This window comes from Hippopotamus amphibius, chromosome 10 (genome assembly GCF_030028045.1).
Source record: "Hippopotamus amphibius kiboko isolate mHipAmp2 chromosome 10, mHipAmp2.hap2, whole genome shotgun sequence".
Lineage (NCBI taxonomy): Eukaryota > Metazoa > Chordata > Mammalia > Artiodactyla > Hippopotamidae > Hippopotamus > Hippopotamus amphibius.
Window position 1 is genome coordinate 114,405,553 of NC_080195.1, and position 141,047 is coordinate 114,546,599.

Below are 141,047 nucleotides of genomic sequence, written 5' to 3' on the forward strand. Positions count from 1 at the left end.
CGCAATCACGGAGCTAGCTGGCTGCGAGGCTGGTGCCTGCATCTTGGCACGCGGGACTCATCCGCCTTTGGTCCTGAGCACCGTGACTCTGAGCCTGCTACAAGCACTCCAAGCCAGTGCTTCTCAAAGTGTGGTCCCTGGACCAGCAGCACCTGCATTCCCTGGGAACCTGTGACAAATGCACACCCTGGGGTCCCACCCTAATCTCACTGAATCAGAAACTCTGGGGCGGAGACTAGGAATCTGTTTTCACAGGCCCTCCAGGTAATTCTGGCGCACGCTCGAGTTTGAGAACCACTGTCGTAAGAGAACTTGGCTTTGGGAAGGAATCCCATTGCAAGTCCGTTACAAAGGATGGCCCTTTGAAGTTGGCGATCAGGTTTTTCTATCAGGTTTGCTCAAAGGCAAGACACCTATTATGACAGAAGAAGATCCCCTGACTGTACACATATGCACACGTAAACGTACGCATCCATTCACGTGTGTATACACGTGTGTGTCTTTTCCTTCTCACAATTCTGATGAAGAAATAGCAGGTCCTTCGCTACACAGGAATTGGGAAACCCACACAACCACGCTGCAGTCTGAGGCTCTGCTCAGTAGTGACCCTCTCCCCTCAGCGGCTCCGGGGACCCCATCCTTCATGCGGGCTCCTAAGTGTTTGGGGCTCCGCCCGAGAGCTCACTGAGGACTCTGAGCGGTAAGTTCTTGCTGCCAAAATTCAGCTGCGGGAAAATAAACCACGCGATTCCCCAGAGGCGCCACGGGGATTGCAAACGCAGTGTCCGGTGTGCACCTCTGCCTGCAGGTGGCCGGCTCTGCTTTCACATGACCATGACCGCCATGTGGTCAAGGTCTTGGCGTACGGCCCCCCGGGGACTGCCCACACCTGGAAGGAGAGGGTGCAGAGCCTTCTGCGCCGGGATGGGGCTCCCAGGGACGCAATGGAAAATGTGACTGTTCCGGGGTCGGGGGGCGGGGGCGGTGTCCTGGGCAAACCACTTGTTCCTTTTTTTTTTTTTTTTTTTTTTTTTTTTCAGCTCTCAGCAACATCAGGCCCTGGATTTAGGGATGCTAGAGGCAGAGACAGCATTTCAACTAATGGTCACTTTCTTATCTTCCTCCGGAGCGCGGGGGAAGAGGACAGCAGGGCGGACGGGCGCCTGTCCGGGGCGGGGCTCCAGCCTGAGCGCGGAGCCTAGAGAGTGCACGCGCAGCACAGGTTTGCGGGGCCGGGCTTGGGTGGTGCGGCGCGTGCGCGGTGGGGCTCCTAAAACTGGCCACTCTTGCCCAAACCTCACCTGCTTTCAACGCTCGTTGTTGCGTGTTCGCGTGGTGTCAGGCTCTGTGCTGAGGGCTGGGTGCGCAGGGTCCGAGCTGGGTGTCTTCTGATTGCTCCCTATTCCCCAGGCTGACCTGTGTGGACCCCGTAGGAGGGTCCCCCGCCCTTCTTCTCCCCTCTTCCTCCCTCTCCCCTCCATTCCTTCCCCTCCCTTCCAGAAGGAAACCAACCTCTGTTAATAAAAGCCTTTCAACACCTGCTCCCGGGGGAAGTGGGCTCGTAATCTGATGCGCGATCTGCCCAGGACCCGCACACCACCTGTCACCGCTCCAGCCCCAGAAGAGAGCTGAGGCCAGCAGAGCCCAGGTAATGAGACGCAAGACACCCCCCCCCCCCAGGAGATGGCGCCCCCAGGGAGAGGATTACAGGTCCACCCGGCTCCACCAGCAGAGCCTGGGGGCAACGTGGGAGTGGATTCCAGGACTACTAGACCAAATGGATGGAAAAAATCTAGATTCGGCGGAAATTTCTGACCTAGGTGCTCTCACCTGGGGTTTACATTTGGGTCAAGCCCGGAGAGGGTGGTTAATAATCTACCAGGTTGACTCATAAAAGCCTGAACAAGGATGGTTTAGAATTAATGAGGTAAAACTGCTTGAAATCCCTGGCCTGCTGTACAGGACAGAGGTCAAAGGCTCAGGGAAATAGAACCGTGGAAATGGGTCTACTGTTTGCAACAGAGCGGGCCTCTCCCTGGAGGGGGCCAGAGAACAGTAAAATTGCATCCTTAAGGAGCTCTGGGGGGCTGTCCTTTCCAGGCTGGAGGTGAAGTTGGGGGCTCAGCACTGGCACTGAATTCCCCATCTTGGTGGGAATGGTGGGACCCCAGAGAGGGAGCAGCGCACAGCCACAGGGGCGAGGCCCAGGGACAGCAGGGCAGCGGTGTGGCTGGCTCCTTGCTCATGGGGTCCCTGGGCAGGGAAGCAGGTGCCTACCAGTGCTGCTCGGCAGAGTAAGGCGTGGATGGTCTCCCACGTCTGCTACGGAGGAAGCTGGCTGCCAGCCACCGCCCAGTCCCAGCCCTAAGCCAGGTTCCTGCACCCCTCAAGATAGTCCTTCATTAAGTCTGCCCTTGAATTACCCTATTTTGAAAGGGCCAGCTGTTTCTTTCTGGGATCCTGATCTCAGAGGACAGTGCACTGATGGGCATGGCATCTCTGTGGGGCTGATGGTCACCACACAGGCAATTATTTAACAATTTGTCAGGAAGTTCTCCTGCCCACAAAGGCAATCCAGTTAAAATGGAAACCAAAATTCAGGTAAAGCGTGAAAAAGGTAGGGTTTGACTTAGACTCTGGCTTGATAAATTAAACTAAATATTATGAACATGGGTTAGTTTCATCTGGTTTTTACCAAAAGGTGAATTATGCAAAATTCCATTTCTGCTCAAAGTCTTGAAATAAAGAATAAACTGATGGTAATGGTGGCAGGGGAGTTCTCATAATGTTTCTGGCAAAGTTTTACGAGAGCATCACAGGACATCATCGATCTCGTGGTTGACCTTCACAGTACCTGCACCAACATGGTCATTTCCGCAGAAATATTCATGCCCTGTAATTTTCCCAAGAGCTCTTCATAAGCCTTTGAATTAAGCTGCTGAATTCCGAACGCCTTGTTACGTCTCCTTTGTTGATGTTGAGTCTGACTTTGCCAGAATCTCTCTGTCAGTAGCTTTCTGCGTGATATGAGCAGCCCCCCAACATAAATTTAATCAATTCCATGAAATCCTACATCCTTTGCGAGATTCAGATTTTCACTTTGCCATCTGTTGGTAACAGGCTTGTATTGTATTGTGGAAAATTCGACAATCAGAAAAACGGGTTGCCGGAAGTGTGGGGGCGATAGTCCAGGACAGAAAGCTGCCGGCCACGACCAGGGCTGGGTGTTGAGTGAGGATGCTTTCTTCACGTGGCCAGTTAGGGTTAGGGCAAGTACGGCCAAGGAAGCCAGCCTGCTTTTGCTTCACTGTGTAACAGGAGGTCCTAGGAACAAGCGTCCCACTCTAAGCCCTGCCTCCAACACACTGCCTGCCAAGCAGCTGGCTTTCAGGAAATACTTGTTGAAAGAATGAATTGAAAATTATGGGAAATGGAATAAAGAAAAACAAAAGAGTGCTAGCAAGTGGAAGATGAGGGAGGGGCATAGCAGAGACTGGGTCAAAGAAGGCCTTTGCGAAGAGGCGAAAGGTAAGGGTGGGGTGAAACAATAGAAAATACACAGATTGGCCTCTGCTCCAGGCACGGAGCCCCTGGAACCCTCGTGGTTTTCTAGGTGGTGTCAGCTGCACATTGGCAGTTGCCGTGGGCGCTTGCCATCTGGCTCTACAAGGATGAAACCACACGTGCTGCTGCAGCTGCTGACCTTCCACATCCCCTGAAGGGAATTCAGGGCGGAGACCAGGAATGAGGCCCTCTGTGCTTTGGAAAAACAGGCGGAACAGGTCTTCAGGTAGATGTTTTCAGGAGCTGATTTTGTGAGCCCATCCTTGCATCTCTTCCTGTCTAGAAAAGTACTAAATGTTTGACATCATGGTGACGTCTGCTCCTTGTGACTAGTGGAAACCCTCTACAAAAATGTGTTTGATTACATATACTCCTCCTTCACCTAGAGCACATGTATGGTGACCTTCCCCCCTACCTCTTTGGAGCAGTGTCTCAGAGCTATCTGAAATGCTGTCTCCCAGACTGCAGTCTTCATTTTGCCCCAAATAAAACTTAAACAACTCTCACGTTGTGCTTTTCTTTTTTTTCTTTTTTTTTTTAGGTCAACAGTGATAAGACAACTAGGAGTGTCTTTGTTCTAATACTTGGTCTTTGACCCCAGTTCCTGACACAGAGCTCCTAAATCCCTTGGAAATTCCTGGGTGATAGGAGTGTCTTTTGTTCTAATGAGGTGACTCTGGCGGGCTTCTGATTGGGGGCTGCTCTCACCAGAAAGACCAAGCCACGACTAGAAGCTCGGAGTTTTCTGCCTCCGACACCTCGCCATTCTCCAGAGCTGGGTCAGGGGCTGGAAATGGAGTTGACAATTGATCGTGAGGAAACCTGCATAAAAGCCCAACGGTATGAGGTTTAGGGACCTTCCAGTTGGTGGGTGCATCTGCGTATCTGGAGGCGATGCACCCAATTCCATGGGGACAGAAGCTTCTGCCCTCAGGGCCCTCCCAGACCTCACTGTGTACCTCTTCCTCTGGGTGTTTATCTGTGTCCCCATCTCATCCTTTAATAAACTGGTAAATGTGTTTCCCTGAGTTCTGTGAGCTGTTGTTGCAAATTATTGCATCCAAAAGGGAGGAGGTCATGGGAACCTCCGATTTGTAGCCAAGTCGGATAGAGGTTGTGGGTCACCTGGGGACCACTCCTTTCCATTGACACCTGAAGGGAGGGTGGCAGTCTCGTGGGACTGAGCCCTCAACCTGTGGGATCTGATGCCACCTCCCGGTAGGTAGTGTGAGAACTGAATTCAATCACAGGACACCCAGCTAGTGTCGCAGAAGTGCTTGGTGTGGGAAAACCCACACATGTGTGTCAGAAGTGCTGTGAGTGTGGTCGTCATGGGCGGGAAAAGGAGAAACGCAGGAGCTAGATGGAGTTTTTCCTAACACAGGCGGCTAGAGGTGGTTGTGGCAGGGGCTGAGGGACCAAGGTCCCAGGCGGAGGGTTCAGTGCGTGCAGAGGGGAGACGGGAGGCTCAGGCTCCACTGGTGAGGTGTCCGGTGGCATCTGTCTCTGTAACTCACATGATGACAGAGGAGACAGGAAGGCTGGGGATGAACACGCTGCATTGTCCCTCTGCCCCCCGCCCCCGCCGCTTCACAAGCTGCCCAAGGAGAGCAAGTGGAAGACCATGCAGCACTGAGGTTCTGCAGCCTTGCTGGAGGGTTTCCAGAATTCCAGGGCCATGTGCTCTTTTTTTTTTAACATTTATTTATTTAGTTATTTATTTGGCTGCGCTGGGTCTTATTTGCAGTGCACAGGATCTTCGTTGCAGCATGCAGGATCTTCTGTTGCCAACTAAAAGACCCCGCGTGCTCTTTTCAGGTACAGAAGTAGAAGTTTTTTGCTGGTGCAATTCCATTGTTTTAGACATCCAGCAGCAGCTCCATTCACCCTCCATCCTCTCTTTCTAGTCCTTTCCACCCTCTTTCCCTTCTCTGCCTCCCGGTCCTTCACAGCACCCTTGCTGGGGGCCCTCCCCTGCCCCTGCCCGACCCCACCCCCACCTGCCCACCCAGAACCAGGACCAAACCAAATCAGCAACCAAGAACCGGTGTGCAGGCACCTGGCAGGAGAGCCCGGGAGGCTGGACCCCCAGCAGAGAGGAGGGGGTGAGCCAGCATCCAGACCACCCCTCTGGGTTGGCGGAGAGAAGAATGGGTAGAGTGGAGGGGCCTCTCTGAGTTGGGCTCGCAAACATTTCACTCAGGAAGGCAGTTATTCGGGGAAGGGCCCCGAGCCCCTGGACGGGCTCCAGCAGAGGGGGAGGCTCTGAGGATGCTGAGGCCCAGGGGACCTGAGCGCATGGAGATGGCCGAGGCCGGGGACAGCCCCAGGGTCAGAAATCCTGAAATATGAATCACTCACTTCTTGAGATCAAGGCGAATGTCTTACTGTAAGTTGGTACAGCCACTATGGAAAACAATTTGGAGGTTCCTTAAAAAACTACAAATAGAACTACCATATGATCCAGTCATCCCACTCCTGGGCATATACCCAAAGAAAACCATAATCCCAAAAGAAACTTGTACCATAATGTTTATTGCAGCACTATTTACAATAGCCAGGACATGGAAGCAACCGAAATGCCCATCAACAAATGAATGGATACAGAAGATGTGGCACATATACACAATGGAATATTACTCAGCTATAAAAAGAGATGAGATGGAGCTATATGTAATGAGGTGGATAGACCTAGAGTCTGTCATACAGAGTGAAGTAAGTCAGAAAGAGAAGGACAAATATTGTATGCTAACTCACATATACGGAATCTAAAAATGGTACTGATGAACTCAGTGACAAGAACAAGGATGTAGATACAGAGAATGGACTGGAGAACTCGAGGTATGGGAGGGGGTGGGGGGTGAAGGGGAAACTGAGTCGAAGCGAGAGAGTAGCACAGACATATATATACTACCAACTGTAAAATAGTCAGTGGGAAGTTATTGTATAACAAAGGGAGTCCAACTCGAGGATGGAAGATGCCTTAGAGGACTGGGGCGGGGAGGGTGGGGGGGACTCGAGGTGGGGGGAGTCAAGGAAGGGAGGAAATACGGGGATATGTGTATAAAAACAGATGATTGAACCTGGTGTACCCCCCAAAAAATAAAAAAAAATAAAAAAAATAAAAGATGAATGCCTTAATCATTCCATTTATGGTAAAGACCTTTGGTGAACAAAACTCTCCCCTACCCAGAATTACACACCGAAGGTCCATATTCAGTAGGCTCCCTCCAGACCCAGCCCTCCTGCAGGGGACAGGAGAGAAACTCTGGCGAAGTTACAGAACAACTATCTGAGGCCAGGGGAGGGAACAAAAAGTGGCCAGGACCTGGCAGAGAGCTGACACCTGGAGAAGAGATGTAAGTGTGAGTTTCCACGATTATGGCTTTAGCCTGGGGCAGTGGTGGCCACGCAGAGTGACTAGATGCTGAGAGTAAACAGCATCTCTCTGAAGAGCCAGAGGACCAGGTTCATGGCCACCACAGCTGCTGGAAAGTGAGCAGAGAATCCAGGAGCAGAAAAAGCCAGAAATGAGGAGCCTCAGATTCTGTGGATAAATCTGCCCCAATTAGATTCATCAGAATTTCAAACCACTTACCAGTTTGCAAGGCAGAAATAGAGACACGGATACAGAGAACAAATGTATGGACACCAAGGGGGGAAGTGGGGGTGGGGGGGAGAATTGGGAGACTGGGATGGACATATATACACTAATAGGTATAGAATAGATAACTAGTAAGGACCTGCTGTATAGCATGGGGAATTCCACTCATCAGTAGAAACTAACACAATATTGTAAAACAACTATAACTCAATTAAAAATAAATTTAATAAAGTGTATATAACATATAAAGAATGAAAATTAAGTAGAAGAAAAAATAAACATTTTTTGCATGTCATTTTTTAGACATGCAAAAATAAAAAATAAAAACCCTATTAGAAAAAAAAATTTCAAACTGCTCGTCAGGGACACTGTCAAGAAAACAAAGAAGCAAGCCACAGACGGAAAGAAAACGCATTCCTGTTGAAGGATTACATCCAGAAGAGAGAAAGAACTTTTACAAATCAAAAAATAAAACAAGCCAATTAAAACCGGGAAAAATAATTGAACAAACATTTCACATAGAGTGATATGTAAATAACCAATTAGCACATGAATAAATGCCCAGTATCATTCATATTAGCTAAAAAGGACATTACGGGGGAAATTGACAAAATTTACATAAGGGGTGTGGATTGGGGGAATCGTATCAAATTACATCAAGGTGAAATTTCCTGATTTTGATCATTATACTGTGCTTAAGAGACTGTCCTTGTTTTCACAAAATACCCTGAAATACTTAGGCATATCTTACATTCAAATGGTTCTGAAGAAATAGTGTATATATATATACATTGTATATGTATGTAATATATACCTACATGTGTGTATACATTTATGTACATACTATTCTCTCTCTTTTTCTATCTGTAAAGCAAATGGAGCAAGATGCAAGTAATTGCTGAGCCTGGGTAAGGAGTATACAGGAGTTCCTTTTACTGTTCTTGCAGTGTTTTTGTAAATTTGAAATTATATAAAAATAAATTATAAAAACACTGAAGAAATATAATGAAATTTTCAAGGACTAACGGAGTTGTGTCCAAATGACCAGAGCTAGCATGAAGAGCTACCACTGGCCAAAGCTGGGTCTGTTTCAGGATGATAACGGAGGAGAATTGTGGCGGATTAAAACACATCGGATCCATGAAAATCCACGAGTGCATGACACCTGTTCAGGAGAGAGGGAGAGGTCCCAGCAAACCAATCTGTTACCATGTGAAGCATTTATTAGACTACGTCTCGCTTTCATAAAATTGGAGATTCAAAGGAAGGAATTAAGTATTTACCCTGTCTTCCCAGGAGGACTGTTTATCATGGGAACCAAATAAATGCATATTTTGCAGCCTGATAAATGCAGAAGGAACAGTGGAGCTAGAAAAACCATTGTTTATACCCTCACTGCAGTGGGCTGAGGCCCTAACCCCTGGAATCTGTGAATGCTACCTCTGTCTGAAAGGATCTTTGCAGACGGGATTGGATGAAAGATTGTGAGATTACCCTGGACCATCCAGGAGAGCCCTACATCTAATCACACGTGTCCTTATAAGAGAGACGGAGGTTTGATAGAGACGTAAGAGGAGGCATCGACGAGGTGATACGGCCACGAGTCAAGGGACACGGGAGCCACCGGAAGCTGCAGCGGCAGGAAGGACCCTCCCCCAGAAGCTCTGAGGGAGCACGGCCCTGCAGAGACCGCAGTTTCGGACGTCTGGCCTGGAGGAGAATAACTTTTAGTTGTTTAAATAAATAACTGTGGGAGACTAAGTTTTAGATGTTTAAAGCCACCCAGTTTGTGGTTATTTGTGCAGCAGCCCTAGGAAACCAAGACAATAATGAAACTAACGCAGACATAGATGATCAGCTAGTGTTGAAACTGTCAGGGGCGTGACTGATGGGGAACTGGACATGCACGTGGAGCCAGGGTCACACCAGGCGCGCAGCTTTGAGTGGCAGGAGGACCAGAGAGGGGTCAACCCCGACGACAGGTCGACCAGGTTCCCCACACCCTCCGATGAATGAAGTGGGCAGTACACACGACCGCAAACGGTGAATTTAGCTGTAACGTCTAGAACATAAGAGGTAAGGGACAGAAGGTCCAGCTGAGGGAATCCAGACGCGTGGAGAAGGCCAGGTGCTCTGCCCGGCGGTGGCTCGGTTTCTTCAAAACCAGTGATTAACAAACAAACAAACAAACAAAACACGTGATGTGGGGTGGGCTGTACAAAATAAAGAGTGTGAAGAGCAGAGGGGAGGCCCCATGAAGCGCACCAGCCTGGGCCCTTCTGAGGCCCCGACCATGCCTTCTCGTGGTGACCTTTTTTCGTTTATGTGCAGAAGCGAAGTATTTTAACCATAATCACCTGCGTCCTCCGCCTCTTTTCTCCCCACTCACTCAAACGCATCCTCCCAATAGGGTCACGAGAGCAACCACAGGCACGTTTAGAATCCACTTAAGGGAGCACTGAGTGAGTTGAATTAAGGAGAGACTTAGCAGTTGGGGGTTCGTAGAATGTACGCAACTGTAACAGGTGTGCCGTAACTTCCACGCATAGTTCTGGCGTTGCTACCTGTTCTGGAAAAGCTCCCAGAAATACTCCTGCTGGCCGTTTTGATAACTTACCCCGGATTCTGACACCCCAGGGCGTGGGGTCCAAGGGCAGGTCTCAGTCTGAAACTTGCCTGCTGGGTCCAGCACCACAGATGCAGAAGTGGAGAAGGAAGGAGGTCTGAAGTGTACAGGCTCCAGGCTACCGGAAACGATTTCAGTCGTCAGATGTGCAAAGCTGCAAGGGAGGTTATGACTGATGCCTGATGAAAACAGTGTCTCTCCTGTCGGGGAAGCCATGATACAACGTACACAATTTTTTTCTCTCTTTTTTTAAAATTGAAGTCTAGGTAATTTACAATGTTGTATTGGTTTCAAGTATACAGCAAAGTGACTCAGTTATATATATTCTCTTCCAGATTCTTTTCCATCGTAGGTTATTACAAGATTGAGTATAGTTCCCTGTGCTATACAGTAGGTCCTCATTGTTTACCTGTTTTGTATTTAGTAGTGTATATATGTTAATCCCAGTGTGTACAGTTTTTGAGGGGCTCACATGCAATGGGATTTATGAGAGCGCCTCTTTGTAATGCACATGCCTGGAGCAATTTCGTGAGCACTGACACGTCGCCACAGGAAGACAAGTGTCTTGTGTCCCTCAATCATCACTATTTCATAAACCACACTAAAGGAACAACTACTTTTCTTGCTAACGGCACTGTAGAAAACCTTACAAAATTATTGTCATCAGAAGAGGCGATCAAAGGGCATGCTGGAGAAAAAAAATGTAGGAGAAGAAATACTAGAGAATTGAATTCGCAAGGAGTTAGTAACGATAACCTGACAGTTTTCCAGATGTGCTGTTTGTGGATTTGTCACTTTTAAAGTTTACAACCGTTTTGAAGTTTCTCATTCTAAATAAACATTTGCTTATGTACCGTTATGCGCATAATGCTGTGTGCTTTTTCTTAAAGAGGCCCACACTCGGGGCCACAAGCAGCAGACGCAGTGTGTGACCTGGGGTCGGGCAGACCGGCTCCCAAGGACATTTTGGGGTGAACTGGAGACCCTTGCTCTCTGAGTCACTCTGGGGACAGGGGAGGATGGGTGAAGCCCAGCTAGAGAAGTAGGAGGCGGTGGCTCCTCTAGGAGTCCGTGATTTCAGGACAGCGGGGCCTGGACTGGTGCTGGGAGAGAAAGGAGGGGCCGGGAGGGACCAATGCAGGCAGGCCTCAGAGAGACTGCCGGTCCAGTTCCAGATGACAGCAGTAAAGTGAACATTGAGACAAAGCTAGTCATGTGCATTCTTTGGTTTCCCAGTGCATATAGTTATGTTTACACTATACTGCAGTCTATTAAGTGTGCACTAGCCTTATGTCTAAAAAACAGTGTATGTTGATGGGAAAGTGAACTGGTACAGCCACTATGGAGAACAGTATGGAGGTTCCTTAAAAAACTAAAAATAGAGCTACCATGTGACCCAGCAATCCCACTTCTTGGGATATACCCAGAGGAAACCATAATTCAAAAAGATACATGCACCCCAATGTTCACTGCAGCACTATTCACAATAGCCAGGACATGGAAACAGCCTAAATGTCCATCGACAGAGGAATGGATAAAGAAGATGTGGTGCACATATACAATGGAATATTACTCAGCCATTAAAAAGAGCGAAATAATGCCATTTGCAGCAACATGGATGAATCTAGGGATTGTCATACTGAGTGAAGTAAAGCATACAGAGAAAGACAAATATTATATGATATATTTATATGTGGAATCTAAAAAATCGTACAAATGAACTTATTTACAAAACAAAAATAGAGTCAGAGACATAGAAAACAAACTTACGGTTACCAGGGGTAAGGGGGAGGGATAAATTGGGAGATTGGGATTGACATATACACACTACTATATATAAAATAGATAAGTAATAAGGACCTACTGTATAGCACAGGGAACGCTACTCAGTACTCCGTAATGACCTATATGGGAAAAGAATCTCAAGAAGAGTGGATATATGTATATGTATAACTGACTCACTTTTCTGTACAGCAGAAGCTAACGTAACATTGTAAATCAACTATACTCCAATAAAACTTTTTTAAATAAAAATCAATGTGCATACATTAATTTTAAAATATCTTATTGCTAAAAAATGCTAACCATCCTCCGAGCCTTCAGCGAGGCTTAGTCTTTGCTGGTGGAGGGTCTTGCCTGGACATTGATGGCTGCTGACTGATCAGGGTGGTGGTTGCTGAAGGCTGGGGTGGATGGAGATTTTTAAAATAAGACACCGATGAAGTTTGCTGTATCAACTGACTCTTCCTTTCATGAATGATTTCTCTGTAGTGTACAAGGCTGTGTGATAGCATTTTACCCACAGTGGAACGTCTTTCAAAACTGGAGTCAGTCCTCTCAAATCCTGAAGCTGCCTTATCAGCTAAGTTCTGTAATATTCTAAACCCTTTGGCGTCATCTCAGCGTCTTCACGGCATCTTCACCAGGAGTGAGACTCCGTCTTGAGCAACCACTGCCTTTGCTCACCCATCAGAAGCACCTCCCCAGCTGGTTAAGTTCTATCCTGAGATGCAGCACTTCAGCCCCATCTCAGGCTCCACTTTAATGCTGGTTTTCTTACTGTTTCTACCACATCTGCAGTTCCTTCCTCCACTGAAGTCTTGAACCCCTCAAAGTCATCTATGAGGTTTGGAGTCAACTTCTCCCAAACTCCTGTTAAATTGATGTTTTGACCTCTTCGCATGCATCACGAATGTTCTTAATGGCATCTAGAACAATGACTCCTTTCCAGAAGGTTTTGCCCAAACCCATCAGAGGAACTACCATCTATGGCAACTGTAGCCTTCCCAAATGTATTTCTTAAATAATAAGGCTTGAAAGCTGAAATTACTCCTTCATCCACGGGCTGCAGGATGGATGTTGTGCTAGCAGGCATGGACACAACATTGATTTCATTGTCCGTCTCCTTCAGAGCCCTTGGGTGATCAGGTGCATTGTTGGTGAGCAGTATATTTTGAAAGAGATCTTTTTTCTGAGCAGTAGGTCTCAACAGTGGGCTTAAAATATTCAATAAACCATGCTGTAAACAGATGTGCTATCATCCAGTCTTTGTTGTTGTATTTACAGAGTACAGGTAGAGTAGAATTAGCATCTCTCTTAAGGGTCCTAGGATTTTCAGATGATAAATGAGCATTGGCTTGCTCAAATTTGCCATCTAACAAGAGTCAGCCTGTCCTTTGAAGCTTTGAAGCCAGGCACTGACGTCTCCTCTCTTGCTGTGAAACTCCTAGATGGCATCTCCTTCCAAGATGCTCCACTATGTTGGTAATCTGGTGTTACTGCAGCCGCCTTCAGGAATGATCTTTTCTGGACCTTCTGGGTGACTGGCTGCAGCTTCTACATCAGCACCTGCTGCTTCACCTGGCACTTTGACGTTACAGAGACGGCTTCTTCCTTAAACCTCATGAACCAGCCTCTACTGCTTCAAACTTTCCTTCCGCAGCTTCCTCCCCTCTCTCAGCCTTCACAGAATTGGAGAGAGTTAGGGCATGGCTCTGGCTTAGGCTTTGGCTGGAGGGAACATTGTGGCTGGTTTGATCCTCTATCCAGTAAACTGTCTCCACGTCAGCAATGAGCCGTTTCCCGTTCTCACCATCCATGTGTTCACTGCAGCAGCACTCTTAATATCCTTCCAGAACGTTTCCTTTGCCTTCACAGCTTGGCTACCTGTTTGGCACAGGAGGCCCAGCTTTTGGCCTGTCTCAGCTTTCAATGTGCCTTCCTCACTCAGCTTCATCATTTCTAGCTTTTGATTTAAAGTGAGAGACATGACTCCTTTCTCTTGAACACTTAGAGGCCATTGTAGGGTTACTAAAAGGCCTCATTTCAATATTGTTGTGTCTCAGGGAGCAGGAAGGCCCCAGGAGAGGGAGAGAGACAGGGGAACAGCTGGTCGGGGGTGCAGTCAGAATACACACAACTTTGACCCATGAAGTTTGCCGTCTTACGTGAGCGCAGCTCATGGTGTCCTGAAACTGTATCACTAGTCATGTCCAAGGTCACTGATCACAGGGATACCACTCAGCCATAAAAAGAATGAAATAATGCCATTTGCAGCAACATGGATGGACCTAGAGATGATCATACTAAGTGAAGTAAGTCAGACAGAGAAAGACAAATATCATATGATATCCCTTATATGTGGAATGCAAAAAAAAAAAAGATGCAAATGAACTTATTTACAAAACAGAAAGACTCACAGACATAGAAAACAAACTTATGGTTACCAAGGGGAAGGGTGGGGGGAGGAGTTAATTACGGATTTGGGATATAACATATACACATGACTATATATAAAACAGATAACCAACAAGGACCTGCTGTATAGCACAGGGAACTCTACTCAATATTTTGTGGTAACCTATATGGGAAAAGAATTTCAAAAGTTATACATACATATGTATAACTGAATCACTTTGCTGTACACCTGAAACTAACACAATATTGTAAACCAACTATACTTCAATTAAAAACAAAAAAAACACAGATCACAGACCACCACAACAAATATAAAAACAGTGAAAAAATTTGACATTACCAAATGTGACACAGAGACTTGAAGTGAGCAAATCTTGCTGGAAAAGTGGTGCTGATAGACTTGCTCGACACAGGGTTGCCACAAACTTTCAATTTGTAAAAAAGCAAAACAAAACAAACAAACAAAAAACAGTATCTGCAAAATGCAATAGAGCAAAAGATAATAAAACAAAGTGTGCTCATACTCAAGGAAATTGAATGTGACCTAGGTGTCAGCCCCCAGACCACCAGGAGGCCTGAAGAGTGCACACACAAGCCAAAGCCACACCTGTGTGCAGCCTGGCCCCCCAGCTTTTTGGGCGGACCCCCAGAGCCCACGCTGAGATGCTGAAGGCACAGGGCGGATGGGAGTGCCTCCTCCAAAGGCAGCTGATGGTTTCTGATGTGTACTTACTACGTGCATTTTAAGAGCGTTGCACACAGGAATTCTTATTTTCTAGGTGTTTTTGCAGCTCACTTGAGGGAAATTTGAGAGAGGAACCTCAGTATATAGTCACTCTACTAACTCAGCCGGGATCCATTTCCATTAATCATTTTTGGTAGAGTTAAAGTTGAATGATATTTTTCTTTCTCCTAGGAGAAAACAGCACTCAAAAAAAATCATGGCAAAACAACCTGGTAACTTTTAAAGAACCTGAAGCAGAGGCTCTTTCACAGACAAAGAATAATCAGGAAATTTATTTGCAGTTGTAAAACATCTCAACAAACACCTCAGTAGGAAAGATTAGTGATAGATCAGCAATAACTACCCTGGTGTCAGAAGCGTCTCTGTGACTCAATCTCCTGCCATTCTGGCTTGCTTCAGCTTAATCTAGCAGTTCTGGCTGTCTGCCTTCCTATTCTTCAAAATTCACATTTTCTGGGAAAAAAAAGGAAACGTGAGTATATTAACTTTTTTTCCTATTTAAAAATTCTTGATTTGCTAGCAGATCTTTTGCAATTAGGTATGATAAATATTGAACATTTCTATTTACCCGGCACAATCATGGAATGTTACATTTTATCGTATGCAGACTTGGAGGTTTTCTTTCGGTGCCAGTAATAAAGTAAGCAAATGATGTACTCAGAGTAAATGCTAAGACAAAAACATCCATGTAACGGAGAGTGAGGTCTGGGACTATCTTTTGCCTGTGTACACTGCTCAGTAAATAAAATAATGGGCTATAATTTATAAGTAACACTGGTGAAACACTGATCTCTGTGGAGGCTGTAATCCAGCTTCCCCCCTCCTTCCGCCACCCCTGTAGTTGCATCCGTGTGTATTAATGCTGAAAAATTAAATGTTGAAAGGACTGAAGTGTTGAAGGTGTTTGCTATATATTATTATACACAGCATTATTGTAAAGTGTTAGAAAGGTGGAAACCATGTAATAAAATGAAGCCGTGTGATAAAGGTACCAGGACCTGCAGCCTGAGGCATGCCATGTTGGTGAAATAGAGATTAGCAAGGACAGAGTTAGAGAGAACACGCATCGCACAGCTGTCCCTGCCAGGACATCTAAGAGGGAGCGACATTCCCAGGGTGGGTCCTCTGAGACCTCCTGTCCCTCAGGCCTGACCCAAGCACGGCCTCAATCACAGGCAGAGAAAACCCTGCACCTCCTTCCCTCCCACCCTCCTGGCCCCAGAGCCGTGGGCTCACCCTGGTCGGAGTTGTCATGGCGGAATTCCTCTCTGTCTTCCCTGCTGGCGTCTCCCTCCTCCTCCCCTGGCTGCAATGAATCTAACTCTCCCTCTGACACGTCCGTCAGAGGCTGGACCTCCTCCGCCGGCTCACCCCCACCTGAGATGGAACAAAGGGAAACCGTTATCCACAGACGCCTTGCAGCACCCACTCCTGCTGACAGCAGCGCCCGCTTCTCCATCAGGGGACCACCCCCTAACTCAGAGTCACAGCTCCACCGAGGCCTGGCATCTGGCCCCTCGTCCCCATCACAGGGATAGGTGCAGGGGTGGGCATCGTTGGACTGAAACTCTCATTGCCGAGAGCTGGGGCTTCCTAGGTGGCGCAGTGGTTGAGAATCCGCCTGCCAGTGCAGGGGACACGGGTTCGATCCCTGCTCCAGGAAGATCCCACATGCCATAGAGCAACTAAGCCCATGCGCCACAACTATTGAGCTTGCGCTTTAGAGCCTATGAGCCACAATTATTGAGCCCATGTGCTGCAACTACTGAAGCCCATACGCCTAGAGCCCGTGCTCCACAACAAGAGAAGCCACGGCAATGAGGAGCCTATGCACCACAACGAAGACAGCCCCCACTCACCGCAGCTAAAAAGAGAGCCCGTGCACAGCAAAAAACAAAAAGACCCAACACAGCCAATAAAATTAATTAATTAATTAATTAATTTTAAAAAATCCTCATTGCCAAGGGCTTTTTGTTTTAAGTGCACAATATATATCCCAAGGGTTTTGATGAGCATATAGAGAAAGAAGTGCTCTGTTCCCCAGGACTCTTGAGCGACTGGGTGACAATCTGAAAAAGTCACTGAGCTTTGGTCTCCAAAGGGAAGAGGGTGCCAGCAAGTGGAGCCAGTGCACAGGAAAGCAGAGACCAAAGAGCGGAGCCTGATCCAGCCACGTCTGAGGCCGTCTCACTCCAACTGCTCCAGTTACATGAGCCAATGAATTAGTATCAGTATTATTCCACTTAGGCCACTTGGAGTTGGTCTTCAATCACTTGCAATGGAAGGGCTCCTGCCCAGTGCAACCTTCGGCACTTCACGGCCCCCTGAGGACTTCTCAGGAAGCCCCCTGTGATGGCCATGGAGAGGTGCTGCCCAGACCCCCTTTAGGAAGGACCTGTCACCCCGGCTGCTGTCGGAGCCTTGCCCAGGTCACACCCACAGCCAATAACTGACCAAGGGGAGGGACCCAGAGCCTGCTTCCAGGGGAGCCCCACTCCACCCACCCCCCGGACCGCCATACCCTCAGCTCCCGAGGCCTCCTCCTGACCCGGTCCTTCCGCAGTGGGCTGCTCCTGGGGGAGGGTTGGGGTCCACAAGGCCAGCTCTGTGATTTTGGTGGCTTTCCATTTTGGAACAACAGTTACCAGGGTCTCCTCCTCCTCCTCCTCGTCTCCTCTTTCCTAAGTTAAAAAAATGTAAATTGACCCACACGCGTGGGATAAAGTGAGGTGAGACGGGACAGATTTTGAAATGCATCTGAGTATTTTTATAACAGGATTCTGTGGTCAGAGTAATTGCCAACTGTCCACAGTCTAATCCAGGGGCTGAAAATGGATCTTGAAAGAAGGACAATGAGACACGATGGTGAGGGCAACACAGCTCCTGTAGTCGTCGGCTGACCGTGCAAAAGGCTTCAGACGTAACGCTTCCCAGTTAAGAAATGACCAGGACTAAGTGCCCTTTGCAGCCGCTCAGCCCACATTTCAGCTCTAAGATTCTTTAAATATAAGAAAACAAACAATGAAACCGAGCAGGACCCTGTGGGGCTCCTGGGCATGGAAACCTTTCTGTGCCCCTTGTTCCTTGTTTGTAGGGAACAGACTCCAGCCTCCATGACCTTCCCTGAGTCCCAAAGGGCAGGTTCAAGCAGTTGCTAATCAGGGAAGGGAGGGGATGCAGAGACAAGGGAGGAGCAGCTAAGAAACAACAGTGCAGCCTTGGGGCAGGGTCCCGGTTCCATCTCAAGGGATGCACATAAGAATATCTTTGAGCTCTTTTGCAGAACCAAAACCCCCACCAAATGGAAGATGTTAGCTACTTGATGAAGCACTCCTCATTCCAGAGAGAGGGTCATAGTTTCATAACCTCAAGAACCACAGACGCTCATCAGGAGACCACCTGAGACCAGATTAAAGGCATGCAGGTGCTGCACGCACCCTGACCCTTATCAGCAACCCTGACCTTGAACCACTGCTATCAAACTCTTCACTAAATTCCCCCAGGCTGGGTCACACAGTTTTGAGGGCAGGAGCCCACTGCGTCTGCCTTTGCCTGGCAAAACAATAAAGCTATTCTTTTCTACTTCACCCCAAACTCTGTCTCTGAGATTCAGTTCGGCACCAGTGCACAGAGGCCAAGTTTTGGCATCAACATCACTGTAAGAAAAGGCCTAAAAACACCCAAAGACATCCATGCAATGACATGGAAAGGCAAAATCCCTGAAGCTCTAGTCTCAAGGATTATGGAGAGAAAAATAAAATGCAGTGCGAGTAGGCAAAGTTCTCCAGTTCTAAACGCGGCATTGTTTATAGTAACGCAACAGTCCCTCCGCAGTTAGCAGCTGACACGTGTCAATCTTGCTGAATGTGTTGGTCTACTTCCCAGTGTTGCAACTATCACAAAATTCCAAAGATCTGAATATCAATCCTATAAACATGGACAACTTCACTGTCACAAAGATGATAATACGTGTGACAAAGTGACAGACCCCTGCCTTTTGCTTCCATTGAGTCACTTGGAAATAAATTGCTCTCCTTGGGGTCAAAATTTCTGAGTTTTCAACCCCCAGGAAGGGTGACACCAATGCTCTAGGACAGTGGTGCTCAAACTTGAACTGCACCAGAATCCCCTGGAGGGGCTGGTAAAGCACAGATCACTGGCCCACCCCCGGGGGCTCTGATTCAGGAAGTCGGGGGTGGGGCCCCACACTCTGCACTTGGGAGATTCCCGGGGGGGGGGCCAGAACTGAAGTCCTGGGTACTGCACTTCAAGAACCGCCCCCTTGGGGTGGGGTGTCTGCTGTCTCATTAGCTCCTGTGTGATCCTGTGATCCGTCCCCCCCACCCCCATTCAGACACTCATTCCACCAGCTGCTGGGGGTGTTGGCACCAGGTTGCTCATAACGGAGTCCCTCCTGGGTACTGCCCTCCACCAAAGGAAGCCACATAGCCCAGGTTTCATGGCCCCACCCACGGGCAGCCCACACCTGGGGTCTGTCCACATAGGGGTCAAAGATCCCAGCCTGCATTTGGGACACTTTGAAGGGTCATCCCATTCAGAGCTCCCATGGGGTCCAGTCACAACCCAGCTTCCCCTTCTACCCAGCCCCGTTTCCTATACTCCCTTAGGGCAGTTGACCCCGACAGATGCAGACCTATAGGATCAGCATCACGGAGCAGCTCGTTTGCCTGTGAACGTAGGAAATGATACAGACTCTGCAACTTACCACATCTGTTAAGCGATATTCCCCGTGCTGTTCACATCCAATATCAAACACGTACTTTCCAGGGCCAACGGGCTGCGAACAAAGAGGAGCCAAGAAGTACTTCACTCTTGAGAGTCAACACCCGGTAGAAAGTACAAAATGCATAAATGTGCACACAGAGTGTAAACGTGGCCGTCATAAAACCTACCCAAGATCATGGAATGGGAGAGAATCCAGCACAGATTAAAGATGCTTTTGTGAACTAGTGGCTAATGGGACGTGAAGTGTAGGTCCCCTTTTGTTTTAAAAAAAACTTTAACTACATTTCATCTCTTTATAAAAACAATGTATTCATGACAAAAAATTTTTACTTAGTCAACAACCACAGTCAGACTAGCTAGAAACAGAACTACTAACAATATTTTAAAATTTTTATTGAAATATAGATGATCTACAATATTGTGTTAGAACTACTAATAATATTTTGATGTAGTCTCTGTAACCTTGTTTCTAATGCAGAGTTCTTTTTTTAATAAAAATCTGATTATAACTATACCTGCGGACTCGTACTCTATGTTTACTTAGAAATAGGGCCTGGACGACCTCCCGCATTCACAGATATTCTTCTGTAACAGCAGTTGTCAACCTGGTATGTTATTTCATCAAAGATCTATCATCTGTTTTACTCACTCACTGTTGTTAATACTCGGTCTGCTGGGACTCTGACAAAAAATGCTCTGCTAAGCATATTCTGAGTTAAATCTTTAGGTACACCCTTGATATTTTCTTTAGAGTAAATTTTCAGAAGTTGAATTTCTGTACAAAAGTGTGTTTTACATATATACATACGTGTATATATATGTGATTCTTTTCACTAGAATGAGGCGCCAATAATTTTCACTCCTACAGCAGTCGTCCTCAAATCCTTTCTGGGTGTTAACATTGTTCTACATGTTTTTATACGTGCAACAAACAGGACCTCCTCATTTTAAGTCACATCTTTTAAGTTATTAGTAAGGTTGAATTTTTTCAACGTTTTTGAAATTTAAATCACAGTATTTGATATAAGTGCTTTACATATTAAATGTTACAAATATCCCAACCCCATTTGTCAGATATCTTTTAAATTTTCTATCTGGTGTTTTCTAATCTATATTGGATTGTTTTTATCAAGTGAAATCTCTTGGTTTTTCCTTTATATTTTTGTATAGAAAGTCCTCTTCCTCATTTCAAAGTTGATAAATCCTTATTCTTCTATGTGGGACTTTTTTGTTTACATTTAAATCTTTGTTTCTTCTAGCAAGTATCTTCATCTATATGCTTGGAGGATAAACTCTGGTTTTTTCTCCCAAATGGTCTTCAAGCTGTGCCAGCACCATTTCTTGACTTCTCCCCACCATATCTTCATTAATTGGAAATGACATCCTTTCAAGGGTTAAATTCTCTTGCATACTTGGATCTGTCTGTAGACTCTCTAACCTGCTTCACTGGCTGTATATCTCTATCTTAGTGTCACGCTGTTTTCATTATTGAAGTTTTATAGTGTGCTTTCATAACTTGGCAAGGATGTGAACAGGTACTTCTCTGAAGGAAGAAAGTCAAACCAGCAATGAAAGTGTAAAGATGCAGCGCCTCACCAGGAATCAGAGGGTTGTACATTAAAATTATGAGATAACATTTTTACCCATCAGGTTTGAAAAAAAATCAATGTTAGAGCCTAATAATATCCAATGTTGATGAGAAGGATCGATGAAGAGAAGAGACTCCTGTATTCAGTTGACCAGAGCACAAACTGGCTCAGTTTTCCAGGACAATTGGAGTGTCCCTCATCATTTAAAACATAAATACTTGTGGATTCCACAATTCCAGTAACTAACCTAAATAAAACCTTCTGAACGTGCAAAAAGATAGAAAATGTTTCCTGGGGTACATTTTTGTGTCCTGATATAGTGTGGTCCTATTTATGTAACTAAAACCCCCACACTGTAATTCTGTCTAAGCCGTATGTATAAGTCTGTGCCTTCGTGATGCTTGAGGTGGGCAGAGAGGATTCCAGAGCTGGAGCTTTTTACAATTGTGTGCTACCTGCAAAACTTTAAAATCTTTTACTAACTAGCAGAACAGAGCCCCACTTTCACTCTTATTCCTCAGATTAGTCTAGGTGCCTCACATTCATTGATTTCTCCCAACAGACTCGTGTCAAATTCTCTTTCCTCCACCTACCACCCTGGGCCAAAAGATATCTCTTTGGAAATGACGTATTCAGTGTATAGATTTGAGAAGGTGCCTACATTTACCAAGACTAGAAGTAGAATCTGGAATTAGGGTGTGAGTTATATGGAAATGAAAACTGAGTTTTAAGAGAGCCTGAGGCTACTTTATTAAATCAGTCAAATGCTCCCTCTGTCAAATTCTAACACCTTTCATGTGCTCAGCAAACTCTTTCTTCGGGGAAAGTTTCTGCTCAACTCCTGATCAAAGCTACAGGGCAAATGCAGGGTGGTAGGTAGGTTCCAAATTATTCAGGGTTTCTCTGCATCCCATCAGGGCTCAGGCAAGGACAAGCAAGGCCACAGGGCCCTCCAAACAGAAATGACCAATCGTGGGTACTGCGAACTGGAAACCTTCAGCCCCAAGGCCTCCAATCCCACGACCACCTGGAGCACGTTGGGCGGTATGGAGCTCGAGGGAGGGGCTTGTGGGTCTCCCCCGCTGGGGCTCGGGCTGTGGACCTCCCAGGAGAAATAAAGTCAAAACACCCATGCGCTCAACTGCAGGAAATGCTCAGTCGTTCAGACAAACAAGTATTTTATATCCGATTTACCCACAAGAACAAGTTCAACACGCCCCCAGGGCTATGATTCCGGCTGCTGGGAGAGAGCGTGGATGTCACTGAGGTGCAGAGAAAGCAGCCGAGCCTCTCCCCGCCCCCGCCCTGCCCTCTGTGGGTATCAGAGAGGCTCCGAGAGCAGCACGGCTGCCCTGTTTGCCTATCTGGAGGGGGTGGGAGGATTTGCCTGGGTTTGTCACATTTTCTGCTCACACATTTACACAGGCCAGGGGAGGAGGGTGTTGCTTATTTCATTGGCAAACATTGCTGCCCATTGACTTACATTTTTGTTCAAGAACTTGCCCTGGTACCTGTGGTTCAGGTGGATGAGCTCGGCCGCGCCCTCCTGCTGGCCATTCACCCAGGTGCCCACATACTTGCTGCCAGTCTCCGCGTAGAAGTAGGTGCCTTGCCCGTGCCTGGAGGAGACAGGAGCGCACGGCACTCGGTTCTGCTGCAGTGGAAACCCTTCCAGGGTTGTGAGACAGACATTTAAATCGAGGGGAGCCTAGGCTGATGCAGGCTCACAAGTGGCGTCTATATCCAGGTCCACTGGAAGCACGCCTCTTGCTTGTGGCTCAAGCTCAGATCGGGCATCCCTCCTGGACAGTGGCGGCCTCCTGCCTACCAGGTGCTTGGCTAGGGGAAAAGGCAGAGCTCCTGGGAGCTGCAGCTCAGCCCCCAGAAGGTTCTCCTGTGCCCTCCGTGGCTTGGGGCCCTTGGCTGTGCTCCCAGGAGTCTGCACCTGCCCAGCAGTGCACGGCCTGCATGCTCGCTTTAAAGCCACGCAGTGCAGGGCAGAGTGGCCAGTGGGCTCTCTGGTCACGATTCTGTTGTTTAGTCACCGTCACGTGCTCACGACATGAACTGATCTGTGGGGCCGAGGAGTGAACCGAACCTTTGGTGAGCAAACCACTCCCCGGTGTAGGTGTCGTTGTTGATGTAGTAGTACACGCCGTGGCCGTGCCGCAGGTCGTCCGCCCACTCCCCTGGAAAGACCACACAAAAGCAGGGGGTCAGGAGGAGGCAGTGCCGCCCTTCACCACTGCCCCTGCCCACTCTGACCCCCCTCCACCCCCTGCCTCTCGGCCAGACCGATGGGCACATGGAGCGGGGAGCGGCTGAGGGAGGCTGAGCCGGGCCTCCCGGGGGACGGGCTGGCAGGTGTATGTTCGGGGGCCACGGTCACCTGCGTGTGCTGACAGCATCTTTCCCACGTGGCCGGCAGCACAGTGAGGCTTCAGGCCAGGGTTTGCTGCCCTATGGACGGCGGCCCCGACACCTCCTGCTGCCCTGCGTGCGTTCAGTGACCCAGCAGCAACTTGGAGCCTCAGTGGTCCATCCTCAGCCACCTGCCAGCATTTCAACCTGTTTCCCACCTGCATACCTGTGCTCAGCATCCTCACCAAGCAGCAGGGAACAGGTCTGCTCCCCTTTCGGCCAAAGCAGTCGCTAAGAAGTCCCATGTTAACTTCGGCTCTGTGCTGCAAGACTGTTGACTTTGTGAGCTAATCTGAGTACTGTAGCCTCCAACCTCAGAGGAGAAATCCCTGTATAGTGACTAGACCCTGCACCCTTTAAGATACAAAACCATATGGAGACACAAAACTCACAACTGCCTCCTAAGAAGTTTCATGTTAGCTAACCTTTGCAGTAAAGATTTCTTCAATCCCATATTCTGAGTGTGTGTGTGTATATATATATATACCCACATATACATATATCTTATACATAACATATAATGTATATAAATATATATGTTGTTCAAAATAGATTAACATGACAGCAATGAGATTAGGTTCATAAGAATTTGGAAAGAATTAAATCCTAAATTAAATTCTGTCAAGTTGAGTTAAAAAGCAGGTGGTCCTACATCCGGGGGCCAGGCTTCTAAGATTCTAAGATGAAACAAAACCAAAGGGAAATTCCATCTCTAGTAGGAACAGCAGTGACACTGTCCACCTTGGCCTCGGATTCCGGCAGAAGCCCTGTTTGAGGATGCCTCAGCTCTGGTTTTCTGTGGCCACCAGACAGGCAGCTCCAGCCCACACCCTCAGAATGTGGAATCCACCCGCCGACATTCACTGAACACGTACCATCCGTCAGGCCTGGTTCTGTGCTCGTTCGTCTGACCCTCCCAGCGCAGAGGGAGGCTGAGGCAAAAGAGGGATGGGGTCCGCTGAACAAGGTCACACCTATTGTCACCCCAGCTCCAGGGCTGGGCTCACAGACCTTTTTGGAAATCTGATGAAAACCAGATAACTTCTTCCCAGAAAAGCCCAGCACATAAACTTTGCCCACCTTTTGCGAGGCTCACAGCCCACCCTGTGTGCCTCTCTCCCCAGGTTCAGAACTGCCTTCACTCCTCACCAGAATTAGACTACCACTGTCACCACACCAGGCAACCATGGTGGGTGGAGTGCCAGGGAGGGTCTTGGAAATAAGAGGACATGAGTCTTCCTGAAACATAACGTCTGCATGTAACGCACTGTAGCAGAGGTGAGAACGCCAGTTTAACGAGGCAGAACGCCTTCCAGACCAGAAGCCCTCGGTGAAAGAACCACCGTCTAAACACATAGTGTGTTTATCAGGAGAGGCGCTGGTCAGAAACGGAAAACAGCAGAAACAATTCCAAGGAGAAGAACTCCACTGAGCACTGAGTGGCCTGGGTCAAACCCACTCCCCGAGGTCTGTGCTCACCCAGCAGCCTCCCTGCATCTGCCCCTCAGTCTGTGGCCCCCAGGAGAGAATGTGCGGGTCACAGGGACAGTCACATGTCCCTCTGTGGGTCAGTCTACTAATTACAAGAAGTTCTGGTTTCTGCATCAACCCTGTGAACACAGGAACATTGCTCGTGTTTGCTGAATGACTGGAGAACTTGAAGCTTTCGTCTGTATCTCAGCATCCTCCGACAAGTTCAGTCCCCAAGTCCTCCACAGCATGAAAATCTGCTTTGTGGTAATATTTTACCTTCATATCTTGATCCATCTGGATAGATAAAAGTGCCTTGACCGTGTTTTTTATTTCTAACATATTCTCCGATGTACCGAGCACCGCTTTTAAATTTGTAGGTCCCCTGAAACACAGTGATTATATAATTCATATCACTCCCGAATTTGACGGGTAAACCGCCCACTCAAGTCACGCACTCTGACCTGGCCGTGTCTTTTACCGTGTTCGTATTTCCCTTCATACATGTCCCCATTGGGCAGTCGTGCTTTCCCGTGTCCATGCCGCTCACCGGCCTCGTTTCTCTCCCCTTCATATTCCTGGACAGAAGAAACCGAGATGATCACAGCTACCATTTACTAAGCACTGACCAGGGACTTCCCTGGTGGTCCAGTAGGTAAGACTCTGCTCCCAGAGCAGGGGTCCTGGGTTCAACCCCTGGTCGGGGAACTAGATCCCACATGCATGTGCAACTAAGAGTCTACATGCCACAACTAAGAAAACTGCATGCCACAATTAAAGATCCCGCATGCCACAAGGAAGATCCCGTGTGCTGCAACTAAGACTGAGCTCAGCCAAAATAAATTTTAAAAATAAATAAATAAAATAAATAAAAGCACTAACCATGTGCCAGGCATTTTATAAATAGTATTCCATTGAATCCTCCCAATCCTTGACCTCATCTTACAGGTGAGGGAGGTACCAGGCCTGGGTGACATGGACCATCAGTCCAAGGTCACACAGCTGGCACCTGTCCATAATGGGACTTTCACTCTCTCCCTCCAATTTATTATGATAATCCTTTACACTGTAAACAAAACTGAACATTTTGGGGAACATGTGAGGTGCTCCCAGTTGTGTTCTTTATAGGAACATGTTTGAAGTAGTATTTGCGGGTGGAGCAGGTCCTGAACCCGCTCTCCTCCAATAATTCAGAACTTAAAATGCAAATCATCCCTGGGGTGTCTGTGGCCTGAAGGCAGCTTTGACCTTCAAGGAAGCTCTGATGGCGGGAGAGGAGCAGGGGGAGCGAGGAATAAATGGGGCTCAGCCGTCAACTTGAGTCTCCTAACTCAGTTTATCTTATTTTTAAACTCCTTATCAAGAGACTTAAGGTTCAAACACGCACAGCGCAATAGGGAAATAATCACATATCTATCTTAAAAGTAAATCAATAAAAAAAAATAATACAAGCTTGTCACTTCCCTATTTTCTCAATCCTTCATAAAATAAACATTTCTCAAGCACCTAACACATGAGTGTAGAGTGCAGATAATAAATAATACAGCAGAGAGGGCATACAGCATGACTTGACACGGCGTCGGATCCAGACAGACATCAGGCACAAGCCCAGACACGTTAAGCCAAGGGCTTCAGAAACAAACATGTTGCTGTTCTTGTGCTTTTCTAGCACTGTTCGGCTCAGAAATTCATACTCAGACTATAAGGCAAAATTTTATAACCTTACAAACTTGTTTCAGGGTAGTCTAAATCAAAATGTACAAAAGACTCCTCCTCCTACCCCAAAGACCTCCCAGCACACCCAATTCTGAGCCGCTGGGGTGGCTGAATAGAGGGGAACCCTCAAAAATGACCCCAGCTGTGTAATTTCGAACCTGACAATTATGGGCACTAAAACGTTACAAATCAGTAGGGTCATTTGAGGGGACAAACTAGAAAGCTTACTGGGCAGGTGATGTAGCTTGGGTTCCCCAGAAGCAGACCCTGAGTGAGATATTTTTTTAAGCGCTCCCTCCCAGGAGGAATCAGCAGAGGGCGTGGGAAAACAGGTGTGAAAGAGGCGGCCGTCAAGCGTGGGTGATGTGGGGTGACGCCCCAGGCTCAGCCCCGTCGCACAGGGGCTTCTGGAGGGTGGATCAATGCAGTTCATCCTGCCTTTCAGCCTAGCTGCTGGCTGTCCCGGGGCTGTGTGCATCCCAGGCACTGCCCGCTCTCCCTGCTGGCCAGGTGGCTCCAGTGCACAGAGGCGCTTGTCTTGAGCAGCGAATCAGGAAGAAGCTGGAAGACGGGTGCGCAGAGCTGGTAGAAAGGTCTGAGCCGGCACATCTGTCTCAGCAGAGGTGCTGGATTTTTCAGGTAATTCTGAAACTATTTCAACTCTATACCTACATATACACAGCGGCTGAGGTTCGCAGCCGGCCAGCCAGGCAGCGGTCACCCTCTGGCTTCGGGAGGTTAATCTCTGAGCAGTACAAATATGCCCACACGGAGCCCAGCTCACATCACCGGATATGCACCCCTTACCTCCTCTCTGCTGTCTAAGCCAGGAAATAATTCCAAAGACCTGGGTCAGTGCCAACAAGAATGAAGAGAGCACGTGTGATTACAGGCCTATATGGTAATACTTCAGGAAGCCTTCGCTGAGCCTAGGACCTCCTCAGCATTTCTTGAAGGCTGCCAGGAAGCAGCTTTTTTCGTCCTCCTTTAATCCTGAGGAGCTTCAGAATAATATACAAAAATACATTCAAGAATAGTACAGCGGCTTGGGACGACCCAGCCATCCAAGGAAACTGCCTCGATGGAGGGTAGCAGCACGGAGGAGGACGCTTCCAAAGCCTTGTATTTGGAAATCTTTGCCTTTAACGGGAGGAAGAATGGGGGTGGGGGTGGGGGGAAGCGAGAGGGGATGTGGCAGGCGGACGTCATAACGTCTCACCTTTCACTGCCGACTTGCAGGACGCAGCGCCCGCTGTGGCCTGCATGGTCCTTCTCCTTGGCTGGGCCTCCCGGAGGGACTGTGGCTGGCCTCCAGGCCACCCCACTCTCCAAACCCGGAGGGTCCGCGCACCCTGGGAGCCCCTCCCTTACCCGGAGCTCTCACCCCAAGATCATTCTCTCCCTCCTCCTCCAACTCCTCCGAGCCCAGGTCCGACATGACCCCGCCCCAGCCTGGATCCCCGCTGCCGCCTGCGCCTTTCTAGTCGGTAGGTACCAGCTGCAGGCTCCACCGCGTCTGCCGTCGCCATGGAGACGCGGCCAGGCGCGCCTCCCTCCCAATTCGCTCGGAGGGGCGGGAAAGCTGGGGGCGGGAGGGGGGAGGAACCACTGTTAACCTCGGATGCTGTCACAGCAACAGGATGCATCCACCAATCGCCACCTGGGACGGGAGAAGGGCGGGGCCTGGAGTGGAACGCGTGGGGAGCAGCCTCCGGGTGCTGTCATAGCAACGAGGGGAGCCTCGGCCAACTGTCGCCCAGCAGGAGGGAGGGGACGGGGCCTGAGGCGTACTGAGGACCCACCTGCTCCCTAACCTGGACAACACGTGGCTTGCCCCCTTTAACCAGCTGCTGGGTGACGCTGCAACGAGGAGGTGTGCAGGAAGCGCATTGGGCCAGTTCTCCAGAGGGCTTCACCCCTGCCTAGAGCTGGGTACTGCCCCTTCCCAGCCCCGGCCCCTGGTTCCTCGCGGCCCTCTGCAGGCCCTGCCCGCCCCTCGCCACCTTTCTGGGTTCTTCTGACCCTTCGGTGTTGGCGATGCACAGAGATGTGTTTTTCAGGATCTTTTCTCGTGTTCGTAAATATCTCCTCCTGACTCAAGGAGTCAGTTCCGACTGATGCAAGTGTACCCTGATGCCCGTCAGAGTTTGACACCCCTTCTCCATCCGGGACGTGAGTCCAGCCCCCTGGGGGTCCCCTGTGGAGCTCGCTCCCTTACACACGCCTAGACAGCCACACACACATACACACACCCTGCATGTTCACACTCATTCCCACTCGTTAATGGGCTGCTCCTCCCAGCTTCCCTCTGATGATCTGACACTGGGCCCGCTCAGGCGCCATCACGATCTCCTTCCCAGTTCCTCCATCACCACCCCGATGCCGGCCTTCTTACTCCCCCTGTCAACTCTAGCAATAGCCTCTAATTCAGCCTCTCTGTCTCCAGTCTTTGGCACTCTTAGCCACCTCACACTCCTCTACTCTGAAACGCAAATGCAGACCAGCCTTACTCACTGGCGTTCAGTCCCTCCATGTTCAAGCCCGAAGTCATCCTCCCTCAGCCTCAGGGCCCACCATCCCCTTTCTATACTGGTTTACATGCTTCAGACAAAAGAAAACCATGGGCACTTTCCCCAATACATCCTTCACTTCCCCACTTCTATGCCTTTGTCTGTGCCAGACCCTCTCCCTGGAAAGTCTTCCTTCCCCCAGCCTTGCCTATCAAAAGTCATAGCCATTCTTCAGACTGACTAAGGGACTTCCAGAAAAAGCTCCAAATTCATGATAAAGATGCTCTTATGGAGGAAGAGGAGAATGGGGCTTAGAGAAAGAGGAAAGGACTTCAGCTCTCTGCATCGTCTGTCTATCATCTATCTGTCTATCTATCTATCTATCTATCATCTATCTATCTATCATCTATCTATATATATTTTAAAGGTCTGAGTGTGACCACATGCAAAATTCAATTTTAAGTAGTGAGTTTTTATTAGTATACATTAACTGTTATTTCTCTGTATTTTTAATTTTTTACTCTACATATTGGACACCTCCCTCCTGCAGCTTCTACTGATCCTTCAAGTTAGCTGTGCTCACTGTCCCTCTCTTAATTCCCATCATACCTTGAACCATCTTTATCAAACACACAAGTTCTGTCCCACGTGGCAGTCGTCTGGGTGTTGTCTGATTTCTGGGTACTCAGGAGTCATGCCGCCCTCATCTCTGTCTCCCCCACAGCACCTAGAAAAGGGTTTTGCACACAGTGCATGCTCAACCAAGCCAGGGAATTCCAGCCCATATGGACCTTGAGGTCCCATGGTGAGATGGAAATCTGTTCTTCCTTTATCCCTTTTACTTAAAAGAATCTCTATTTTGTGTCTGGAAATACACAAAGACCACCCAATGAGGAAAAACAGACTATTCGGGGTTTGCTATAGCCAAGGCGTCAGCCACCATCACTTGCACTCTGGCAGAGACTCAAAGAGAGGCCGAGGAGTGGAAAAGCTTCCTGCTGGACAACAGAACAGGGTTTAGTGCCCTGACCGGAGGCTGTGGGTGCGGGGAAGCTGTGGGAGGGTTCAGGAGAACCCAGGCCTCTTTGTGATTGGTTAGCGTAAAAACTCAGCGTTCTCTGGTTGGTCCGAAGGTGGACGTGGGGGCAAAAATTAGGGAAACTCTCGGTTATTAATCAAGGCCTGGCCATGTGGAGCCGATTGTCAAAGGGGTTATTGTTTGTTCCTGGGTCCGTTAGCAGAGAAAGCAAACTGACTTCCTGCAAGTCTGGCCTGCAGCAGGCTGGCTTCGCAGGATGGTTATTATAGATAGAGGGTTGGTTTCCTGGGCTCGCTGCTGCAAGTGGTGGGTCAGAGTTCTATTTTTATATATCGTTTGGCCATTGTACATTTGTATATCCAATTTTAATATGTTTTTGCAAATTATAAAAATAACTGTGTTTCATCTTAACTCTAAATATTACATGGTGCTCTTAGTTGCTTTTGAGATTTAATGCCTTCAACAATAACCCCAATTTTTTATTTATTTAAATCCAATATTTAAGTATTTGAAAAAAGTGATCTACAAGGAGAGAAAACAGGTCTTAAAGTCCCCATCATCTAGTGGACACACACGTACTCACAGCCAGGATGCCCAAGTTCAAGTTCTGGGTTCCCATGGCCTAATTGCTTTGGTGATCTCAGGCAACTCACCTGCCCTCTGAGCCTCAGTTTCCTATTCTGTAAACTGAGGGGAATAAACCCTTCCAAACTCAAAGAGCTGCCCTGGGGATTAAAGATGATATTTTATCAATGTATTGTTATTTATTATGATAGCTATATAATTCTGTCAATGACGATATTACAAAGAAATCACCTATCATCAGTAGAAAGTTCTCCTCACACTCCCCGCATCCCCCAGGTGTGTTGTGTGATGCTGCTGGGGGATGGGGAGATGGGGGAGGGGAGCAGTGACTGAGTAAACACAGAGGCCAAATCCATGGGGTGAATAGCTGAGTAATCCCCAGATCTTCCAGAACACACAGACCCCGCTGACCTTTCCCTCTGAAACAGCAGCCTAATGGAAGACTGCAATCTCCACCACATCTCAGGCCCAAACCCATCAGTTACTGAAAAAAAGAAACAATATACAAGCAAATTAACACACAAGACCCTAGAATTAGATCGCTTCTTAGTGACAAAGATACAAAGATTGTAAACACCCCAAGTTAACAGTTTTTCTTGTGGGAAAAAGTGGGGGCTTTAGAAGGACAGATGATTATGAATGTCTTCTTTATACCTGGCAGTTGCCACGTTTACATTTAAGGAACGTGTCTTTTTAGAATAAAACCTCAGATTATTTTAAATATTAGAAATCTGGAATGGTACTAAAATCAAGAATATGCAACCAGATATTAGCTTGTTTGCATCTAAAAATAACTGTCAGAAATCCAACTTCCGAGTTTTCTCTAACAATGCCAGTAACTAATGTTTGCTAAGTTCTGACCCTGTGCCGACAGGGTTTGAAGAGTTTTATAGGAATTCTCTTATCAAATCCTTGCTGTCATTTCCCCGCTGCACAGCCGAGGAAAAGGAGCCACGGAGACGTAAAGACGTTGCTCACAGTCACACAGCCAGTGGGATTCAAACCACGCCATCTGACTCGAGCTTTTGCTGTCAATCACTACAGCCTACTCCCCCCCAGATCTCTGATTTAAAGGGATAACTGTGCCTTTCTGGGAGTGACCTTAATCATCTACCAAGCAGAGCACCACTGGCTCAAAGAGCCTTCGATTTAAAAAAACCAGGAAAGCGGTTTAAGCACTGTCTGCGCTGGACCACGTCAGAAGCAGCTGGTTGTCTAGCTATTGAGCTATTAGATCCTAAAATTTACAATTTGATTTATGTCGTAGGTAAATTAGTCGGAGTTTCTCCCCCAAAAATCTTTCAGTCAATCTATAGTGATTTCACTACCCTGCAGGTTTAGCAATGGTCCAAATAAGGCTCGATCAGGTAAACATCAGGACTGGCCTCCCAGCTTCCCGCAGCAGCAACGGGTCCAGAAACTCCTTCCAGAGAGAGGCTGCACCCCGCTCAGGTGAGGCAGACAGCCCCACCCACCCGCTCCCTAGGAGAGGCCTGGGTAGTCTAGAAAAGACCTCATTAGGCCACCCTGATGCCGGGCAGCCCCAGAGGCCCTGACCCTTAACCCCCAGGTGACACGCAGGTGCTTGGTGATCACAGAAGCAGCGATTTTAAAATCTAAAGGCCTGCGAAATGCTCACGTAGCTCCCCCTCCTCCTCTCTCAGGAGGAGGGAGAGGCAAAAAGGTGAGGCCATCACTAGGAGGGATTTCTTCACCGGAAAAAGGAGGAAATCCTCTCCTACCTTTTACCTCGCCAGGGGGGCACTTCCCATCATCCCCCAGCCGGCCCTTCCCACCACCCCCCGGAGGGGGGTCCCATCCTCTCCCCTCCCCCCACGCCACGCCACCCCTCCCCCTCCCCCCACGGCACCCCACGCCTCCCCCTCCCCCACGGCAGGGAGCTTGCGCAGATAAGCCCTCCGCGGAGAAGGGAGGGGCCTCAGGTGAGCCGAGAAGGTGAAGGACCGCGGTTCCTCCCAGCTCCGTTTCCCCAGGCAGAAATTATCTTCTTGCTTTTTCTGAATATGAATCAGAGAGACCCACCTTTCGCTACCTCGTCCGCCCCCAACAAAAAGGAGTGAAGGAGACCTTGTCCCTGGTGCTGCGCAGAAGGGCTGGGGAGGGTGCCTTCTGCTTCTACGGTGGGACTGCCCCGGGGGAGGAAGGTGACTTGGAGGCCTCCTGGGGGGGTCCACTTCCCATCCTCCACACCTTTCTGACCCACCTCCGAGCTGGGTCGGGGCTGCCTGGCAGTTGCCATGGCGACTGGCCGAGTCCCTGAGCCCGTCCCTTCTGGACTGTGGAGGGCAAATGGGGTTGTTTCTGTGTTTGTTTACAAACTGCTCAGATATAAAGCGGGGAGCTTCAACAAAATGAATTCAGGTCCATCTTCACTGTGGAAATGTGAGGCTGTTTATTGAAATACTTGTATTCTTGAGAATTGAACTATTATATATATGCACGTTTATAAACATACACTCTTAGGTATATCCATAGATAGATATAAAAACACAGGTATTGTAACTTTTTTTTGATAGGCAAGAAGTAGATTTATTAATATAGGACACTTGTAAGAGATGCAGGCGGGCAGGCGAGGGGGCTCTGCCGTAACTTTTTAAAAATGGGAGTTTTTACAGTATTTCGTGGGCAGGAGTCAGACCCAGATTTGAAATCCTAGCTCTGTTTGCTTCTTTCTGAAGCCCATTTACCTATGTGTAAAATGGAGGTAATAGTTCACTGCCCTTTTAGGGCTGTTGTGAGGTCTACATCAGATGTTTATAATGAGCTTAGCAGGTGCCTAGCACACAATAAAGCACCTAGTAAATATCAGCTATTATTATTAATAATTGTATTGTCGTTACTCAGCACTTAGTAAATGTTAGCTATTATTATTAATAATTACACTCTGGTTACTCATATAGTAACCAAACACGTTCTGTGTATCAATAGGTGTTTGGGGACGTTTGGACTCCAGGTTACCTTGGTCATTTTCAAGTGTGTCTTCCTGGAGAGGATCAAACTGCCAAAGATGCTTCAGCCAGGTAATTGTGACAATCAGAAGTTAGCCTGTGAAAAACAGATTAAGTTTAATGCTTATATCCACTAGGACTAATACCCATGAGGGTGGGAAGAGACAGAAGTTTCTAGAAATATATAGAGAAGTAGATGCTTACATGTAAGGAACTCTTGTAACTGTCTGAGGTTATGTCTCTTATAAAAGTGGTAACCAACAAGGAGGAAATAAACAGATACACACACGCGCGCACACACACACCCCTACACACCTACCTGAGTTATGCAGTTTAATGGAAGGGTATTGTGAATGCTGTCATCCAGAGAGGAAATAAATTCTTTTCCACCCAGGTAGTGGGATTATTCAGGAATTCATCACAGGCAGTGGGCAGGCGGGTTAGCGGAGTCAGCCACGGTGGAGACAGGAGACATCAGGAAGTTGGGCCGACTCGCCTTTCACGTCGGGCAGCAACTTGAGGGCGCAGGCGGCTCCCCTGTGCTCCCCTCCCCCACCTCATAGCAGTGCCCGGCACACGGTAAGCACCCAACCAAAGAAGCTTATCATAGTGGTGTTAGGTAGCATTTTGCAACAGAGTTGTACTTTATGCTAAACACTTGGGAAAGAAAAAAAAAGGTAAAGTGTATCAATTCTTCACTCTTTTCTTCTTCTAGTTCATATCTTATATTTTTATTCTCCTTCAATCAGATTCCATTTTCCAGGGGCTCTCTCAGTACATATGTTAAACAACTATGGCCAGTGTGTGCCGGGTCCCTGGTCATATCCTAGGTAGGGCTGTGAGGAAATAAGGGGAAAAAAATACAGAGCCATTTGGGGCACATTTGACATTAATCTACGCTATTTAGAAAATTACCAAAACTATGATACCTGATGGCTACACGTTAGTGCCTCATTCTAAAATGGACGTCCTTCCTGACGAGTGGATAGAAAGGTTGGTCCTACGTTTGATATAACCTGTGACCTTGCTATGGCCAGTGGTGATGGTGGTGGTGGTGGGAGATCCCATGGTACAAGGGACTGCACCTTCCAGGCCTGAGGATGGATCAGTCTCTCTAAGCAAAGAGCAGGGGAGGAAGCTGCAGGCTGAGTAACATGTCCACTCTTCCCAGTATCAGGCTCACCCTACCCACCCTGCAGGAGGTCATAAGGATCAAATAAGATGGTGAGGATGAGAAGGCACTGGAAATGCAGATGCTGGAGAAATGCAACTTGTGTGTTTAGTTCACGTTTTTAACTCGATTGGGTGATATTGGATGCACAGAAGAACACATGCTCACATGTGTCAGTGACATAGCAAAGTCACACAGTGAACACCTGGGAACCTACTTCCCCAAATAAAGAAAGAAAGAAATGAAGACAGTCACCATGAACATCTGAGTCATAGACCTCTGTCCGCATCTCAAATCCGACTCTATAGAACTCAGGTCTAGAGAATGAAGAGTTAGTGGGCCAGTGGGAAGGAACTTTAAGACTGAATACTTACTATCACATTGCCTTCTAGAAAGGCCGGCCCGGTCCTGCCCTCTCCAGCAGAGTGACTGATCCCTGCTGCTCTCTCGTCTGCTGTAAGTCATTTTCTTTGCTGCTTTGCTGGGCAACACAGTGTCTCACTGTGCCTTTACTTTGCATTTCCTTGATTATTTGTGAAAATAAGCACCTTTCCCCAAAGGCTGATTCTCCATCTGCATTAGCTGTTGTTAAATCACTTAGGTCACTCATGTTTCTCCAGGAAACCCTCAGAGATCCACGTATGTTGTTCTCTCTTTCTGAAACGCAAGACCCACCCAGGTCTTGTTTCTCTACCTGAAGGACAGTTCTTCAACTTTAATACCTTCCGCAGGTGTCACCTCCTGGGGACCTGGCGACCTCTTTTCCGACTGCTTCAGGCCCCTTCTGATCTCCCCTCCTGGCTGTGACGCGTGTTTCCGGGTCAGCCTCCCTACGGGCCCCGGGGCCTTGACCCTTGGAGTCTAGTGCAAAGCCTAGGCTCAGAACATTAAGAAGTACTAAATGTTCTTGGCAAATTGCGGAAGATGACCACTAACCCCGCGTCCCAGAGACGCCACTGCTGGCATCTGGTCCACATCCTCCCAGGCTTTTGGAACATGTATATATTGATATTTGGGCTTAAATGGAGTTATTTCATGTATCACTTACCATCATGTGGTGACACGTCCAAATGTCTTCAAACGTGTTTTAAAAGACTGAATAGTATTTCACCTTCGGGAGACACCAAAACTATCTTGACTCAGTCAGAGTTTGATAAGAGAAGGGATGGAAATGTTTAATAAAAGTTTGAAGCGTGCAGGGGGCGTTACTTAAGGAAATCGGACTCCACTGTGTTACCAAGAAAATACTGTTTCAGGTGTCTTTTCTGGGTACGTCATTCCCCCCTGCTCTGGGATGACCCCCAAAGCCCTTTCTCAGCCCTGGGTGCCGGCCTCTCCTCTACAGCTCTGACATACCTGCTTGTCTGTATGTCTTTCTGTTCTTCCCAGACCCGGTTTTTGGTGCTGTAGCTGCTAGGACAAGCCTCTAGGCAAATTGTGGACCAAATACAGTCGTCAGGAAATATGAACAGTCATTCCCCTCCCCCCTACACAGAGGAGACTCAGGAAGGTCGTAAACCAGCCTGGTGGTTTCAGGCTACGTAGACTGGCACCCACGCCATCTAAGCACCGAGATCCAGCGCTGTAAAGAACCAGGCTGGGATCCCCTTTGGTCCGCACTAGGCCCCTGGCCACCACCTGCAGGCAGTACTGGAACTCATCAGCTAGTGCTGTTCCTCTCTCACCCTGGGTACAAGGTCTTAGTGCAGGGACCCTGAAAGTTTCCCCATCGGAAAGAATAGAAATGTAAAAATGTGTACTTGTTAAGCAAAATTAGATAGGTAAGGACCCTTTCCCCAGTGCATTCCTTTGATTTGTCCTCGTATGTGCAAAATATTGTTTGGTTCATAAAAATTATAATCTAAGACAATGCATGACTTTTTTCTAAAAGAGTTTTTAAATTGCTGTTTACGTTAAAACCAGAAACTTTGTGACCTGTTAAGGATTTGGGGGGATTTTGTGGTTATGTGGCTTGAGGTTCTGTGTAGTTTTTTTGCCAACTCAGTAGCGAGCTCCTGGGACTGTCCTGGTCACTTCTGTGACGGGGACCGCATCTTACAGGTTGGAGCACCCAGCGCCCCTACGGGAGAGCAGCCAGCGCTGAGGCATGTGGGCGCGTTGCCGACGTGACACGCCTCGTAGTGGCAGTGTGGGCACAGCCGTGGCCATGGACAGGGAGGGGATTCTGCCATCCCCGTGCAGGGGAACGTGGCCAGTGGGGGCTGGGCTGCACTTTGACTCCCCCAGTTACGGTGGCAGCGCCGTGTCCTCCCACCGAGGCGCCTGCTTTGCCAGCAGAAGGATGGCTGTGAAGTGAGCCATAGGGACTCTGAAGGCACGTTTGGCTTTAAAACCTATTAACTCTGTGCCCCATAACCAAAGCTTAACCAGATTTACATTAAAGATGAGGAAGCGGTGAAGCAAACTGCATTTCTTTAGGACAAAATGGCAAATCAACAAAATGCGCTGCGGAAAGGGACTCTGTACTTCTGTCTCACCCTCAGCTCCCAACACACCTCCTCGAACAGTGATGATTCATGCTACCTTGCTGCACTTCCAGTAGCTGGAGTAGCCACAGCCTCTGCGCTCCGACTCACACTTGGGACTGGTCATCTGACAACCGAGCTCTATTGGGTGTCTCCGCCGTACCAGGCTCAATGCTAGGTGACAAGGATTCACTGTTGGACAAAACAGGTAAAAAAAAATCTCTGCCCTCGTGGAGCCCACATCCGAACGCATGACGTCCTTCCCTCTCAGCTCAGCCCCAGGAAGTCGGAGGAGGAAACCTGGTGCTCAGGAGGGTGAAGAGGCGTCCCCAGGGTCCCCAGCACTAAGCGTGGAGTCAGGATGTACACCTGCATCTTCAGATTCCAGAGCCCCAGACTCCAGATTCCTCCAGGCCACCGTGCCCTGCGGGATCACAGCTGGTGTTCAGAAAGGTGATTCAGAGGGACAGAAAAGAAAAAATACCACAACCAATCACATTTATTATTGATCCATGTGAGTTTTGTTTACACAGGATTTCTATTAGAAGGATTAAAAACTAATAGTTTCAGGACTTCCTGGGTGGCACAGTGGGTAAGACTCTGCCTGCCAATGCCGGGGACATGGGTTCGATGCCTGTCCCAGGAAGATCCCACATGCCGCGGAGCAACTAAGTCCGTGCACCACAACTATTGAGCCTGTGCTCTAGAGCCTGTGAGCCACAACTATTGAGCCCATGTGCTGCAACTAACTCCCACACGCCTGGAGCCCGTGCTCTACAACAAGAGAGGCCACCGCAATGAGAAGCCCGCACACCACAATGAAGAGCAGCCCCCGCTTGCCACAACTAGAGAAAGCCCGTGTGTAGCAACAAAGACCCAACACAGCCAATAAAATAAATTAATTAATTAAAAAAAAAACTAATGGTTTCAACCATAGGAGTTAAACAATGTGTGAACTAGAAAACATGGCGCCTGGAGGAGCCCAGGGCCAAGCCTTCCTGTGACCGCAGCAAGAGTCAAGGTCGTTAGTGGAGGCTGTGAGGGGCAGCTGGCTCTGTGAAAGGTCACCCGCTGTCTACCCCCTGGTAGATTCAGCCAACTGGGCAAAAGAGCCTCGCCGTGCAAGGCCAGACTTTCCCGGGCTCCATGTTGCCTGGGAAAAGATGGGTAGCAAGGCCACTAAGGTTTGGTAGAGAGAACATGAGTACAATTGTCCCTCAGGCTCTGTTGGGGTTCCAGGACCCTCCACCCCCACCCCTATCCCGTGGATACCAGACTCCAAGGATGCTCAAGTTCCTTATATAAAATGGCCTATTCGCATGTAATGTACACACATCCTCCTGCACACTGTGAATCATCCCTAGACGACTTCTAGTACCTAATACAATGTCAGTGCTGTGTCCAGAGCTGTTAGTGTGCAGCAACTTCAAGTTTTGCTTCTTGAAGCTTAGAATTCTTTTTTTGAATATTTTCCACCCACGGTTGGTTGAACCCACAAATGCAGAACCCAAGGATACAGAGGGCCGACTGTACCTGCATTCTCCCCCCAGGCTGTTAACATATTGTTTTAAATAAAGTACCCTCTCTTCGTAAATCACCGTATACAGGCCCAGAGGGAGCGTTAAAGTACAGCCCCTTGATGTATGACACATATTTCACCAAACCACACCTAGACCGAAAGTATCGAGCCTCGTCGAGACCTTATAAAAATATTCCAGCTTGCTGATCCTATTTAACTGCACGAGCTCAGCTGAAGGGTGGCTCCTTAGTTGACGGGCCAGCTTCCTTGACTTGCTGCTACCTATAGGCTTAAAGTCAGGAGGAACTGACAGCAGACGGGCTCTGGGAACAGGTGAGCCCCAGAGGGGAGCTGGGCTGCCAGGAACACTTAGGCCTCTCTAGCAGCCCCCCCGGATGCAGGCTCCAGCCCCTCCCGAGGCACTTTCCAGCGACCACTCCCCTCACCCCCATACAGAAGAAAGGCGAGAAAGCTCTCGACAGGAAGCAGTGCCAGGGGTGTGGAAGCAGGGCCATTTGCCCACCTGTCTTACGCAGCCAGTTTGCCGAGGGCCGGCCTTGCAAGTGGCAGCTGCCTCCGTGTTAGGTGTCATCACAGGACGTGCAGAGCTCTTCTCCCCCAGACGCGTCATAATTCAGTATCACGGGGTCCAAAATCCCACCGCTAACAAGCCATGGCCTAGGCTAAGCACAGCCTTCCGTCCTTTTTTTTTTTTTTTTAGCATCAATGTTTATTTTTATTCTGTTTGAAAATACACAGCTTCGTCCTCTTTGTGCCTCTTCTCGCAGCCCAGAGACAGCTGTTTTCCACTCTTAGCCTTTTCTCCATGTTTCTAAGCACTATGAGTGCACTGTCCAGCTCAGACCTCCTTGTTTTGGAAACGAGATCTAGCTCTCCGACATCCCCCGAGGATCATTCTAAATGCTGTTAAGGCTGCTGCCTGGGCCCTTCCCATCCAGGAGGAGAGCCTTGGGTGGGGACAGAAGGGGTGACTCACAGAATCTGTGAGTCAACCAGGGTCTCATCAAGAGATCTGCAGCCCGAGGCGGCCCGAGCCCTGGCTGTCTCCTCTCCAGGCCCCTGGGGACCCGACAGGCCTGCTCCTCCAGGCTTGGTGAGGCTGCGGCTCCTTGGCGTGTGGACTCCTGTCTGCCTGGAGTACAGGACGTGCTCCGGGTGGGAGGCTCTTCATCCTGTTCTCACCAACCCTTGCTCACCGGTTGAGCGCCCCGTCCTGCTAGAATTCTTGATCAGTGGAGGCAGAATGGGACTCCTTCACAGTCAGTAAGCACATCCTGTTGTTACCTTCCCTTGTCTCTCTAATCATATTTCACGCCTTTAGCTTTCTAAGCAGGAGGCATTTTCTCCAGCCCTGAAGTCCAGGGTCCTCAAAGCTCCCTGCAGGGAGCCCTCCGCCCTGCCTCTGCCCTCCCCAGGCAATGTCTGCTCCACGCCTCGTGCTTTCCCTGCAGAGACGGAGCTCCTGGGCAGAAGGTCCTTTTTTCCGGCCTTACTTCTCGCTTCTTTCCAATCTTATTTCTCCCTGCTTCTAGCACAGAGCTCGTTTTGCACATCGTAGGTTTGCATCTTTAGGGCCTCTCTTGCGTGGATGACCCAGCCTTCCAGCAGATGTCAGAGTTGCCTCTTTCTTAAGACCAGGGAAGAGGAGTGAGTCTTCCCTGTGAGCTGGGGATGGCGAAAGATGACCCTTCCAGGCCGAGCTGTCCACCTGTCTGTCCTCTCTCAGCGCCACTGGGGCGCACGGACACGCCTGCGCCACCTCACCTCGGCTCCAAGAGAAGTTCATTGTCTCGTGACCTTCCGTCTCATCTCTGGGCGGCACTTGCTGTCCCCTCCCCGGTGTTCCCGGTGGTTCCCTGAACCTCAATTTCCCCCAAACACCTCCCTCTTCTCTTTCACAGCTGACTCCCTTCTGAGACAGAGGGAACAGAGGGACGAGGCCTCCCCTCGTGCCTGCCCACCTGCAAGGGGACCGCTCTCTGCACCTGCCCTTCTCCAACCCGAGGCTCGTTCCTCCTCACATATTTAGGATTCCGCCTCTGGAGGGACACGTGTCACTCAAGCATGCAGCTCCCTGTCCTGCACCTGCCCACCCCCACCCTCCCTTCTGGCTGCTCTGGGATCTGGGCCTCCTGGGAGAAGGGGCCAATTTCAGGTCTGGGGCAGGAGGTGCATGGGATGAGCTTATGAAGACATCTTGTCACCCTAGAAAGCAAGGACACTGTCACAGGTACCGGAGTCATGTCAGAAGGCCTCAGGAGTCAATTAGAAGAGGCTCCCACTGGCTAAAGACTGGCCAATGCGGTTCAGCGAGGAGAGGAACTGGAGTGGATGCGAACACAGCCACCGTGGCTCAGCCCACTAGTACAGAGAGTAAACAAACAGAACAAAGGAAAACTCACAGCTCACTTTTGAAGAATACTAGAAAACCAACTCAGTATTTTGACAAGTACCAAATAAAGGAATTCCACTTTATCCTGCCTTTCCTATGTGAACTGTGCCTCAGGGTTAACTAAATAATTGATGAGGGGAAGTTTCTCTTTATAGAAACAGGCTAAAAAATGAAAAAGAAACAATGGAACTCTGATGTCACCGTTTCACAACTATGAATTCCACTTCTAATGAATTCATGAACCAAGGCAAGGAACATCTAACACCACAGAAGATGACCAGATGCCATGGCCTCACTGCCTTGAATTGACCCAAATCTAACCACGCCTCAAGACCTCCTTGCCAATTTTAGGAAATACACGGAAATACATAAAGAATATGTCCAACCATGTCATAAAGATGGAGTCAGCACAGTACAGAGTGTAGGAAACTCTGCAGGAAGGATGGCCTGGCCTCCATGGCAACAGCAACAAAGATGCAGGGGAATCTCAAGGTGGAGACACCTAGGAGACACATCAGAGAGGCACGTGTGGACCGTCTGGGTCCCCCTCCAAAAACAAACTGAGAGAGTGAGACCATTTGTAGGGCACCCAAGGATGTGAGAACACAGGGCCGGTATTTAGTGCTATTATGGAACTGTTCTTGCTTGGAGAAGTCATGATGATGGTATAGTGATTATGTTTAAAACCGTATCTTGTAGAGAAACACACTGAAACTTTACGGGCAAGATACAATGTCTGGGATTTTCTGCAGAATATCCTGGGCAAGACGTGGGTCAAGACAGAGAGGAAACAACATTGGCCGTGCATTGATCATTGGTGAAGCCAGGCGATGGGCACCTGGGGCTTCATTATAATGCTCTCTCGACGTCTGTCTACGCTTGAAGATGTCCATGCATTTAAAAATGTCCTTCCTTCTCCCCAAGTCCCTCTCCAGCTTCGGGCCCGTCACTTCTCCTCAGCTGCCTCCCCTTCCTCACCACCACCGAGTCCTCCGCCCACTCCGCCCCCCCCCCCACACCCCCGGAAGCTTCAGTCGTGACCTTCGGGGTGAAACCAGCGTTGCAGCCTCCAGCTCCACACCCACTCCCTCCCATCTGGAAAAACCGCCTTGCTTGGGCTTCCCGGACATCACACTCTTGTGGCTCTTCCCTCTGCCCCGTCCACAGCTCCCAGCCCCTCCTCCCTGCCTGGCCTGGAGGTGCCGGCACCCCTGGGGGCTCACTTAGTCTCCCTCTGGGGTCCTGGGGAGCTCAGCAAGCTTTCTCCTCCCCTGCTGTCTGTATCAGGCTTCCCTCACCAACCTAGGAGTCTTCCAGAGACTCCAGACCCACACATCCAACCCCAGTCAACAGCCCCACTGAGGGGTCCCACAGGAACCAAATGCTCAGTGAGTATAAATTAATTCCTTGCCCCTACCTCGCCTCTCAAGTGCATTTGTCCTTTGTCTGTCCCCTCTCTCCACAAAGATGCCACCATCTTCTTCCCTGCCCAAGCCAGACAGCTGGGTGTCATCCGGCTCCTTCTTGTCCTTTGCTTCCTTTCTCTCACCTCTTAGACCTTCCTCAGATCTGCGCTCAGAGGGTGGGATTGCTGCCAGGGGCCCCAGCCCTCTCCCCTCCCTCTCCCTGCTTCATCCCGCTCCCCACCACCGGCCTGCCCGCCTGCCTTGCGGCTTTTGTACACGCTGTGCTCCCTCTGCACTCTGCACAGACCACATCCCTTCTCTTCCCCACGCTCTTGGCCAGATCCTTGTATGCTCCTGAGATGTCACCTCCCATGACCGTCAAGTCTGGGTCAGGTGACCCTCTTTTGCACCCCTTTGTCCCCTATTGTACCAGGTGGCACAGTGTCGTGATGAGATGATCGCTGGTGACCTGTCTCACACCTCCACTAGCTGAGAGCTCTTGGCGGGGAAGGACCACATCTGTCCTGTGCTGCACTGCATCAGGGGGACTCCCCCAGCGCCCACCCCACGTCCTAGATGGGGGCAGTCGGAGGGCAGGAGGGGAGGTGGGGCTGTGGACTCCCTGCTTCTTCCCTGCTGCTGCTCTTTTGCCAAAGCCCCACCCTGTCCTGAAGGGCCCTCTACAGCTTTAGTGCCCTGGGTTCCAATAACAGCTTACTCCCCTGGCATCTTCAAGCCACGGGTGCCAACTTCCTGATGCTGCTCACCTGGGAGTGCCTTCCCTACCACCTGCTCGGACTTATATAGAGCTTATACAGCCCTGCCCCACAAGTTCCTGTTCTTCCCGGAACTTCTGAATGTGACCTTACCTGGAAATAGGATCACTGCGGATGTAATCCATTCAGCTGAAGTCCTCCTGGAGTAAGATGCAGCCTGAATCCAACATGACGCACCAGTCCTTATAAGAGAGGGGACACAGAGACAGACACATGGAGGGGAAGCAATGTGAACGCAGGCAGGCCAGGTGACAACAGAGGCCAATGGGAGCGATGTACCCACAAACTAAGAAACATCCAGGGGGCTTCCCTGGTGGCACAGTGGTTAAGAATCCGCCTGCCAACGCAGGGGACACGGGTTCCATCCCCGGGCTGGGAAGATCCCACATGCCGCAGAGCAACTAAGCCCATGCACCACAACTACTGAGCCTGTTCTCTAGAGGCCATGAGCCACAACTACTGAGCCCGCATGCTGCAACTACTGAAGCCTGCACGCCTAGAGCCCGTGCTCTGCAACAAGACAAGCCACCGAAATGAGAAGCCCACGCACCACAAAGAAGAGTAGCCCCCACTCTCCACAACTAGAGAAAGCCTGCACACAGCAACCAAAACCCAACGCAGCCAATAAATAAATAAACAATTAAAAAGAAAAGAAAAGGAGCACCCAGGGTTGGCAGCAAAGCCAGACGCAGAGAGAAAGGCACCAAACAGATTCTTGCCCACAGACTTCAGAGGGAGAACGGCCCCGCCAACATCTCCATCTCAGACTTCTGGCCTCCAGAACCACGAGACCATAAATGTCTGTTGTCTTAAGCCCCCCAGTTTGAGGTCCTGTGTTACGGCCGCCCCAGGACGTGAGCCTAGGTCCCTTCCTCACACTCACATCAGTTTCCCTCTGAGGGGGCCAGCCTGTTCTTGCTGCGTGTGCCTCCTGCTTTATGACCTCTGCAAAGGCAAGGCCCCTGTTGACCGAGGCCTCAGTGCCGGGCATGGGGCTGGCCCTGGCGTCACCCAAGACACATCTGTCGGACGAGTGTATGTGCCTCTCATTTGGTCTGTTCCTCCTTTTCTGAAATAAATTCAAAGCAAGCGTGGAAGTTTCCGGTTAAAGCAGAGGCACGCCCAGGCAGGTGTGTTCAGCGGGCAGCCCCGAGTCTGGGCACCCTGGGCTCATCTCTCTGGCAGCCTGGCCACCGCTGTGGCGGCAGCAGCCTGAGGGCACACTGCCACCAACGCACATCCTTGGTCAGGAGTTTGAAATACTGGATGTGAAGAGTTCAACCGGGTTGAAATTCATTTGTTGATTCACACAAGAAACATCAATATTACATGTCGAAAGAAAGGGGAGAGTGTAAGGTTCTTAAATAGAACTTCAACTTTTGTGAAATGTGTGTGACTGTAAAAAACGACTTTAAAGGTATCATCTACTTGCACCCAGAAAGTGTCTCCATGGTGACATCCCAGCTGCCTCCCTCCCTCCCCCACCCCAAGCTTGTGTGCAGCTGTTTCAAGCGTAACACCTGGTATTATCAGGAAAGCAATCACATTTTCATTTCAGAATGTGAATTGTTTTATTTGCAAGTTTCATATACATTTACTATCTCCCCGAATACATTTTTAAGTGTTTCTTACAATCATACAAAAGATTAATATAAAAATTAATATTTTCTAAAAGATTACTATCTTAATTTTTATAAAATTAATAGTTGAGTATTTCCAGCAAATATGATAGAGACCACCTCAGGTCCGTCTGGCTTTCCCCCATGTTCCATACAAATTTTGTCATTTTCTGGGTGAGAAATGGTGTGGAAACATGGAGTATCCCTGCACTGAGCCCTCCCGCATCTGTTCATGCAGTTGGCAAACATGGATGAGACCTTCTGAGTCAGCCAGGACCCCGAGAACCCTTCTGATCAAAGGCTAAGGGCAGGAGGTAGATGTAGAGATAACTAGGACTAGTTCCTTGTGATAAGTCATGAGCAAGAGGTTTCCACAGCTCCCTGGGGAAGCAGTGAAGATGGCCCGAGAGAACAGGGAGAGAAACCTGAGCTCACTAGGAAGAGTGGTCCTGAGCATTGGTCGTGAAGTCAAGAGTGGGTCCAGCCAGCTTCTAAGGACTGGGCTCATCCCTGATCTGAAGGGGGATCTTGAAGGGTTTGCGTCAGGAATGCCAGGGTCTGATCTGCTTGAGAAGGGTGATCTGAGGCGCTGGAGAAGTGGATTTGGGGAGGGAGAGCTTGGAGGCGGGGAGGCTGATGCCCAGGTTCAGGGAAAGAGGAGAAGCCCTAAGCAGAGCCAGGGGTGGGTGCAGAGCAGGGTGATCTGGAGAAGGGTGCCAGGTTGGGCAGGCTTGGATCACCAGGATGGAGAGCTAGGGATGGGAGGAGGCCTGTCTGAGAGAGGAGGTCTGGGGAAAGAGACCTCGCCCAGGGGAGGAGAAATCAGGAGGCAGGGGCCACCTCCCTTGCAGGATGAGGGGGCAGTGGCTGTCCTGTGGCTGAACCTCCAGGCTACAGCAAGGACGGCAGGCCTCCTTCCTGCATGGAGAATGCTTTCCAAAAGCCTGCAGAAGTGGCGCATTCAACACCCAATGAAGCCAAGGGGAAAGCACAGCAGGGCTTTCCCCAAACAGAGCAGCCTCCCCCCCCCCCCCCCCCCCACACTGGCAGGGGAGGCGGGCACTGCCCTACAGACCTCTTTGGGCATTTACAGCCAGGCCTTGGATTGGTTTTAGCTTTAAGCATTGTTTTAACCGGGGGGAGACATCTTCCTGGAATTTCTTCTGCAAAACCTGCTTTCTGCCTCTCTTGGCCTTTCCAGGGAGGTGCTTTCCTGGGAGCTGACACCTGGCTGGGTTTGGATAGCATGTGTCTCCCGTGGGTGCTCTGCAGGTACCCCAGGAAAATTATCAGGCTTGGAGGGGGCCGTGCCCAAGGTCAGTTTCTGGCAAGAAGTGTGCGTGGGATTGGAGAACACTGTTCCTGGGTGAGGTGGGAAGTCTGTTACGGCACCGGGGAGGGTTGGCCTAGTTCAGGTGACTGAGATCCCGTGAGGTTCTCCAGCACAGCCACGTGAGCCGCGTGTCACACACACACACACAGACACACACACAGACACACACACAGACACACACACACACACAGGTGCGATCAAAGATGGTTCATCATAGCCTATCACGGGCCCCATCTTCATTTCGGGAGCCTGACCCCTCTGGGAGGAGGGAATGAGAATGAAGTCCGGGAGGTCACGGCCGGCCCCCTTCAGTGCGGTCCTTTCTGGGGAAGCGTGGCTGCGCCGCTGCCGGGGAGGACCCACCTGGGGGACAAAGGGTCCCCGGGGAGCTCCTCTGTGGCGGGTGGCGAGCTCCAGCCCCGGCGCGCAGGCAGGTGCGAGGACGGGGGGCCGCGGCCCGGGGCTCCGCGTGCGGGCGGCCTCCCCGGGCTGGCGGGGCCCCGGGCGCTCGGGGGGGGGGGGGGCGGCGGGAGGACCGGGGAGGGGATGAGCCGGCGGGGGAGGGGCCGAGCCGCCGCCGCCGCCCGCCGGGAGCCCCGCGGCCGCAGGAAAGTGAAAGGGCCGCCGGGGCCTCCGCGCCGCCCCAGGAAGTCGCGAGCAGGAAGCGCCCGCGGCGGCGGGCCGGGGCGGCGGGGCGCGGGCCGGGGGCGCAGGTGGGCCGCGGGCGCCGGGGCGGGGCGGGGCGGGGCGCGGGGAGGCCGGCCCGGGGACCCCTCCCCACGGCGCGCGCCCGCCGGGCCCCGGGACTCGGGCGCCGCGGCCGGCGACACCTGCCGGCGCGGCGACGGGCGGGGGCGCGGGGGTGCCTGCGCCGCGCGCGCGCGCGCCTCTGTGCTCCCCGGGGCCCGGGGCGTCCCGCGCCCCCTCCCCCGGCCCGGGGCGGCGCCGGAGCCGGCGCGCGGGGCGGGGCGGGGGAGCCGGTGCCGCGCGGCAGCCGCCCACCCGAGCCCGGGGCGGGGGCGGGCCGCTGGCTGCTCCGGGTGCCCTCCCCGGCCCGTGGGTCGCCAGGGGAGCCCCGCGCGGGGCGGGCGGCGGGCGGCGGGCGGGAGTGGGCGTGCCCGCCGAGCTCCCCCGGGACCGGCCGCCGGGGGGGAGGAGCCGGCGCTGGAGCCGCGGGAGGCGCCGGAGGCGCGGGGCGCCGGCACCCGGGCCTTCGGGCTGTGCGTCTGTGCGCGCCTGGTGCCCGGAGCCCGGAGCCTCCGCGAGGGCTTTGCAGGACCTAGAGCCCCGGAAAGTCACCCGGGCACCAGCTGTCGGGCGCCTCTTGCCCGCTCGTCCCACCCTCCTGCCCGGCCAGCCTCTGCAGCCACGCTGCTGACCCTGGTGACCTGGCGACCTAGGACGGCGACCGGGACACCGCAGAGCCCCTCGCCCCACCGCCAGGTTTGAGTTTCTCCAGGTGGGATTCCAAAGCCTGCCTTGCCTTGAGTCTCCCTGCGCTCGCTGCCTGGAAAGTGCCCACCTGCCCTTGAATTTAAATTGTGTGAGGATGTTTGAGTTGGTAACTAGGTTAGACTTTCCCCCATTGCTCCTTCTTTAATGTCTTTTAAGATCCTCCTTGAAAACCCAGGGCTCTAGACCTCCAGCATCTCACCAGGTGGTTTCGGAAGGGCGTTTGTAGGTTTTCTGTTGTGCACAGCACCTTGAGGCTCTGTTTGTTGGTGGGAGAAAGCGGTACAGATAGAGGATTCCTATTTAAGCCCAGGAAAGAGACAGTGGCTCTTGTCATTAATTTTTAATATTGCTTACAGCCTTCAAAGCACAGACCGCAGCAAGTGTTTTTTCGGAACAGGAAGTTGTGTTTCTGTCTCTGTCTCTGCCCACCCCACCCCCCCACCTCCCTCCCTCCTGAAAGAAAAATGTATGAAACTTTGTTTGGAGCACAGGCCTACCCCATGTCATTTGCCTTAAAATAAGATCCACTTTAAAAACTTTGTCTTTAAGTAGGTTCTTTAAGATGCGCATGGGACTGCTTTGATTACTGACAGCAGCGCTTCAGTTTCAGGAAGACCCTTTCAGTGTTGCTCTCACAGTGGCTTGCTGTGTTAGTCCCCAGTGCCTACCCTGAACTGTTCCCCAGGTAGAGCGTCGGAGGGTGGGGCTTCCGCATGCATATTTCTCTCAGGTCATCCCATTTTATGGCTATATAGTTTATAGACTAGGTTGGGCTCCTCCGGAAGATGGGTATAAAAATGTGCCTTTCAGATTATAATAGAAATGCTCTAATGGGATGTTTCTAGAGTTGCTGTCTTTGCAGTAAAATGAAGCTGGGTATTCTGACTCTTTTCTTTACTGGAGTGGTGAGTTCCAGGGGTGCCTATTAATAAGAGCCTTTTTTTGTTGTTCAAAAGTACATGTTCTTTTTATGTACTTGGTTTGTGTGTCAAAAACAGGGCTTAAACCAAGTGGTTTGCTCCAGTTCTGCCGCCCTCTCTTTGGAGGGGACTCTCTTTGGAGTGCCCAGAGGAAGCAGGTGGGACGGAGGAGGGGACTGAGGAAAACTGGACCAACCTGAATTTGCCCTTTGATGTCCGGTGAGCCGGGGCTGCCACCAGGCCTGTCCCTTGAAGCAGCTGTGGGGCTCGCAGGGCAGCGCGGAGGCTGGCACTGGTGACCTTGGAGGTCTCCACCAGCTCTCGCTGTAAAAACATTGGTGGGCAGCGGCTGGGCTTTGGAGGAAGGGCCCTCATTAAACCCACCAACCTACTTGTAAAATCGCTCTGTTTACACATCATTGCACTTGCAGTGAGAACTTATAGTACTTGAGTTCGCCCATTTTACAGGGGGAAGAACCATGGTTTTAAAAGGAAATCAAGATTTTTTTTTTCCCCAGCAGATTTTTCCAGGGTCTTCTGGATTTTTTTGTTGTTGTTGCATGTTTTACTAGAATTAAAATGAGGTTTATTGATCAGTTGCTGTAGTAGATGACAATAGAATATTTCTAGACGAGCTGTATGTACCTAGAGAAGCAGTGTTTGCACAGAGGAGGAAACTTGACTCGACCATCCGTTTCCAGGTGCTGTAAAACTTAGACCAGATCCTCTACTCTAAAGGCATCGCCCAAAGATTGTTTCTCAAAGTATATTTAGGCCCACACAGGAGCCCACTCATTTTGAACAGAATTTTTGTAAAACGTTTTTTTAAATCTAGAGATTTGAGCAAAAACAGTAGGAAGCCGTTGTGGGGCCGCGTTCGGCGCCGGTTCTGAACCGCGGGAGGGGGACGGGGCGGCCGCCTGCCGTCCCGGGCCTCCCTCCCCTGATTTCCACTGAGAGCAATTCTAGTTGCGGTAAGTGGGCATCTCCCCACCCACCCCAGGCTCTGTGCTAAGGGCCGTCCGTGGAGCACTCATTCCGTCTTCGTAGCAACACTAAATAGGTGTCCTCATCCCTGTGTCTTAGCTGGGCTGGGTGAGGGAGAGGAAGTTTGTGGCCTGCCTGGGATGGCCCCGCTCGGGGCCAGCTGAGCAGAGGTTGTGTATCAGTGTTAAGGCCCCTGTGGGGGTGGGGGCCGAGTGGCCAGGCTGTCTGGTGGGAGCAAAGGAGTGATTCTCGTGGCTGGAGCAGAGGGGCCTCCGTGCCTCCCTGGGAGGAGATGGAGGCAGTGGCCAGGGCGGCAGTGAGGCCGGGGGGGGGGGCGGGGGGGGGGCGGGTATGACAGCTTGGCAAGGTGCATTTCTTAAAATTAATTCAGTATTATTATTTTTAATCTTTATTGGAGTATAATTGCTTTACAGTGTTGTGTCAGTTTCTGCTGTTCAACAAAGTGAATCAGCCGCATCTATACATACATCCCCATATCCCCTCCCTCTTGAGCCTCCCTCTCAATTTATTTATTTTTATTTTTGGCTGTGTTGGGACTTTCGTTGCTGTGTGGGCGCTTTCTCTAGTTGCAGCGAGCAGGGGCTGCTCTTCATTGAAGTGTGCAGGCTTCTCATTGCGGTGGCTTCTTTTTTTGCAGCGCGTGGGCTCAGCAGTTGTGGCGCATGGGCTTAGTTGCTCCACAGCATGTGGAATCTTCCCGGACCAGGGCTTGAACCTGTGTCCGCTGCGTTGGCAGGTGGATTCTCAACCACTGTGCCACCAGGGAAGTCCTGGCAAGGTGCATTTTGAAAGCTCATACTGGAGGAAGGGCGGGAATGAACGCGGGGAATGGGTTTTTTTTGTTTTTTTTGGGGGGGGAATGTGTTTTAATTGGCAAGACATGTGGGCACTTAGGAATAGAGTTGAGATCCTCTGAATCGGAACTATTTGCTGTTACTTGTCAAGGAAGTTGTTTAAAAACATAGAATACATTTCAGCTTTAAATCGAAATTAATGTTTAGTCAAAAGTAGCTTTCTTTAAAAACGTTATATAACCTGTGCCTTTTCAGTAAATATTAAGATAGAACAGTGCTTGCCCCTGCACACACTGTGTGCTGTGTGATTTAATGCGTGGGTCCCAAAGATTCCTTGTCACCAAACGTAGGAGAAAACCTGAAAAATAGCACACGTCGTGAGGCTGGCTTTGGGACAGGAGACCAGGCCTCCCTGCCCCGTCCCGTCTGGCTCTGCCAGCAGCCCTGACTGCAGAATGAGGCCGTTTCCCAAGGCCTCCTAGGTGACCACAGGAGTGAGAAATGAGGAGGCACATACGAGCTGGAGTTCATTCCCACGGCATTAAGTGCGTTTAGACTTGATGACCTGCCGCCTTGTCCAGGCCTACGCTCCTCTCTGCTACTGTGGCTCCTTCGTGGCCTGGTCCACAACCAGGGCAGGGCGGGGTGGGGGAGGGGGGTGGCGGGGGAGATGGAGCACGGCCAGTTCCCTGGTACCCTGGTGATGGAGCACCTGGTGTGACCGCTAGGAATGTGAACCTGCCTGTTCGCTCTGCAGTGTTGTGATAAAGGGTAAACGGGTTGGTCTCTGGAGGGCTTCCAGATGGAGAGGAATTCAGCGGTTCTTTCTTACACATCCTCAGAACATCATGAAATTCCTTTCAGTGCTCTTTGAACACGCTTCCCCAAGGGCGGATGCTCTACCCCTACCTGGTGTCTCGTGGAGGGAGCACCCTGTCGTGTGGAAGTCCAGCTCTGCTCTAGGCTGGGTGACCACACTGCACGCAGGTGCTTCTGCCAGGACCTCCGACGGGGCCGTTGTCAGAACACCTGACCTTTCCACCCCTCCCTCTCCTTGTAGAGAGCCGAGCCTCTGCTGGAAGGAAGAGGGGAGCGAGACCCCACAAGACGCTCCTACGCACGTCCCAGGATTAAGAACCTACTTATGAAGCATCTTATTTCGTGACCGAAGCTTCGTGGTCAGTGAGACGTAAATGGCCCGACTGCCCCCCGGCATTCGCTTCCTTGTCTTGTTCTCCAGGGATCAGTGGTAAGTCCTCGGGCGCGGTGCCTCCGTGCAGCCAGCACCCCGGCCCCGGGTTCATGATGAAACCCACGTGGACGACCGGCCTCCCCGTAACTCTCGAGTGGCTTATCCGTGGTGGATGTGGTGACCAGGAACACGGCCTACCTGTCTGTCTTTGGCCCTGGCAGTGACAGACAGACTGCAAACCTTTGAGGTTTTCAGTGGTTTCTGGCTCACTGAAGATCGTCCTGGTCCCCACCCACAGAAAAATCACCACTGACTACTGGCAGGATGATAACATGTCTGTGAAATAAGTGAAATAAGTTGTACTACCTGAGCTCAGTGAGTGGCCTCGCTGGGCCAGGACTTTTGGAGAGAAAATGAAATCTGAACAAGTTACACACAGATCAGAATACCACTGTCTGTTCCAAGAGCACCTTGCATGCTCTGAGACTCCTTCTTGTAGGAGACTTGTGAATCCCACAGTCTTTGGAGGAAGCAGATGGTGAGGGCAGAGGCCAGAGCTGGGCTGTCTGGTCTCTAACCCACACACTCAGTGGGTTTTCTCCCCTGCTGATCTCTGTTGGGGAGGAAGAATTGTTCCTCTGCCCTCTTAGGTTCAATAATGGGGAGCTTGTGAATTCAACGGGCAAAAAAAAAAAAAAAAACAGATTCACAAGAGAAAAGACAGATTGAACCACGTATGAGTGGGAGTTCACAGAAAACATGTGACTCCAGGGAGCCTTAGAATTTGGGGCTTATATACCATTTTAGTAGGGGAAGAGGAGCAAGAGAAGGGCCCTTTTGGGTTAAGAAGTAACTTTTTGGAAGGTAAAGGGGCCTTTAAGGGACTAGTTGGAAGCTGGGATACAGTTGTGACAATGTCTGTTCAGGTGTGATGTGGGCGCTTCCTGGTTCTGGTACTGACTCAGTCTCTCCTGGTTGCTCCCAGGGGAGAATTTAAGACAGTTGAGTTCTTTTGGAGGCTCTGCGTTTCGGCAGATAAGAGATTTCAGGAACTCACATGCCTTCTGCTCAAAACAGCATTTATGCCGCAGCAGCGTCTTCTGCATCCCTTGAGCTCCATCTCGCCAGGGCACTCGTGGCCTCCGCACCCTTTGCAGCTTCTCAGGTCCAGGCTGGTGGGTGCAGCACCCACAGGGTCTCAGGTGTGACTTTGGACATCTGGCTCTTTGCAGAGCAGTTCACTTGTCCCCTTATCTCCCGTCTACTGCTGACCCAGCCACAAGTGGCTCAACACTTGCCTTTTATTTAATGGGTGTTTATCGTTCCCTTGTTTTATTTTGATACAGTTTTCAACCTCACAGAAGAAAATGATAATGTTACAAAGAACTGCTGTAGAACTCAATCACAAATTCTTTTTTTATATATAAATTTATTTATTTATTGTCCACGTTGGATCTTCATTGCTGCATGTGTGGCGAGCAGGAGCTACTCTTTGTTGCGGTGCGCAAGCTTCTCGTTGCAGTGGCTTCTCTTCTTGTGGAGCATGGGCTCTAGGCGTGCGGGCTTCAGTAGTTGTGGCATATGGGCTCAATAGTAGTGGCGTGTGGGCTCAGTAGTTGTGGCACCCGGGCTTAGTTGCTCTGTGGCATGTGGGATCTTCCCGGACCAGGGATGGAACCCATGTCCCCTGCATTGGCAGGCAGATTTTTAATCACTGCGCCACCAGGGGAGTCCCTCTTTTTTTTTTTTTAAACTTGGGACCTACAGAGATAGAGCAGTGCTTCTCAGACTTTAGTGAGCATGGGAATCACGCGAAACTTGTTAAAACGCAGATTCTAACTCAGTAGGTCTGGGGTGGTGCCCGAGAGTCTGCATTTCCCAGGTGATGCGGTGCTGTGGGTCCAGAGACCACACTTTGAGTAGCAAGGGGATGGCGTGTTCGTCTTCATTTCTGTTCCATCTCTACCTCAAACTTGCTCTGTGACCTTGAAAGCTTATTTAACCTTTTTAGATCTCAGCTTCCTTAGCTGTGAAAGAAGAGAACTGGCTTTAACGTTCCTGTGAAGGGCAGTGTTTGTTTTTCTACCCGGCATGCGTCGCCTTTTCCGAACAGCACGTTGATTTCCTTTGGGGGATTGCCTGCCCTCCCTCGTGTACAGGTGTGACAGGTAGATGAGTCCCAGGCGTCTCCGTCCCTTATGGCAGCCGGTAGAGACCCTCAAGGCTCCATCCCCGCGACCTTCCGCCATAGCCCAGGTCCAGCAGGAGGCAGGTGGGGAACTAAGGTGGGCTGCAGCTCTCTCTCTCTCTCCTGGGACTTTGAATCTTGAGTAGAGGGAACCTGGGGCAGAGGAAATGGTGAAACGCTTCCGGTCCATCTGTGGGACCCAGGCTCAGCTGGCAGGCGAATTCTTAACATTTGTCCTCGTTTGCTTCCGCCTCCACCTTCTCTCACCTGTGCATGTGTCTGTGTCCGTACATCTACACACACGTACATCTACACACACACACCCCCCCCAGACACACACACGCACACGTTTTCCTGAACCACTTGCGAGCGAGTTACAGACATTATGCCCTTTTATTCTTAAATACTTAAGTGTATATTTCCTGTGAACAGGACATTTTCATATAACTGCACACAGAGATCAAAATCAGGAAGCTTAACACGGATGTAATGCTATTATCTAATCCACATTCAAAATCATATAAAATGTCCAATAATGTCTTTTACAGATGTTTCTCCTGGGCCAAGATCTAGTCTGGGGTCACAGTTTGCATCTAGTTGTCCTGTGGGTTTAGTCTCCTTTAGTGTGGAACTGTTTCTTAACCTTTCTTTGTCTTTCACGAGCTCGCCGTTTTTGAAGGACACGAGCCATGTATTTTACAGACTGTCCCTTGTTTTGTGTGTGTCTGGTATCTCCTCATGATTGGATTCAGATTGTACATTTTTGTCAGGAATTACACAGGAGAGACAGCTTCTCCCTGATGGCAAAGGAATCGCAAGAATTGGTGATGGGGGCTGGGGGCAGTGGATGGCTCCTGTGGTGTTGGGGTGGAATTAACGACATCAAGAAGAAGTGGAGCGAGAGTAGGGGAAGAAGGGTGTGTGTGTGCGTGCGCACACGCGTGCGTGTGTGTAAGATGCCCTCTCTCTGCCCGCTGAGAGGCCTGGGGACAGCAGTGCCCCAGCAGCAGTGAGCACGCCGGGTGCTGAATCTTGGTTTCCAGGTGCCATTTCCCACTGACGGACCCAGGCAGGCATCCCTGGAGACTGGGTCCGCACCGGGGCAGGGAAAGTGAGGTGGGCCTGGAATATCTTGCGCCAAAAAAATAAGGAAGTGCTTAAAAGTGAAGGGGCTCTCGCCGGCCAAATCTGGCATGAGATTTCAAATGAACGATACTAGTAATGGATTATAGCCTACTGAATAAAACAAGAATCTAGGGAGTCCGTGCTGCTGTAACTAACTAATGCATGAATGGGAGGGAAGAAAGCTCTTTCCTGCAGTACAGTGCCAGCCACTAAGTAGAGCAGGAGTGTCCAAGTTGGAACAGCACCATCTGAAACCATCAGGGATGCTTGGCTTCGACAAGGATCATCAATGACACACACGATTGGGGGAAAGTTGGAGGAACAAGTATCTACGTGACCTCAGAGTACATTCCCACACATTCCCTATCCATTACTAGAGGGGAAAACTGTAGCTTCTCCAAGGGGTCCTCAGACAGAGACCCCCTAAACCAAGTGGTCAGTGCTAACATCACTGACGTCGAAGGCCTCCTTTAGGGTACTCTGGAGGGCCTCATATCACAGTATGCACGTTTTCCTTGTTCCTAAGTTAAGGATGTCTTACTGATATCTGTGCCAAGTCAATGCCGTTCAGTAACTCTCATCTGAAGCATTTTTTTACTTCTTATTTGCCTATGATCGAGATAAATAACACTCAGATGAGGAAACGATATTCTCCCTTGAGTCTCTGAACTGTCCAGTAATGCGTGCCGCCTTCTGGAACGCCTCTGAGGACGCTTTGAAGGGACATTGCCGAGACAGGCTTTTTTTGCTAGTAACTTGGGGTTAACCTAAATGCTGTTCTTACAGTATTGGTAGATGCAGAGAACGCTACCCATTCTTACAGAAAGTGAGTGGAACACTGATGAGGTAAAGGATCGAATAATTCATTTTTAATTGTATTTGCTTAATATTCAGAAGCTTAAATGTAACACAAAACAGAAATTAAAGTTTTGGATCACGTTAGCTTTCTGGGGCTGCTGTAACAAGTCCACAAACTGGGGGCCCTTAAAAGAACAGAACTTAATTTTCTCATGGTTCTGGAAGGCAGACGCCTGAGGCCTAGGTGTCGGCAGGGCCTCGAGGGAAGAGCACTTCCTTGCCTCTTCTCCGTTTCCAGCGGCTGCTGGCTGTCCTCGGCGCCCCTGGTCCTGCTCTTCGTCCATCATCACGTGGCCTTCCCCCCGTCTGTCTCCATGTCTCCCCATGGCCTTTTACAAGGACATGCAGTTGGATTTAGGATCTCAGTGGATTTGAGGAGTTAAGTATGACCTCAGCTTAAGTAATTACATCTGCAAGACCCGATTTCCAAACGAGATCACATTCTAAGAGTTATGGTGGACGTCAATTTTGGGGGGACCAGTATTCAGCCCACTACAAGATGGATAAAAGAAAACAAATATCCAAAGTCCTCGCTTCATAAATGATAAAGGAAGAGAGTAGATGAGGATAGACTTACAAAATGCGAAAGGACTCCTGGAGGGTTGTTTAGGACTTAAATCCCCATAACCCGGAATAACCTGCAGAAGTGAAAAGTCTGCCCGCTCCCCAGGACAGGGGTATTGCCACGGCCACTGGGAAGGCACCAGACCCACAGTGGGGCTGCTGTGGTTTAAAAGTGACCAGTGGGGGCCGTGTTTAGACCTTCTGGAAGGTCAACCTCTAGCTGCTGGCTCTTCCCCTCCCCCAAATCCTGTGTAATAAGACGAGGAGAGAGGGAGGAAGGATGGATTTGGAAACAGAAGAAGTAGAGTTGGCCTGATACTGGCGAAATAAGAGACGGGGTTCCTCTTTAGGAGACACATATTCTGTGTCTAGGAAGCTCCGGTTTGCAGGGTAGGTTGGCGCTTTGCCCTGACTCTGCAGAGTGGGTTCCCTCTGAGAATCCTGCTCCCTGCAGGCAGGTGCTCTCCCAAAGGGGCTGATTCCTCAAGGTGTGTCACTTCCACACAAAACTGAACTGAAGATGCCCAGAGGCAAGGGCTCCACCTCCCGGTGTTCTCGGGGCAGCTCCAGGGCACATCCCCCAGCGCAGGGCCGTCATGGGGACCACTTCTGCAGAGGCCCAGGGAAGAAGGACAGGGGCCAGGGAAGGAGGCAGAGGCCGGGGAAGGAGGACAGGGGCCGGGGAAGGAGGACAGGGGCCGGGGAAGGAGGATGGGGGCCGGGGAAGGAGGCAGGGCACAGGGATGACTGCTGGGTTCCAATACCCTGGACAGCCTAGACAGCCTAGGAATGAATGCAGGTGTACTAGGGCCCCAGGGCTCTTCAGACCTGATCAGCGTGTACAGGCGAGCTCTTTATTTCTGGGCTTATTTATTCTATTTAATAAATATATTAAATATACTTAATAAAACTAGACTATTTACAAGTGGAATGTTCTGGGTAGAGAGTGGAGACCATGAACGCAAAGCCCATTTAAGTAGAGCTGCTCTCTCGGATTCCTTCGGAGCTGGGTGACTATGAAATTCGGATTCTCCTGGTCGATAGCACACCTGAAAGCTGGTGGTATGTAGCATCCTTGAGGACTCTAAATCCTCTTAGACTCTGATTTGGGAGGGACTGGAGGTAACTCAGTCTGAGGATACTTTCTTACTCTTTGTGGAGTTGGGCAAAGGGAACTCTGTGCCCAGATGAGAGCCGATCAGGGTACCCCACAGTCTACACCAAACCTAGCAAGTGGGCATTGAAGCGACCAGCGGCTCTAGCTGTGGGCTGGAAATTTGGATGTTGAAAGTTCCAGTGGCCCAGAATCTTTGTAAGCTAGCGCGTAGGAGCAGCAGGTGAGATACGGAGAGCTTCCAGCAAAGCACGGAGAGCCCTCTGCTCCCTACCAAAATGAAAGACTTTCAGAAACACAAGGACAAAGAAAGGCCTGGACTTTTGTCACTGCACCTGCATAGTCTGTGTTCTTTCAGATAGATGACACACTCACTGTTTTTATAGTTCCACTTTTTTCCTATCTGCTCACTGGCAGGGGCTCGAAGAGCCAAGAATCCTAGAAAAACCATCCGTAAATGTTTCCTTGCTGAAGGAAAGAGCTTGGGGGCATTTCTTTATTCATTTTGCAAGTGTTTATTGAGAACCTGGCAAATCAGGTTGATGTGTCCATCACTAAGCACAGGTGCTGCCGAGGTTGGAGGTTGGAGTTCCACGGCACTACCAAGCCTTTTTCCCATCTGAAACATGACCCTGTTTTTTTTTTAAAAATCTGGAAATATTTATTTGACTCCCGCCTTTTCTGGTGGCCAGGGAGGCAGACATCCCTGGGAGTGTTCGTGTTAGTCCAGGAAGCTGCCCTTGAGAACTAAATCACCCTGGAAGTGTGGGTGGGAGACAGGAGGAAGGGTCCCTTCCTCATCCAGGGCCTTGAATGAGCCCGCTTCTCAGGCACCATGGTGCCCCGCAGCCCCTCTCTCTTTAGTCGCCACTACCTCCGCCTTGGGTAATTACTGGTTTAAGCCCGCATGCCATTTGAAGGTCACTGGCCTTTCCCGACCAGAACAGGAGGGATTCCTCAGGGTCAGGGGCTGGGCCTCAGACATAGAGGGCCTGCCTTCCTGGCAGGACCCCCTTGGCACCATCTCTTGCCAAGCACTTTTTCCTCCTGACCCGTTTTCTTCCCCAAAGGGTTGTTTTCCTATAGCGTGGTTCAAACATTTAGACTGGAATGAACTTTCTTCTTGCTAAAGCATCTTTTTGTCTATAGTCTCCATACATCTCAACACTTCCTCTCGAACTGCTTTTCTTATAAACCAAGAGGAGCAGCAGGGCTTTGGGCCAATATTTTTATGTCATTGACCTAATTCATAGCTTGTCAGCATCACTGAGTTGTTCTCGCTGAGTTCAGGGAAACATTTATATTTCTGCCTTGCTTGTGTCCTTCTAAAAAGTAAAAAATAAACATGATCTTAAGTGCCCAGGACAGCCGACTTATAAGTCACTTGCTGTTAATTTCGTCACAAACTAAATAATCATGCCTTTTTGTCTGCTTTTTAAACACGTGTACATCTGTGTCCCAGATTTCTCTTTGATTAGTTTTTCTCATGAATGTTTCGTTTCAATTTACAAAGTAAACGTGGCACATTTTTAAAATATAATATTGTAGTGGTATTATAAATAGGATTGATCTTTGAGGTAGGACTGAATAAATAACATACAACGTAAGGAGATTTAATAATACAGTTATAATGTATTCTTAATGCATCTCATTATTTTATTGACGTATACTTGATTTACAATGTTGTGTTTAATTTCTGCTGTACAGCAAAGTGATACCTATATATGTTCGTTATACATATATATATGTTTGTTTTCATATTTTTTTTTTCTTCTCTTTTCTTTTTTTCTTTTCCGTTATGGTGTATCACAGGATACAGAATAGAGTTCCCTGTGCTGCACAGCAGGCCCTTGTTTACCCATTCTCTGTGTAATAGTGTGCAGCTGCTAATCCCAAACTCCCAGTCCATCTGTCCCCCAGCCCCTCCCCCTTGGCAACCACCAGTCTGTTCTCGAAGTCTCTGAGTCTGTTTCTGTTTGGTAGATTTACTCATTTGTATCGTATTTGAGATTCCACATATAAGTGACATATATGGTATTTGTCTTTCTCTTTCCAACTTACTTCACTTAGTTTGATCATTTCTAGGTCCATCCGTGTTGCTGCAAATGGCATTATTTCATCCTTTTTAATGGCTGGGTAGTATTCCTGTGTGTGTGTGTATGTGTGTGTGTGTACATGTGCGTGTGTGTATACACAGCACATCTTTATCCACTCATCTGTTGATGGACATTTAAGATGTTTCCATGTCTCGGGTATTATAAATAGTGCTGCTATGAACAGAGCAGTGCATGTATCTTTTTGAACTATAGTGTTGTCTGGGTCTATGCCCAGGAGTGGGACTGCGGGATCATATAGCATCTTATATTATGTTATGTCATCCCTTCCACTGTTTTGTGTTTCAGGTACAGAGCCTTCATTTTTATTTTGACGTTTTTGCTGTATGCAAGTTTTCACTTATCTCGAAAGCCTATCAGCATAGTTAAGGTAAGAAATCATTAAAAGCACTCAATTTCGTTTCCTGCCTGTAATCTCTGTAAGGAACTAGTAACCCAATTGGGGGGGAAGGGGAGTGCAGGGGAAAGTAGTAAGTAAATGGAGAAAATGGATATCTTGCTGCTTTGGTTTTTAGTTTCTCTTTTCTGGAATTAAAATCTTTAAAATAGTTTTAGGATTTATAATTTCAGAGGTAGTATACTTTTGGTTATATTCCTTGACAGTTCCCAAATTCTGAAGCTTAATTAAATATCTGTTTTATCTTGTGTGAATTTTCTCTCCAAACATATCCAGTCTAAGATTGTTCCCCAAATTGCTTCTACTGGCATTAGGTTGTGATCCTAAGTCTGGCAGGGGTGGTGCTTTTCCGTTATTCTTAGAACACAGTGTTAGTGATGGGCGGGCAGAGTTATTACACAGGCATCTGACTTGCAGAGAAGAAGATTAAAGTAGACAGTCCTACATAATAGCTAATTATAAGTTGGGGAAAAAGCAGGATAGTTTTCTCACCCTCCATGGAATTGCATCGTTTTGCCTGCAGACTGTCAACAGGCTTGAATGGCTTTTGAGTCTGTATTACAGAAGGGACGAGAAAACCATCCAGGGCCAAAGACAGTTCATTGCCAGCTCGACTGCCCCTCCCTCACTCTCTCCTCATTGGCAGGGATGCGGGTCCAATAGTGTACCCCCATTCACCTCTGTTGTCCTGCTTCCTCTGCTCCCCCGGGGGAACGAGTGCTGGACAGCTGCCCTCGCAGTCTGCAGGCCGGCGGCAGAGGCGGCGCCGAGGCTGTTGCCTTCCTGGACAGTTCTGTGTTCCCTGCTCTCCAGCAACTCCCAGTGGACCTGAAACATCAACCATTTACTCCAGGAGTTCTAAAATTCCTCCTGGACCCCCAGGAAGCAGGAATGTCCCCGGCCCTTCAAGTCACTTCTAAAATTCTCCCTTTTTTGATATACCAAGTTTTAATAACTATGAAGATGGTTGCAGACCTTAAAATGTGGTTCTCAAAAGAGAGAAAAGGATGGGACAAGAGACGGTGGGCCCTCATCCACTTTAGCGTCTCTCAAATCAGTACCAAGGACCAACCTGCCCCATACACTTAAATGCTACTACTTCCAGTCTTCCTGGTTAGGGAAGCAACGTGTGCGTCAAGAAAGAGGCAAGTTACGGAAACGGAAGAGACCGTTGGAGGGGCCTCAGTGAGTGCTGTGGACCCGAAGGAGCCAGAGGGGCCGGGGGGCTGCCTGAGGACCAGGGTCCATCCTGAAGGGCTGGGTTTTCAGCCTGGGGCCTGTGCCCCGTGTGCTCGGTGAGGGGAGGGGCATCGCAGGGCAGCGGTCTGACAGGCGCAGCGCCCATGCTGGGACCGAGGCAGCTCGCTGAGGTGGGCTGGCCGCCGGAGGGTCTCCTTGTGATGGTCACACGGGTCCCCATTCAGCCAGGAAGGGAGGTGGCATGTTCCAGGTCACTCTCCTGCCTTGCCCGTTGGGGGTTGGGGCTTCCTGAGGAGGGGTCCAGCTCTCGCTTAAGTTTCCACCCGTCGCAGTAGCTGCCGCAGGCTGAGCCCCGCGCCCGACCAGGTGCAGGCCTCCTTACCTAATGTCATCGTCACAGCAGTGCTGTGAGTGTCCTCTTGAGGAAGCTGAGACTCGGGACTCTAATTCCTCCATGCAGGCCAGGGCCGCCCGGTGAATTCCACGGGGGTCGGGCTGCCGCCAGAGTCCCTGTGCTTAGCCCCTAACCTCTCTGCCACAGGGTCTCTAGGGCAGGTTTAAGAACCTGACTACGTTCCCAGCATCACCCCCAGAGTTTCTTCAACACGCGGGTTGTCTGACTTAGCACCTTAGACGCGCCTGCACGGGGGTTGGCCCTAATGCAGAACCCGGGGGGCTGCTTCGCCTTCTGAGGTAGTTGAGGATGTGACGCTGCAGGTGGGAACTTACTTTGTAACACCTTACAAGGCTCTCAGGTGCTTTATGTAGCTCATCTGGCTTATAAAACTAGAAATAGTAGCGATCCTGTTGACCTGAGGGACAGTTTGAATTATCTGTAACTGATATTTATTAGCACATTATGAGCAAAACAAGATTAAAGTATACTTGCTTACCTGGAATGGGTCACCAGGGGTGGTGAATTGTAAAATGATTCATATTCTTTAATGCCACGTACAGCGACGTGACGTCACGTGATGTCAGCACGAGGCTACCCTGTTTAGACTTGCGTTTAATCCCTGATGGCGCCTTTCATTTTTCTCTGATGTTACTGTTTAGTAAAGAGGGAAATAGTAACAGTGATGAAAACAAGACTGGCAGGAGGTGGGCTTACAGCCTCCCCCTCTTCTACCAGCTGCTCCAGCTGTAGCCCCTCCTCCCAACTGGAGGCTGATGGACAGGTGGGCCTGCACCCTGCCTTAGGGACACTCTGGGGGGCTCATCCCTGGCCCCCCACCCCCCGGCTGGGCCAGAACGAAAGCCTGAAAGCAGGAGGTTCTCGGGGAGAGCCTGAGCTGCAGGGACCCAGGTTCCCTGAGGGGAGCGGTGACATTGACCCGTCTGAGAATGAAGGTCCAGCGCTCTCTGCGCACACGGACCCCAGGAGGAGAAAGCCATGTAATCCTCAGGGGTGGACAGAAAACAAAGCCTGAAAGGCTGGACATGCACACCTTGGCTTTGGGTGGGAAACTTGCTATCTGGAAAGTTCCGCTGTTCTCAGTATTCGTATTTAAGTAGGAGGCAGCGCCAATGAAAATCTCAGCAGTGTCTTTTTTAACTGATACGATAATCTTAGCGTTTATATGAAAAGAATGTCCAAGAATTAACTACCAAGGAAAGTGTGAAAAAGATAAATTTTTAAGCCACTGTAATCAAATAATTACAGTATTGTGTAAGACTAGACAAAGGTCGTAGAAGAGTATAGAAAATACTGAGAAACATACAGTAGAGTGGTTGACAGAGGTGGTGGGAAGGGTATTTCTTCTAATAAATGGTGTTGATATGACTGGTGATTCATCTGGAAGAAATAAGGTTGAACCCCTGCCTTATAAAAAATGGATGGATGGATTAAAGGTTTAAATGTGAAAAATAAGAAATAAAAATCCAAGAGCAAGATGATGTCTATCTTAGGTGTGCGAAGTTGGGAAACCCAAAGGAATGATGGACAGAGGGGATAAGAGGTAGTTCACAGACAAGGGACCTGAATCTCCAAGAGCTGCATGAATGGTGTGCAAGCTTGCTGGTATTTGCAAATGCAAATTAAAGTAACAAGGCATCACTTTATACCCACAAAACTGGCAGAACACCTAAAAGAGTAAGAGCCCCTGTTGCTGGCAGTGATGACGGGAAACTTTCAGGCATTGGTGCTGGAGATGTAACGTGTTACAACCTTTCGGAAAGTGTTCTGGGTAACACCTGTTGACATTAGAAATGCTTGTCTTTCAGCCCTGCTTCTGAGAATCTTGTCCATAAAGGTAAAAGCGCCAGCACTTAGGAGTATTTGCATAAGCATCTTTATTGTAGCATAACTTACAATGTAAAAAACAAGGACAAAAGGAAAAAAACCTGGCTATTACGTGAACTTAATCAGCAGGTGAAAGTCTGAATAAATTATGGGGCATTCATATTCTGATGTGTGCAACTACTTTAAAAAATGAGTTGCAGCTAACCCAGTTGATTTAGAAAGATTCCCAAGAGGTATTTTTGAGTAAGAAGAGTCAAGGTATATGTAAGTTCATGTAGAATGATTCCATTTTTAAAAAACAGACAGTGGCCCCAAAGCTTCCCTACGTGTTTCCGTACACCTTGGCGAGTGGGTGTGTGTTTGCATATGCAGGTGTGTGTTTGGTCGGTTTTCATGTGGCACCTGTGACTCAGACAAACGTACCACCACCAGGTGCTGTTGTAAACAGGGCACTGCTTGTCTGCTCTTCCTGCTCTGAGCACTGTCTCAGTCCGCTCATGCTGTGTAACAAAATACCTCAGACTGGGAGGCTGTAAACAGCAGGCGTTTGTTGTTCACAGTTCTGAAGGCTGGACGTGCCAGATCAGGGTGGGTGCCAGCATGGTCGGTTTCTGCTGAGGGCCCTCTTCCAGCTCGCAGACGGCTGCCTCCTTGTATCCTCATATGGTGGAAGGTTGAGGGGTTCGCTGGGGCCCCTTTAAAAGGGCACTCATCCCATTCCTGAGGGCCCCACCCTCCACCTCCCAAAGGCCCCACCTCCTAACACCATCACCCTAGGGGTCAGGTTTCAACATGTGAATTTGGTGGGAACACCAGCATCCAGAGCACTGCAGGCACCAGAAGTTTCGTTTCTCTTCTAGGACTTCTTTTGGATAATGCTTTGGCGAGTTCTTTTAACCCAGAGCTTCATAACAGGAGTGTAAAGGACCACTTAAAGTAAACGGACCCATACACCCCAGTGAACCTAGAAAGTTTACTAAACGTATGCACTCTGTACAGATTATGTACACACTCACAGGTGCACACGCACGCACGTACGTTCACACACACTACACCCCGTGTGTCATGCAGAGGTGGCGTGAAGCTGACACGCCCCCTTCCTCCTGACGAGGCCCGAATCCCTGATCTGATGCTCCTGCCCACCCCCCCCACCCCCGTGGCCTCGCAGCATCTTCCCGACTTCCACCGGGCTGTCTCTTCTGTTACAGGGAACGAGCAGCCTCACGGAAGCCTTGGCCGGAGAACCCAAGAGCCCAACTGGTGTTTTTGGAATGAATGAGTGAATAGAGTTCCTCAGGGTGACGTTGCTCAAGTTCAGAATGTAGAGCGTAGAGTCTTCATTAATGTACATTTGTGTAAAAAACATTTGTGTCTAGGTTTCGCACGGGCCGGTGCATGTGGAGCTCACGGGGAACACGTCCGCTGCTCCCTGACGCGACCCCCTGCTGCTGCCCAGCGGCGGGCGTGGGAGGTCTGGAGGGGGGTCTGTAGATGGGAGTTAAGTGCACCCACCCATGTCCCTGCTCCTCCGCCCCCCACATCGTGTTTTGTGACATCAGGGCTGTTTTCTGCATCCTTCCATCGTGTCGACACCTGTCTTCTCTCGCTCCCCACACCCCACCCCCCACCGTCCAGTCCGTCTGGTGCTTTGCAGTTTATTTGGTCGTTTCCGTTCCCCTGTGTATTACACAGACATTTTTGAAGAATTATGAGCCCCGTGTACCGAGAACGTTCCGTCCCGCTCCTCCTCCCTTGGCGTTTCACAACCGCATTTCTCGGCCGCCACGTTGTCTTTTGATTGATCGACTTTTAATCACTGCCTGCTGTATTTTGGTTAATTTTATATGTTATCTGTTGAAAGGCACATGTGTAAAAATTTGCAAAGGAGACTGCCTTTATGAAAGCAAAGGACTAGCTCCCACCCCTCGAAATGATTTTATAACATGGTAAGAATCAGTTCACCTGGTGAGGTTTTTTTTTTCTGACAAACTAAGTTTATCTTAGTTTCAATCATCCTTAATTTTCCTGCAAACACCAGGTTTGGGGAATAAAACTCATTGAAAAATTAAAATATAGCAATCTTATTAAAAGCTAACATATAGTTATTTAAATATCCTCAGGACTGTATGCTCGAGTAATGTTAGTTCTTTTATTGCTTTTGCTGCAGCCTTTCAGTGGGGTAGGGTGGAGATTTCTCACGTGAGGGAGGAGGGCTGGGAGCTGAATGAGGTTAGGGCCAGCTGGAGGCGCCGGGGTACCCCGTGTGGGTGGACCCCAACCTCACGGCTGCCAGTTGCTGAGCCCTTCTGAGGGCTGAGGACCAGAGAGGAGCTCTCCACACACACCTAGTTCATCTTCACAGCAGCGCCAGGACGGGCCGCACGGTGCTGGCTTCATAACAGGCTGTGGGGAGTCCACAGGGCTCGGCCGGGGTTGGAGGCCAGCACAGTGGCACCAGGATCCCAGCTCAGAGCCCGTGACCCTGACCGGCACCTCTCATCCCGGGACAAACCGAAACAGAAAACCTCTTCTGTTTGTTTATGAAACTAAAGGGATGCTTTCTAATCCTCTCTATCCCCTGTGGATGGTGAAAGAGGATGTGGACCCGCCAGTGGGAGCGGCGTCTCCAACGGTCCTCTTCCCAGGCTTCCGTGTAAGGCATGTGGTAGGACCCCCGCGCCAGCCCTGCTCGAGGGTCCCCTCAGCCCACGGGGGTCCTCGTGTCCTGCCTGTGGCTCCCTTTATTGAAAGGTGAACAGACAGCATCCGTGGCGCCTCTGGGCCTGGCCCAGTTGGCTTCCAAGAGAAGCAGCAGAGAAAGGTGGGCGGACACACCTGACTTCTGAAGGCAAAGAAGAGAAGGAAATTATAACATCAGGTGGGTGGGGAGGTGGTGGAAATCCGGCTTCATGCACACAGGCAGGGCTGCAGGCCTCCGCAGGTCCCCGTCCCGAGTTCACAGCCACGCATGCCCAGTTTCTCAGGTGGAGTGGGGAAGATGACAGCACCCGGCCTCCCCCGCGGGGGAGCGTGAGCTCTGCTCAGGAAAGCTGTTTGCAGAGTGTTACTTTGATTTTGGAAAGCAGAACCGTGGCAAGTTTTTAGGGCCATGTTTAAATGATAGCAGAGCAGCCCAGGGATGACCACAAAGCCACATGGCCACAGAGTGTCTGGGTCCCGTGTGCCAGGCCAGGTCTCAGGGGCGTGTGTCCGTGTAAAATCAGGAGGTGTCCAGCCGTGGCTGACCACAGCCCTAGCGTAGGTGACCTTTTAAAGGAGATCAGCCTCTTCGGTGACCCTCTCCTGAAAAGACGAGGTGTCCGCCAGTCGAAGCTGGTGGACAGGCTTCCCAGCTCTCACCCCGCCTGGTGGACTGGGGTGCAGCTGCTGCCCGCTGCCGTGTCTTGACCTCGGGGTGGTTGCTCCTTCCAGGGCCAGCCTTCCTCACAGCCCCCAGGCCCAGCCTCTCTCAGGTCCCAGCTCACTAAAGGACGCCCCTTTAGGACCTTTGCTCCCCCTGAGGGCCACGTCCTTGACCTTAAGGATGCCTCCTCTCGCCTTTGCTCACACCTGATGCTTTGGTTCATCTGAGCCCCATGTAGTGAAAACCCCAGAAAGCGCACAGCAGGAGAGAAGTGGGAGCCGGGGCCACCTGGGGAGGGGACGCGCGTGACCACCAGGCTGCACAGCAGACACATGGAGCCCTGTCTGCTGCGCCTTGTGTTTCAAGAAAGAAGTCACCTGCCACTAGGTCCCCATAACACGATGGCCCCGGCTGCCCTGTGGCGTTTTTCTGGAAGGGCGCGTTCCTCCCTAAAGAGCACGCTGAGCTGGTTTTAAGGCCTTTTTTGAGATACGATTTGCATAGAGTAACATACACAGATCTGCAGTGTCTAGCCTGGCAAATATTTACATGCTCATCCAGGAAATCATCACCTAGGTTAAGGTCTGGTCCCCATCCAGCTCCCAGAGGGCTCCCTGTGCCCAGTCTCCGTCTTTACCTTTCTCCAGGTGACCACCATTCTCTCCAGCGTCGCCTGGATTCGTTTCCCTCCTCCTGAGCTTTGTAGACAGCGTCCTCCCACGCGTGCTCCTTTGTGTCAGGCTTATTTTGCTTCGAGATTCATGCTCATCCTTGTGTGGACCTGTAACTTGTATTCAGTGATAGAGGTCTAGCCAGGTGAACCCTTTCTTCCGTCCTGCGCAGGTGGTCCCGATGCTGCCCAGCTGCCCTGAGCAGTGGTCTCTGGGTGGCCGCGTATGGGCCGTGCTGGCCGTGTGATGGCCGCTGGGGAGCTCGAGAAACCTTCCTCGTCGCAGGCACTCGGCAGGTCCCGCAGACACACGGCCCCAGTGGTGCTTAGTGCCCCTAGAACACAGTCACCCTGGGACGGCTGAAAGGAGAGGGACGGCTGTCCCCACGCTCTGCCCCCGGGACCCCACCTGAGTGCGCTCTCTCTCTCTCTCTCTCTCTGGCTTCTGTCCTCCCCACGGATGCCGCAGGGTGAGCTGCACAGCTACTGCACGGCTTCGAATGAGGACGAAGTCAGATTCGACAGCCAGAGCCAAAAAGCTGGGGACGCGCCAGCTCACCAGCTCCCAGGCAACGGGACCAACTGCGGCTGGGCCCCGTTTGGTGAGTTCTCCATCCATCCCCCCGCTTTCGTCCCGTGGCTGAAGCAGGGCGACCCCACTTCCTCCACAGGTGGCCGCGATCCCAGAGCCTGCTGGCTGGCCCGGCTTCCCAGGCCTGGCCGATCTTAGCAGAGGTGACAGTGCTGTCGGATGCAGCCGTCCCTCCAGGTGCAAACTAGTCTGTCCTCCCAGCACACCCGCCTCCCGCCTTCAGCTGCCGCTGTCCCCAGCGCCCGTGTACGGCAGGTGTCACTTAGTGGCTAGATCTGCGGAAGGTCATTTGCAGGTTGCATTTGTCAAGGCGGAAGTCAGGACTTACAGCGCATAAGCTGTGGCTGAAAGAAGAGAGCCGTCTCAGAGCTGTGCTGTGGGGCTGGCCTGGGGGGGCCTGAAGCAAAGCCAGGGTGACGTGAAACAGAACGAATAAACCACAGGCTCACCCAGCAATGGATTTGACCTGATGGGAGCAATGTTTATGTAGCGATTATTTGAAACGTGGTGACTGTATTTCCCGTCGCTGTATTTTCTGTGTTCTCTTCTGAGGACGCCTCCCAGATGTGGAGAGCAGGTGTCTCGTGTGGCATTGCACCTCTCCCGGACGTACATCGATCCTTAGTGAAAACTAAATAACAGCCCCCTTTTCCTGTTGCTCTTTGCCCCACGTAGATCAGGACAACTACCAGCAGCTGCTCGGGGCCCTGGACTACTCCTTCCTGTGCGCGTACGCCGTCGGCATGTACCTGAGGTAGGTCCGGCCGAGACTGCAAGGCCCAGGCGGTCCACCGGGTGCAGGCGCGGCCCCGTCCACAGGTGGCTGGTCCTCCAGTCTCTCCTCAGAGACGAGGAGGAGGTGGAAGCCAGCGCAGGTCCTGCTGATCAGGCAGACTGTCCTCGGACGGCTTTCCTGGCCCGGGGTTGGACGCACCGTGAGCCCTGCCGGGACCTGGTCCCTCGGGAGCAAGGCGCTGGCAGCTCCCCGCCCGGGGAGCATGGCAGGGCATCCTGTCCTCTGGCTTCAGGGGCCTCCGTCTGTTCCCTGAGCCCACCTGGCGCAGAGCAGTGCACACAGGCTGTGCTTGGCGTGTCCACTTGGATGCCCAGCTCAGCCGGCATAGCACCGCCCCTGAAGCCAGAGGCCGTCTTGCCTGCGGTGGGGGGTGTGGACTCCGGAGACACGTTGCTGGGTTTTGATCCCAGCTTGACCGCTCGCTGGGTGGCTTTGGGCCAGTTACTGTGCCTCCTTTGCCTCAGTTTCCCCTTTGCAAAGTGGGGGAAGCAGTAATTCTTAACTCACAGGAGTGTGATGAGGTTTAAACGAGTTAATACACGTAGAACGCTCAGGACAGGGCCTGGCCCGGCGTCTGTTACACACGGTCATTGCCACGCTCGGGATCCTGTTCTGAGTTGGCCTGGGAGGGTGGTGAGTGTTAGTGGGTAATGGGATGTGTGGTTGGCCGACTTAAAACTGTTCTTGTGTCCACCCAGCCAGGTTTAACAAAAACAACAAGCACACACACAAAAAGCCTCTAGTCCAAAGAGGGTTTTGTTCAGAGACAGATTTTTAGAGCTTTGAGAATCGCTGGAACCCCTGTAAATGTTCACCGTCTCCCCTGAGATCCACCCAGACTGTGTTATCACCAAGACCTGGGCCCCTCCCCAGCTCAGGACCCTCTAGGTGTCTGGTACCCAGACAGGCAGTTCCTGCTGACGGGGTGGCTGGCACCCCTTGGTTGTACTCGCACATCTGCCTAGAGCTGCAGGGCTTGTCCGAGGGCAGTGTGAGGAGTACGGACGCAGGACAGAAGAGGAGCCGAGCTGCAGAGGAGGACGGTGTGAGCCCTGGGCTCCCGAGGGCGTAGACTGCACCCGGGCCGCCAGCCACATCCTATCCTGGGGTGAAATATTTATGTTCTAAAGACCACAGTTTTCCTGGACACCAATAGTCAGTCATATAAAAAGACCCGCAGGTTGGAGTGTGTTTTTCTCAGTAACTAGAAAACAGCGTTTAAATGTGGTTCTCTGGGAGTGACTCTGTCCCCGCAGTATCTGGAGACAGTGTTGGTTGTCTCAGCTGGAGGAGGGGGTGCTGCGGGCATCTCGTGGGCAGAGACCGGGGTGCTGCTAAGCGTGCTGCGGGACGCAGGGCAGCCCCTCGTCACAGAGAGGTACGCGGCCCAAGACGCCAAGGGTGCTGAGGCTAAGAAACCTGGTTTCAATAAAGTGGTTTTACTGTTGCTTATTTATTGGCAGAGATCATTCTTCATGCCACTCGCCAATGAAGGTTATTACGAAATAATATTATTTTATTATTTCGTAATAACCTGATGTGAAATCCACAGTAGACGCGTGACTGGGGGGAGGGTGTACCCTGCTTCCTCGCGTGGCCTTTTACTGACATCGTGACACATGGCTAGTGAGGTGGATGGTGTTAGTGTAGCAGATGAATCAGACACAGTGGTCCCTTTACTAACGAGGTCCTTGCTGGCAGCTTCAAGCAGGTGTGGCCTGGCCTTTATTACCTGTGTGAGCCTGATGGAATGTGGAGTGCTCTCCATTCTGTTAGGCCTTTTCTCTAGAAACTTTTAAATAGAGACCAAATTGAGGGCCAATATTTATTTATTTATTTATTTATTGGCTGCATTGGGTCTTCATTGCAGTGTGCTGGCTTCTCACTGCAGTGGCTTCTCTTGTTGTGGAGCACGAGCTCTAGGCACCTGGGCTTCAGTAGTTGTGGCACAGGGGCTTAATGGCTCCGTGGAACATGGGATCTCCCTGGACCAGGGGTGGAACCCGTGTCCCCTGCACAGGCGGATTCTTAACCACTGCGCCACCAGGGCAGCCGCGAGGCCCAACCCTGTCTGGCAAGGCTAGAGGACGTTTGTGAGCCCCAGCCAATGGCACCGGCTCTCAGGAGGCCCTTCTCACTCTGCCACTTGCTCTGTGACCTTGGGCAGGTCAGCCCACGCCCCTGGGACATGGTTGCTCTTCTCCGAAGTGAGCAGGAAGAAGCAGGTAATTCCTGTAGCTCTGGAAGGCTCTCGAGTTCATGTGTGATCAGTTTCTACTCAGCTTAAAATTTGACCTGAGTGCCGTTTGTAGTTTTAAATGACCTCCTCTGCGTCAGCGTCTCAGAGGTCATTTGCGTGAGGTTAGATGTGTCTTTTTTTTCTTCAGTAAATTCCGAAGGGAGAGCTCTCTGGGGTATTGGTTCTTGAACGACCAGAATTCTGGAGCCAGTCCCCAGAGTACTGTCCGCGGTCAGGCAGGCGTCATCCTGCATCACGTTTCACGTTTCTTTGGCTCCTAGAATGATTACGTGGAAGAAAACGAGACCCGCGAGTGCGTAAAGGTTGCAAAAGGCACGCAGGCGCTTGTGATTGTTCTCCAGCTCTTTATTCACTTAATAAGCCACGGTGTCAAGCTGTTCCACAGTGACATTTCCTACAGGGCAGTGAAGGATGTATCTCCTGTGGCATTGGGTGTGGTGCGACGGTGGTGAAAGCCTGTGGAATATATATACCCCAGGATGAAACGGGAGCCGTCCACCCTCCAACCTCCCCGGCGGCCCTGGAGCTGTTTTACTGAGCAGCCACCCCCTGCCTGGCGTTGAACTGCATTTATCTTGTTTGAGCACCCAGGCAGCTCTAGGAGTCACGTGGCTGTTCGCGGGGAGCACGGAGGCTGCGGCCCCACACGTCATCCTTCACCTTAAAGGAAAGGCTCTGTCCTTAAACCAGATCTCAGGGGTGTGGCCGGGGAGGGTGGTTGACAGAGCCCCTGTGCCCTGGCCGCTGACACGGGGGCTTGATGCCACCCCCAGGGCCGAGGGACTTGCGGACCCCTTTTCATAAATGTCTACAAGTCAACAGTTGAAATTTTTAAATACTCTTTACATTCACTGGCTGTTGTTTATATAAAATAGGATTAGCTAGGAGGACACGCTTTGGGGTTTTTTTCAATTGGCAGGCATCACATACGTCAGAGTGTTTCCGTTCTACTGTTTGACCGCGACTTTGACGAGAAATAGAAAGTCTTAAAAGGTGTTGCCAGTTTCTGGCTCATACATGCTCCACGAAAAAATAATTGCAATTAAAGTTTCCTGGAAACGGGAGTGCTTTCGCGTTCTAAAAGCTCAGAGAACAGCTTGAAAGCATCCGGAAAGAAGCCGCTGGGTCATTTGCATCATGGGTGTGTTTGTTTTCTCATGTTCGTCTCTCTGTCCTCTGTCCCCAGTGGCATAATAGGGGAACGCCTGCCAATTAGGTATTACCTGACTTGCGGAATGCTGGCCAGTGGTGCTTTTACTGCCCTCTTTGGGGCAGGGTACTTCTACAACATCCACAGTTTTGGATTCTACATGGTAACTCAGGTAAGGTCAGGGCCACGGCTCACAGGTTTCCATGATGAGCTGGACGGGGTGTTAACGTCCTGGGTCCCCACCTCTGCCGGCAGAAGACGGCAGATTGTGAGAGTGGGCAGAACCGTGTCCTGTCTCAGGTCAGGGTCAGCGCTACACGTCCAGCCCCTCTTCTCTCCTCTGCTCTGAAATTCCAGCAGCCCGGAAGCGTTTCTTAGTTTCAGGAGTTTCCGCTTGAAGAATCCTATCTGTCGGTACCCCAGCAGGGGGACTGAAGCATGAAGCCCTTATGAGTCCTTCTGCCTTAATTTGGATGCATTGGACATGTTCTGTCTTGTGACAGACTTGACCGCCCTGGAGTTGGGGGGATGTGGGGCATGGCGGGGGGAGGGGGTTGAGGGGACTTGGGGATTGTTGGCAGTCAGGCAGGGTTGGGGGGTGGTCGGTGGGTTGGGGGGCAGTCAGTGGGGAGGAAAGGTGAGGGCCTAAAGGTGCTGCAGGGGAGTGAAGGCCAGACGGGCGTGCGGCCAGACCCTTGCAGCGAGGCCCCGTGCTTCCCGGAACTCTCGGCTCTGCCACTCCCAACAGCCCTGTGGGTAATATTGCCTAGAAATGGACAAGGACTTACAGCAAGGATGCTCAACTTCTGAGACCCTCCAAATAGCCCAGGAAGATGTGGCAAGATCAGGGCAAATTGTACGTAATTTGCTTTTAAAATTTTCACCGTAGGACTTGAAAGAGTTTGGCGGTTTTAATTACCAAAGTGGTGCACACTTTATAGTAACACAGAAAATTAGAGAGAAGGAAAAACCTACCTCTCAGAGTCCCGGCACGTTCCTGGAGGGAAGGCTGCGCCTGGCTGGCCCTGAGGCTGGACCAGTGGCTCCCAGTCCACCTCCGGGGGGCCGGTCCTCCTTAGCAGCGACTGGAGGAGGCCGTGCCCAGGCCCCTGCGACTAAAGCCGAGCCAGTTGCCGACACACTTCCTAAATCCCTTCTTCAAACAAAAGCTCAGGGCGCTCCTGGCAAGTGGAGAAATCGTTTCTCCAGGCACTAGGTCAAGGTCTTGCTCATTTCAGATGGTTAGCAGCAGAACCTTCTACACAATGTAAGAAGGGAAAACGAGCAATTTACGAGCCACCCTTATGGTATCATCACAGTTCCGTAAAAAAGGAGAGGGCTTTTCTCTGTTTATAAAGTTTTAGATTGGAAAGAGACTGGACAGCTTGGCCCCAAGCTGTTAACAGTAGTTCATCTCTGTCCGAGCAAGAGACTGTCTTTTCTTTCCTTTCTCTGCTTATTCTAAAACTTTCACAATAGGCACGTACAACTCTGGTGATAAGATATATTTGTACTTTGTTTAAAATGCACGTTTTGCTGTCGCGGCTCACATCAAATCGGGTTCTGCCCCTTCTTTTTGGGAGAGTCCCCGCGGGGCACCCAGACCCCCGAGGCCGGGCTCTGGCTGTGAGTGTCCCCCTCAGTGGTCTCCTTCTTTGCCCTCTGTCGCAGATCGTCAACGGACTGGTGCAGACCACCGGCTGGCCCAGCGTCGTCACCTGCCTCGGGAACTGGTTTGGAAAAGGGAGGTGAGGAAGGCACCCCTGCTTCCAGCAGCGTCCATTTTCAGAAGATTCTGATGACAACCAGACTGCTTGATTTTTAGTTTTTCTTTAGATTTATCACAATAAAAACACCTTAGTCTACTCTGTGAAATAAGATGATTGAAACCTCTGGGACTTGAGGGTCTGAAATTCAGGTGGTCCTCTGTCCCAGGAGATGCCCCTGTTGTGGGCGGGGTGGAGTGTGGGTCACCTGTGCAGCTGACTAGCAGCCCAGGCATCACCTGGCCGCTTGGGAGAAATGCAGTCAGGGCCTCGCCCCAGGCCTTTCGAAACAGAGGCTACATTTTCACAGGACGGGAAGGAACAGGGAAATGTGATAGGTCCTGTCTAGGTCACCCAGCGCCTGGTAGCAGAGCTGCACCCAGTCTCAGGCAACCTGACTGCCGTCACATTCCATCATAACGTCTGTGTGACACGCAGCACGGCCAGGCCCACGGGTAGGAAGTACTCAGAGATGCTGGACAAAATTGGGAGACTGAAACAGGAAGCCCACTCCTCCAGCCTTATTTAGCCCCGTTCATCTGGCAGGTTCATCAACATGAACTTTTGTTAACAGGATATTTCATCAAATGATTGTATTTAGATTACAAAGGCACGAATTTAAATTCAGGGCCTTCCCAGAATCTCAGGAAAACGCGTCTTTCCTCTTTTTAATCGTGGAATGAATGAGCTCGGAGAGACATAATTATACAGCGGAGATAAGTAAAGATCCAGTCCTCTTGTAAACGCCCCTGGTCCCGATCCTTGCAGAGGTGGTGTGCACACTGCCCGTTTATTTCTACCCCAGCTCTTACGCTGTGCAGGCGCTGTTGTGACCGCGCGGCCCAACCCGTTTAAGCCCCGAGGTGTCATCTGCCCTCCTGTGTGTTGCTGTGTTGCAGGCGAGGTTTGATCATGGGGGTCTGGAACTCCCACACCTCTGTGGGCAACATTCTGGGGTCCTTGATCGCCGGCTACTGGGTGTCCACGTGCTGGGGCCTGTCCTTCGTCGTGCCGGGGGCCATCGTGGCAGCCATGGGGATAGTGTGCTTTCTCTTTCTCATCGAACGTAAGTACCGGTGGATGACGACCCCTCCCTGGGAGGGCTTTGGAGGGGGCGCGTTTAGGAGAAGAGGCTGCTGCTTCGTCCCGGGCAGGCGTGGGGTTGCCCTGGCTCTCCTTTGCCGGGCAGACTTCCTTCCCTGATGAGCTGTTGCTCTCCTGGTCTTGCTGGATTTTCTGCTGTTTCCTGATTTCTGGAGTAACCACTGTTGAAACTCCTGCCCTGTCTCCGGCCCCGCAGCATCGGGCATGCATGCGCCTCCTCCACCTGCCACGTCGCTCACCCCCGTCTTGCGGCCACAAACTGAAACGTGCCTCGCCAGCTTGTTTACTTTCTGATAAGATATATCCTTGATGACGTTTTAAAACCACGGCATGACTTTGGATCATATATCTTCACTAGGTAGAGAGCGTTCTACCAGAAAATCCAACCCTTTGTTCCATCCTAGACTCAATCCCAGACTTTTGTTTTCATTGAATTTGAAATTAATTTTTTAAATAGAAATGGGCAGGACACGGATTCCTAACAGTTACACGAGTGATGGAGAAGCAGGTGCTGCTTTAGCCGTTCATGTGTCGGGGTGTTCTCATCCCACAAGCTACTCTGATGAGTTATATTTGGCATTTCCTTCGATTTGGCTTAAAGCAAAATAAGCTCACATGGTGCTAGACAGCCCCCCACTGTCAGCTCCCAGGTACGGATGCTCGGGAGTCAGCGACTTCATCCCTGTTGAGCTTCACCTGTAGCTTCAGCTGTGCATTCGGAGGTGCCGGTTTCATCATCCAAAAGGTTAAGCCACGTGAAGCGTCTCACTTCTTTTTTCTTGCTGCTAATGCCAAGCTTTTTATTTTTGTAAGAACCGCCATTTAGCTGAGCACACGTCCTGTCAGGGAGGACGGAAGCCGAGGTTAGATGAGGCATCAGACCCCCCCTCCCCGCCCCCGCCCCCGTGGGGGTGTGAACAGTGGGGAGCGGGGCTGCTCACCTGCCGTTTTCACCGTTTTCTCCAGGGGCCGAGTAAGCCTCCAGCCGCATCTCAGCGTGGCCCAGACAAGTGCATTGTTGAACAGGTGGGGGGTGGGGGGGGGGGGTACCTTGGCTCCCCGGCCAGCACGCCGGACTGCGGCACTAACTGTGGCTTGAGTGTCACCGGAGTTCCGGGAGAGGCCGTCGCGTCACCTGCTTTCCTCCGGGGGCCCCGTCCTCCTCACCCGGACAAGGACGCTGCTCCTCGTCGCTCGCGCAGGGGCCCCCGGCGCCTCCTGCTCGAGGCCCAGCGTCCACAGTGGCCTTTACGCTCTTCCTCAGCTGATGAAGGGCGGCTCTGGGGAGAGAGGCGAGGGACGAGGGACGGAGCGCGTGGCCGTGGACGGGGCGCTCAGGGCCGACACCATTCGGCTCAGTCATCCCGAGCGGGGCAGGATTTCCAAGAACAAGGAAGCCCTGGTTTGGTCTTTTGTAATAAAACAAGAGCATCCTCCCCACCGAGCCACCGCTCCCGTAGCTTCCGAGGGGGTGGGCGATGCTGAGGTCTGTGCAGGCAGTGGGGGGGGGGGGGGTCCTGGGGCTACTTTCCCACCACTCACCATCCTCTCACCCCCTCTCCTGTTTCCACGGCGACCATGGGGCTCTGCCTCCCTCCTCCCTGGCCCATACTGGGATGAAATGCACTCACTCAACGTCCCCCAGGCCCTTAAGGTGGTCTTGGGAGATGTACTGATTCTGACTCGTGGGACAGATGAGTGCTCGTGCCTCTTCCCGAGGGAGGAGGGGGAGGCGGCCTCAATGGGCACTGAGGACTGGCGGGGTCCTGGGTGCCGCGGGCTGGGTAGAGGGTGCTGTGGGGCTGGAGGCCGGGCCACAGAGGCCATTCTCTCCTCCTCTCTCTGCTCCCCTCTGGTGGCTGCGAGTTCTCCTTATCTGCAGTCTTGGCCTTTAGCCTTGTGTGTACAAGGTAAATTTGTTCAGGGTTGTGCAAGGTCATTGAGTTCCGGGTCCCTGTTGTTCACGGGGCCACTGAAGGCTTCCTCTCACTGCTCCTCCTTCCCTGCCGCCACACCTGCCCCTCCTCCCGCATCCCCGTAGCCGGGGGCAGGGTTCTCTGCTCACTCAGGTCTCCCCGCCGAGCATCACTTGGTCACCTGGTCCTTGCTCTCTCCCTCCGGGACTGGCCGTCCTTGTCGAACCAGCCTCGGCTGCCCCCTCGCTCCTCGCCGGGCCTCCGCCGACGTCATCAGGGCCCGGCTCACGCGGCCTGCGGCTCCTTCTCTCTTCCTCTCGAGCCCGAGCTCTGGAGGCGCTGCTCCGTGCAGGCGGCTTTGACGGGACGCCGGCCGCTTGTGCCTCTGAAACGTGCCCCAGGGGGCAGCCCCTGCAGCCGGCCTCGTGGGAGGGGGCGTTTCTGCGGCCCCCTGAGTCCCCCACACTGGAACCCAGGCGCCCGGGGCCCTGTGTCCGCGAGCGTTTCAGCAAGCGGGGAGAAGCCGGTTCTCAGGCTCGAACTCCCTTTCCCCTCCTCCCTCGGGCCCTTGTCAGTGAAGCTTCTCCTCCCAGTCCCGATGTCACCCGGCAGCCCGAGTCCACTGCAGCCACAGGCCTGTCACTCTGACGGAGGCTGCTGGCTGCCCCCCACAGCAGAGCAAGAGGAAGCCCCCTGGGCCCTCTCTGCGAGGGGATTGGTACCCTGCTCTTCCCCTGGTGGCAGGGAGGTGGCGTGTGTGTGAATGACAAACGGCAGCTGAAAGCAGTGACCAGCAAATCTCGTGTCCAAGGGCAGCACTCCCTGCAGGGGCAGAGGCCGCTTCCACGGGCATCTCGGTGATTTAGTCTGCTCCCTCCGCGCCCCTAACCCCTGACGGCGGGGTGCGCGGGGAAGCTCCAGGCGCACCCCTCCTCCTGACCAGCAGCGAGGGACGAGCTCGCCCCCGCTCCTCCTCCTGCCCGGGCACCTCATCTGCAGGCCCCTCCGGGGCTGCCTGGGAAGCTGCCCTCAGACGTGTCCCAGCCGAGGGTCGCTTGTGCGAATGTCCTACAGGGTGAAAGCCCGGGAAAAGCCATGCCGGGAGGACCAGCCATGCCCGTGAGGAGCGAGCCGTAGGTACTGACCCTGGGCGGATGGGGGGAGTGCCGCCAACGTCACGGCACGTCCCCGGGGCCATCGGGGCCACCAGAGATCACCGGGCCACGCTCCGCAGAGGGCAGCGGAGGGGAGCCCCCAGCCCAGGAGCGCGTAGTCCAGGGGCCCCTCTGTGTCACCCTCTGTATCTCGAGGGAGGGAGCTGGGGGAGGTTTAAAGCCCTGGGGCTTGGTTTGTGTTTCCAGGCAGTTAAACCTTCTCACCAAACGTTATAAAGAGACCCAGGTTCTGGGTGATGGGGAAGGAGCAGAGCCGTCAGAAGGCAGCTCTCTGGATTCTCAAGAGTGGAGGGTGCTTCTCCGGGCTCCTCAGGGCCCTAAGCCCAGCTCTCATTCCTGGATCACACTGGCGTGATTTTAAAGTACGAAGATGAAAAATGCCTAGCTTCTGGTTTTGTTTGTGTCCACGTGTCCTTCCCTCTGTGGACCAAAAATTAAGCAGTCAATCTAAGAAAGGACTGGAACACCTTATTTGAGCCGTATTTGAGGTTTATAACCCGGGAGGAGCATCTCGGAACGCTCTGGGGGCTATTCCACCCATTAGAGTAAAGACGCATTTACGTGAGTTTTTTGAGACAGAGGGCTTCCTGACAGTTGACGTAACCCAGGTCTAAGCGGCGTCGTGGTGGGTCACGTGGCCCCTCACAAGATCAGGGAGGAGTGTGACTTTAAGGAGTTGTCTTGTAGATGCTGGGAGAACGTGGCTCTTCTTGGCTGAGCAGGTCTTTCTGCCGATGGGGGAGGTCTGGTCGAGGCAGGACACACCGTGTGGGGTGGGGGGGGGGGAGGACGCCACAGGGCAGAGGAGAATTTTTTGTTTAAATGTTTCTTGTCTTCGCCAAAACACGTGAATTTTATCTCACACCCCTTGACGTTTAGGTAAAAGGCATTTTAGTCTATTTCAAGACAGGTGTTTTGTGCCCACGGGTCTTTACTTCTGATTAATTCCATAACTTATGCTTTCAATGTGTCTTCCGTGGCTGGTCCCCGTAGTGCACACGTGCTCTGCTGGTGTTTATTTGTGACCTATTTTCCATACGGCAAAGCAGCTCGCCGTCGTGCTGATTTGCGTGCGTTGGTGCTGGCTTCCTCTCTCCCGGCTCCAGCGCGTGGGGAGCAGGCAGGCACGGGCCCAGGTGGGGGACGGGGGCGTGCGGGTTCTTGCGGGGGTGGCCGTGCTGCGCCCTCACCCCACCAGACGTGCTGCCTCGTGCGTTGTCTTTTTCCTTAAATTGCGGCTAATTTAGTAAACGGTATCAGATGGCGCCTGGTTTTGGTTTAACGTCTCGTGCCGGAGGAATCACCCGGCCCTAGCTCACGCTGTTCCGTGTTTGGTGTTTCAGATCCGAAGGACATCGCCTGCTCTTCCTCCCCGGCCACGGTAAGGACGTGCTCCCTGCCTCTCGTGTCTTCCAGGATGGGGTGCCGTCTGCCGGGTGTCTGATGACTGTCACCAGCCTGGCCCTCTTCTGTCCTGTCAGCAGGCAACAAAGTGTGGACACGGGTCTTGCTCTCAAAATAGTGGCAGTTTTAGAAAAAGATGAAGCATAATGATAAAACCAAACCCAGACAAGAAGCGCGGTGCGGTCTGGGTTAGGGACGCAGAGAGTGACCAGGGACCGGGGGACCGGCCAGGCCTCACGAGGAGCGGGGGCCTCCTGCCTTTCCTGGGTGGGTGCCGTGGTGTGACTGTTAAGCTGGCTGACGTCACTCGAAACTGGCGTCCACGCCTGGCAAGTGGGGCGTTAGGGCCACCCAGCGTAGGACCACATTCCAGGTCAGTGTCACTGTCCCACCACCCTCTCCTGACCTGCTCACGCCGGCTGCTGAGTGACCCTGCGGTCTCTGCGGCCTTGGAAGGGCACTTGCCTCGCCTGTGTCTGCAGGGGTCCCCGCCTCCCCCCAGGTAACAGTACCTCTGGAACCGCCCTGCGGCCCAGGCCAGCTCCCCTCTCCTGGCCTCGGGGCCTTGCTCCTGCAGTCCCCTCCCCTGGCCTTCAGCCGCCCCCTCTCCTCTGTCACTCCCAGCAGGGGTGTCGCCCTCACACCCGGTTCCCTGCTTCCCTTAGAGTAGACCCACGAGTCACCCTCCCCGGCTCCCCTCCTGCCCTCCGGCCTCCACCCCTCTGCCGAAGCCCTGCCAGGGCCCCAGCAGCATCGTCTGGCCGCGCGTGGTCGGCACTCCGGCCTCAGCCAGCGTTTGATGCCGTTGTCTCTTCCCTCCGTGAGATGCTCTCTCTGGGGGCTTGTATCGTGCTCTCCTGGTTCTCTGGTAACAGGCAGAGTGCTTTGCTGGCCCTCCCCTGCCAGACCCCCATACGTGGGCGCCCCCGGCCTGGTCTCTGGCCTCTTCTCTCCTCGTCCCTGCTCTCGCTGTAGGAGCTCCCGCGCGAGCCGTGGCTTCAGCGTCTCCACAGCATCTCCGTGTGCGTGGACGTGGCATCCCCAGCATGGTCCTCTCCCTGCGCTCCGTGGTCGCAGGTCACACCGCCCACCTAACATCCCCACAGAGGCGTGTGGGTGTCCTCTCAGACTCAGCACGACCAGGCTGTTCTCTTTATTTCACCCCATAAACGTACCAGGCCCCTGGCATTCCCATCTCAGTCAGGGAAATGCCCTCCACCCCTCGGATAGGCTAGACCCAGAGGAGTCACTCCAGCTCCTCCTGCCATCAGCCCCGCGGCCCGTCCATCGCCAGGCCCGTCAGCTGTGTGCGCGTGTGCCTGTCCTCGCGCACAGCTGCAGACATGCGGGAGAGCAGGCACGTGCTGGAGGCATCCCTGCGCTCGTGTGTGTGAGCTGGGGCCCAAGCTGTGTCATCCTCCCCTGCTCAGGCCTCCCTGGCTGCTCGCCGAGCCTCTCCAGGACGCGTGGGGCAGGGGGCCTGGGGAGTCAGTGCTCCTCTTCCTCTTCCTTCCTGTCAGGGGTCGGTCAGAGGGAGAGATTGGGCTCACTTTGGGGATGTTTCATCAGGTTGTGGGACAGCCGCAAAGTTCTCTTTTCCACAGGAACTCTACTCACTTTCTGTAGGGCCCTGGAGAGACCCGTGTCCGGGGCCTCCTCGAGGGGCCCCAGAGCCTGGGGAGCTGAGGGCAGGCTCGGCTGCTTCCCCATCTGCTGGTCTCTTTGCACCTTCCCTTTTTCATAAGCAGAGCTTCTGTGCAAAGCCGGGTGCGTTTGCAAGACATTTCACAGGTGCTGGCTTCTGAGTAGAGCGCTGTCCTTGGAATGTCCCATCTGAAGGTGTTATTTTCAGCATCAAGTTCTTATTTTTTTCCAGTACCTGAAAGTTTTTGTTACACAAATTTTAAAACACATGAAAAGGTAGAAAGAATAGTGTCATGAACCCGCATGTACCCATCACCCCGCCAGCCTTATTTCATCAGCACCCCTTCTAAGACTCCCGTCATCTCCAGTGACTTATTTTGTAAGGAAATACCAGTCCTCATATTGTTTTGTCTCCAACTATGTCAGTATATGTTTCTAAGATATAAGGACACGTCTATTAAAAACACAACAAAGAAACATAACTATTCTACCATTCTCACACCTAAAGGCCAACAGTAAAGAATAGAAAAAAAAAATAGAGGTAATCAGTTAAGCCTGACAACTGAAACAACACACAACCTACAAGTTGTGAGTATGTGTTATTCAGGGGCCTTACTGAGGACTGTAGCCTGGGACACAGCATCTCAGCTCCGAGGGACTGTGCCAAAGAGGTCGGGGGAAGCCAGGATATATGGGAGCTTTTGCTGAGAAAAAAAAAGCCATGCAGCCAAGCGTCAAAAGATTACTGCTAATTACAAAAAACAGACATCTCAAGTAAATGATTTTATTGCCTGTCTCTGTGTGGAAAGATGCAGGAGTCTGGGCTCATTGAAATGATTCCTTAGATATGCATCTCCACTATCTAGGGCCAGTATCCTGTTCTCCTTCCTGAATTCCCCTCAGGGCACACCGCTGGGGAGGCAGGAGGCTGTTGTGGCTGACGGCTTGGTGGTGACAACGTTCTTTGTTTACTGAAACAACTGAAACAGTCAACAGTTTTTTGTTTACTGAAACAACTGAAACAGTCAACAATTTTTTGTCCACAAGCCAAAAGTTGGTTCTTTGAAAAGATCAACAAAATTGACAGTCCTTTAGACTGACCAGGGGAAAAAGAAGATTCAAATTACCAAAATGTGGAAGGAGAGAGGGGACGTTACTACCAACTTCACAGAAAGAAAAAGAATTATAAAGGAATACAACTGTATGCTAACAAATTAGTTAACTTAGAATAAACGGAAAAAATTTCTAGAAAGATGCAAACTGATCTCGGGTGGCCTCGGCCTGCAGTGGCTTGAAGCAGGGTTTCCGTTCCCAACCAGTGACTGAGGTTGGGTCGCGGTGGTCAGAGCCCCGACCAGTGGTCAGTGACCAGTGGTCAGTGACAAGGCCCTGGCCCTACGGCTTTGCAGAGAAGGATTCCCACAAAGACGGAAAATAGTGAAACAAGTAAAGTATTTATTAGGGAAAAAGAGTGCATGTGGATAGACACACAGGTGGGCTCAGAGAGAGGCGTGCCCTCATGGCAGCTTGAATCACTTTTGTGGGGCATTTCGTCCGTGTTTCTGATCTCGGCGAGGCAGCCGTGAGCGGTAGCATGAAGCGAGATCTAATTCCCTGCCCGGGAATTGAACCTGGCAGCCTGGATGAAAACCAGGAGTCCCAGCCACCAGACCAGCAAGGGCAAGAGGCTACAGGCTATTTTCCCCTGGCTCTTGCCTCCAGTAAAAGCGCATTTCTCATGGAGGCTGAAGCTGTAAACGCAGGTACAAAGTTTACTATTAGAGACACAGCATAGCAACAAGTGGGAGAGCACACAGAGAAACAGTGTAAGACAGAAGCGAGACAGCGATGCAGCCCCAGAGGGAAAGGGTGTGGGCGTCCCCCCAGTGAGGAGGAGCCCAGGGACAGGTGGCTGTCATGTATGTAGGGCAGGTCTTCCAGGTCTTTGTTTACCTTTGGCCAATTATCTGGGTTCTTTTTCCACACCTGATCTGCCCTAGGACCCTCCCCATCATGTGTGTGCAACTTTTTTCCGAGTTGGATTTCAGCCCAGAGGCCTATGGGAAGGCCTTAGCGTCACGTATGAAGGGGTGGTGACCCCCTCCTTTTTGACCTCCAAGGCGCCTTTCTGAGCATGTGCAGGGTCTCCCTTGCCCCAAGGATGGGGAGTGTATGACCTCTTGATCTCTTAACAGGGCTTAGCCCCTCCCTGTCCCTGCCATAAAAGGGTCCAATGTCCACTTATTTACCCTATTCCTGTTCCTGTTTCTTATCTCATAGTGCAGCTATCGAAATGTAGACAGGAATCCGGTCATAAATATGTAGTCCTGGACCCCAGTTGTCTCTTGCCTCCGGAAATGTAAACAGGGAGCTGGTAATGAATGTCTGGCCTGGGGTGCATCTTCTTCTCTGCCTTGCAAGATGTGAACGGGAGGCCAGTTGTAAATGCCTAGCCTGGAGCCCATCCATCTCCTCCCTCACTTCCTTTGACCAACCGTTTTGATGTGCCTGGTTCAGAGCCCGCATTGGATGTATCTCAGGATTTCCCCACGTGTGTGCGTGCATCTCTTAGCCAAGATGGATTCCACCCAAGAGGCCTGTGGGTAGGTGTGGCCACTTGGCATCGCTCCCCTTTTGATCTCCAGGGAGGCTTTCTGAGCATGTGTGGTCAGGGGAGGTCTCCTGACTTAGGGAATGAGGGATATGTGGTCTCTTATCGTCTATCTGGGCAGGGCCCCGCCTGCTCTCCCAGTTGTCCTGTTATTCCTGTCTGAGAGTGTCAGTCCACAGGGAATGAATTCCGACCCTTTGTCCTGGGGGCCCGTCTGTCTCCTGCCTCAAAACTACCAAAACTGACTCCAGAGATAGGAAATCTGAATATGCCAATAACAAGGAAAGAAACTGAACTATTCATTTAAAAATTTAATACAAAGAAAATCCCAGGACTAGATGGCTTCATTCGTGAATTCTACCAAACACTTAAAGAAAAATTAATACCAACTACTCACAAACTCTCCCAAAAAATAAGAGAAACACTCCCCATTCATTCTGTGGGGTACTATCCTGATAACATAAGAAGACACCACAAGAAAACTATAGACCAAGCTCTCTTACGAACAGAGATGTAAAACTCAACAAAATACTAATCCAGCAACATATGAAAAGGATTAAATATCATGATCAAATGGGATTTATTCCAGGAATACACAGTTGGTTTAACATCTGAAAATCAATTAATGTACTCCACATGAATAGAAAAGGACAGAAACCATGCAGTCATTTCAGTAGAAGCAGAAAAAGCATTTGACAAAACCCAGCACCCCTTCCTGATGAAACACTCAATAAACTGGGAGTAGAAAGGAGCTGCCACAACCGGATAAAGAGCGTCTATAAAAAGCCGCAGCTAACATCATACCTAATGGTGAAAGCGTGGATGCTTTCCCTGTAACGTCAGGAGCAAGGCAGGAATGCCTGCTCTCACCATTTCTACTTAATGCTGTACAGGAGGTTCTAGCCAGAGCATTCAGACAAGAAAATGAAATAAAAGGCATGCGGATTGGACAAGAAGTAAAAGTGCCTCTGTTTGCAGATGACATGATCTTGTATATAGAAAATCCCAAGAAATCCACCAAAAATCTACTTGAGCTCATTAAAAAGTTAGCAAGGTTGCGGGATACAAGATCAGTATATAAAAATCAGTTGTCTTTCTGTACATTAGCTGTCAACAATCCGAAAATGAAATTAAGAAAACAATTTCATTAACAGCAGCATCAAAAGGAGTAAAATAGGAATAAATTTAACCGAGGAGGTACAAGACTGATACATTGCAAACTACCAAACACTGTTGAAAGAAGTTAAAGACCTAAATAAATGAAAAGACATCCTGTGTTCACTGACAGGGAGACTTAATAGTGTCAAGATGGCAGTATTCCCCCAAATTGATCTGCGGATTCAGTGTAATCTATATCAAAACGCCAGCTGGCTTCTTGGCAGAAATTGACAAGCTTATCCTTGATTTCATATGAAAATGTAAGGAATCCACGGTAGCCAAAAGAATCCTGAAAAAAAAACAGAGTGGGACTCACACGTCCCAATTTCAAAACTTACAAAGCTGTAGTAATGGAGACTGTCTGTGTTACACGCATCAGGGTGGACATACAGATGGTGGAATAGAACTGAGTCCAGAAATAAACCCTCGCCCTGATGGCCAGTTGTTTTCTGACAAGGACACCAGGACCTTTCAGTGGGGAAAGGATCGCCTTTCTAACACGCGGTGCTGGGACAGCTGGGTATCCACGGGCAGAGAAGGAATTTGAAGCTCTTCCTCACACCATATGCAAAATTAAAATGGATCAAAGACCTAAATGTGAGAGCAAAGACTGTAAAACGTGTAGAAGAAAATATACGAGGAAATCGTCATGACCTTGGATTAAGCAAAACCTTCTTGGATATGACACCAAAAGCACACAGCGTGGAAGGGAAAATAGATAAACTGGACTTCACTGAATTTAAAACTTCTAGGTTTCGAAGGATACCATCAAGAGAGTGAAAATACAACTCAAAGAATGAGAGAAAATATGTGCAGATCATATATCTGATCAAAGATTTGTATCTAGAACACATCAAGAACACTCAGAACTCCGTAATGAAAAGATGACTAGTTTCAAAAGGCACAAAGGATCTGAAGAGACATTTCTCCAGAGAAGACACGCAAGTGGCCAATGAGCACGTGAAAGCTGCTTAATATCATCAGCCATCAGGTAAATGTAATCCAAACCACCGTGAGATACCCACCATGATGGCTAGAATCAAGAAGCCAGGTAATGATATATTGGAACCCTCATACACTGCTGGTGGGGATGATAAAATGGTGCAAAACCACTTTGGAAAACAGTCCGACGTTTCCTCAGGAGGGAAAGCATAGAGTCACCATATGACCCAGCAATTCCACTCCTTGGTGTATCCAAGAGGAATTAAAACATATGTTCATCGTACACACACGCGCGCACACACCGTAGCCCCCGTGGTCGAGCTGAGTCTCGTCTGGCAAGCTGTTCTCTCCTTCTCTGTGGAGTGTGTTTTCTTCCTTCTGCATCGATCTGCTGATGTAGGAAGAGCCTCTGTTTTTCACTTGCTAGAGACAGACGTTGGCCTGTATTATTTCTAAAGGCCTTTCCCTTTCAGAGTCTCAACAATGTCAAAGCCATTAAGGGAAGTTAAGTTGACTTAATCGGCATTTTTATGTTTCTTTGTTCCTCGGTCTTGGATTAGTCTTCAGGGAAGGACTGTATTTTCACCCTCTATTATCTGAGGGTCTGGAGCCTTGAGAGTAAACGGATTAGCCTTTGTTTTGTTTTAATCATCTGTCTTACTTTCCCTTGGTAGCATTTCTGTGAAGATACTCAGTATCCTCGCTGCAGTGGTGTAGGTGTAATTTCTGTCCGTTGAGCAGGTAATTGCTCTAATTAAAATTGTTTTCTCCCAGCATCCGAGAGGCTACGAAAACGGCACGCACAGATTCCGGCTGCAGAAGCAAGTCCTCACCGAGGAGAGGAGCAAGCCTCTGGTGAGTGGCACACGAGGCCGCGTGGCAGGAAGGCAGAGTCCTGCCTCTGTGGCGTCTGTCACGGATGTCCAGGCCCTTGTGTTTCTTCAGTTTGCTTTTGTTAGTTTTCTTTGGATAGTAGCCTGTGCTTGCTTTAAATTTGTAAATTGAATTTGTAAGCACGTCATTCATCCGACAGCTGTCTGCAGCTTTCGGGGTTATAGCCCCTCTCCAGCTTCAGCTGTGCCCTGGGCATCAGTCCCAGTGTCCGCCCCCCCTCCAACCTCCCTGTGGAACCCACGTCCTGGGGGGGCAGGCATGGGGCACAGATAGAAAACCCGCAGACAGAGCTGCCCAGAGAGGACTAGGCAGGCTCTAATTCAGGCCCGGTCTTGGGAGCTTCCCTAAGCCGGTGGCCTTGGATGGAGCCGTCAGGGAGGTGAGGAGTGAGTCTGACATGCCTGGTCCAAGGGGTTTCAGGTGGGGAGAGCATAAGGTGGGCTGGGAATAAGAGGGGGGGCCCAGAGATGAGATAGAAAGTCAGCTTCCAGTCCTCTGCGCCTTCACCACCCCCTCCAATATACAGAAGAGGCAGTTAAGGCACAGAGATGCTGAGTTCCCTGCCTGGTTCCCCTCACAGGTGGGGAGGCCAGGATGCAGTCCAGGGCTCTTCCCTGTCGCTGGGCTCACCTACCCCACTCCTTTCAGGGTACAGTCAGCCCTCTGTATCCACAGACACGAAACCTGCCCATACGAGGGCCGACTGCACTAAGCCATTGTATGTAAGGGTCTTGAGCATCTGCAGGTTTTGGTCTCCACAGGGGACCCTGCGACCAATCCCCTACAGATCCCAGGTACCAAGGGATGACTGTGCTTCCAGGAAGTTCCTCCCGTTGCTCCTGGCTAGCTGAGCACACGAGCCCCAGGGGCATTTTAAACTTGGTTTTAATTGAAAGTATAAGATATTCTCTTTTCTTTTTAAATCAATTAGCTTAAAGAATACATGCACCAGACAGGCATCTTACTTTTTTTTCCTTTATTGCCCAAAGAAATTATTAATATTTCTGGTGGTTGAAATAATGGAAGAGGGAAAATGATGTCTTAGACATCTTGGTTCTTGGATTTTAGTGAAATTCAACTGAAATACTTTAAAACCTCAACTCACTTCTGAGTTTACATCAAAATCTGGTATCTTGGATTGGGCTTCTATAACAAAAATACCCTAGTCTGGATGGCTTAAACTATAAATGTTTATTTCTCACATTGCAAGCATTTGTTTCTGGCAGCTGGGATGTCCCAGATGAAGGCACTGGCAGGTCTGGTGTCTGGTGAGAGCCTGCTCCCTGGCTGGAAGGCAACTGCCTTCTGCGTGGACCCTCAGGTGGCCGGGCAGGGAGAGAAGCAAGCTCGCGGCTGACTCTTCCTGTAAGGGCACTGATCCCACCTGCGGGCTCCGCCCTCATGGCCTCCTGACCTCCCAGAGGCCCCACCCAGCATCACGTTAGAGATGGGGGTTCAGCACGCGGATTTGGGGGAGCACGAGTATCAGTCCACAGCATCAGGTCTTAACCCGTGTCCAAGTGGCTGTAATCCCTCTCCACTTGTTACTGAAGACTTGCCTCTTCCTTGAGGCGAGAGCCAGGCCCTGAGTTCTAATGCAGTTACTGACCAGCAAAGCTAGCCCCGTCGTCTGAGCATAACTTCCCTCTTCCTTTTTCTGCTCCTTCTCCGGAAGTCTGTTTACTGACATGTCGCCAGAGAGGCACTTACATATTTAGAGGCTCCATTGGTCCAGTTTCAGGCCCGGCCACGCCGCAGGCTGACCTTGACGTGGACGTGACCGGGCAGGTGTTGGCCGCAGTGTATGGGTGTCCCCTTTCAACTGGCCCCTGTGCTCAACCAGGCTTTGGTCCCTGCCCTTCCGTAGCGGGGAGCGCTCACGCCCTGGAGGTGGCTCGTGGGTCAGCGGGCAGGATGTCCCACGTGTTTGGCAAGACACCCTGGTGTCCCCTTTCCCGGAGTGACCCGGCTCAGACCCACGGGCTTGCAGTCGAGCTTTATCCAGGCCCCCGATCGCAACTGCTTTCCAGCCGGAATGGCTTACTTCCCTTCTGTGCCAGCCTTGGTCCTTAATGACTTCTTGGGGAAATATGTAAAGAAGGGGTGGGCGAGCAAGAGAACGTGAACGAAGAGAGGGAGGCTCCAGGGTCTCTCGCCACGCAGTGGGCCTGCGCCCAGCCCTCGTGGGCGCTGATGTCGAGTTGGGGATGGTCCACCGCTGTCATCCTTGCAGTCGCGTGCCCTTGTCATCCTCGGCTTCTCTGAGGGTCTCCCTTTTTTTTTTTAATTCTTTTCATTTTTTGTTTTTATTTTTTATTTTTATTTATTTTTATGTTTATCTTTTTTCATAAATGTGTTTATTTATTTACTGGCTGCATTGGGTCTTCCTTGCTGCTTGGGATCTTTCTCCAGTTGCGGACAGCAGGGGCTACTCTTCATTGCGGTGCGCTTCTCTTATTGTGGAGCACGGGCTCTAGGCTCGAGGACTTCAGTAGTCGTGGTACGTGGGCTCAGCAGTTGAGGCTCGCGGGCTCTAGAGCGCAGGCTCAGTAGTCATGGCACACGGGCTTAGCTGCTCCACGGCATGTGGGATCTTCGCGGACCAGGGCTCAAACCCGTGTCCCCTACACTGGCAGGCAGATTTTTAACTACTGCGCCACCAGGGAAGCCCTTATGTTTATCTTTCTTTAAAATTTCTTTTCTCTGAAGTATAGTTGAATTCCAATGTTGTGTTAGTTGCTACTATATAGCAGAGTGACTCGGTTGTACATACATATATACATTCTTCTTTAGTTTCTTTTCTATGATGTTTATCCGAGGCTGTTTACGAGTAAAGTTCCCTGTGCTCTGCAGTAGGACCTTTTTTTTACCCATTCTGTAGATACACCAGTCTCCGTCTGCTGACCCTGACCTCCCAATCCAGCCCTCTCCCACCCCTGAGGGCCCTTCTGATGGGCTGTGGCTCAGCGACCACGTAAAGAGCGCTGAGTGGGTGTTTTGATGGGTGTCAGTGCGAGTCCCCCTGGGGCCGGCGTGGGGTGTGGCAGGGCTGAGCCGTCCCCCGTGCAGCCCCACCGTGTGCGTTTGCTCTCCTCACACGGAGCCCTCTTGCTCTGTGAACATATAAACCTCAGAGTGGGGTCCCCGGCTGAATAAGCCCCCAGCCCGCTGAGGGCTCCCCATCTCAGCAGATCCCGGGGGCTCCAGGCACCGCACGTCCCCGGCCCCGTCCGCCCAGCGGGTCTCTGTTGGCTCTGAGGAGGTGGCCTTGCCCTCCTGATGTGCTTCGGAAAACCCACCGTGACCTCACGCATCCCTCTGTCTCCTCCAGACACTGCGAAAGACTGGACCTGGGTGGCTGGGACCCCTCCCCCCACCCCCAGACTGTGCATGAGGGTTGAGCAGGTGTGGGCAGGAGGCCCATCCTCAGCGAAGACAGGGCCTCCCCTGCCTGCCTGGGGGGCTGCTCTCTGCCCGCAGCTGCCCGCAGACCAGAGGGGCTGGGCCGCGGCTTTAAAGCAGCCCCGTTGACGGAACCAAGAGGGGCCAGAGGGGCCGGCTACTGACCCCAGGCTGAGACCAGGTGGGTTTCTGTGCTGGACCTGCAATTACTGCTCTCCTGGCTGAGCAGAGTCTTCGCACTGCCTTCTTTCTCTTTATCTGGCTGCCTTTCACGGTCCACCGGGCAGACCACTCAGTGTTAAAACAGCCCGCCCTGCGGTTCTCAGCCTTGACGCCGCACTGGGCTTGCCTGGGGCCTCCCCCCCCGAGACTGCTGCACTCGGTCTGGGGTGCAGCCGGGAGCCCCCCGGAGATGCCAGGGTTGAGAACTATTGATTTTGTCTCCTACACTGGACGGCCAGCGTAAATCACGAGAGAAAAGTTTATTTCCAAACTCCAGTCAGGGCTCTCTGTTTCCGTGTACCTTTATGGGATTGTCGTCCGGAGGATGTTCTGCTTCCACCTCGGGGCTTGTCATCTGTGTCCTGAGACATCAGAGCACATGGTTACCTGTGACCGTGTTCACTGAAGGCCGGCTCTCGATGCCCGAGTCGTGGCACGAGCCGGGCTTCTCGGTGATACAGCCGTTGCTGCCCCAGAGGTGAGGCACGGGGTGCTCGGGGCCGGGGGGCTGTACGTCCTGTAGCCTGCCGCCCGGTTTTCCAGATTTCACCGCAAGAGAATTCTAATATCAAAAAAGGGAGGACTTCCCTGGTGGCGCAGTGGTTAAGAATCCGCCTGCCAGTGCAGGGGCCACGGGTTCGATCCCTGGTCCGGGAAGATCCCACATACTGCGGAGCAACGAAGCCTGTGCGCCACAACTACTGAGCCTGTGCTTCTAAAGCTCGTGCTCGGCAACAAGAGAAGCCCCTGCTCGCCACAACTAGAGAAAGCCCATGCGAAGCAACAAAGACCCCACGCAGACAATAAAATAAATAAATAAATAAATTTATTAAAAAGGGGGGATGTGACAATGGATCATCATTTTCTTTTTCTCTAAATTTAACTGCATTTTGAATCCAACTTGCATAGGTTATAGTGAGATAAATACAATAAAACCTATTTGATGCTGCGGGAAGTCTGACGGAGAAACATTTGGTTTTGAACCCGTGACCTCCGTAGCGGCCTCAGGAAGGGCATGTTCGGTCACCCTTGCTCTGACCGGAGAGCCCACCTTGAGTCGGGGACCACTGTTCTTGGCTTTAATGAAGATAAACTTTGTCCTTTAGGGATGTCCGGAATCAGAATTTATGAAGTATTGGAAATGATTCATGAAATTTAAAATAATGTTGTTTCTGATCCTGTGTGTCCTTTTTGAACTCCTTAAAAAATACAAGATCGTGGGAAGAGTGTATCAACATTTCATACAAATTACACATAATTCCACCTCTCAGTGATAACCGTTGTTGGTTTAGAATTTTAGCTGCTCTTTTCCTATAAATGGATCCTGTTGTTACCTACTTATATAGGTACATATTTAAACATTCTTTGAGACTGTAATGAAAGTGCAGTTTTGAATGTTTTATTATGTAATGTATCATAAGCACCTTCCCATGTCATCAAATCTCACAAACTTGTTTTTTTCACAACTGTAGGATATGTCATTTATGTGGACGTACTTTAGCAGGTTTCCTCAATGATGGTGTGACGTTAATTTTATCGTATAAGTATTTTTCCACTTCTCAAATTATTTTCTGCAAATAGAGTCCTAGAATTGTTGGGTCAAAGGATTTTGCATGTTTTTAGTTAGTGTTTCTCCAAACCACATGCATGCTCATAGTCACAAAGCAATGGCCACGGTGAGGATGTTACCTAGGCGTCCCCAGGACCTTCAGTGGCACAGCTTACCTCACTGCAACCCAACAGACTACCTGGTGACAACTTTTCTTTTTTTTTTTTTCTCTTTTCTTTTCTTTTCTTTTCTTTTCTTTTCTTTTCTTTCCTCTTCCCTTCCCTTCTCTTCTCTCTTCTCTTGTCTTGTCTTCTCTTCTCTTTTCTCTCCTCTCCTCTTCTTTTCCTTTCGACGGGCTTGGTCTCCAGGACCCGGAGATGCAGTGCTTACTGCTGTCGGATGGCAAGCGCTCCGGCCACCAGAACCACGTGGTCATCCTCCCCGCAGACGGCGGGGGCGGCATGGCGGCCATCAGCTTCACAGGCGCCTTGAAGATTCCCGTGAGTACACGTGCCCAGGAGCGTTTCGAAAGGGGGTTTTGTGCTTCCTGGGAACAGAAACTGGCCTGTCAATAATCAGGCTTGAAAAGAGAAATCCGTGATTCTGCGATTCATAAATTAGAAGTCCACAGCGTAAACTGAAGGTTGCAGGAGGATCGGCTCAGGAATAAGGCTGCAGTGTTTCGTTAGCCTCTTCATAGTTATAAAGTATGTTATGTATGTATATTACATGTGTGACATTCACATATCTGTACATAAAATCCACGGGCTCCCTGGGCAGGGCGTCTGCGGAGCTATGGAAAGGACCTTGAGCAGCTGTGCTCTTCTTTTTTTTAAAGAAAGTTAGACTACTTTTTTTTTAATTAATTAATTAACTTATTTATTTATTGGCTGCGTTGGGTCTTCCTTGCTGCGCACAGGCTTTCTCTAGATGCAGAGAGCGGGGGCTACTCTTCACTGCGGTGCTTGAGCTTCTCAGTGCAGCGGCTTCTCTTGTTGCGGAGCACGGGCTCTAGACACGCAGGCTGCAGTAGTTGCAGCACATGGGTTCAGTAGTTGTGGCTCGAGGGCTCTAGAGCGCAGGCTCAGTAGTTGTGGTGCGCGGGCTTCGTTGCTCCACGGCATGTGGGATCTTCCCGGACCAGGGATGGAACCCGTGTCCCCTGCATTGGCAGGTGGATTCTTAACCACTGCACCACCAGGGAAGCTCCAGCTTTGTTCTCCTAATGGAGAGCCGTGGAGGGTGACAGAGGCAGAGCCAAGAGCAGAGGTGGAGGAAGGGAGAGCGCAGCCCCGCCCCTGGGGTCCACACTCAGAGACTCCCAGGCTCCTGCCCTGTTGGCCTATTCAGAGGGACAGACGTGGGTCTCACGCAGCAAGACGGCTTCCCTCGTGCTGGCCTCGGGGACACCCGGCACCCGGCAGAGGGAGCCCAGACCCAGAGGCTGCGTAGCGACCGCGTGGGGCTGAGCACTGAATAAGCGCACCCCGAGCCTCAGAAATCAAAGAACTGAGACCTTCACCTTTAGAGCAGGAGGGTCTGCCAGCGCCCAGGTGAAACTGGGCTGTGGAGGACCCTGGGGCCCGTCTCCCGCTGGAAGAGAACATCGAAGGCCAGGCCTGGGCCCACAGGGTCACTAAAAAAGATCTCTGAGGGCTGGCCAGAGGAGATGGTGGTTCTAAACAAAAGTTACTTTAAAAATGTTGCTTATAACAACTAGTAACTTTTTTGTTGTGCCTTGCTGTGTTGCCGCCTCAAATACTGTCGCTAAAAGTAGGGTGCACACAGTAAATAGAAACGGGGTGGTGGCGGGGACAGGCGTCAGAGCCCGGGCCTGGCCTGGCCCGGCCCTGCTGCAGACGGGCTGGGCGTGCCGGGCAAGCGTGGTAACCGCTCCGGGCCTCATTTCCTGACTGTGAAAACTGTGTTTCTTTTCAGGAGCACTGACGTGAACTGCATTTCGCGTCCTATGCCTAGTTTTGGGGTGTCCGTAACTGTGGCACTAAAACCTGGGGAGGAACAGAGGAGGGGCTGGAACCTTAGTTACCCCATCTCTCACTCACGTTTCCCAGGTGACGCCTGGACTTGTTGCCTCACAAGGGCCACCTCTTTCTAAACGTGGACACCAAGCGGAACATTAACAGGCATTTCACAGTAGCCATCAGACCTCCCATCTCGGTTTCCTCATCAAGATCTACATTTATTTCTCTTCCGGGGGTGACTGAACTCAGGTCTGGTTCCTTACCACTCGAAAGTTAGTGCTCGAGCGGCAAATGCTGGTAGAAAGGAAAGTTGCTTTAATCAGAAAAGCTGGCGACCTGGGGAGAAGGCGAACTCACGTCCCCCGAACCAACTCTGAAGATTCTGCTCAGCCATGAGAGTCTGTTAAAGAGAGAAGGGGAAGAAGTCTCACTGAATCATGGAGGTGGGGGTCAGAGCCAGCCCCTCCCCGGCCCACTGTGTGCAGGCCTGCTGACCTCGCGTGGCCTTTCTTTAGATGCTGTCTTGTTCGCACAGTTTGTTCACAAGCTTACCGAAAGGGAAGCTAAGGAGGAGATGGGGTCATCTATTGATATTAATTACTTATGCTTCATTTCTATTTCCTTGATCTAGGAAAGAACCGACAGGTTAGGCAGGGTGTTGTGTCATCAAAAGATGTGAAAGGTGTGCTTGGCCGGAGATTAGTAGAGCATGGGGGTGTCTGGGTTAAGGTTAGTTTCAATATAGCTTCGCTAAAGCGACAAGACAAAAGGGTCCTCCCGCAGAGAGCTCTTTCCTGCCAAAAGCTGTTTACAAACCCCCACTTGTCCGAACAGCGTCCCATTTCTATAGGATCAGGGGAGAAAGTCCCTCTTCTGTCACGTCTTCGTGCTGACACAGGTGCCGTATTCTCAGAGTGGAAGATGTTGACATGGGGCTGTAGCATCTCTTTGCTGATAATCTTAGTTGCCTGCTTACATATACGGGCAGAACAAGCTACACTTATTCTGATGCCCACAGAGACATAGATTATAGTGAGCAGTAGTAAGAATCCCATTCTCTTGAGGCCAATTCTCAGAGCTGTGAAGCCGTAGATCCCGTCCTGCTCAAGATGGAGCAGCTGACGTCAGGGCTGCAGTCTAGTCAGCACGCAGTGAGCTTTTCCCCTCTGGTGGCAGTTATGGGGTCTGTAGAATGACTCAGGAATGTGCAGCAGACACTGAAAGATTCTGTGACTCTTGTTCTGATCATTAACTGCTCGAGCCTGCTCCCTCGTGACTCAGGGAGGCCTGGGAGACGTCAGCTTCTCTACAAACAAGAGGCAGGGACATGGAGGGGCCTTTGTACTTGTGTGTTGAGGGGGGGCGGTGTTGCAGGGTTCTGCCCGGTTCCACGGGTGTTTCCCCAGCACCCGCTGGTTTGCTTAGTCCCAGGCAGGTGGTGGTAGCCTGTGTATCTTACAGAACAATCAGAATTGTTTGGGCTGTGTGCTTCCAGGTCTCTGTATCATTTGCAGTGATTTCAGTTTTAGGGGAAAAAGAAATAGGCAATAAATATTAACTAGGTAACTCTGCACCACGTCTGTGCCCTTTGAGAACCCCTTTAACAGGTGAATTTCAGAGCCATGCGGTGTGAGAATTAAAGCAGTAATATTCTTATTGACTCTGATCTGATGTAAAGACACTGAATTTCTACCTTAAAAGGTAAGAGTCTGTATTGGTCAGTTCTCCGGTTCCCTCACATCCTCCACAGTGATACTGTATCCATGCATCTGGAGGGGCTAAAACCAGACCCAAGATGCATGCGGGCTATTTTTATGGGAGTGAAGTGCTTTGTCATTCTATTGCATATTTCAGCAAACCTGCTGAGTCCACTTTTGGGGTGAACACCTGCTCTCTCCCTCTCTTTCAGGGCGTGATAGAGTTCTCTCTGTGTCTGCTGTTTGCAAAGTTGGTCAGCTATACCTTCCTCTTCTGGCTCCCACTGTACATCACGAATGTAGGTGAGTACCTGTTGCTAGAAGCACAGCTGGGAGGTCCTGTGCAGGGGCTGTGATCGGAACTCCCTTTTATATCCACTGGTGTCTGTAGTGTTGGAAAGAAAAGGGCTTCATGATGCTTTTGAATCAAATAACCTGATTAGAGAAGTGTACAGACAGCAAGAACTCAGCTAGGAACGTTTAATTGCCGTAGTGACAACCTGGATGGCGTTTAAAGAGCTGACACGGTAAATCCCAGCTGCAGCTACCAGTTCCATGGGGGTCTTCCTATCTGGGGCAGCCTGCTTTTAAATCTAGGCCACATTGAACTTTGGGTCACAGCAGCTGGTGAGCAGGAGCAGGGGCCCCGGGGGATCTGAGATAATAACGGCTGAATAACTGACCTGGAAATTGCTTCTCGGAGATGAGCTCCAGCTCTGGGGGAGCAGACAGTTTGTCTCAGTTTTCCGAAGCCTGACAGGGGCTGGAGCTGTAGGTGAGGACGGAGCAGACCCCCTCCTTAGTAACTAACGCCCCCTCCCTGTCCTGCAGGTGACTACCCAGGAAGACGGGGCGGGACCAGCAGCTCCTCAGGGGAGAGGTCCCTGTGCGGGAGCTGCCGCCGCGGCTGGACGGGGACAGGGATGGTCAAGGAGGGCCGGGGCCTCTGGGCGCCTGGGTCAGGGATTGTGAGGACAAAGCAAAGAAACCAGGGTCCCTGCGAGGTGCAGGCTCTAGCGAACGTGAGAAGAGGAGAAATTTGGGACGTGGGGGCTCCAGAGCACAGGCCAGTATTCCCACGGTGTCGCAGGACCAGCAGAGGTGGACGTGAGCCCCAGCGGGAGGCTGAGGTTCTCGGGGATGGAGGTTGAGGAGGCGGTGGGGGACCACCCTCGGTTAGCAGAGACCCGGTCTAGGCGGGGCTTCAGAGCTTCCTTCCAGGGCTAGCGACCTCCACTCATTACCGCAGCCAAGCCACACGCAGTATAGACCGATGAGCCCTTGGTAGGCCAGCTCTGCACCTTCCACCCCAACGGTCTCCAGTGACTGCGAGGACTCAGGTTGCCGGCATTTCCTGTCTGAGGGACTCCTTGAAAAGAGCAGAGTTCCCTGTAGGTGCCACTCGGACACTAGGAGGGGCGGAACCTGATTCTTGGTCCAGATGCTCCCAGACCTCCGGGCGCTGGCCAGCTGGAAGCCAGCTTACAGCTCAGGGCTGGGCCACGTCCAGCGGTGGAATCCTGAGCTGAGCGTCCTGAGACCTCGGCCTCCTCTGGAGGAGAAGGTTCCAGCCCCTCCCAGGTCTGAAAGCTGGGGGTCGTGTGGTCTGTGTCTAGCGCACTCCTAGGGTCCAGCCCCTCCCCCAGGCGGTGCCCCGCAGGCCCTGCTTCACTTTCTGGGCCACGTGTGATTTCACGGCTGCCCCGAGGGGACACGGAGCAAAGGCGGGGTGAGGCTTAGACTGAGCCGGGTGAATCCTCACCTTTTGGTTAAGAGTGTTCGGTTTTCATCCTTCCTGTGTGTCTGCCCACAGCGTGGAGTCCTTTTTTTCCTTCTACTCTGATAATTACTACTTTGATGCTAATCTGATAATGGATCTAATAATTGCTGCTTGGTTTAAATCAGGCTTACGAGACAAAAGAATGTTGTGTGTGGCTCTCGCGCGGTTGCAACTTCCTTGCAGTGACACTGTGCTGTCATTTTAATAGATCACCTTGATGTCAGGAAGGCTGGGGAGCTCTCCACCTTGTTTGATGTGGGCGGGATCTTCGGTGAGTTCATTTCCTCTTGTCCTACTTTGACAAAAACCTTCGCCACCGCGGTGCTGCGTCAACACCTGTGGCCCGGGCGCCCTTGGAGTTGACTTCCTACTGGGAGGCCCTGAGCCGGGCCTCCGAGGGCAGGTACCGCCCCATCCTGGGCTGTGAGCTGGTGCTCCCCGGGGACCAGGACACCCCTCACGTGGGCGACAGACTGGCGGTGTTAGGACTCTCAGGGGCAGAGGGGCTTTGGGGCCAACCTGAAACTGGACCCCTAGACCTGGGTGTCCTGGGGTCACGGGACCACAGCGCATGAGGCCCGTTCAGGTCGGCAGCGCAGCGGCGCCTTCCTGCTCACGGGGTGGAAACGGGTCTAGAAAGGAGGCCGACCTCTTCCTGTTGCTGCAGCGCGGGCCCCGCTTCCTCTCCACGGGGTCCTGGCCTGGGCACGCACGGCCCTCAGGACCCTCCCTCCGCCTTGCAGGTGGGATCCTGGCAGGTGTGATCTCGGACCGGCTGGAGAAGAGGGCCTCTACCTGCGGCCTGATGCTGCTGCTCGCGGCCCCGACGGTGAGCTCCCCCCGCGCCAGGGCCCCGCGCCTCCAGAGACGACCCCTCTGCCCGCCCACCAGCACACTCGCCAGCTGCCTGGGCCCAGCTCCTCTCAGGGCTCTGGTTTCTGGGAACTGGCATCACCTCAACCCCGACCAGTGTCTCGGCCCCCCCAACGCAGCCTCCCCTCCCCCACGCAGCCTTCCCCTCCCCCACGCACACTGCACACGGCTCCCTGCCCCCTGCTCTCTGCACGCTGCACGCACACGGCAACACTGCTTCTCACTCACTGCTGGCTTCACATGTGTGCGTGAGGACTGTTCCCTTTGGGACACCTCCCCCCCTCCCCCCAACAGGCCCCTGCTCACCTGTAGCATCCCCTGCCCCTCAGCTGCCTCCCCAGACAGCGTCAGCCCTCTCCTCATAATACAGGTTCCACTGCTTTTCAAGCGTCTAGAGTGCGTGACCTTGGGCGGGTGGCTTTCCCTCTGAGCCTCCGTTTCCTCATCTGACAAACGAGCATGAGGGTCGCGGCCCCTCAGCGTGTGAAGGTGCGGAGCCAGGGGGACGTGCTCGCACATCGCTGTTTCCACGACAACATCACGCTCCGTGTTCGTACCCCTCAGCCTGCGCTGTAATTCCTTGCCCATCTGCCACTCCAGTGGGCTGGGGCCGTCCCGGAACAAAGGCCGGTCTTCAGTCATCCTGGGGCCTTGGACGCTGCCTAGCACGGACGCTCAGAGAACCTTGACTCAGAAGCACTGAGTGTGGCCCTCTCGCCGCGCGGGCCCTGGTGTTCGGGGCTGACGGCCTGGGAGGGGACACGGGGCTCGGGGGGGAGCTGCCCCCAACCCAGGCCCCTCGCGGGAGAGCTCAGAGTGGGGGCCCCCCGGGTTCCCAGCTCACCAGGCGATCAGACCCTGCGTGTCAGGGACAGGGGGCCGTTTGCCAAGTCTCTGGACACCTGTCTTGGGACAGCCCGCCAGGTGGTGTGGCCTGCCTTCCTTTCTAGGCATTTCCACTGTCTGCTGCTGCCTGAGGGTCACTTTCCAGAAACAGGTTTCTGGGTAGCCTCGCAGCGAGTCACAGTAACCCTCTGTTTTTTTCTGGTTTTGACCCCGTTCACAGCTCTACGTGTTCTCCACCATCAGCAAGATGGGTCTAGAAGCCACCATCGGTGAGTCTGTGAGCACTTTCTTTTCTTTCACACACGTTTTTTTTGGTCCACACAGCTCTGTGAGATGAAATTAGAAAATCAACAAAGAAGCATGCAGTTAGTGCGGTGTGGCTCAAACGGTCCCCGTGTCCCTCTTTGGGGGGGTGGAGGCAGATGGGCGGGGCCCACAGGGACTCCTGCCTCCTGACCTGAGGCCTCGGGTGGAAGGGCCAGCGTGGCAGAGTGCAGGCCCCTGGGCTGGGCGGTGAGAAGCCCTGGGTGCCCAGTGCAGGAGCCCCTCAGAGGAGCCGCACGTCCCCCAGGAGGCAGCAGGCGGGACCCCGGCCGCCGAGACGTGCCCCCCCAGCGTCACGAGCCCAGGGGCACCGTCACCTCTTAGCTGCTCTGTCAGCTGCCGTTCTGGGCACCGTTGCTTTTTTAACTCCCTGCGGGCAGCGCAGTCCAGCTTTGGCTCTGAGACTGCGTTGTCACCAGCCAGCAGTGGGGCCTGGTAGGGATGCCCTGAGGAGTTGTCCAGAGGGCAGGTTCCTGACTCAGGGGACCGTGGAGTTTCCGGTGACCCTCGGTCCAGAAGCTTCTGCGCCAGGAATGTGGACCAGAGGATGGTTCAGGAACGTGAGCCCAGAGGACAGCGTAGGAGACTGCGTTCCAGAAATGAGCCCCCTGGTCCCGCCCGTGGGGAACCGGGCTGTGCAAGGGCCCCGGGTCTCCCTGGGGGCGGCTGTCAGCAGCTGCGGGTGCAGAGAGGAAGTGCTGTCCGCTGCAGACGAGGCTGCGGCTGGCGGTAGTGTCCGGGCGCTCAGCTGGGTCACGCCTGCGCTCGGACGCCGGGCTCTCGCTTCCTCTCGGTGTGGCCACGGCTGCCGCTCTTCAGCTTCCAGGCAGCGGGGACCAGGGCCTCTGGGCAGAGCTTGACTCTTTGGGAACGTGTGGTTGGACTTACAAGCATCTCGGGGCAGGTTTCCAGGAAGCTGTTTATGACGCTTGCCCCAGCGGTGGCCTGCATCCTGCTCAGGGCAGGACCCGTGTGTGACGCCGGGAGGCCCACCCGGGGAGTAGCTGAGGCCGTGGGGGCTCTCCTGGGGGGCCTGTTCTGCTGGCCGAATCCCCCTCCCGGTTCCTCTCTCCTGCAGCCATGCTGCTCCTCAGCGGGGCCCTGGTCAGCGGGCCGTACGCGCTGATCACGACCGCCGTCTCCGCCGACCTGGTGAGTGCGGGCCGCTCAGTGCGGGGCCGGGGTGGCCACCTCTTCCACCACGACGCAGTGCTGTCCGTTAGCCACGTGGTCTGCTTCTGTGAGCACTCTTTCGCAGATGACCCGTAAGGATGCTAAGAGTCTTCTGAAGCAGACTCAGGGACGTGGCAGCCCCGTCCTGTAAACGAGGGGCCTGAGATGGTCTGAGGCCCGAGGTCTGAAGCCAGCGTCTGGCTCGCTCCTTTGAGCTGCCCTGGCAGCCCCGGAGGCTGGTGCCCGTGACCCCCAGAGCCCGCCCTCGGGGCCTCAGCAGAGTCCAGTCCACCCTGGGTACCCCTATGTGCCCAGCCCCCTGCTGGTCTTGGGGACTTCAGGGACAAGCCAGGCGGGGTCCTGGCCCTGGGAGAACACACTCCTGGGAGGAGGCCAGCATGGTAAAGAGGTGGTTCCTACACGGGGTGGTGGGTGAGTGCCTTGGTGGGACCCCCCCAGGGCCTTGGGATCCATGGGGGTTCCTGACCAGTTCTTGCTTGAGGGGAAGCTCTGCCAGGTAACATTTGCCTCGACCGTAGGGACCCTGAGGCGGCAGGGCCGTCTCTTCCACCAGACAGGAGAGATTTCATGCAGTGGCCACAGGCAGACACCTGAGGGACGCACAGCACTGAAATACAAAATCCCCTGTTAGAAAGTAGTTTCCACGGAAAATGGGAGAGAACAGGCAAGTGTCCTGCACAGAAGGATTTATGCAGGTCCTCTGCCCTGGGGGCGGGAGCCCACCTCCCCTCTCCTCAGGGGCAGGCTGAGTCCTCCCAAAGAGGACAGTGTGGGGAGGGGGAGATAGAGACGCTCTCAGGGGAGAAACCCGACAGCCCCAGCTCCCCCAGGGTCACGGTCCACATCAGCAGGGATGCATTGACGCACGGACGCCGGGTAGGAGGTGGTGAGCATGGCCCTTCACCTCCGTGGTCTCCCTCCCAGAACCCACACCCCATCCAGTCATGAGAAACAAGGAAAGTCCCAGAAATAAAGTCTGAGAAGCTGTCACAGCCGAGAGGAGCCCCAGGAGACACAACGACTGAATGTCCTGCGGTGTCCTGGGTGGGATCCTGGGGCAGAGATTATATTAGACACGAGATAAAAGCCCAGGGGGTCTGAATAAAATATAGATTTTAGTGAGCACTCCATCGATATTGGGTCATTCGTCATGATAAATATAGCCTAACCGTGCAAGATGTTAACACAGGGGACGGGGGTGCAGGGTTTGCAACAACTGTGTCCTCTCTTTGCAAATTTTCCATGACTCTAAGACTTTTCTAAAATTAAAAGCCTATTTAAAACCTTAAGCAGTTCCCCAAAAGTGGTTTATAGACTTGTGGGCAGGGTGGCTGGGCTTCTCGGCCATCCGGTCCAACATCCCCTCCCCCCTCCCGCTTCCGAATGCCCTTGAACTTTCCTGCCAGTTCCAGTGGCCCCCACTTCTCTTCTGCGTCTCTCACATCCTTTCTGCATCAGACCCAGAACCCACCAGCCATCAGCTCGTTCTCCAGTTTAGAAAGCAGAGCAAGCCTGTGCCTCTGCTGTCCCCACGCCTGCCCTGTGTCCCCTTCTCTTAGGGCCTCGGGCAGCGCGTCTGCCTGGCCCTCAGCCCTGTTAGAGCCACTGGCCTGCCCTCATGCACTGTCCTCAGCATCCCAGGCTCTTTGCCTCCAGACAGAACCAGGGGTCCTGTCCCAGCAGGTCAGGAGAGAGCAGCAGAGGAAGGAAGAGTGGCTGGTTCTCTTCCTCATCCCCATGGGGGCTCTGGCCAAGCCTTGTGTTGACAGACCGCTCCTGAAACTGCCTTTACGAAGCATGTCCAAGCTCTTGTCTGTGTGAGCACAGGAAATTCTGGAAGGGACCACACCAGACCAGCAGCATGTCTGCCCCCATGGGGTCAGAGGGCAGAGGAGGGACTCTCACAGACTCCGGAAAATGTGGATTCTGGGCCATTGCCACTTCGTGTGTGTGCGCGTGTGTGTGTGTATGCTTTATTTTACAGTGTAGACGTATGTACACACACACTAGCACTTGTATTTCACAAGCTTTGGTGTATTTGTATAGTTTTAGGCTTCCAGGCACTATTTTTCCTGATTTATTTTTTCCTTTTATGGTCCTCAGTGTGTGATTTTTCTCCCTAACATTATATGTGTGGCTTTTTGGAAACCGGAGCTCCTTCTGGTTTCTCGTTTAGGACTTGAGCCCCCTGCGTTTGTATCTTGGGTCCTGCCCTCTTGCCCGTCCTCCGTGGCATTTGCTATTGATCGGGTTGGTTTTTGGATACTGCAGGGCCATCTCCCACGTGGCACAGAAAGCCCCGGGCAGACACGTAGACACATTAATGTCGGCACAGCTTAGGGGCGGGGCGAGCAGCGTTCGTGTTTCCATTTTCCGCACTGGCTGACACGGTGCCGCAGTGATTGTGCCGAAGAAAGATGGGGGGTTTTGTTGTTTGTTTGTTTTTATTGTTGTTGGGTTTTTTTAAGGTTTATTTTATTTATTTTATGTTTATTTTATTTTTGACTGCGCTGGGTCTTCATTGTTGTGCGTGGGCTTTCTCTAGTTGTGGCGAGTGGAGGCCACTCTTCGCTGTGGTGCTTGGGTTTCTCACTGCGGTGGCTTCTCTTGTTGCAGAGCACGGGCTCCAGGCACGAGGGCTTCAGTCGTGCGGCTCGCAGGCTCTAGAGCGCAGGCTCAGGAGTTGTGGTGCACGGGCTTCGTTGCTCCGTGGCATGTGGGATCTTCCCGGACCAGGGATCGAACCCGTGTCCCCTGCATTAGCAGACAGATTCTTAACCACTGCGCCACCAGGGAAGTCCCAAGATTTGTTTATTGAGGAGAATTCTAAGAACTTTTTTAAAAACTAGAATATATTTGGACAAGTATCTCTGAGGGTTTTTTACTATTAAAAGCACTTGAAACCTTGCACACTTTCCCACGGTGAGTTTGGGATGGAGAAGAGCTTAAATTATCTGATGGAAAGACCCCACCATTTGCTTTGCAACGTGATGTGGGTGAATTGTCGTAGAGGAGGTGTAGGCATATTCTCACTCGCTGTTGCTGGGACGTGCTCACACCTGTGTTTCCCTCGCCTCTAGGGGACTCATAAGAGCCTGAAGGGAAACTCCCACGCGCTGGCCACCGTGACCGCCATCATCGACGGAACTGGGTCTGTAGGTACGTGGATGCTCTTAGCCCTCAGAGGTCTGTTGTGGTCCTAGGGGAGCCACGTCGTCACAGCCTAGTTAACAGACGCCCGGGATTCCAGTTGCCTTGGTGACATCAGGACCGGCCAGCTTTCTTAAGATGTGAACAGATTGAACGCACGTGCAAAGCCAGGGCAAACGGGCAGCTGGCCCTGCCTGTCCTCTTTGGTCGGACGATTCCAGAGGGGACCCGGGCGTGGAGCTGGCAGAACAAGGTTCCTCGGTGAGAAAGGGCGTGGACCCAGGTTTCCATCCAAGCCAGGGCTGGGCAAACTGGCCCACGGGCTGCTGGGCCAGCTACTGTTTATCACTGTGATTTCAAGGGGGCCAGAATCTTATTTCAGTATCAATGACAGGTGAACTGGCGGGTCCCAAAGCACACGAGACGCTGAGTGTTGCCAGCCCCGTTAAGGGTCTTGGAGAGAATGCAGTAGCATATTCTGGAGAAAAGAAAGGGGGCGAAATAAGCGATTCACCACTGCGCGCTGGTAACCAGCGCGCCTGTCCTGATCTGTGAGTCAGAAGGCTGACAGCGGAGCCCCATGGGAGCAGCATGTGCACTGTGAGCCCTCCTGCCGGGACCCTGGAGCTGCCTGCCCCGGGCCCCGCTGTCGGGGGAAGGCCCTTCTCTGGAGACAGGGACTGAAACTGGCAGGTGGGCTGGTGTGGTCCCCGCCGCTGCCCCAGAGGATCTCGGCTTGCATCCTGGTGTGTCACCTGCTGCCCCAGGGCTCTGATGCCAGGGGACAGTGAGAGAGAGGACAGGCCGGGTGGGGAGGGCCCCCGGGGGTCTGGAACACCCAGGCTCAGGGCCTCCCCGCCACGGCCCACTCTTCTCCAGAGCACCGTCCACCTGTCTGCTCTGTCCATCCTCTCTCTCTGTACCTGAATGGAAGCCCCAGGAGGACAGGAATTTGTTTCGTTCTCTGCTGTACTCTTTGCCCTGAGATGGTGCCCGGGACGGAGCAGGCACTCAGTAAGTGGGCAAGGAAGGAATTGTCAGGCGGCTCTGAGACCAGAGATTGCAGACAGTCAAATGGTCTCCCGTCCAGGCTGTTGGGTTCGCAAGTGAGGGGCCGGGTGGCAGAGGCCCTGGGCCGGCACAGCTCACTGGGACAGGGCCGTCCAATCCCCGCTCGTGCCACACTGTGATAGCGGTCACCACTCGGATGTTCTCGGTGAGACCATTCCCCCAGGGGCACCTCTTTGGGCCTAGGGACATATCTGTGGAAAGGGAGGTGGGGACAGGTGGCTGTGCCGTGTGACAGGTGTCTGCAGCCCGCCAGCATGGCTCTCCCGGCTCACACGGTACACAAGAAGTGTCCCATGGCCTAGAAGATGCGCTGTCAGGAGACTCCTGGACTGAGTGTGTTCTGAGGGGCCATGCAACCCGGCAGCCTCCTCCACCTCTGTCCACAGAGGCCTCTGTCTGTAAGTCAGTCCAACTCCCTCTGTGACGTCCTTTTCTGCAAGCAAATGCAGCCTTGATTGCATTTTAAAGCAGAAGATGGGGAGTTAAAAAGAAGAAAATTATGAAGTAGCCAAAAGACCACATTTTTCTGGGTAGCCTTCGTAAAACAAGAGGGAAGCAGAAGTCCTTGGCCCAGAGTGGAGGTTCTGCGTCTGTAAACAGGGGCAGGCTCTGAGCCACTGGAGAAGCCAAAGCCCAGCTCTGAACACCTCTCACCTCCACGGAAGGACAGCAGAGGGCGACTCAGATCATCCCTGACCCCTGCGCTCTTCTGCATTAAAGCTGACCACCCGGAGTCATCACACCCACCCGGGTGGCTGCAGCTCCTGTAGCAGGGGTCTGGCAGGGGGGGCTCAGACTCCTCAGGCTCTGGCAGCCCCCATGCACGAGGACGGAGGAGGTAGTCGCCATGGAAACGGCATGCAGGCCGGTCCACCGCTGCGTCTCCCTCATTGTCTCTCTGCTTAAGTGCTGCCCAAGTAGACGGAAGCAAAGCAAGGCTCAAGTGGAAACACACACTGTTCCGGCAAAAATTCTGTTCACAAGGGCGTTTGCCCCGATGTGTTTATTAAATATGTAAATATTAGTTCTGATGGAGGCAAAGCTTGACTAATTGCAAATAAGCTGGTGCCTTCTCGCAGTTCACCAGAGCCAGATGGTTGCAGGGACACCGGTTTATATGTCTGGTACAGTCACAGTGTTGAGAACTGCTTCCCAGTGGGCTGCAAGCTGGTGTTTTCTATACGTTTATGCAGAGCAATTAAATAGAGCCCTAATTTCTTCAAGTTCATTTTTATTTTCTCGGGACTTCCCTGGTGGCGCAGTGGTTAAGAATCCGCCTGCCAATGCAGGGGACACGTGTTTGAGCCCTGGGCCGGGAAGATCCCACGTGCCGTGGAGCAGCTGAGCCCGTGCACCACAGCTACTGAGCCTGCGCTTTAGAGCCCACAAACCACAATTACGGAGCCCACGTGCTGCAACTATTGAAGCCTGCGTGCCTAGAGCCCGTGCTCCACAACAAGAGAAGCCACCGCACTGAGGAGCCCGTGCACCACAACGAAGAGGAGCCCCCACTTGCCGGAACTAGAGAAAGCCCACGTGCAGCAACAAAGACCCAAATGCAGCCCCCCCAAAAATTTTTTATTTTCTCGAAGTAACACATAATGTCACTTTAGAAACCAGATCATCTTAGAAACGTATTCTAACACCACAAATGACGGTCCCCTGCCCACACCCCCTCTGCCCTCTCTTTCTAGAAGCTGCCACTTTTGACCGTCCTTTGCGGTCTTCCCCCGCACGCCCATTTGCATGTTTCTTCATCATCACCTTTTGACCTTCTCTCCTACCCCCCTGGTGAGGGAGCTGGGGACCCTGTTCCCCACACACCCCCATCCTCCTCTGTCATCCTGGCTACTTAATGTCGCTCACTCTTGAGCCCAGAAATAAACTTTAACTGTATATCCTTAACATGCACGTTTTTGTTTTTCCCCAAAGTGACGGATGCCTCGTTTCCCCTTTTGTTTACATTTCTGTCGCGGCTGTTCCTTCCTCTCCAGCGCAGCCGGCAGCCTGCGAGGGGCCCCTCAGCCACGTGAGCCCCGTGCTTCACGCTCCGCCTGCACACGACACGGCTCTCACCCCAGAGCTGCTTGTACGGACGGTCCTCCTGCACGTCCCTTTCATGCCTTGCCCAGGGTGGATCCCATGTTTACTGCTCCCCTTGGGTGGAAAATGTCTCCTAGTAGCTCCCAAGCAGCAGTTCACAGCAGGCAGATTTGAGAGCTCGGGAGTCTGCGGGGTCTGGACTCAGCTCTGTCCTTTGAGGGATAGTCTGTCTGGGTATAGAATTCTAGACTGAAAGTCCTTTTTCTCCAGAATGCTGGTGTCTTCTAGCTCCATCATCACCACAGGGAAGCCCGTTGTTCCCCTTAGCCCAGGCCTTCGCTTCTGACCTCTGGTCTTTCCCCTCGGAGGCCCCCGGGCTCCCTTTACGTCTGCAGCCTCTCTGCATCCTCCATGACCTGGGCACCCGGAGCCCCCACAGTCTGGGAACACAAGCCCTTCATCCCTGGGAAAGTGGGCTGTGTTTTCTCTTTGACAAGTTTCCTCTACTCTGTTTGTCTTCCTGGAAAACCTATTAGGTGGATGTCTAACTTTCTGGATTCATCCTTCAGTTTCCTTTTTCTCTGCTTGCCTGTGTCTTTGTCCTTTTCCTCCACTTTCTCAGAGATGTTCTTGGCTGTCCTTTCCAGCTTCCGTAGGGAACTTCTTATCTCAGGCGTCACGATGTTATAGTCATTGGTGACATTCCACCCTTTTAGTGCATCCTGTTCTTACGTCTTGGGTGCAGTGTTGTGAGACTGAATGACGCTGCTGATGTTGGATGGTTTTCAGACACGAAAGTGGGAGTTTCACATGATTCAACTTCATTCACTGATGGTTCTCGGAGGGTCTGGCACTCTCCTGGGAATGTTCTTCCCCCCAGTTTCCTTGTTTCCTCCAGATTCCCCATGTCCCAGCGTGTTTGCGTTCACATTGAGGCTGTCCTCTGACACAGGCGAACCTTGGCTGTCCCATCATATATTCGTATTTAAGACGGAGCCGCTAAGCACGTGTTAGAAACCCTGTCCGCACGGGGCATGTCGACTGCTGAGCTTTGGGGTGTGACTGGGGTCTGGAGGAGGAGACCGCCCCACGACCCACGGGGCTGTGACCTCGCTGCCAGCATTCCTGCCGCTGGGGCGAGGTTAAGCCTCTGCTCCCCTGGGCAGTGACGGGGGTTGATCACTGAGCAGTGATGCGCAGGAAGAGAAGCCTGGGGTCCGAGGAGGCGCAGGGTGATGTCCGAGGTCCGTTACAGAACAGTCTCAGCCGGACCCTGCTTCCTCCCCCTGCCCCCGCCCCTGCCTCCCCTCTCCCCCGACCTCGTGCGCCCGGGGGGCCTGGCTCTGAGCGGGGCGTCCCCTGCCCCTTCCCGTGAGCAAGGAGAACCGTGCCAGGGACGCCCTTTAAATCCCATCCTCCAAGACGGTGCCTTCCCTCTTCCGCCCCCTCCTTGTGGGTTTTAATGTTTTTACCTCCGTTACGTCCCTCCTGGGGGGCTGGGAGGGAAGAGATAGCACGGGTGAGCAATACCTCCGTTTGCCTGGAGGCCTTCTGCGACTTTACAAACACGCGTGCGTCTCCGATCACGAGAGTAGTAAGTGGTCTCTGTGAACACTTAAAGCAACGTGAGCGCATCTAACGCAGGAAAGACCCTGGCCGTCCTCCCTCGCGGAGACCGAATCTCAGGCAGTGACTCGGTGTGAACTCTCCATGCTTCTTCCTGTACCAAACCCAGCCAGCCCACACGCGTATCCTAACTTACTCCAGTCTCTCTTGGGAAGATAACCAACTGCTGCAACAAACATTCTTAAACAGATATCTTTGGGTATTTCGAGGAATATTTGCTTTCTTTTGTTTTTATCGTGTTTTTTTTATTACTATTTTGACACAATTTGAGACTTAAGAAAAGGTTGCAAAAATACTACAGAGAAATCACATTTGCCAAATCACTCCCCCTCCCTCCCGCCCCCCCTCTTTCTCTCTCCATCTCTCTCTGTCTCTGCCTCTCTTTTTGTCTCTGCCTCACATACACAAACACATGTACACACGTGCATGTATACTTATGAGTATACGTGTGCATATTTTTTCCCAGACCACTTAAGAGTAAATTGCAGACATGCTGCGCCTTTACCGATAACTGTGTTTCAGCATGTATTCCCTAAAGACAGGGAATTCCTGCTTTAACCACAGTACAATGATCAGAATCAGGAAATTAACAGTGTTATAATATGTCCACAAACCTTATTCATATTTTACCAAATATTTTTATAGCATGAGAATATCTAAGGTTGTGGATTAGATTCTGATTATAATAAGTTTTTAACGGGATTGCTGGGTCAAGAGAATGGGCATTGTATCGTGAAGACATATTTTTAGATTTCCTTCCAAACAAAGCTTGTACCAGTCCTGCCCTTACCAGTACAAGTACCAAGCTTTTTTATCCCAATCAGTCTGGCAGGTGAGAATGAGATTTCAGTGTTTAATATGTGGTGTTTTGGGGTTTTGTTTGTTTTGTTTTTTTGGCCGCGTTGTGTGGCTTGTGGGATCGTAGTTCCCCGACCAGGGATCAAACCTGTGCCCCTTGCAGTGGAAGCAGAGAGTCTTAACTACTGGACCACCGGGGAAGTCCCCCTAATGTGCTTGTTTAAATCATGAGTAAGGTGTTGAGGACTTCCTGTATGTTTACTGGGCCTGGGTGTCCTGGGTAGTCAAGTTCCCGAGTTTCCCTCACGCAGCAGCACGCGTGTGTCCCTTTCTCTCGTTCCAGGAGCAGCGCTGGGCCCGCTGCTGGCCGGGCTCCTCTCGCCGTCAGGGTGGAACAACGTGTTCTACATGCTGATGTTTGCAGATGCCTGTGCCTTACTGGTGAGTCGTCTCCGGTTCAATCCAAGCAGCTTTCACGAGTGTCTCTGTGGTTGTCGGCCAAACACAGGTGGCACTTTTTCCCGTGGACTCCTGCAGCTCTCGGGGGAGTTTGGGCCAGTGATATTTGTTCGTGGTCCAAGGCCCTTTCTCCTCCTGGCTTAAACAGATGTCCGAAGAGCAGCAGGTGGTTTCCAGCAGGATGGGAGAGAGGCCGAGGGTGGGGGCTGTTGGGTTCGTGTGTGACACGGGCAGGTTCCGGAGCCCCTCTGTTCCAAGGCGCCCACCTGTGAAGTGGTCAGAATAAGGGCACCAGGGACAGGATTCCTGTGGCGATTAAAGGGGACAGTGCACTGAGCTGGCCTCCTGCCGGCTGCCATGGCTGTTCCTGCATCCCCCCCCCACCCCCCGCCCCTGAGCGGCCGCACTGGGGAAGCAGCTGGTTTCCGCACCCAAAGGGCTGGAGGACGGAAGAGGAGCCCGGGCTGCCCACGCAGCACTGAGCATGCCGGCCTCTGGGCCCGCGTCTGTCCCCTCCTGCTTGAGAAGATCCAAGGTTTCTTTGGCATAGCCCTGCAGCGTCCACCTGCAAGAGCGGCCACCACGCCACCCGTAGCGGTCACCTACACAGGGGCCCAGGCCTGAAGCCACCTTCTCCTCTCGTTTCACCCAGAAAACTGAATGTGGATCCCAGTACAAACAAGTTGAAGATCTTGGAAATATCAACTCCATCAATTAAATGAAAGTTTTGTATTTGCATGTCAGAAGCCCTGAGACACAGCTCCCCCCTGTCTCGTACAGAATCAAACACCAGCTCTCAACTTATGAACCTGTTAGGTGTTAAAAGCAGTTCCTCAGTTGGGTCCCCAGATCATTTCTGCCAAGCAGCAGTGAGACTTCCATCATTATGGCTGTTTAAGACTGAAGATACTTCCATTTCAGAAATACCATGTGATATATACACTAAACTTCCTTTTAATGCACAGCTGAACGCGTAAGAAAGGAAGGGATATCCCCAGGCCCCCAAAGTGTAAAGACAACATGAAATAAGTAGCCACGCTGATGCCAGGGCAGCCAGGGTGAGTCGTCAGTCTCAGGAATTGAGGGGCTGGCTGGTGGTGCCTCCCCCTCCCCCGCCCCCGGTGCTGGTCTGGCCCAGGATGTGGAGCTGGAAGTGGAGATCCCATCATGAAGCCCGGACCCTCGGGAGGCCCTGCGTGCAGTGGAAGCGTGCACGTGTGCACACTGCTACAGAAGAGAACCTGGCTGCCACCTCAGCCAGCTCACCAGACTGGGGGGAACCTTCCCTGACAACTTTTAGCCACAGACCTGTCTACAGTAACCTTCAGTTTTTTAACTTACGTGAAGTAAACATGACATAACATGTACCAAAAACTTAAGTAAAATTGGTCCTGGAGTGTGATGTACCTGGTTCTTCTGCGGAAGCAAATCCCAAACCATTTGAGAGGGACCGACCTCACCCCCGCTGCACGGGGTCCCACAGCGAACACCCAGCTGCAGATGAGGTCACACCCCCAAATCAGGAAACTGCAGGAAACAGCCTGCTGTGATGGGGTGTCCGGCACAACAAGCAGCCCCTCAGACAGCAGGTAAAAGGGTTATCGGGTAAACTGTAAAAATAAACACACTTAATGTGTGTGATACTAAGATGATCATACTGAGTGAAGTAAGTCAGAAATAGAAAGACAAATAGCATATGATATCACTTATGTGTGGAATCAAAAATATGACACAGATGAACATATGAGACAGAAACAGACTCACAGCGTAGAGAACAGACTCATGGTTGCCAGGGCGGGGGGGATGGGGGAGGGAGGGACTGGGAGTTTGGAATTAGCAGATGCAAACTGTTACATACAGGATGGGTAACCCGCAAGGTCCTGCTTTACAGCACAGGGAACTCTATTCAATCTCCTGGGACAAACCATAATGAAAAAGAATATAAAAAAAGGACGTATGTAATGAATGTGTATAACTGAGTCCCTTTGCTGTGCAGCAGAGGTTGGCACAACATTGTAAATCAACTATACTTCAATTTTAAAAAGATAAAAAAAACATTTCTAAAGATGACAAAGAAGGAACTGAATCATGAGAAAAGAAGAACTGAAAAAGACAGAGCTGGTGAGATACAGGTATACAGAGATCATCCGGAATGCAGCCCAGAAAGAGAAAGATGGAAAACATTAGGGGAGCGGAGGGAGACTGGAGGCCCAGATGGGACAGCTCAGCAACGTCCTGGAGGAAGAAACTGCGGAGACTGGGGCAGAAGCCGTCGTTGAAGAGAAAAGAGCTGAGAACAGGAGCAGCCCCTGCGCTGTGCAGTTGACAGGGTGGGAGAGGACGGGGTGGGAGACGTCGGGGTGGGAGAGGGAGAGGACGGGGTGGGAGACGACAGGGTGGGAGAGGACAGGGTGGGAGAGGGAGAGGATGGGCTGGGAGACGACGGGGTGGGAGAGGGAGAGGACGGGGTGGGAGACGACGGGGTGGGAGAGGGAGAGGATGGGCTGGGAGACGACGGGGTGGGAGAGGGAGAGGACGGGGTGGGAGACGACAGGGTGGGAGAGGGAGAGGATGGGCTGGGAGACGACGGGGTGGGAGAGGGAGAGGACGGGGTGGGAGACGACGGGGTGGGAGAGGGAGAGGACAGGGTGGGAGACGACAGGGTGGGAGAGGGAGAGGATGGGCTGGGAGACGACGGGGTGGGAGAGGGAGAGGACGGGGTGGGAGCGGGGGCTGAGGGGTGAGGGGACACTCGGGCGGAGCTGTAGGCGGCAGACTGGCTTGGAAACCTGGACTGCAGTGGCTCACAGGAAGCGCACCTGAGATGTCAGAAGGGACGAGAGGCAGAGAATGGGAAAACACGGAACAGGCAAATAGCTTGGACGCAGCGGGACCGGCTGGGTAGACCAGAGACGACAGCCACGGTCACGGCAGCCGGGAGGACAGTCAGCCGGCGCTCGGCGGTTCCCCGAGGACGAGTCTCTCCAGCCCTGAAGACCAGACACACCTCCTCTCTTCGCGGGTCCGCAGGCCGGTGTCATCTCCTTCCAAGTCTGAGGCTCGACCCCCGTGAACCCGGCAGGTCCCCCTGGGGGCCTGCGGGCCGCCCGGCCGTGATCACGACTCCCGTCGCGTGGGGCTGCAGCCGCCTGGGTGGACTCCAGGGTGGCAGGCCCGCTCCCTGCTGGGCACTGGCCACGGACGGCCACGTGCATCACGTCTGAGAAGTTGGTGCTTGTCCTTCAGCGCTGTCCCCCAGCAGAGCACACGCACTGTGCCCATCCCTGGCCCCTCGCACTAAAGCTTTTCACAGATCGGACGTGGAATTGGCGTTGAGGAGATACCCGCTCAAACTCAGCAGGCCGATGCCAGCCATGGGGACTGGAGGTTCAAGTGCGCGTGACCAGTTTCTTCAGCCAGAGTGGGACTGCTGCCACCAGCCCTGCATGTAGCACCTGCCGAGTCCCCACCCGCTGGCTCTGCCGCCAAGATCGCAGGAGCCCTGCGCACGGGTGGGTCCCCGTGGGAGAAACACCTGTACTCTTCAGCCCGCACGGCCATCGTGCGAGGGACCCCTGAGCCCTTCCTGAACCTTAAGCATCTGAGCAAACAAACGTGTCTGCCTGCCAGAGTCTGCCCTGCGGCTTGGTGCTGTGCAGCTGCACGTTTTATTAAAGTAGCCCCTCAAACCTGTCCAGCATCCCCGCTGCCTGGGGCCTCCTGGGCCTGGGGCGCCCACCGCTTTCCTAGACGCCGGGCCGCCAGAGCCGGGACATCCCTCTGGAGCCCGTCTCAAAGTGCTCCACACTCTGGGGGCCCCTCCTGGGGCGGGGGGCTGCCACGCTTGGGGAAAGCCTAGGTCCACCGCTGCGAACAGTTCAGCTGGGGCGATGCTTCATCAGCTGAGGACGTGTAAATAGGCTCCACCATCTTGGCAGGGAAGGACGAGAGGGAGTGTGAAGGCAGAGCTGCTCTGGCTTTGCTGGGGGGCTGCAGGGCCTGGGGCTGGGGGGCTGGGGGGCCGGCGTGCTCCCAGAAGCTTCCCTGTGAAGCAGGGCTGCTCCGAGGATGACCGGGCAGCCTCCTGGTGCCACTGGCTGTGAATGCTCGCCGGGGCCTCAGAGTCACCCCCATCTCCCCCACTGTCACCGTGACCGTGGGTCAGCTTGTCCTTACTCTCTTTTTCCCATTAGGATGTTTTATGACGGGACTGGTTTCATTCTAAACAGACATCCTTCTGGCTGAAATCTCTCCTAAGGGCCTTATGCCCAGGAGCACGGCCTCCCCGGTGACGCGCGGGACGCAGTGTGGGACCAGGCCTGCCGGCGGCTGTGCCGGGGGCTCCCGCCGCTCAGCTTTGGGCTTTTCTGTCCTTTGTGTTCTGAGGAAGGGGCACCTCCCTGCGCAGCCCCCGCCCCAGCGCCACACGGGAGAGCCGCGGACACGATGAACTTGAGCGCAGAGCCGGGCGGGCTCCCGGGAGGCGGGGCTGCTCTGGCACCTCCCCAGGGACAGCAGGGCGCCCCTCCCCCCCCCCCCCCCCCCCGCCCCTGGGTCTCCCACAGTAACCGTGGCCTCCTCTTTGCCTTGGGTGCAGTTCCTGATCCGCCTCATACACAAGGAGCTGAGCTGCCCCGGGTCGGCCACAGGAAGCCAAGTCCCGTAAGTGCCCCCCGCCCCCGGCACCGCGGCTCGGCGTCTGACCGCAGCCTGTCCGCCGCCGCACCTGCTCCTCCTAAAAGACCACACCTCACCTGTGGTCCCCAGACCGCACGCCTCGTTCCCACTCATTTTTCCTAATAAACCCCTGATGTGGACGCGATCCAGGTAACTTCTCAAAACAGAGTGAAAACATGTGCGGAAAGTGCCTGCTCCGCTCTGCTCTTTGAGCTGCGGCTTTGGGACAAAGACAGCTGCTCCCCGGCTCAGCCTGGCTCTGCTCCCCCTTCCTGTGTCCCGTCCCCTCCGCTGTCCCCGAGGCCGCAGGAATCCCCCGCAGGGGGGGGAGAGGCCAGCGCCCCGGGCTCTGCGCTTTGGCCGTGACCTGAGCGCTGCGGGCCGGGTGACCAGCTGCTGTTTCACCCTCCTCTTCCAGGTTTAAGGAGCACTGACCCCTCGAGTCCCGTGGAGGGAGGCTGGGCCCGTCCTTCACAGACTGTCTTTCAAGGAAAAGTTCAAATAAAGGATCCTGTGTTGAAAAGAGTGATTTTACCCTTGCCTTTTGCACATCTGCCTGGAAAAGGCACCCACGCCGCCTAGAGAATTCCTGGTACTACGTCAGCCGGGCCGCGGGGCTCGGGCCGCGGTGGGGCAGCTCACGGCCAGTGCTGGCTGCCGCCCGCTGAGCCCCACGCGCGGGCACCTCCGGGGCGCTGGGCGGCCGCTCCTCGTCCTCAGTGACAGCGGCCGGGACCGGTGCGCGGCGCCCAGGTGAGCCTCGGTCTCTCTCAGGTATTTCAGCTCGGGCTGTCGGAGCCGGTGAAGCTCTGATGACAGGGACGTGCCGGGGATGGTCGGGACGCTGCAGGTGGTGGGGGTGCAGGCAGCAGAGGAGCCACGGCAAGGACAGAGCTGACACCTGCGTCACAAGCAAGACGGAGCCCAGACCCATCGCATCCCCCGCGAGATGTCCCGGCACTTCCTGCTGCTCTGACCCACCCGGAGACGGTCCAGGGTGGACTGCGGTGAAGCATCCCAGCCTGCGGACGGAACCCAGGAACCCCAGGGGTTCCTCTCACCCGAGTCCCTGGCCCTGTGCGGGGTCGCGGGCAGGATGCGCCAGGGCCGGGCCCGGGGCTGGGAGTGGCAGGTCCCCAGCCCCGCCTCTGTCTCCCACGCCACGGCGCACAGACCTGGGCCGGTCCTTGGAGACGCAGCCCTGGAGCGGATTTATTTATTGAAACGCGTGACGCGTCACAGGAGCTTAGGGGACACACGTGGCCTCTTGTTATTTATTAAGACAAACTCCGCTTGTTCTCTGGTCACTTGTTTCCTCCGTTGCTGCCTCTCGATTGTTGTCCTTTGAAATAAAATGTTTAAAAAAAAACTCAAGCAGGATGTTGGTTATTTCTGCTCGCATCTCTGCTATATTCAAAAAAGAAAACATCCAAATAGAGCCGTGTGCTCTTGGTTTTCTGAGGGTTGAACACAGTCCATGGCTTTGCAGCTGGGAGCAGAAACCATTTCCAGCAGAGAGGTGGTCACCCGCTCAGGGATAGGCCCCCAGTCTGCACAGAAGGCCTCGCCCAGGCCCCAGCAGACACAGTGGCTGGATGTTTTGTAAATCATGCGATTTAAGGAGTACCCCAAGGTTTGTCCTTGATGATGAAATATCACACACGGAGAGGCGCCCGGCTGCACTTGAAAACTGCACAGTGCAGAGCGGGCTTTCAGACGTCCTTCTTAGAACAGACATCTTCTAAGATGACACACGTCTTTGTCAGACGGGGTGCCGCGCGTTAGCCCCTGTGCACTGAAAGGAAGGCTGCCTCCGGGGCCACCGTCAGGGTCCAGCCACAGATCACGGTCGTCTCATTGCCCCCCTCTCCAGGGAAGGGCAGGCGACTGAGGGCTCTTCTGAACGCAGTGGTGCTCACAAGGAGCTTGCTTTCTCATTAACCAAAGTTGCCTCCACACTTAGAAAGTTTCCTTGCACTAAAGAGAAAATTCCTGTGGACACTAAGTGGATTCCATGTAGTTCTGCACACAGTTCACTCAGCCGCATCTTCTCTCCCTCAGGCTCTTCCCACCCTGCGTTTCCTCCTCTGCCTCTGGCCCGTGTGCCCAGGGCACGGCCTTCTCATCCTCCCTCCCTGCCCTGGGCAGTAACCACCCCTCCCACCTGGCTCCCAGGGACCTTGGTGGCCTGAGTTGGTCTGTGCCCTGCAGGCTGCGGCCCCATTGCTACCATACAGCCTGTCCTTCTTTTGGTACTAAATTGCATAAGCAAAGGCAGGAAAAGACTGTAGATATAGATGCAGATGCAGATACAGATACAGAAACAGATACAGATATAGATACAGATCTCCTACCGTTGGGTGAAGCACAGGGAATTCTTTTCCAGTGAAATCTGGAACCACTGCTCCCACCACGGAGCACGGTTCTGTCTGGGGCCCGAGCTGGTCCGACGCCCAGGTGAGGTCTTGAGCTGACCCAATGCATCGCCGCACCTTCCCCGAAGGGTAGCTACCCTCTGTTGTGGTCCAGCACCAGGAAGCTTTTTAGCAGGTGATCGTTGTTTTTCCCAACTCAGGGGACTAAGGTATTGGAAGAAAATCGCCCACAACCCACAGAGGAAGAGGGGCAGCAGTCCTGAGCCTGCAAAGGAACAGCGACCAGCGCCCTTGAAGGGGAGAATCGACCCCGTTAAAAAAGGAGACGCACACACGGCTGTTCTTTACAGCAGTTTAGCTGAAGCACTCTCTATCCATGAATGGAAGATGTCATCCTGACTTTTAAGGAAAGAAGTATGTGATTTCAATATAAAAATACATCATTGTTTCATCCCCAGCAGTAGCTGAGATAATCTTCTGCAAATAGCCAGCTGTGGTGCCCGCCTGCTTGCATTCACGTGGAAATGTGACTTTGCCTTTCATGAACGTGTATGTCAGTAAGATTTTCCTATTCAAATCCGCAAAATATGCCCGGGGTGATTGAAATGCAAGCTTGTGACAGGGTGGGGGGGGGGGGGCGGGTGGGCAATGAAGGAGCCCAGGGCGGGGCTACTGCCCTCCAATCACAAAGGAAAGAAAAAACGGGTCCTGGAAACTCACCCGTTGAAGAGCCCCCTCAAAGTCGAAAACCAGAACCCCCTCCAGTTGCCATCTAATAAAAGTCTGGTAAAAATAAATTACTAGTAAAAAATGAACTGGAAAAACATACAAGTCATAATTTTCTATCGTTAGATTCAATACACATAAAACCACTCTGCCGAATTGCTGTAGAAGTTTGTGGATACTTACTCCCTCTCTGCTTGTCTTTTTTTTTAAATTTTATTGGAGTATAGTTGATTTACAAGGTTGCATTTGTTTCAGGTGTGCAGCAAAGTGATTCAGTTATACATATATTCATTCTTTTTCAGATTCTTTTACCATGTAGGTTATTAGAGACTGTTGGATGGAGTTCCCTGTGCTGTACAATACGGCCTTGTTGGTTATCTATTTTATATGTATTTCTGTGTGTATGTTAATCCCAAACTCCTAATTTATCCCCCCACCCTCGGAAGTTTCCCCTTTGGTAACCATCAATTTGTTTTCGAAATCTGCTTATCTTATCATGAACTGTAACCAGTGATCCACCAGCCACACCTAGAACAGGAGGGAAAGTTGTAGGTGAGGGACCCGCCTGTCGGTGTGGCTGGGCCCCCGGGGACGCGGGCTCCAGGGCAGCTGGCTTGGAGGCTGGCCACGGGCGTGCAGGGGCTGCTGTGAGTGTCTCACACTGTGTCACGTGACGTGTCCCCACGTTGCCTCAGCAGCAGGGCTTCCAGGGCACCCCTGATCCGCCCGGCTGGGACGTGCTGGCAGCTGCTCTGTGGCCCAGCCAGCCAGGCTTCTGCTTCTCCAACCAGAGCCCAGGGGCAAATGAACCCATGGGCCCCCTGTCCAAGTCAGAAAAAAAGTGCTGTTCAAGGTACTAGAATATAAAACGTTTTCCCTCTTCCCTGGGAAGGGGCAGTAGAAGGCAGGATCCCGGGGCAGCCGAGGGTCCGGGCCCCAGCTCCGCAGCACTGCCCCACCCGACGTCACGACAAACCACAGATCCAGAGAGGACGCCCCCCAGGACCCGAGCACAGGCCCTGAGACTGCACGGTCGTGGCCCGTGAGGCCGTCACAGCGATCAGTGCCACTGCTCCCCCCGGGCTTAGACGGGACCTGCAGGCCGGACGGGGAAGCCCCTGGCTCCAAGCGCCCCGGGGCCAGAGTCGGCGGAGGGGGCTCCCGTGGCCTCCCTGCCCCGTGCTGCCCCTGCACGGCACGCAGCCGTTCAGGTCAGCGCCGCCCGTGGGCGTCCTCCTCCAGGGTGTCCGACGTGTCCCGCCCCCAGGAACGGATGCTGGCTCTGGCCTCCTCCTCTCACCCACCAGGGTTCTCCGCCTCCTTAGTCAATAGAAAGTGACCAGAGGCCAGACAAGAAATTCAGGCCGGGCTTTACTGGGGCCTCTGCTAAAGGGGTTGGGGGAGCAGTGAGAACACACAGCGGTTTCCTTTGCTCACTCCCCGGGGCGGGGGTGGGGGGCAGGCTGGTTCCTTCTACGCGGGGAGGGGAGGGGCGTGTCCAGGGGCCGGGCCGGAGGCGTGGCTCAGGCGGTCTGCCCGCCCCTTTGGTGGTGTTGAGGGCGGGGGGCGTGCGCAGTGTCCCGCTTTGGCTCCTGACCCTCAGAAGTGGCCGTTGGGCTTTTGGTCTTATTGTATCTTGTCCATAATTTGCCCCAAGTGCAAATGCACGCAGTTGTTTTTAATCCCTTACGGTTTCTTTGTGTTTTGTGGCTGGAGGAGACGTTTGTCCAGGTGCGAACACTGCAGCAACAGGTCCCAGGTCCCAGCCTGTCTCAGTCCTTCCAGGTGCTGGGCCAGCCTGGCTCTCCAGCTGAGCCCGTCAGCTCCTTTCAAGTCACCCTTTCACCGGTCAGCCTGGTGTCACTGTCCCCTGAAGGCTCCGACGTTCCGATACGCTTCTAAGGAAGCGTGGTTAAATGTCCCCACCCCTGGCCTGTTCCCACCTGACCACTACCAAGGGTGCTGACTCTGGACCACTTTACCAAGGCCACGGGAGCAGGGCTCCGCGGGCAGGGGCAGCTCCACGGAGAGTGAGTCCCGCACCAGGAGCCAGACTCCCCCCAGCCCTGGACCCACACCAAGCCCGACCCTGAGACGGGCGCGTCGCCGTCCCAACCGAGGTGCTCCCGTGACAAGAGCATCACCTCCAAACTCACCAAGAGCCGACTGAGGACCACGTGGCATGGTCCCCGCTGAGCCATCACCCCACCCTGGAGAGAGCCCCGGGCCTCCCTGTCCTTAAACATCAGCGCGATTCTGACCTTGCTGGTCTCCTGTACTGCAGCCAGGGAGGCTGTGTGTCCTGTCGGATGTCAGCAGCCCCCAGGCCGCACCAGCCTCTTGAGAGCTTTGCCTGTTTTCCTGTTGGGCTGTCGGCCTTTTCCCTTCTGACGGCAGGGGACCTCCGGGAGTCGGTTCATGGCTCTGAGGGCTAGTTTTCCACTTGGCTGGTCTCCAGCGCCCGGTTATTCAATCAACCACTGATCCAGGGGCTGCTGGCAGCCCTGGGGGGATGGGGGGCCATGCCATCACTGACTTTCAGGGGCGGGGATTCTCATCCATACCCGGGAGGGCCTGACTCAATCGTCCAGAGGCCCTGAGAGCAAAACTCGGATTTTCCTGCAGAAGCAAAGGTTCTGCCTGTGGACACAGTGTCAGCGCCTGCCCTGTGAACTGCAGAGTTGCCAGGTGCTACAAATGCAAAACCAGTTTCTTGGAATGTCTCTTTATGTATATATATATATCTTTCTATCTTTGTGTGTGTGTGTCTGTGTGTGGGTTTGTGCGTGTGCGTGTGTGTGTGTGTCTGTGTGTGTGTGGTGCGTGTGTATGTTGTGTGTATGTATGTACGTATGCTGTGTGGTACATGTGTGTCTCTAGATGCACATGTGTGTGTGTGTGTGTGCATGTGTAATCCCCTACTGTTTCTGTTTCTCTGCTGGAACCCTGACTTGTACACTGTCTTCCTCTATTGTCTTCAGGTTTTAAGGGGATACATCTTATTTTTATAATCAGAACAAGTAATAAGGTTAATGTTGAAAGTAGGGGTAACGCTAGAAAGAAAGAAACGACCACTCTTGCAGGGTGGTTGTTTCCCTGGGGTTGGTTGTGTTGCAGCACGTTTTTCAGGGGCTACAGCAGCTGCCGGGCTGTGGAGCCCAGGACCCTGCCACACCCTCGGGGACATCAGACGTCACCAGCTGCAGGAGCGCTGCGTTCAGAACCCCCAGCCGGGAAGCCACACCCGTGAAGATACCTCCAGGTTGCCTGGAGTCGTGACTTCGGACCCTATCAGTAGACTGGTGTTATTCTTTGCTCCAGCACGCGTGTCTCCGAGTGCTGGAGAAAAACAGGGACAAGCAGTGACAAGCAGGGTGAGTGCAGGCCCTACCTCGTGGGGTCGATTCCATGGGGCACACCACACGACCGCAGACAGACCAGCAGTGCCGTGTCAGGGGACGGGGAGCAGTTCTAGGAGAAACTAAAGCAGCGTGAGGGGACAGGAGGGAAGAGGTTATTTTACATCATCTTTGAGGAAGGGACAGCTGAGCAGAGGACTCAGTGACGGGATGGAGAGAACGATCCAGGGTCCCGGGGAGGCTGGCGGGACAGTCAGCGGGCACTGGCCACAGCGGATGCACTCTAACCAGGACCGGCAGGGCCAGGGAAGGAGGGCCGGAGGCACCGGGGGAGGCGGCAGGGGGGACGGGATCCCGGGTGAGTGAAGGGGTGGGTGGTGGTGGGGACTGATGGAGGGACGGTGCTGGATGGTCTGGACGGACAGAAGGCGTCGGTCCGCGGGCCTCGGAGCAGAGACTCTGGAGACGCCGATACAGGTGACGCCGGGGCTGAGGGTGTGACGGTGGAAACGGGGCTGATGTGGGGGGGAGGGGCGAGGGTGGGCAGTTGCTGATGAGGAGACGAGTCAGAGACCAAGGGGCCGAAAGGAAGGCCGACCTGGGTGCTCGACTCGGGCACACATCCCAAGCTCAGAGCTGGCAGAGGTCACTTGACGATGGAGGACACTGAGGCCCGAGCAGAGGCCCAGTGGAGGCCGGCCCAGGTGTGGAGACCGGCCCAGGTGTGCCGGCCGCTGGTCAGTGCTTTGCCCACCACCCTCTGTAAATGCCGAGTCCTGCTGCCCTCCGACCGCCAGGGCCCTGGAGATGCCCTTGACGTTACGGCGCTCCTTGTGGCCGCTGTGCCTCGTGCCTCCAAACCCAGGGGGCCACCCACGCTCCAGGGGTCCCAGCCCCGGACGGACCACCGGGGGCTCCCCCTCAGCCAAGGGATTGCTGGGCCCATGGGACCTGCGAGCTCGGGGGTCTGAAGGGCTGAGATCCCTGTTTCTTTTGTTCTAACAGAACCCAGATCTTTGGCCGCCACCAGAGGGCCTCCCCGTGCTAAGTCACAGAAGGACCTAGGGAAGGACAGCCGCATCCCTGGGGTGCGGGGGGCTCCTCTTCAGGGGCTCCCTGGGCCCCCAGCCAAGCCCCCGGGCTTCCCTCAAGGGCTAGGTGGCCAGAGGGTCCCCTCGCTTCGCTGTTGCATTTAAGTGGTAGAAGAAGCGGAAGGGCAGGCGCCGTGTGTCCGATGGCCAGCCTGGCTACGGGACAGGCGGGCCTGCAGGCAGCAGAGAGGGGGTGCGCCCCGTGCAGCTGGGGTGGGGGGGGTTATGGGGGCCGGGAGGCAGGGGGGCGGGCAGGGGAGGCACTGGCCTGGTCAAGCTCAGCTCCGCCGTGGAGGAAGCTCCATCACATTCAGTCACCACCCCCGCCTCCCAGCACGTGGGCCCCGTCCTCCCTCCACTTAATAAAATAACAAAGGGGCCGAGGTCCAGACAGGTTCACCGCGTAAGCTCCCTGAGCCAGGTTCGCATCCATGTGTCTGTCCACAGCTCGCTGTCCGTCTCTCCTTCCCCAGAGGCCGGAGCAAACCAGGCTTCCTTGTGATTTTGTATCTTTTTTTTTAATACTTCTTATTAAGGGAATTTTCATGCTTACACGAAATTGACAAGATAACATGATACGCTCCACACACCCGTGCCCCGGCCTCAACATCACGGTGCATTCCCTGTTTCCTCCTATAATGTTACGTGTCTTGAAGCAAATTCTAGAATCATGTCATTGTGCACAAACACCCGCACTGGCTTCACCAGCCATTTGCTCGGCTCTCTTCTGTAGGAGCAAATATCAGACACTGATCTCCGCTGTCCAGACAGAGTCACGGTCACCCCGAGAGGCCGCGCGACTTCCCGCAGCACGTCCACGAGATCCAGAGCTGGGAGCCCTGGGGACACGGGTCCTGCTGGTGCCCTGACCCCGAGGGCAAGGAGTGAGCCCCTCCGAGGCGATCTCACCTCTGCAGGTGGCCCCACGTGCGCCACCTGGACCAAAGCAGAAGGATGACCACCCGAGTGCAGAGGGACTGGGTCCTGCATGCATCTCCTCAGCCGCAGGGCTTCATAAATCTAATCATCTCGTCTTGAGAAGGAAGAGAAATGAGTAAGAAACTCAAGTTCCCACCAAGTTCATTTTTAGCAGCTGCAGCATGAGATAAAAAATGAGTGTCTCTAGAATACCAAGCAGGGGAAATGAGAAATGCATGCCTCCACATCATAGGAGATGCCAGGAAGCCATCCAAGTGCCCGTGACTCACAGGAGCCCAGGGGGCGGGATTTGATCAGGACCAGGAACCACTGGAGGGCTTGCAGCTCAGCAACAAATTGACGGTGGTAATGACACCCGCCAGGACAGCCCAGCTCTCTCTCCAAAGCAAATGCAGCGTGGGGAGCCGCGGCCGCTCGGTCCCTCCAGGGCCCCTGAATCAAGTGGGAACAAATATCCGGGCCTGTTCCCTGAGCTAGGCCCCGGGGAGGGACCCCGAAGGGCTCTCAGGGGTATGACCAGGTGTGTTCCAGGGTTTACTCAACCCCGAGGACTGAGTCACCACCTCTCAGACACCGTCCTGTGTGCGGCCAGCACGGGCCAGAGCAGGGGCTGGACCGTAAAACAGTGTGTGCTCACCTCGACCACCCTGGCAAGCCTGCCCTGCGGGGCTCATCCCCCTGGCCTCGATGCTACAGCAAGCCGGCTTGTAAAGCATCAGTCCCCCTGGAGTCCCTAGACGTCCTCCTGTCTCTTTAGTCCTCCATAGCAGTCATTCGAGTCTTCTAGCAAACATCCTCTCCCCTTCTCAGCACACACAGCCGTTACACCGCCAGCCCCTGCCTGTTGGGCCAGCAGGGTGTGAGGGGGGTGACGCGTGTCCCTTGTGGGCTGGAGCACTTAATGGCCCGAGAGTGTCTCTCCAGAGGCTTTTCCCTCTGCTGTGGTGTCTGGTGATGTGGAGGTGTTGGCTGCTCTGTGCACCTGGCTTAGACATGGGCAGAGCCCCCAGCAGTCCTGGGGGGAGGGTCCCCCTCATGAAACCTACAAGACTGAGGGGCTGGCGGGAGCCGTGAAGAGACCATCATTCAAGGTGGCAAGAAGGTCATTCTTGGCGGGCTTGGTCGCGCGTTTAGTAAAACTGTCACTGTGACCCGTGGGAAGCAGGTCCTCCACCTTAGGACAGTGTAGCTCTAGGGGACACAGTTGGAAATTGGATTTAGTGTGTGGGGTGGTTGCTGTTGGATTCGTTAGAAAGACATTACAGGAAAAGACAAGCTCAGAAAATAATTCTCTGGTTCGTAAGCAAGGATGAGAGGTAGAGAGTTAACACAGCCTAGAACTCGCAGGATTAGAAAGAAGCTACTGATTCTCAACCCCCAACAGCAAAGTGATGAAACCGAGAAATGCCTGAAGCAGCAGCCGCAGGAACCAGCCAAGAGCACAAAACATGTGAAAAACACGGCACTAAATAGGCCCTGGCTTGCAGCACGAGCTGAAACAAGCAGGCAGAATCTCCCCGTCACCTTGGCTGGGGATGTGCACGTCCGGCCACGCAGATATTTTTGCCTCCCTGTGCACGTCAGAGAAAGACCCCTGAGCTCCTCGAGTATCGATTTGAGGTTACAAATAAATTTTCTCAAAAACGCAGAATCCACAAATGACAAGGACCAGCTGTAGTCGAGACGGATGGGAATTATACCTGCTGGCCCTGTTCTCATGGGAGCAGACAGGCTAGGAAAGCAGCTCCGCCCTCAGGAGGGCTGTGTCCACTTCAGATGTGGCCGAGGGAAGTAACAGCAGAGGGAAAACCCCCAAGGGGCAGAGCCATGGCCAGAGCGTGGTGGACGTGGCTGTTCCCACCCCACCGGGATTCCGGGACAGCGCAGGTCCATGACCCCTGCGTGCCTGCCCTCCTGCCCCCTTCCTATGGGTGCGAGGGTCAATGTCATCCCATCCCGGTTCCTACATTTTGTATTAAATGGGGGAGGATAACTTGTCTTTTCATCAGGCGTCAGATCAGGAAGTGTCCCACCTGAGCCGATGGGGACCACTGGGCATCACCCCGCAGGCAGAGACACCCCCCCACACACACCTCCCAGAGAGCCAGAGAGCTTGGTCCAGGACTGAACAGGGACTGGGCAGGGTGGGGGGTGGGGCTGTTCCTAATGGGAGGAGAGTGAACCTTGGGCAGCGGGGCGGGTGCGTGCGCGTCAGGGCTGCTCAGGATGACCTCGAGCCGGTCCACTCTGGACACGGGCGGCATCCAGGCGGGCTCCCAGGGAGCAGACCCCAGACGGAACCGAGTGTGCAGGACGTCTATTAGGAGTTCCCTGGGGATTGACAGCCATGGAAAGGCGGGGCCGAGAAGGACGTGGCACAGGGAGGCGTGGAACTGCCGGGCAGACCAGGTCACAGCCTCGGATCCCCAGGGGGAGATCTGAGCAAGAACTGCCCTCAGGTCCAGGTGGCCCGCCCTGCCCGCCTGCTGGGCTGCTGGTCGCCTCCTCCTTGGGCATGCTCCCTGCTACCCAGAGAGCCCCCGCCTCCCCTCACTCCCGTCTGCCCACCGAGGCCACTCACCTCGCGTTCCTGCTCCTCACGTCCCATCTCCCCGCCACTGGTCAGCTGGCAAGTCCTTCCCCATTGCGCATGAACTCCTGCACCTTCTAACCCTGGGAGGCTTCTCCTTCCACACAGAGCGGAGGACCAGGTGGGCCCAAAGCTCTGCCTTTGGGCAGAATTTCCCTCCTCGCCCTCTTTAAAGCAACCTGAGTGAGGCTGTAGGGCAGGCGTGCCGTCTTGGCTAGAATGGACCCATCCCGGAACCGGGCGGGCCTTCTCTTCCTGCATCTGCTCACCGAGAGTGTTTTTCATTTACTGTCTTGACCAAGGTCAGGGGCACCTCCAGAGGCTTCCACCTGTCATGTCCCACTGTGCCCATTGTCAGCCCACAGGCCAAAGACCCAAATCGAGCTTGCACCAAGTGTGTCTGTCCTAATTACAATCTGGGCACAGGGAACGTGACCGTAGGGGGTCAGGGACCCAGCGGACCCGCCGTAAGCCAGTCCTTGGCCGCGACCACCTGTAATGACGACCTGGCCTCTATATACCCCCACCTCAAAAGGGGACCACTGTGAAGCTCTGGGTCCTGAGGTAGCAACGTAAACTCCTACCTATGTCTAGCGACCCTTAAAATGTGTGGATAACCCCCCTGCCCCCGCAATGTACTACCTCCCCCCGAGGGAATGGCTGCAGGACATTGTAACAGGCTCACGTGCGGCACGGTCCGTTCTCCTGGGGACCCAGCCTCCTCCGGTCCCGAAAGGCGGCCAAGGATCACGACTCTTCGGGGGGCAGCTGTCTGTACCCCCCAGATACCCATCCTTGCTTGTGTCTCATGGTCTGCGTCGAGTGGCTCCCTTGTCGACCGCACGCACATCTTCCCCCCAAGGATGCTGTGTTCTGTCAGCCACCTTCAGAGCCACGCCCGCCTTCCTGCTCTGTGCAGTGATTCTCTCCACCTGTGCTCTGACGGGTCCGCCCCACACCTGATCCCATGCTTTTCATGTCTTTGTCTCTTGCTCTCGGTGACCGTGGTTTCCACGGCCCCTCCTCGGTGAGCCTGGTCCGCAGACAGCGCCACCACTGACTTCCTCCTGAGGCTGGTGCTCGTCTCACCAACGCATGTCATGTGCCTGAGGTCAACGGCGTGACCTGCAGGACTTCCCGAGGAATAGAACCATCTCGCAGGTTTGGGGCTTACACAGTTGGTGTGTTAACATCTCCCACTACCATTGCATTTATACACTTTTCTACTTATTTTCGTTCTGTCAATTTTTTAAATATATTTTGGGATCTTGTTGTTAAGTGCATACAAATTTAGAATTGCTATAGCTTCCTGGTGAATCAAAGTATCCCCCCTTGTCATTAGTAAATGTGTGTTCCTGGTGATTTTAAGCTTGAAGTCAATTTTGTCTGATATTAGTATAGATACACTAGTTTTCTTTTTGTATTTACATGGCATGTTTTTTTTTTTTCCATTATTTTGTTTTAAGCCATTTGTGTCCTTTTAGATATTGTGGGATGCAACAAAGCAGTGTCTACAGAAACACGTTGGGTCTTAAATGCCTTTCTTCAATGAAAAAAAAATTCTTAACCAATATTTCTTCAACTACTGCTTGTGTCAATTCTTTTTTTCCCCTCTCCCTTTCAGACTACAGTGAATATTTACAATCTTCTCACAGTAACCTTTATGTCTTTTACCCCTTATTTTGTATGTTCAGTCCTGTGTCTCTCCATGCTTTATTCTAGATGCTTGCTTGTAACCTGTTTCAAATTCACTCATTTTCTTGTTAGGTAATCTAACATTCTGTTAAACCAATCCACTGAGTTTTTATTTCAATAATTGTATGTTGCAGTTCTCAGATTTGTATTTGCATATTTTCATTTATGTTATGTCACTTTTTATGGTTTTCCGTTGTCAGTTATTTTAACATTTTGCCTGGTTAATTGCAACATCTAGAGCCCCTGAGGGTCTGTCTGATTTTATTGTCTGCTGTTTCTTGTCAGCACTGTCTTTTCTCTTAGTGTGTTCAGTTATTCTAGATTGTGTGCTGGGCATTGCACTTGGGGAAAAATATTTTGTAAAAATAATTGATGATAAATTTTTTCTCTGAGGATTTTTTGTGACTTCCAGGTACCTGGTTGTATTAGCAATCTGGAATCATTTTAACCTAATTGTATGAACTGCGATTTTGTGAGACGTCCTGATGTCTGAAAACTAGGCTGAACTTTTTGCCAGGGCTTGTTTATTTCCAGTTCACTTTTTTCCTTAGGTATAACACTTTGGGGTCCCCATCCATAGAAGGCTTGCTAGGACCCCCAAACTTGGAGAACCTTGAACTCTAAATATTATCCTCTCTTCCTATGGGATGGCAAAAGGCACTGCCCATCTTCTCAGTGGCCTCTTCCATAATTGACAAAAACTCTTAGTGGGAAAGTTGCTCCAGATGCTGGGCTCATCTTTGCAAATTTTGATCTTCTCTCTGATATTGACCTTGTGGTTTTCACTATCTTATTAGTCCATCTGTATTCAAGAATACTTTTTTCAGATATTTTGTTCAAATACATCTTTTTGTCCTCAGAGGGCGGGTTGGTCCCAATTGCTTAGGTCGCTGTAACTGGAAGCAGAAGCCTTTACACTGTTGATCTCAGCATCAAGTTAACAATTCGCACTTCTGACACCAAGAGATCAAAGCTTCACGTATGCTCGCTGTGGCAGCATAACCACGTTGTTCTAGACTCTGAATGCAAATGGGGAAAAAAACGCAGTCAAACTTTCTACAAAGTTGAGACACTCAAGCGTTGAGGACAAGCTGACCTAGAACTCTAAATAGGTTGCATTTCAAAGTTCACCTGTCAGTGGGTTGTCTAGAGGTCAGAGTGTGTGTTCCCACATAGGACAGCCAGCCCACAAGAGCCCCGTCGTGAGGCTGAGCCACTGAGGCGACATAAATTCTGTGTCACTCGATCAGAGCTGCAGACAGGAGGAAAACTGCAGGAAGCAGAGACAGGACTGCCTCCCTATCTGCCAATCACAAGGAGGCCCCAGGAGAAGATGTTTAATAGGCTTACTCTCCCTTTGGCGTTCACCCACCTCTCTGTGTTCTGAGCACCCAGGCTCCAAGCACCCTGTGCCTTCGTGGGGCCCCCAGGACATTTTGCTTCCCGGGGTCCCCAGTGCCCTGTGCTTCCTGGGGTCCCTCGGGCCCACTGGAGAGCCTCACCCAGCCTGTCCCCCACCCAGCCTGCTCCACACTCCCATCATTTCATTGTTCTCCCTCATCGTAAAATCTCAGACCATCTCAGCTCATAGCTGGTGGAGGGAAGAATCTGCTCAGACTAATTCCAAGTCTTTAAAGAGGCACCTGTTATAACAGATGACTTTATCATTGCGGGCATCAGAGGTAACAGAAGGGATGGAATGCTTGCAGAGAAAGTTGGTGAAGTTACTTGGGGGAGAGACCATAGGAGAGACGGTCACTGAGGTGCCTGTACTTTATTCAGTTCCCTTAACTAGGTCCTACTTTTCCAGCTCTTTCTCTCCCTCCAATTCTGAATCCTAGGGATCTCTCAGAGTCCCAAATCTGGATATTTTTTCAGCGGCTCCAGGGCAGAGCAGTGTCTGTGTTGTATCAAAGGGGACCAGTGACGGGGAGATGGGAGATGGGAGGCGACAGGGGCTGCCCTGAGGCTCCTGGAGCTACTTGTGTTGATAAAACCAGGCGTCCATAAGGCTGGGATTATCTGGAGTCACATTTTTTAGGTTTTCGCCTCGACTGAATCACATTTGGTTTATGTGCTACGTTGCTGCTGCTGTTTTTATTATTATTATTATCAATGTAAAAACAAAGTCAAGCTTTCATTCCTGGCAGGTTTCCATTGCCTACGATTTACTTTAGTGGACCCTTGTGCTGTGCTCAATTTTTCTAGAAAACAGAAAACCTGCCCAGTTTTGTTGCAGCCACAAGAGGAGCTCACACTGTGAACAGTGGAAGGTCACCGGAGCGCCTGAGGGGTGTACAGCTCTTGGCCCCCACCGCCTGCACCGTCAGCCTGGCTTTTCCCCATTTGCAGGTGAAGGAATGAGTCTCCAGGAAGCCAGCGTCCTTACAGGTCACGGCTGCTGCCCAGGGCCTTCCCCCGACAGCCCAAAGGACTGCATGCGTTTCTCTGCAAACCCTGTTCTCATGGTTTACGGGGGGTCTGATCCAAGCCTCTGTAGTAGAAAACCACATTCACCAAGGGTCTGGCTTTGGACAACCAAACTTTGGAATTTCTTTTCCAGGGGGACTTCTCTGGGTTTTCCAGGTGTGAGGGGACTTTTGACATTCATGACCCACTGCACGTCTGGGCAGAGTTTACTCCCCGATGGTTTGGTTTTTGAATATGACATGGCAAGCGCCAGGAAAGAGGAAGATGTCATGTGGACAGAGGCCACATTGGCGGAGACTGTGCCTGTGCTTCCCGGCGGGCATGACCGCCTCGTGACTGGCCTTGCCCCAACCTGGTCTGAGGTCTAGCCTGGCCGGTATGACCTACAGGACCCTACAAGGGGCAGGCTCCGTGTGTACCCCCAGACCAGCCCTTCCGTGGCAAAGCTTGTCCCAACCCTGACCCATCCCTGAGGGTCACAGAACTAAGACCTGAGCAGAAAGGGATTTTAGGGGCTTCAGGTGCAGAAGCTGATTAAATGATTTGCTCAGAATCCGAAGGAAGCTGGGAGCAGATCCAGGACAAGACTCCCTGCTGTCCACTCCTGCACCCCCTCCGGCCCATCTGGCCGCCTGGCCGTCCCGGGGCTGGGCGTGATCTCTCTCTCTCACACACACACACACACTCCTGTGAGTACACACTCGTCCGTGGCCAGGTTCAACCCTGCATCGGTCACTAATCATTTTTCTAGCTCCATCAATAGGTACCATTCCGATCAGGAATGTTCCCTGCTCCTCCCAGGTACGATGCCCTGCTCCGTAGCACGATCAAGGGGTGATACTGGCCACCACGCTTCAGGAGCGCGCAGATGAAGTGAAAGCTGTTTAGTGAACCAGAAGCAGCAACGCTCACTGAATGATGGCAGTTAAAGTAACAGAGGGACCAAGATGAAACAGAAACAGTGCAGAAAGGTGACAGCGGGAAATATACGTGAAGCCTTTTAAACCAGCTGCGAACTCCACGTTTCCAAACTTGTCTTTAATCCTTGCCAATTTGATGGGTAAAGGATGGGATTCTGGTGAGGTGGAAGGTGTCTTCACGTGCCCATCAGTGCACGTACATCTCGGCGGATTCCTGTTCCCAGCCTTCTGTGTAGTTTGTCTCTGATAGTTTGTCTACTGATCTGAAAAGCTCCTACATTGGCTACATGGCAAACATTGACAAGTTCTTGCCATAGTTGGTGATTTTTTCTAGGTATCCTAGACATGCACCCAAAAGAGGGATCCCAGCGGTCAGTGGAGGCCAGCCTCTGTAGGACGGGTGGATGGTGGGTGGGTTCTTTCAGCCCCTGGCTCTCTGGCAATCGTAGGAAAGAGGGTCCCAGAAGAACAGGCGGGGTGGCAACAGCACTTTGGGCTCCTCATACCAACAGACCAATGGGCTGAGAAAGGCATCGCCACGCTGGCCAGGATAACTGACCCTGATCGTCATGGGGCTGTAGGGCTGGTGACACGTAAAAATGTGTTTGGTACCCATCTCATCCTCTGGGGCATCTCTCTTCTCCTGTGTCCAGTTTGAATGGTCGATAGACAAGCACAGCAAACACAGCCTAGTGAGGGTATGGTGACCCTCAAGGATGACTGGCTGGCTCCACCAAGCTGGCTAGCTATACCTGCGTGCTGCGGTGGAGAGAGATGTGCCCAGAGGCAGCTGGACCACGACGGCCAACATCTGAAGGACCATCGCACTGTGCTCCCAGCTGCCAGGCCTGCCTGGTCCCTGCCTCCTTCTGAGCCCGTTTCCCCAGCTTCTCCTCGAGTCTGCGCGCATTGGTTATTCAGTGAGGGTTGGCTTCTATTGTTTCAAAACAAGAATCCAGGCTGGCACCCACGGTTGGAACACCAGGCATGTCCCCCGACAGCACACACTCTTTATAACCACAAATGCTCTTGTTGACGTCCTGGTTATCTTTAATTGGCCGTTTTTCCTCCCAGGCTGCAGCCCAACCAAAAGACCACAGACAATATCTTTGCCTCTCAGAACATTTATTAAAGAGCTTTTTGTCACGTAGGAGGCTTCTTGCAGTGGATTATTTTTCTCCTCAAAAAGAGGGAAGCTGGGGACTTCCCTGGCAGTTCAGCGGTTAGGATGCCGAGATTTTACTGCGGAGGGTGGGGCTTCAGCCCCTGGTCGGGGAGCTAGGATCCCACAAGCGGAGTGGCGAGGCCAAAAAAAAAAAAAACAAAAAGAAAGAAAGAGGGAAGCTGCCACCCTCTGTTACAAGGGGACGATCCGACCTTGTCCGAACTGCTTTCCACGCACAAGCTCACGACCGCCTGCAGCTCCCACATCGGGGTGGGGTGGGGAGCGGGGGGTGGTCCTGAGACCAATGCTCACATGTTTGCCGCAGACATTACCACTTGAAAACCTTTCACAAAGGAGATTTAAGGACTCAGTGTCTGATTTAAGTGGAGTCTCTCTGTAGGGTCCCTGGGCCGCCAACCCCTCCCGCAAGGACCAGGGCTCACTTCACACCAGACAACAGCCCCCTCGCGTGCTCAGTTCCCTTCTTCTCACAGCGGGACCAGAAAAACAAACATTTTAGGTTATTTTAAGTGGTTATCTTTAAACGGCAGGGGCTCGTATCCAGGCAGGCCCTCATGGAGAATTCAGGAGTGCACAGAAGCAAAAATTTCGAATGGGCCCATTTTAAGATTTTTTTTGATGTGGACCAGTTTTTAAAGTCTTTATTGACTTTATGACAACAGTGCTTCTGTTTTATGTTTTGGTTTTTTGGCCTTGAGGCATGTGGGATCTTAGCTCCCTGACCAGGGATCGAACCCCCACCCCCTGCACTGGAAGGAGAAGCCTTAACCAGCGGACCGTCAGGGAAGTCCCTCTCTCAAACCTCTGACACTGGAAGGTTCTGCCCCTTGTCCCGTGAGGAGGGGCCCCTGCCTCGTCCCCACTGCCAGCAGGGCACCCCGCCCACTGCTCTCCTAGCATCTCTGCTGAGGCTTGACTTGTCCCAGGGGTCCCTGCCGTGGGAACGCCCAGCGTGAGTGGGATTCATGCAGGGCAGGTATTCTAGAAAGCCCCACCTTTGTCCACAGGCGTCTAAAGGTGGAGCTGGACCAGGTCAAGCTCACCAGGGTAACTGCCGACCTGAGCTGACAAGAGTCAACGCCCAGCCGCCCGGAAAATGGCGCCCGAGCGCAGAGCTGGGCCCTTCGAGCCGAATCCTCTTTTCTCACCCAGTAATTTCAGGTTCTGTGTGATGCTAAGGAAAAATCTGATCTCCACCCCTACTTCAGAAAGATTGCAAGGCGCCGGCTCTGGCAGCAGAAAACGGGTAGGAACAGCAGATCTCAGGCATAAATGTAAACATCTGTCCCCAAGCACCCTGTCTTCCATCTGGACGAGAAGAGCACGTCCAGAAATGCAAACCATCTTTTTTGTATTAGTTTTGCAGTGAACGCAATTAAAAGCCAAAAATAGGAAAACACCTACGATTATAACACACAAAGACATTTAAAAAGGCGACGGCAAACGTCACGGTCCAGGGCGGGCCCGCGTGTGGGTATCGAGCTCACCCGCGTGTTGTTCTCCAGCAGTGCACTGGGGGCTTAATACGAACAAGGCACGGCTGGGGAGAAAGATGACTACGTTGGTTGTGAAAAACCTGCTCACCACCCTCAGCTTACTCTGCACGTGACCGTCAGGAGCCACTTGTTCTTGTCCCCAAAGACCAGGGATTTAGCAGCATTCCGAGTAGCTTTGTAGGAGGTGAATGTTTTATCCTACTTCATCATAAACTCAGAGTCTAATACTCTTGTTTGACAATTCTATGGTTTGCGGTTCTGCATAGATGCTCTAAAGGTACGCACACACACACACACACACACACACACCACCCCAGGCCTTCTTCCCACTGTCCTAAAACCAGCACCATCATCCCAGAATGTTAAGTGGCCCGAAAGCCAGACACCAGGAAGTCCGTTCCCACCTTTGCCCCAGCTCCTCTGGATCAGACACGGAAGAGGGCTGCTCCCCCCCCAGGCAGGTCTGTGCTTCTCCTCGGAGCCCCTGTGGCCGCCACGCCCCATCTCCACCCCTCGAATGGGGTTGGAATTGCGTTGAGTCTCCACGCAGGGTGGCGACTCCAGGAGGGCAAGTTATGGTCCCTCGGCCTGGGTCTCTGGGGCCCCGCTCAGCGCCCAGAACATCCTGACCCTCAACATGACAGCGAGGGATGAAGGCGCGGATGCACAGGTGGCGCCCTGGCCTGGTTGCCGTCGCCTTTCACGAGGGTGTTGCCCAGAGGTCTCAGGTGCAGGATTCAGCCGTCGTGACACCCCTGCTCCTGATGAGCTTGAAGACGGGAGTCCCCTCCCCCTCCGCCCCCATCCTACCCTCCAGTGCCTGAACTCAGAACAGGACGGATCACACTCTGCTGGAAACACCAGCTGGCATCTGCATGTCTCCCTGGTCCTCCTGGGGCAGCAGGAATCTCAGTGCTCATTGAGATGTGCTATTGTGTGCCTGACATCACACTGGCTGCCATGGAGATGACCCAGGTGAGTAAGACAGGGTCCCAGCCCTGGAGGAGCACACAGCCCACTGGAGGTGGGACATGGTGGGAGCTGGGCACACCGCAAGGAGAAGCCCTGAGGTTCGATGCCTCCCCCTCGGCTGCACTGAGTCACGTCCCCATGGCTCAACTCACTGACTCAAGGCCACGTCGACTGCCTTCCCAGTGCCAGCCGCACCTCACCGCGTGGGGGTTAAAAGTACTGCCTAGTCTACGTTGATTGAGCGTCTGTCATCTGCGTTCCCACTTGGGGACAGGCTGCAATGCACGTGGAGCTGCGTGGATTAATTCGGGGCTGCTGGGTGATGACTCACACAGAAGAGCGATGCTGAGAGCTTGTCTGTTAGAGGAGCCGTCGAGATGGGGGCGTCGTCCAGTCTGCACTTCCCTGTACGCCCATCACACAGCCTGCATGGGGTCCTCGGCCCCCTGGACAATCCTGATCAAGGCTCGAAGAGGATGCGGGCTCCCCATGGAGCCTGGCTGCGGGGGCTGAGCCCACGTTTCCTCACCAGTAACGCCTGCCCCGTCTCCTGCACCAACCCAGCCCCCGCCACACACCCCTTGCACCACGATTGGATTCTGACTTTGCAGCAATCATGAAACTCTACAGAATAGTTCTCAGCACCCACCCACAGATGCCCATATGCCCAGAGGACACCATAATCCAAAAAGACACGTGTACCCCAGTGTTCATTGCAGCACTATTTACAATAGCCAGGACATGGAGGCAACCTAAATGTCCATCAACAGAGGAATGGGTAAAGAAGATGTGGTACGTACATACAATGGAGTATTACTCAGCCATAAAAAGGAATGAAATTGGGTCGTCCGTAGAGATGTGGATGGACCTAGAGACTGTCATATAGAATGAAGTGAGTCGGAAAGAGAAAAACACATATTGTATATTAACGCACATATGTGGAATCTAAAAAAGTTGGTATAGATGATCTTTTTTACAAAGCAGAAATAGAGACACAGACAGAGAGCACAAACGTACGGATACCAAGCAGGAGGTGAGAGGAATGGGGAGATTGGGATTGACATATATGCACTGCTGTGTATAAAATAGACAACGAATGAGAACCTACTGGATAGCACAGGGAACTCTCTCTATACAATGCTCTGTGGTGACCTAAATGGGAAGGAAATCCAGAAAAGAGTGGATATATGTATAGGTACAGCTGATTCACTTTTCTATACAGTAGAAACTAACACAACATTGTGAATCAGCTATACGCCAACAAACTTTTTTTTAAAAAAAGTACAGATGCCCAGGCCCACTCTCAGAGACTCTGATTCCCTTGGTCTAGGGTGGGGCCCAGGCATTAGCATTTTTTTAAAACTCCCCAGCAGATACCCGAGGGCACTCAGAGCTGAGAACCCCACTCGGCTGGAAGAACTTTTCTACACTGAGGACTCGGAGCCCGAACAAAGGGTCTTGTTTCTCCTGGACTCAGCTTGTACCCAGCTCGGAAGCACACCCCTCAAAGCATCTTTGCTCCAGTTGAAATAGTGACTTCTGAAATTCTTAAACTGCTTTAGCCTAGTTCACATGAGAAGCTATTATTTCTTTTCCAAAACAATGGAGTAAAATGACTATTTTTCTTATCCACCGATGTTTAAGGTGAAAGTTTGTATGAAACAGACACCCACACTAGTCATAAAATTACCCTGAAAGTACACTGTTCGCCAGAGCTGGGGTTCAGGACTCGGTGATGGTCAGGGTTGTGCTCCACCGCCCCGCCGCATCACAGGAGCTGGGTTTGTACCCACTGTGGTCTGAGCTCGCACAGACTCTACAAGCACTTTGTCCAGGGGTCAGGCTTCCTGGCTCTGCAAGGAGGCGAGACACAGACCAGCACGGCTTCAGTCGCACAGCAAAGAAACCGCTGTGATGGTCACAGCCTCCCTAACACAGATAACGGGGTGCCTTGAAGTGGAACGGAGCAGATGGGACTACGCATTCAACTCGGAAGGTCACGGATGCTCCCGGCATGGCCATTTTTGGTGTGAAGACTGCGATGTTCCCTCCTCTCCCAGGAGAAGGCTTCTCCATGCCCCTAGTTATTTGTTCCTATTCTTCCTTCTTTTGGTTGATGCTATTCATGAATAACAGTCAGCCTCCCTCACCAACGTGGCTCTGGTCACAGGCTGACCCAGGAGAGGAGCGCCGAACCACGTGGCTTGTGAACAGGTCCCCAGCACAGATGCCCCGTGCCCCCCGCAGGCCCCACTGCCCAAGGCCACTACACCTGCCTTCCCATTAGCCTCCCGAGGCAGTATGTGACCCCAAAGGCAGAGCGTTGACAGGGCTGCCCCTGTGGCTGCCTCAGACTGGCCGCCCTCACCCTGACGTCAGACATCGGCTTCCGTTCCTTCCGTCCTGCTTTGGGCTCCTGGACAGTTATTGCAGGGCCGACATCCTTTCACCATTAGAGCCTTTCCACGTTACATGCAGCTGCCACCTGGAGGGAAATCCCGTAAGTCCTTCATCTTCCAGAAGCGCCCATTCAACTCCTGCTTCACACAATATGCTCGGCGGGACGCCACCCCACATCCACTCCCCCTGTCCACAGCATCACAACCAGGCCTGCTGTGTAGATCAGGAGGTTGTGCCGTCCACAGCTGATCAGCCAGAGGGTCAAGTGGGGCTGAAACCCCGCTCCTCCCCGGATGTGGTCACAGAATGGGCACAGGACACAGCTAAGGGGCGCCCTTGACCTCCATGGCCAAGACTAGACTCCTGAGCCTGATGGAGCCTGAACAGAATGAGAGGTGGGGATTCGGTCTGCCTGTGGAGCTGGGACCCGCCCCCCCCAGCCCGTCCCTTCCTGCCCTCGGGCCGGGATTTGCACCACCAGCTTCTCCAGGTCTCAGACAGGACTGCCTGCCCTGCCCGCCGGCTGTCCTGGGCCTCCAATTTGCAGTCGGTGGATCTGGGGACTTCTCAGCCTCCCTCTTCACGGGAACCCGCTCCTTAGAATACATTCATATGTGTCTGGTTCTCTGGAGACCCTGACAAGTCCAGCCACCCCGCCTAGATTCTGTCCAGTGTGTCTGTGCCCCGAGTCTGCCCCACACCCTGTGAAGAGGGCCCCACGCAGGGTGGATGGGGGAGTGGGGGGGATCTGTCTCTCTTGCTGCAGGTGAAGGAGCGGAAGGGCCCTCATCTGGAAGCAGCTGCCACACCCGCTCCCTCCTGGGATTGTCACCAGGCGGGGGGCACCGCAGGAGCCCCCCTTCCCCAGTCCAGCCCTCCTTGCCTGGCGGGAGGTGCTTGGGAAGGGCAGGTCACTGTGACCCGAGCGTGTGATTGGACGGGAGACTGCCCTGGGCAAAGGCTGGTCCTCCCACCCCGTCCAGGAGAAGCAGGCTTGGAAGGGGTGTGTGTGTGTGTGTGTGTGTGTGTTTGCACACGTTTGTACATACGCATCTGTAGTGAGAAGGGACGGAAACTCCTCTGGGCTCAGAGAGAGCTCCGCCCCGTCTCCTGCCTGCATCTCCTCCGAGAGCACTTTCTCTTAAACCGCAGCCCGTGGGCTTCGGAGGGCAGCCCACCCGCCCTCTCCCACTGTAGCTCAGAGCACCTAGACCAGAGGGGAGGGCCGGCCCGCCCCCGCAGCGCCTCACTCTCCTTCCCCTGCCTCATGGAATCTTGTAGCCGCCTCTGCCTGGAGCCCTGACGTCACCCCTACACGTCCACACGAGTAAAGATTTGTGGACAGCAGCACTTGCCGCCCCTGGAGCCCCTGCAAAGACCTCTGCACCCCATCCTGCTCCAGGAATGGCCCCCAGGAACCACGCTCGGACCACAAGGCTCCTCCCTCCAGGCCCTGGGTTCGGCCCCTGGTCTCCTAGACGGAGGCTTGTTGGGCTGCTGCTGACTGATTCAGTCTCCACCTTCTCCTCCCACAGACCCCACAGGTGTGCCCTTAAGTAACCCACCTGAACTCGAGGGATCCTCAAGGGTTTTCTTCCCTTGTGCCAGGCACCCAAGGCATCTCCGAGCTCATCTGCCTCCTTAACTACCCCTCCAGGCCCCCTTCCCTCAGCCTCCACGGAGCCAGGCCTGGACTTGGGGGCAGAACACCTCCTTTCCCACCCCCAGGCTGTGTGCCTGTGGGCAGTTCCTTCACTTTCTGGCCTCACGTTCCCCGATTGTCAAGGATGATGAGGGTGAGGTTTGACAGGTACAGAAAATCCCTAACACGGACAGGTACATCATAGGTACTCAATAGTGCAGGTTTCCTTCTCTGATGGCTCTGCTCTCTGCTGCCCCAGTGAATCTTCCTAACCTACCACCTTGCTGTGTCCATCCCCTAGACTCATAGGTTGAAGCCCTAACCCCCCAGTGTGGCTGTATTTGGAGCAAGGAAATAATTAGGATTAAATAAGGTCATAAGGGTGGGGCCCTGATCTGATGGGATTAGTGCCCTTATCAGAGGAGGCACCAGAGCCCTCTCCCTCTCTCTCCCTCTCCCCCCTCCCTTCCTTCCTTCCTTTCTTCTCTCTTTCTTTCTGTCTCTCTTTTTCTTTCTCTCTACCACACACCCCCACTGAGTACATGAACAAAGGAAAGGCCACGTTGGGACACAGGGACACAGCAGGAAAGCGTCCATCTACAAGGCAGAAGGTGAACCCTCACCAGAAACTGAATTTGCTAGTGCCTTAATCTCAGACTTCTGGCCTCCAGAATTGTGAGAAAACCAACCTCTATTGTTCCAGTCATATAAGCCTGTGGTGTTTTGTTATGGCAGCCCCAGCAGACGAAGACCCACCCCAACTATGTTAATCTCTTGCTGCCAATGGTTCTGCTCACTGCTTGGTGAGGTCAAGGTCATCGGGCAGGTGATTCAGGCTTCCCCAGGTCTGGCTCCAGTTTCCTTTCTGGTGTTATCACCCCACCACCTGCAAAACCCAACAGTCGAGCCACACTGGGCCCAACAGATGTCTGACTCACAGATGGACAGACAGATGGGGGGATCAGGAGCGCTCCTGAGAGGGGAGCAAGTTCAGCACCTTTTACGGTGACCCAGGGGGTGGGGGGTGGCCCAAGGGTTAAGTAACTGCTGGTCACCATCAGTTCCTGGGGGGAAATCCACCCACAGTCATCTCCTTCCTGGAACCCACTCCCTCTGCCCCCCTCCAGGTGAGGGATGTTGACAGGTAAGGGATGCTGACAGAGGGGGTCAAGTGTGCCAAGGATCCCCTAGTGAGAGGGACAGGGGACGTGGTCCTCCGCTCTGTGGAGCCACAGTTTCCATTACAGCCATACTTTGGTTTCTAGGATCCCTGAATTATTCATTTATTTTTTATGTGTTCAGTTTTTCAACCAACATCTACTGAGACAACACTGCTTAAGGGGCAGTGCCCAGCAGCGATGGAGGCTGACAAGCCCCTGTCTCTCGGACCCTGGAGTCTGATGGTCCACGTGGAAGAAACAAAGGACAACTAGCAGCGAAGGACAGTCTTCAGAAAGAGGCCTTTTCAGTCTCTGCAGGGTTCAATTAAAAGTGAGCCATTTTGTCTTTACGCAGGTGGCAGCCCTGTCTGTCTCTTGTTCCTGAAAGGCTGACACAGTCAATTTTCCCATCTTATTTAAAAGGCTCCTGCAACGAAATGTGAGCTTTAAGAGTCATGGTCTAGAGGCAGGTGCTGCTGAGAATTTATGAAACCCAAGAGTTGTTCCAAAAAGGGGACCCAGGAAAATGTGTCCCCATCTGGCCTCCGTGAGCGCCAATGGGTTGGAGGAGGACGTCCTTTGCAGTGGCCTTAGGTTGGGGGTCAGCGAGGAGGCCCTTGAGTGGGGCTGCACTTTCCCCTGAAGCTGATCACGGATGTGAGCCGGCTCTTTCCAGCTCTCCCAGCTCATCTTTGGTGCCATGTGATTGGACAGATGTCACTGGGAAGAACAGATGTGTAGACACGCTTCCCGCACCGGTGCTCTTCTCTTCCTAATGCTCCAATCAAAGGGTTCCGTGCCCTGCGCCTGCCCTGCCGGTACCTGCGGCTGCGCTGTGTCTGCCTCACTTCAGGTGTCCCCCAGGTAAGTCTAGACAACCAGGCTGGCATCTGAAAGGGACAGGCACTCCTCCCACCCTCTCCCCGCAGAGAACAGGACTGGTTTGCGAAGAGGAAGGATCCATCCTAAGCCGAGGGGCAGGTTGCCGGGGAGCAGGAAGAAGAAACTATCTATCAAGCCCGTAGGATGCATGTTTCCCCTGTTGACCTTTTAGACATTTTTCATCTACTTCAATAAATTCTAGTACATTTGGTCTGTGACGACCGTCTCACTATTTGTTTTCCATGTGTCCACTATTTATATACTATTTTCTCTCCTTGCTTATCTTCTTTACGATTCTTTGGGTATTCTCTATGATCATGTCCTCCCCTCATTGTAGAATTTGTAACTAAACAGGGGAAAAAAAAAAAAG

The 141,047-nt window shown here is 52.5% G+C and overlaps 2 protein-coding genes across 15 annotated transcripts; one reads left to right on the forward strand and one right to left on the reverse strand.

The window, feature by feature from the left end:
- Positions 1–14,994: 14,994 nt before the first annotated feature.
- RSPH1 (radial spoke head component 1) lies at positions 14,995–29,891 on the reverse strand. Of its 6 annotated transcripts, none has more exons than XM_057697369.1 (9): positions 29,798–29,891; positions 25,444–25,540; positions 25,242–25,347; positions 23,170–23,260; positions 22,555–22,690; positions 19,463–19,534; positions 17,258–17,417; positions 15,973–16,113; positions 14,995–15,189 (listed from the first exon to the last, which is right to left on the reverse strand). In XM_057697369.1, the coding sequence occupies exons 2-9, from the start codon at positions 25,534–25,536 to the stop codon at positions 15,167–15,169; spliced, it is 822 nt and encodes a 273-aa protein (XP_057553352.1). In that variant the 5' UTR covers positions 25,537–25,540; positions 29,798–29,891; the 3' UTR covers positions 14,995–15,166. The 6 variants fall into 6 exon arrangements, with proteins under 6 accessions (XP_057553352.1, XP_057553348.1, XP_057553350.1 ...); XM_057697365.1 differs by lacking the exon at positions 29,798–29,891 and adding an exon at positions 28,063–28,185 and having other exon boundaries at positions 25,427–25,540; XM_057697367.1 differs by lacking the exon at positions 29,798–29,891 and adding an exon at positions 28,063–28,179.
- Positions 29,892–33,774: 3,883 nt separating this feature from the next.
- SLC37A1 (solute carrier family 37 member 1) lies at positions 33,775–116,158 on the forward strand. 9 transcript variants are annotated; one of them, XR_009047720.1, is made up of 21 exons: positions 47,481–47,963; positions 51,742–51,930; positions 60,125–60,206; positions 68,179–68,311; positions 68,977–69,055; positions 72,544–72,679; positions 74,179–74,255; positions 75,173–75,339; positions 79,812–79,849; positions 87,002–87,082; positions 92,663–92,794; positions 96,186–96,276; positions 97,962–98,024; positions 98,497–98,582; positions 99,693–99,741; positions 100,875–100,948; positions 104,071–104,149; positions 110,022–110,119; positions 114,735–114,799; positions 115,233–115,406; positions 115,589–116,158. XR_009047720.1 is itself a non-coding variant. In XM_057697020.1 (20 exons), exons 2-20 carry the CDS (start codon positions 51,875–51,877, stop codon positions 115,246–115,248), a joined length of 1,602 nt encoding a protein of 533 aa, XP_057553003.1. In that variant the 5' UTR covers positions 33,775–33,853; positions 51,742–51,874; the 3' UTR covers positions 115,249–116,158. The 9 variants fall into 9 exon arrangements, 7 of the variants coding, with proteins under 7 accessions (XP_057553003.1, XP_057553004.1, XP_057553001.1 ...); XM_057697020.1 differs by lacking the exon at positions 47,481–47,963 and adding an exon at positions 33,775–33,853 and having other exon boundaries at positions 115,233–116,158; XM_057697021.1 differs by lacking the exon at positions 47,481–47,963 and adding an exon at positions 46,437–46,487 and having other exon boundaries at positions 115,233–116,158.
- The last annotated feature ends 24,889 nt before the right edge of the window (positions 116,159–141,047 follow it).

Bases quoted from the DNA above. Each gene is read 5' to 3' on its own strand.
- SLC37A1 (XM_057697020.1), top strand. From the start codon at position 51,875: ATGGCCCGACTGCCCCCCGGCATTCGCTTCCTTGTCTTGTTCTCCAGG. The intron at 69,056-72,543 runs GTAGGTCCGGCC...CTCTGTCCCCAG, and splicing joins GCCGTCGGCATGTACCTGAG to TGGCATAATAGGGGAACGCC. The intron at 74,256-75,172 runs GTGAGGAAGGCA...GCTGTGTTGCAG, and splicing joins AACTGGTTTGGAAAAGGGAG to GCGAGGTTTGATCATGGGGG.
- RSPH1 (XM_057697365.1), bottom strand. From the start codon at position 28,116: ATGTCGGACCTGGGCTCGGAGGAGTTGGAGGAGGAGGGAGAGAATGAT. The intron at 16,114-17,257 runs GTATGGCGGTCC...GTTCCATCTCAG, and splicing joins GGAGGCCTCGGGAGCTGAGG to GTGGGGGTGAGCCGGCGGAG. The intron at 15,190-15,972 runs GTGAGCCCACGG...TTTTTTTCCCAG, and splicing joins CCATGACAACTCCGACCAGG to AAAATGTGAATTTTGAAGAA.